Raw genomic sequence first — 144,179 nt, 5'->3', positions numbered from 1 at the left:
ATTAGGGTGAAAGGAAGTTGAGAGGATGTGAGTAGGAGAGGAGCTCCCAGATTAAACTTCTCTTCTTTGCTATGCCAGCCTTCCACACAAACTGCAACACAGGTAATAGCTGTACAAATGAGCCAAGCCTGCGGTGCATACCAAATCTGCAATCCACTCATCTGTACTGGAATGTTTTAGCAAGGAAAAAAAAAACAACCTGATTCATGACTTCAAACCCTTCCCAGACTAATTTTCAGATTCATGAGTTTTTGCTTGGTTTGCCTACATGTTCCCTGAGCTCTCTGCCAAAAGAAAACCCTCCCTTTCTCACACTGGATTGCCAAGCTGCTCCTTTTGTCTAGGTTTAAGCACACTTTCTCTCTCTCTCTCTCTCTCTGCTTTTTGTAGATTCATACATATTAGACACACATATTTGGGTTTTAATTATCAAATTAATGTAGACAGCAACCAGAAATAAAGCTGACAAATCTGATTTCCCAAGTAACTCAATATCATTTCACAATCTCTGAGGAGGGAGAAGAGAAAAAAAATTATGTCCAAGGGGTTAGAAACAAAATTGTCTTAGAGGGACAAATTAAAAAAACAAACAAAGGCAAAAAGCTGGTTGGATTAATAGAGGAGCAGTTCCCCTTGTGTCAAGTTCCATATTTATCACCAGCCAGGAGAATGTGATTGGGTTTTAAACGTGAAATGATTTTTTGTACTCCTTCCAATCTCTGACACTTAAGGGAAAATGCTATATAAATACACATCATAAATGCATCTTAAAAGAAAACAGCTTCTAAAAACAGTTGTTTGGTGACCCTATGCAGTGTTTTGCTAGCTCAAGTCATGTGAAGTGCCTCCCATTCCTCAGATTTAATCTAAAAGCTGTTTTTCAAAGGGATTGATCGGTCTCAGTATTGACTGAAAAAGAGGATTTCTTAAGGCAAGCAGAGAACACTCAAGTGACCAGTCACAGCCACGATGAGAGGTGCACTGATGTGGAAGTGGCACAACAAAATGGCACAAAGATGACCCTGGACATACGAAAAAATAAACTAACAATCATAGAAACATAACACCACCTAGGAGGGATTTTTTCATACCAAGATGGGATACAGAAAATACAGACAAAACCCCACCAAAAACCTGAGAGAAGAATGTATCACAGAATCACAGAATGTCAGGGGCTGGAAGGAGCCAGGAAAGGTTATCTACTCCAACCTCCCTGCCACAGCAGGATCATTTAGAGTAGATCATGCAGGAACACACCCAGATGGGTTCTGAATATCTCCAGAGTAGGAGACTCCACACCCATCCTGGGCAGCCTGTTCCAGTGTCGCCCTCACAGGAGAAACATTTGTCCTCATGTTTACATGGAACTTCCTACGCCTCAATTTCCACCCATGGCCCCTTGTTCTGTCATCAGGCGTCACTGAGAAGAGCCTGGCTCCATCCTCTTGGCACCCACCCTTTACATATTCATAAACACCGATGAGGTCACCTCTCAGTCTCTTCTTCTCCAACCTAAAGAGCCCCAGCTCCCTCAGTCTCTCCTCCTAACAGAGATCTTCCATTCCCTTAATCATAGAATCAACCAGGTTGGAAGAGACCTCCAAGATCATCCAAGCCAACCTAGCACCCAGCCCTGGCCACTCAACCAGACCATGGCACTAAGTGCCTCAGCCAGGCTTTGCTTGAACACCTCCAGGGATGGTGACTCCATCACCTCCCTGGGCAGCTCATTCCAATGCCAATCACTCTCTCTGCCAACAACTTCCTCCTAACATCCAGCCTAGACCTCCCCTGCCACAACTTGAGACTGTGTCCCCTTGCTCTATTGCTGGTTGCACATCTTCCTTATGAGAAGAGACTGAGGGAGCTGAGGCTCTTTAGCTTGGAGAGCAGGAGACTAAGGGGTGACCTCATTCATGTTTATAAATATGTAAGGGGTGAGGGCTGTATTCCCTTTCCTTTAGAGAAGTAATACCACAGGACAAAATCAGGGAACAATGGACTTCACTGAGAGAGTCATTGGACACTGGAATGGGCTGCCCGGGGATGTAGTGGAGTCACCGTCCCTGGGGCACTTCAAGGCAAGGTTGGACGTGGCACTTGGTGCCATGGTCTAGCCTTGACTCTGTGGTAAAGGGTTGGACTTGATGATCTGTGAGGTCTCTTCCAACCCTGATGATACTGTGATACTATGATACTTTCTTCCTTCACTGGCCATAGTGGTGTTAAATTGACAGTTGGACCAGATAATCTTAGAGGTCCTTTCCAGCTGAAACAATTCTATGATTCTTAATCCCTTACACAATCCTAGGACTAAGGTTGTAGGCAATAGAAGTGCCAGGGGTTTCTAACAGTGGGAAACCTGGGGAATGTAGCCATTCCACACAAACTGCCCTAATAAATGTTGTTCAACCTTAGCCAATGCTGCACTGAATCACTACAAGGGAAAAAGAAATACAGATAACTTAGAGTGCAGCCAGATTAATCCATAGGTTAATGTTGTCAGAGTAAAGCCTGCAAGTTACTGACTGAGCAATCAGTGATTTATGATGATCAATGACAACAACAGAGAATCTGTTTCACTCTTCAGTGCTTTCAGAAATGGAGGTGAAGAAAACATCTTCAAGGTGAACTCCTTCTCTTCTGAGGTGTTTTCTTAATCAGAAGAAATTTTGGCTTTGCAAAGATGATTTCTGAAGATTAAGTGAAATGTAAAGGGGCAGGTCTGATACTTGCATGAACACTTCATTTTCCTGTCATACATTCCCACTCTTCCTGAGGTTTTGCTAAGCACTTTAAAGCTACTGTGGGATATGGGACAATTGGTATTACCACCATAACAGCTTCCCCTCAGTCCTTCACAGCACGAATCAGAAGTATAAATTGCTGTGCCTAAGTGGGAGAAGTAAGAAATAGACTGCTCCCACTGGAAAGATAAGTGACTGGAAATGAGCCCAAAAATTTGTGTTTAGGAGTCTCAAAGCTGGAATACTGCTAGAGTGGATTACCAGGGAAACCAGCAATGAGCAGACACCAGAGCCTAAACAACTCACTGCTTGCCTGGCATATATTTTGGAGAGATGCAGTGTGTGTAAAGACTTTGGATTTACTTCATATCTCAATAAAGAGATATATTTGAGTAAACTGCTGTAGAACATAATTCCTCACTTCTTCAGACTCTGATTTCCTAGCAGCAGTGTCCTCCTGTGTACAACCAATGACTCTGAGTTACAGCAAACACCACTTTCTTTTCACCCACCTCAATGCACTGGTGAGGTGAAAGAGAGGAAGGAGAAACCTGTGTGCCAGTTCAGCTCTTACTCCTTATTTTCAGTGTCACAGCACCCTACACACACCTTCCTTTGCCTGGTGATGAGGTGGAATGCCCATACACCCTGTATTCTCTCTTTTGAAAGGTACTGCCCATGCAGCAGCTGATTTCCAGCAGGCAATTATAGCAACAGCCCCCCCTTGCCATCTCCCCCTCTCCACCTTCCCACTCCCTGAAAAACTACTTCTAAATGTACACTCCAGATCACTGTTCTACCTTCTGGATTTTGCATCTTCAGCTGGCCTTCAATCCCACCTTTAAGGATGTTGGGGTTTGTTTTGTTTGATGGCTTTGGGTTGGGTTTTTTTTTACCACTGCACTTAGAAGAACTGGAAATAGATTCCAGAGAAATGACTCAAAACCCACCAGAGATCTCGAGGTGACCAAGCCCAGCCATGTGTGCATACATAGACATAATGCACACACAGAGATTTTCTGCAAGGTCTACTATGAATGCAGAATCTGCCCTAATTCTGAGAAACTCACTTCTAGTCCTCCTCCTCCTCCTCCTCCACACTCGCACATATTCTAATGCACTCGCCCTTGTATGAATTCACCCTCTCCCACGCTGACACAGATATTCTCTGCCTCTCCTTAACCAGGCTCTTTGCCTCTGAGCTAAACTACTCTACTGTGGAAATTGCCATCAGCGATTTTCACCCTTTGCTGCTCTTTCAAGGAGTCTATGCAGCGGTGCAGCCACGATGTTCAATTAGTTACTTTTGAGATCTTTTCTATTTACACCCACGTTACAGGACAGCACTGCTTCTCATGGCACCTCCAGGGACTTAGGGCATGAGTATTAAGAGGAGTGTGGCCAGGTTCTCCTCTCCCTCTACTCTGCCCTGGTGAGACCTCACCTGGAATACTGCGTTCAGTTTTGGGCTCCCCAGTTCAGGAGGGACAGGGATACACTTGAAAAGAGTCCAACAGAGGGCTACAAAGATGATGAAGGGGCTGGAGCACTGCTTTATGAGGAGAGATTGAGGGGCCTGGGGCTTTTTAGTCTGGTGAAGAGAAAACTTAGAGGGCATCTAATTGATGTTTATAAATACATGAGGGCTGAGTGTCAAGAGGGAGGGGACAAACTCTTTGCAGCTGCACTCTGTGACAGGACAAGGGGCAATGGATGGAAACTGCAGCACAGGAAATTCCACCTCAACATGAGAAAGAATTTCTTTACTGTAAGGGTCTCAGAGCACTGGAACAGGGTCCCAGAGAGGTTGTGGATTCTCCTTCTCTGGAGTCTTTCAAGACCCATCTCGATGTGTTCCTCATAGTCCTACGCTTCCTCATTCATAGAATCAGCAAGGTTGGAAGAGACCTCCAAGATCATCCACTCCAACCTAGCACCCAGCCCTAGCCACTCAACTAGACCATGGCAGGCTTTGCTTGAACACCTCCAGGGATGGTGTGACCCGAGATAGATTCTATGGTCCTGCTCTGGCAGGGGGTTGGACTTGATATCTCCAGAGATCCCTCCCAACTCCTAACATGCTGTGATCCTGTGAAATGGATGAGATTGAACTTCCATATTGATTACTTAGGCTCAAATCAATGTCTGGCAGGTGACATCGCTCTCATTTTAAGGCCTCTCCATCTATCAGCCAAGTGGCTACATATTAACTCCCATGCTAACATTTCAGGGGAAGAAGGTTAGTTCAGAGGCTAAGCATTGGAGGGAGTCTCAGATCCTAGTGCTATCACTAGAGGAATAGTTGTCCTTCTGGGCATTTTGTTAGGTGTGTAGCACCACCCCACTGCTTCTTCTCATCCTCACAGCGGATGGTGAACAGTGTGATGAATGGGATGGGTCAATACCCTGTTTCAGTGTACAGTCAGCCAGGTTATCTTAGATCCAGACACACTCTTTGAGAACACTGCATTATTCCCAGGTCAGAGATACATGAGAGTGGCTGCAAACCATCATATTTCAAAGTGAGCTTTGAAGGAAGTGGTGAGAAGGTCCTGGCTGAACTCAGGGCTGGAGCTCTTGACCCCAGGTGAGCAGGAGGCAAAGTCTTCTGACTTTCCTGCTGAAAAGCTTTGCAACTGAAAACTTCAGTTCCTCAACTCTTTCTAGCACATGGGGAAATTCTAACTTTAAAGGCTGTGGGTACTATCCTCTTAGAGTAACAAACTACACAAGTGCTCAAGACATCTTTTGCTTTTCCTACGTGAGAATAAAAAACACAACTAAAAAAGGTTAAAAAACACCACAGATAAATCAGGTTAAAAAAACACACAACTAAAACAGGTTAAAAAAAACCACAACTAAAACAGGTTAAAAAAACACACAACTAAATCAGGTTAAAAAAACACACAACTAAAACAGGTTAAAAAAACACACAACTAAAACAGGTTAAAAAAACACACAACTAAAACAGGTTAAAAAAACACACAACTAAAACAGGTTAAAAAAACACACAACTAAAACAGGTTAAAAAAACACACAACTAAAACAGGTTAAAAAACACCACAACTAAAACAGGTTAAAAAAAACACAACTAAAACAGGCTAAAAAAACCTACAACCAAAACAGGTTAAAAAAAAAACAACCACAACTAAAACAGGTTAAAAAAACCCACGACCAAAACAGGTTTAAAAAAAAAAAAACACACAAATATAACAGGTTAAAGAAACAAACCAAAATAGGTTTAAAAAAACAAACCAAAACAGGTTAAAAAAACCAAACCAAAACAGGTTAAAAAAAAACAAACCACAACTAAAACAGGTTAAAAAAAACAACACAATTTAAACAGGTTAAAAAAAAAACACCACTAAAACAGGTTAAAAAAAAACCCCACAATTAAAACAGGTAAAAACCACAACTAAAACAGGTTAAAAAAAACCACAACTAAAACAGGTTAAAAAAACACACAACTAAAACAGGTTAAAAAAACACACAACTAAAACAGGTTTAAAAAACACCACAAATAAATCAGGTTAAAAAAACACACAACTAAAACAGGTTAAAAAAACACACAACTAAAACAGGTTAAAAAAAACCACAACTAAAACAGGTTAAAAAAACACACAACTAAAACAGATTAAAAAACCCCACAACCAAAACAGGTTTAAAAAAAAAACCAACCACAACTAAAACAGGTTAAAAAAACCCACGACCAAAACAGGCTAAAAAAAAGAACACAAATAAAACAGGTTAAAGAAACAAACCAAAATAGGTTTAAAAAACCAAACCAAAACAGGTTAAAAAAAAACAAACCACAACTAAAACAGGTTAAAAAAACCCACAACTAAAACAGGTTAAAAAAAACCACAACTAAAACAGGTTAAAAAAAAACCCCACAATTAAAACAGGTAAAAACCACAACTAAAACAGGTTAAAAAAAAACACAACTAAAGCAGGTTAAAAAAAACCACAACTAAAACAGGTTAAAAAAAAACACAACTAAAACAGGTTAAAAAAAAACACAACTAAAACAGGTTAAAAAAAAACACAACTAAAACAGGTTAAAAAAAAACACAACTAAAACAGGTTAAAAAAAAACCACAACAGGTTAAAAAAATCCCACAACTAAAACAGGTTAAAAAAAAACATGACTAAAACAGGTTAAAAAAAACCACGACTAAAACAGCTTAAAAAAACCACGACTAAAACAGGTTAAAAAAACCACAACTAACACAGGTTAAAAAAAAAAAACCACCACAACTAAAACAGGTTAAAAAAACACAACTGAAACAGGTTAAAAAAAACCCACGGACCAAAACAGGTTTTAAAAAAAACCCAAATAAAACAGGTTAAAAAAACAAACCAAAACAGGTTAAAAAAAAACAAACCACAACTAAAACAGGTTAAAAAAAAAACAACAACTAAAACAGGTTAAAAAAAAAACACAACTAAAACAGGTTAAAAAAAAAAACACAACTAAAACAGGTTAAAAAAAAAAACACAACTAAAACAGGTTAAAAAAACCCACAATTAAAACAGCTTAAAAAACACAACTAAAACAGGTTAAAAAAACCCACAATTAAAACAGCTTAAAAAACACAACTAAAACAGGTAAAAAAAAAATTCACAACTAAAACAGGTTAAAAAAAAAACAATTAAACAGGTAAAAAAACCTCAACTAAAACAGGTTAAAAACCCCACAATTAAAACAGGTAAAAAAAAAAACAACACAACTAAACCAGGTTAAAAAACCCCACAACTAAACCAGGTTAAAAAACCCCACAACTAAACCAGGTTAAAAAAACCACAACTAACACAGGTTAAAAAAAAAACCAATTAAACAGGTTAAAAAAACCACAACTAACACAGGTTAAAAACCCCACAATTAAAACAGGTAAAAAAATATCAACTAAAACAGGTTAAAAACCCCACAATTAAAACAGGTTAAAAAAAAAACCCACAACTAAAAGAGGTTAAAAAACTCACAACTAACACAGGTTAAAAAAAAAACACAACTAACACAGGTAAAAAAAACAACCACAACTAACACAGGTTAAAATGTTTATATTTGGGATGGATGTGGGACTGTCGTACAGCTTATGTATTACTTGTCCATGGAGCTCTGAGATGCTGTAGAACCAGCTGGTGTCAGAATTACAGCATGATCTACAGAGTTTGATGAGCTGAGCAAGCCCTAGCAGATGATATTTGATTTCTTTTATTCTTAGCTTTGTTTCTTTTAACTCTAAAGTCAGTCCTTTAGATTCAGTCTTTGTGAATCACAAATACAAACAAGTGCATGTATATGATAAAGGAGAAGTGCTATCACAATATCAGCAAGGTTGGAAGAGACCTCACAGATCATCAAGTCCAACCCTTTACCACAGAGCTCAAGGCCAGACCATGGCACCAAGTGCCACGTCCAATCCTGCCTTGAACAGCTCCAGGGACGGCGACTCCACCACCTCCCCGGGCAGCCCATTCCAGTGTCCAATGACTCTCTCAGTGAAGAGCTTTCTCCTCACCTCCAGCCTAAATCTCCCCTGGCGCAGCCTGAGGCTGTGTCCTCTTGTTCTGGTGCTGGCCACCTGAGAGAAGAGAGCAACCTCCTCCTGGCCACAACCACCCCTCAGGTAGTTGTAGACAGCAATAAGGTCTCCCCTGAGCCTCCTCTTCTCCAGGCTAACCAATCCCAGCTCCCTCAGCCTCTCCTCGTAGGGCTGTGCTCAAGGCCTCTCCCCAGCCTCGTCGCCCTTCTCTGGACACGCTCAAGCATCTCAATGTCCCTCCTAAACTGGGGGGCCCAGAACTGAACACAGGACTCAAGGTGTGGTGTAACCAGTGCAGAGTACAGGGGCAGAATGACCTCCCTGCTCCTGCTGACCACACCATTATGGTTTGACAAAGCAGGCAAATCTGTATTTCACATTAAAATGGGGCCCTTCCTATTCACTGTAAGAGATTTTATTTCTTTCATCTTTATTTTTCACTCTAAAGTCAGTCTTTTAGACTTAGGCTTTGTGAATCACAAAATATGAACAAGTGCATGTGTATGACAAGGAACAAAAAGTGCTATGGTTTGACAAAGCAGATGAGTCACAGAATCACAGAATCAACCAGGTTGGGAGAGACCTCCAAGCTCATCCAGTCCAACCTAGCACCCTGCCCCCATTGGCCTCTGCCCACCCATCCAGCCTGGCCAGGTCCCTCTGCAGGGCTCTGCTACCCTCCAGCAGCTCCACACCTGCTCCTAGCTTGCTGCCATCTGCAAACTTACTGATGCTGGACTCAATCCCCTGGTCCAGATCACCAATAAAGATGTTGAACAGGACTGTGCCCAGCACTGATCCCTGGGGCACACCACCAGTGCCAGCTGCCAACTGGATGTGGCACCATTCACCACCACACTCTGGGCTTGGCCAGTTCCTGACCCGTATCAGAGTGAATCTGTCCATGCCATGAGCTGCCAGCTTGGCCAGGAGCTTGCTGTGGCAGACAGTGTCGAAGGCTCTGCTGAAGCCCAGGCAGACTACACTCCCAGAGGTTCCCTGGGGTCTCAGTCGATAAGAAGCCATTGCAGAGACTTCAGCAGCTTAAACAACCAGACCTTGGAAAACAAAACCCAGAACGATTCTAACTGTGGAGTCTCAGCATTCACTCCAGCAGGTGTACTCACGGCTCTCTGGTCCCGGAGCAGGTCTCCTGTGTGCAGGACGCCTTCAAACCGGCGATGATCCCGGGGTAAAACAGAACCGTTCGCGGCGGCGGAGGCAGCAGAGGCAGCTAAGATGGCCACTGATAGCCGCGCACAGGTGGCACCTGTTAACGGGCTGCAAACGCGCAGCGACAGGGCGGCTGCCTGCGGGCAACGGCAGCGCGCAGGAGGGCTAATGCAGAAAAAACGGGGGTTTTAAACCATATCTCCCTTTATATGCTTTTACTGGAAATCAAACTGGCCAGTAGGCACTAGCACCTGTGTGCTGGCCAAGGAACTCAGAGCGCCCTGCCGCCTCTCACCCCGCAGGCACGGGGAGGGCAGCACAAGAGACCTCGCACCTGGCGCTAAGCCCCCGAGCCCGCAGGGCTTCGCTCATCCACTCGCTCCGGACCCCGGCACGGCAGGTGGAGAGCCAGGGTTACACCCACCTGGCTGGATTTATGTCCTACCAGGGCAGGGTGGCACAGTGTGATGGCTTGGGTGTTCCCTGCCTTCCCCCACACTTTAGAAATCACCCAGGCTAGACTCAGCCAGCCCTGGAAATTGAATGAAGCTTTTATTTACAGCTGGCACAGTATACAAGCAGATATTTACAGTATAGACAGTTATAGACAGACATAGACAAAGTAAAAGGTAACACAGAAACACAACAGCCCTCCCAGAAACCTGAGTCCCCAGGAGGGGCTCCCAACCACTCGGTGCCATGGTCTAGTTGAGTGGCTAGGGCTGGGTGCTAGGTTGGACTGAATGATCTTGGAGGTCTCTTCCAACCTGCTTGATTCTATGATTCGCCTTCCCCCTACCCCTCTCAACCTTACCCCAGTCCCAAGGAAGAATGGAGGTTTGGCCAGGGAGTTAGGAAGCATAGAATCATAGAATCAAGCAGGTTGGAAGAGACCTCCAAGATCATTCAGTCCAACCTAGCACCCAGCCCTATCCAGTCATCTAGACCATGGCACTAAGTGCCTCATCCAGGCTGTTCCTGAACACCTGCAAAGTGGATTAGTCCCAAATGGAGGGTGAGGTTAGAGAGATGCAGCTCAGCCAGCAGCCCCAGTGACAGTGGTGTGCCGAGTGTCTTATCTATGTTTTGAGTTGTATTGTTATACATCTCAGCAAGCCTATGAGTGAAGTAGACATCAGTCTTGTTTTGATTTCACAGCCTATGATCTAGTCCTTCTCACTAAAACATTCTAGCCTGCTTCAAACTAGCACACACAAATATCCAACTAGGTCTTTCCCTTCATACTCACAGAGGTTTGTAGCAAAGTGTATTTTCCCATAGAGATTTATAGCAAAGGGGATTTTCTGGGGAGAAGTGGGAAGACTCTGAAAGAAAACCTCACTGATTCCCTGTTCTACAGATGACATCAAATAAGACAACCTTTAGGAAATGAAGTGACAGACGTGCAGGGGAGAGGGGAATGAAAACTGACCTAGCAACAATGCTTACCAGGTAGCCTGAGGACAGTCAGTTCCCATCAACATGAATGAGGACTGAAAGCACTCAGCACCTTGCATGATTAAGGCCAAAAATGAAAGCAGCCTTTCTCATGAAAATTGCACTGCCTGTCTCCTTCTCAAAGGCATATTAATTTGTAAGCATTTGCTACCCTTGGCAGTTGTTTCCAACTGAGCTCTTTTGACCTCCCTTCCCATCATTGGATGGGAGAGACATGGACATGTGCTGGCTATGAGCTTAGGAGTGTTTAAAAGGCAGTCCACAGCTACTTCCACTGCCCACTCTGCCTTCTTTTCTTGAGGAAAGTTCTATTTGAGCAGGTATGGAGCAGAGAAAGGCGTGTATCTTGTCACAGCAAGAGGGAAGGTAGGAGACAGGTCTCACTCTCCACCCTAGGATAGCCATGGTGGCACCAGTGAGGCCATGCAATGGGTGGAGGGAATGCAGAAGGATCACTCCACCTTTAGTCAGTATCAGACGTGTCCACTTTTTTGAAACCAAGCCTGGGAAAGGGCCAAGCAGGAACATCTTCATCAAGGCTTGTTGCTTCATTTAAGCATGGTGCCAAGGGTTAGGGCTAGGCTGGCCACTAGACTAGCCACTGGTGTTCTCCTCTCTCTTTCCAAAGGGAAAGAGAAAAATAATAAAGCAGAGAGTCTTAGGGACTGGAAAATAAGACTAAACTAGCTTCAATAATAAAAACAATAAAATCAAACACATTACAAACCAAATATCAAATTAGATCACCATCACCGCTGATGCTGTGGGCAGGCACTGGGGAAATCACAGACTGGACTCAGGGGCAGATGGGAACTGATTTCAGGAGTTGGATTCTGGAAATGGATTCAGACACAAACAGATTGGGATCAAAAGGAGAACAGGGTCCTCCTCAGATGTTTGCCATTGGAGAGGAGAGCTTGACTCTCATGATCCCTCAGCTTTATACTGAATATGACATATACAGACTGGATGGAATCCCTGGTTGGTCAGTTTATGGTCACCTGTCCTGTCCAATCCACCCCATAAGTGCAGCCTTTTACTTTCTGCACCCCCAACAGGGTGCACAAGATTTAGCAGCGACCTCAGTCAACACTTCAGTCCTTGGTACTAAGTAGAAACTTTCAGCATCGTCAGCACCAGCAGCAGACACTGTTGAAAACACGCCGTTGATTTCAGCAAGTGCAGTCACTTAGAAGAGACTTAGCTGAAAAGTAAAAGCACTGAAGAGAATGAGCTCTGTTATAATGCAAGCCAGGACACCTGGGTTCAGGGTTTGCAGGAATACCTGTGTCAAACACTGTCCAAGTGTGTGAACAAAAAAGGCAGGATGCCATTTGCCTGGAAGGTTCTGCAGGTTCCTCTCTTTCTCTTCAGCTCCTCCCTGTCCCTTTCCTACCAAGTCTCAATCCTCACAGCAGCCGAGCTGTAGCTTCTCATGTACACTGCTAGCAGGTACGTAGTTTATTGTGGTTTACTATCTTTTGTGTAGGAATCTAACCTTCAGTGTTCATGTGACATACAGCAATGCATTTTTTCCCCACTGAATGCTTTCCCTTTAGAAGCCTATCCTTTGCAGAGGACCATACAAAATATTTCCATGCAGAAATGGTCACTGCTCTAGCTGTGCTTGTTACACAGATTTTTCCTCACTGCCTATATGCTAAAGCATTTCAGAGCAATAAAAAATATGGGGCCACATGGAGTGAAATGCAAGGAAAGCTGTTGCAGAACAACACTGCACAGCGTGAGGGGGAGAGGGAAGGAGTTCGTCATGAGACCAAAAAGTGAAAGAGAAATAAATTAAGAGTCATAAAACAAACTGCCATTCAAAACTCCCTTTCTATAGCAAGGCCATTACTGTGGCTTTTGACAGTCTTACAAAATGAAGATCATTTGAGAATCATCCTGAGAATACATCTGCTTCTCCTGTCCTGTGTGCCACAAGACAAGTCAGACCTCTTCCATAGCAACACTGAAATCCAACGAAGCACTGGAATGGAGCATTCATATAGATAATGAGAACAGCTAAAAACAGAGCACATGGATGAAAAATGCAAAGAGACAGAAAGATTGGTTTCCAAAGCAAAGCTCTATGTCTGCAAGGACCTCACTGAAACCCCACTGCCTGGTGCTACACTGCCTGCTGTGTATTTGTGGGATAGACACGGTAGGCAGGAGCCCTGCCCAGTAGGACGAGGGAAGTTATTCTGCCCCTGTACTCAGCACTGCTCAGGCCACACCTTGAGTGCTGTGTCCAGTTCTGGGCCCCTCAATTCAAGAGAGATGTTGAGGTGCTGGAAGGTGTCCAGAGAAGGGCAACAAGGCTGGTAAGGGGCCTGGAACACAAAGCCTATGAGGAGAGGCTGAGGGAGCTGGGGTTGTTTAGGCTGGAGAAGAGAAGGCTCAGGGGTAACCTCATTGCTGTCTACAACTACCTGAAGGGAGGTTGTAGCCAGGTGGGGGTTGGCCTCTTCTCCCAGGCAACCAGCAACAGAACAAGGGGACACAGTCTCAAGTTGTGCTGGGGGAAGTCTAGGATGGATGTTAGGAGGAAGTTGTTGGCAGAGAGAGTGATTGGCATTGGAATGGGCTCCCCAGGGAGGTGGTGGAGTCACCATCCCTGGAGGTGTTCAAGAAGAGACTGGATGAGGCACTTAGTGCCATGGTCTAGTTGAGTGGCTAGGGCTGGGTGCTAGGTTGGCCTGGATTATCTTGGAGGTCTCTTCCAGCCTGGCTGATTCTATGATTCTATGTCTATCTCATGAAAGCTTATGTCTTTTGAGAGTTTTCATGATAAATCTCTGGTCTGCCACACTCAGCTAAAAAAAAAAAAAAACAGCAAAAGGAAAAAAATCTTTGTTAAGAAAGGTGAGGAAATCTTCTTCCTTCTTTAGAAACAGTATCTTCAGAAGACTTTTTTTTTCCTCTCCTTCTTCACACCACTTACATTTCACACCTGTTCCTCTGCTTCCCTTCCCACACACCCTCCCTACCTGTTGCTGGTTCTGTGGACTAACCATCTTGCTTGGCTTATAAACAATTCCATGCTCTTGCCTTAAAGCACCTTGGATGCCAGCAGTTCTGTGAAAATAATATTCTGTTTAATGCCTCATCTGTAGCTCTGCCAGATACAGCTACAGTTAAAAAATGGATACTGCAGGTAAAAATACAAATTACAGTGGCACCTAGGAAAAAAACAATGACCTCTGCAGATCTCTGTCTGGGGCCAGTGGATGCAACAGGCATGCTTCCCCATGCAGGCAACAAACACAGCTCTCTGTGGGTGTGGTGGGTTTGAACAGAGAGTACTTGTGCCTTACTTCAGTTCTGATGCGTGCCTGAGCAACTGCTGCCTCTAACTGTGTACAGTGTCAAGATGAAGAAAGGAAAAACTAGATCACAGGATCCAGTGGTACTTTGGACTATTTTTTCTGCCTTCTCTCTGGGCCACATAGCATAGCATGTCTCTCCCTCCCCAAATGTCCATAACCATAAGCTATTCCTGAGCAATTAAGATTTTTATGTACCTGCTGGCTCAGTATCCAGATCCTTATCCATTTCTCTGATGTATTAAACATAAAATCACTTGGATCTTGAAGCAGATAACACACAAATCTAGGTGCTGCACCACTCACCTTTAACACCACTGCTGAAGCTGTCAATGACATGGTAATTTATTTGATTTTAAGTGTGCAAAATGTTAGAAGCTGTAGGTGTCAAAGCAGATGGGGCCTCTTGCTTCCTATGGGATGTATTTTAGCCCATCTCATTGCATGCACATCAACTACTCCAGTGAATGTTGCTAGGTGCTGGGATTGTCCCAACTCTTTCAGTCTGTCCTCATAGGAGAGGTGCTCCAGCCCTCTGAGCATCCCAGTGGCCCTTCTCTGGACACACTCCAGCAGGTCTACATCCTTCTTGTAATGGGGGCTCCAGAACTGGACACAGTACTCCAGGTGGGGTCTCACCAGAGCAGAGGGGAAGAATCACCTCCCTCGATCTGCTGGCCACACTTCTCCTGCTGCAGCCCAGGCTCTGGTTGGCTCTCTGGGCTGCAAGTGCACACTGCTGGCTCAACTGCTACCTTCTTCTCTTCCCCAGAGAGAAAATCAGGCCCCCAGTGTTATCTAGTCAGCCAAGGCTAGTGTAGCCATGCAAGATCAGCCAGCACAGGGACAAGAAGAGGAGGCAAGAAGCAGCAGAGTGCTTTGTGCAACAGATTCTATACCAGTCCAGCAACCAAATGAAATTATATAGACTTATCTATTATTTTTCTTCTATAGCCAACCCTCTATTCTCTTTATTTTCTATTAAAAAGTGTCCAGAAAGTTCCTGTTCCTTGTTTATAATTTAGGATTCAGATCTCAACTACTACACATAGTGTTGTCCAGATCACAAACTCAAATGACAGATATGTCTTTCCTCAGAGGGAGGAAGAGGAGTTTCTTATTCTTGCTTCAGGGGTCGTTGATGTGTTTTAAGCCAATAGTCTTTGGAGCAGAGAATAAAACTCCAAACTTCCCATCTCCTTCCTTGACATAGGACATAATTTATTGGACTTTTTAAAGACATGTGAATACTGAGCCTGCATCTCTTTGAGCTAAACACAAAAGGGGACACTTCCCACTTTGTGTTCTGAAAGACGCTCACACCTGCCAAAATGATTTGTGCAGCACTCAATTCACTAGGCTTCCTCAGGGAACATCTACCAGTGAAGACTCTTGGCATCATAAAACACCTAATGTTTACTCAGAGTTTGGCCAGGAACTTAGAGCCCTTTAGCAAGATTTTCTGGAGGATTTTCTCCCCCTTTACAGGGTAAAAGAGAGATGGTCTCAAATCACTTGCAAAAGGAGTAACACCACATTAGATGCAAGGCCATTTGTGGGGGGAAAGGAAAGGTTAGACCAGGCTACCTGTTCATCTTTCCACTGCTCTGATGGTGCTGGTCTGTGAAGCTGAAGAGTGTGGGTGACTCCAGTTGCACCTGGACACAGAGTCCCCTGTGCTGGAGACCTTAAGTGCTGGAAATCCACTGCCTTGTGCCTGTTGCAGATGAGAGCAGAAGTGAAGGATTCTAGGAGCCAAGCTTGGGTTTTCTCAGTATTGTTCAGCATGTTTATGTTGTAGGTTCAGTGATTTGCTCACATTTAAACCAGCAGCACCCTTATGAGCTTGTCAAAGCATTGCATGGACTATAATGTCATAGAATCATAGAATCAACCAACCAGGTTGGAAGAGACCTCCAAGATCATCCAGTCCAACCTATCACCCAGCTGTCCTTCCTATCCATCTGTCTTACTGGTAGGAGAGGAGTTTCCTTCCAAGTATGACACAACCTGATCTTTCCCAACAGCTACTGATCACATTTTTGTCTTTCCTCAAACATTGGCCTGCCAGCTGATGCCTGTGATCTTTCAATTATGTAGCAACAGGCTCCCTTGTTAGTTTGATGACCTGAGAACATCAAAAAGCTTCCTGTCAAAGGGTAAATTGCAATATTTTGCCACCAAGAGTTTTATGATACATATATCCTGAGCGTAACTAGGTCTCCCACAGACTCTATCAATAAATACCTCTTCTTTATATGCCTAGAGCTGTCTCAACAGCTCAGCTACCTTTGCAAGACAGGGTACCTAGTAGCCATGCTACTCAAGGTGATTTAAGTTTACAACAGGAATTTCAGCCTGTTTCTAATCCCAGGCTGTCTATAGCACTGCAATCTCTGAACGTTTTAGCTATCTTACCTTTGCCTTTATTTTGCCAAGTACACAGAGTGTTTGAATTCAGACAGCCACCTCCTTTCCCCCTCGTGCTCTGCTTCTCCAGATTCCTAAATCTTGCAAATGAAAAGCTACAATTTTCGTCCTCATCTGAACAGTTCTGTAGGAAAGGATAAGGAGGTTAAAATTCACAAGAGAACTACACTGTACATGAAGCCTTGAAAAAAACAGCAGCATAGGGTTTGGGGAGCAAGGGAGAGAAGGCTCTGGAGGATGATATTTCCTAAAGATTCATCTTAGCAGCTGCAATTAACTTCCTCAATACCCTTTTGGATAGAAGCTATCAGATAAGAGATCAGGAGAGGGAACATGATTTAGCTCTAGCAAGTCTCGATTTACAATCTCTCTTCCCTGATCTGAGCTCATTTTGTGCAACTCCTATGTCATGTTCCTTTCTTGTAGAGATGGAAGAAAGAGTTTAAGTCAAAACAGGTAAGTGTAGAGCCTCCAGAGGCCAAAATGAAATGTCTCTTAATGGCATTTATATGGCAGTCCCAGGATATCACCATATCCTACAGGGCTGTTAGGAGGTGAATTTCATCTGCTTTACTCACAGAATCTTTGGTGACAGTCTGAAAAAAAAATGCATAATGCAGCAGTTTAAGCTAGCTAACATGTTTGGTTCAAGTTTCCTGGATTTCAGCCTTGCCTGAGAAAAAGGGGTGGTTAGGGAGGCAGGTGAAAAAGGGAGAGGATTGGAAATGACTCACCCTTTATCATTTGTTCTCTTTTTCCACCACTCTCTAACATTCAGAATCATCCTGAGAATCAAAGGGAATCCTAGAATTAACCAGGTTGGAAGAGAACTCCAAGGTCATCCAGTCCAACCTAGCACCCAGCCCTAGCCAGTCATCTAGACCATGGCACTAAGTGTCTCATCCAATCTCCTTTTGAACACCTCCAGGGATGGTGACTCCACCACCTCCCAGGGCAGCCCATTCCAATGCCAATCACTCTCTCTGACAACAACTTCCTCCTGACATCCAACCTAGACCTCCCCCGGCACAACTTGAGACTGTGTCCCCTTGTTCTGTTGCTGGTTGCCTGGCAGAAGAGACCAACCCCCACTTGGCTACAGCCTCCCTTCAGGTAGTTGTAGACAGCAATGAGGTCCCCCCTGAGCCTCCTCTTCTCCAGGCTAAACACCCCCAGCTCCCTCAGCCTCTCCTCATAGGCTTTGTGTTTCAGGCCCCTCACCAGCTTCGTTGCCCTTCTCTGGACACCTTCCAGCACCTCAACATCTCTTTTGAATTGAGGGGCCCAAACTAGACACAGCACTCAAGGTGTGGCCTGAGCAGTGCTGAGTACAGGGGCAGAATAACCTCCCTTGTCCTACTGTAAAGGGAAAGTCACAATAAAGGGAAAAATGTTGCTCTTGCAGAACACTCTTTGCCAGGCTTCTCAGTGGAGCAGTCTGATTTCCACAAGCATGAGACCTCTCTTTGACCATGTTTCCAGGCCAGGATTATTAATGATTGTATTTGCAACCCTTTAATTGCTTCCTCTTCTGCCAATACCTTTTTTGGTTTTCCTTTGGCTAGTACATGCTCAGTAAGTATTAAGTAATGAAAGTACACAATTAAGGCACACATGCCTTGCAACTGCTGCTTATACTCAAGGATTTAAAACTAGTAAGGAGGGAGGTTAATGTTATTCTTGGGAGATAACACTCGTTGCTATGGTGAAGATGTCTTCTGTCACTCACTGTTGGGAAGGTGGCGCCTGTGCCATGAATGCTTGAAGAGATTTTTGCTCTCAAGATTAGCAGCAGCAATTATTCCAATGTGGCTACTAACCTGTCCTTTGCTGTGAAGAATCTCCTGTAGAGGTTTTGTATCTAACCAGGCTCCTCTCTGCCTTATTGATGAATTCAATGTGCCAATATTGATTGGGTTCTTCAGTGCCTGAGGAAACAATGGGAAAGATAAAAACAAATTTAAAGCCAAAAAACCCCTATCATGCAATTTAATTTGCTGTTGTTTAATGTATGTCACCGTTTGCATCATATCTTGGAGTCCTTCAGCTTCTTAAAATATAGAAAAATTTCATTAGGCCTGATTTGCTGCTTGCAACTTTGCCCCTTTGCCTCTATGAGAAGAAGGATGTGGAGATGCTGGAGCGTGTCCAGAGAAGGGCCGCTGGGATGCTCAGAGGGCTGCAGCAGCTCTGCTGTGAGGACAGACTGAGAGAGTTGGGGCTGTGCAGTCTGGAGAAGAGGAGGCTCCCAGGTGACCTTATTGTGGCCTTTCAGTATCTGAAGGGAGCCTCCAAAAAAACTGGGGAGGGGCTTTTTAGGCTACCAGGGAGTGACAGGACTGGGGGGAATGGAGCAAAGGTGAAGGTGGGGAGATTCAGACTGGATGTGAGGAGGAAGATCTTCATCATGAATGGTGAGAGCCTGGAATGGGTTACCCAGGGAGGTGGTTGAGGCTCCATCCCTGGAGGTGCTTAAGGCCAGGCTGGATGAGGCTCTGGCCAGGCTGAGGTAGGGCAGGGTGTCCCTGCCCATGGCAGAGGCGTTGGAACTAGATGATCCTTGTGCTCCCTTCCAACCCTGATTGATTCTATGCACTTCATGATCTGCTCTTCCTACTAAAATTTATTCAGGCAGTAATACAGAAGAAATTGGTTGTTTCCAGCAGTTTATGGCTTGTTATTTAACATTTAACAGAATGGCAGTTCATTTTGGTAGCAACCAACACCGAGAGGTTTATTGCCATTGTAAACCATAATCAACTGTTTGTATCATGACTAGTTTTTCAAGACATAAAAGTGGCCAGCTGCATTGAAAACCTGCTTAGAAGCTATAAACATTCACGTTGAAGATTGTTATTTCACCTTAAAGGTTAAAAGTATTTAGAGAAGCCACTCTCTTAATTGTAAGTTATTCAGAAGATTGGGAAAACCCAATCCCAGAAAGACAACATTGAGACAATTCCAACTTGTTCTTTAATGGTCATGCACAAGGAATCTGTAGGAGATAAGACAACACATAAGGTTGCTTTATCTCACCATCAAGCCAAAAAAACTAAGGTTTCTTGCCTTTATAGGTGTTGCAGCTGTTCGGCTGAATAGATTTATTGTGCTGGATCACAGGACCACAGGGGTTGGAAGGGACCCAAGGAGATCATCGAGTCCAACACAGGAACACATCCAGACAGGCCTTGAAAGGCTCCAGAGAAGGAGACCCCACAACCTCTCAGGGCAGCCTGTGCCAGTGCTCTGGGACCATCACAGTAAAGAAGTTCCCCCTTGTGTTGAGGCGGAACCTCTTTTGCTGCAAGTTATATCCATTGCTCCTTGTCCTATGCCGGGGAGCAGTGAGCAGAGCCTGTCCCCCTCCTCCTGGCAGCCCTCATATATTTATAGACATTTATCAAATCCCCTCTAAGTCTTCTCTTCTGCAGACTAAAAAGCCCCAGGTCCCTCAGCCTCTCCTCACAAGCCATGCCCTTCAGTCCCCTCATCATCCTCGTAGCCCTCTGATGGACCTTCTCCAGCAGATCCCTGTCCCTCTTAAACTGGGGAGCCCAAAACTGATAACAGTATTCAAGATGAGGTCTCACCAGGGCAGAACAGAGGAGGAGGAGAATCTCCCTTGATCTGCAGGACACACTCTTCCTAATATACACCAGGATCCCATTGACCTTCTTGGCCACAAGGGCACATTGCTGTCCTGTAGATAACTTGTTATCCACCAGCACTCCCAGATCCCTCTCCACAGGGCTGCTCTTGAGCAGATCTCCTCCCAACCCGCACTGGTGCAGTTTATTATTCCTCCCCAGGTGCAGGACTCTGCACTTATCCTTGTTGGACCTCATTTGGTTCCTCTGTGCCCAGCTCTCAGTCTGCCCAGGTCTCTCTGGATGGCCACACAGCCTTCAGCTGTCTCAGCCAAGCCTCCTAGCTTGGTGTCATCAGCAAACTTGCTGAGCAGACACTCTGTGCCCTCATCAGTGCTATTGATGAAGATGCTGAACAGCACTGGCCCCAGCACTGATCCCTGGGGGACTCCACTAGTCACAGCTCTCCAGCTGGACGTGGCACCATTGATCACCACCCTCTGACCTCTATCTTATAACCAGACACTCATAAACACCTTAATCACCAAGGCTCCCCATCAGGCAACTGGCCACAGAATTTGTAAGTGCCATATTTAGGAAATCTCAAAGTGCTTCCATTTTGATTGGCACAGGGTTCAAATGGGAGCACACATTTTATAACAGCATATCAATTCTCCATCTTAATCCATTACAGTGAGCCAAGTCTATGTGGGTAATTCACAGTGAATAATTCAAGTGTACAAATTAGTTTCTATTTCTGCTCTCTGCAATTTCCTTTCTTCTCCTTACTTAACTAATATTTCTTTCTACTTCACAGTTGCACAAGTAGTTACTGCAGAATGTTTGAGCTGAATTCAATCACAGTAGTTCTGCTGCTGCTACTGTCTCAGTGGACATATACATGTGCACAGTTCATGAAAATGTTCACTTTAGGAACAAAAAAAAATCTTTCCTCTTAACTCTTGTACCTGGTCATAAAGGTTTTGCTTTTTTTTTTTTTTTCCCAGAGTGTTTGCACTCATAATCATAGAATCAACCAGGTTGGAAGAGACATCCAAGATCATCCAGTCTAACCTAGCACCCAGCCCTAGCCACTCAACTAGACCATGGCACTAAGTGCCTCAGCCAGGCTTTGCTTCAACACCTCCAGGGATGGTGCCTCCACCACCTCCCTGGGCAGCCCATTCCAATGCCAATCACTCTCTCTGCCAACAACTTCCTCCTCACATCCAGCATAGACTTCCCCCAGCACAACTTGAGACTGTGTCCCCTTGTTCTGTTGCTGGTTGCCTGGGAGAAGAGATCAACCTCCACACTCATTTTACTTGATTGCTCATTTTAAGCTACACCAGAAGTGATGTTATTCCTAACAATACCTTAGTCTTCTCTTTTCACTTGGTGAAAAGAGACCAACCCCACCTGGATACAGCCTCCCTTCAGGTAGTTGTAGACAGCAATGAGGTCCCCCCTGAGCCTCCTCTTCTCCAGGCTAAACACCCCCAGCTCCCTCAGCCTCTCCTCATAGGCTTTGTGTTCCAGGCCCCTCACCAGCTTTGTTGCCCTTCTCTGGACACATTCCAGCATCTCAACATCTCTTGAATTGAGTGGCTCAGAACCTGACACAGCACTCAAGGTGTGGCCTGAGCAGTGTTGACTTTCACTAGCCAAAGCTACTGCACAGAGAGGAAAAACAGATGAAAAATGTCTCTGTAAGCCCTTGAGCAACCAAGAAGAGGGTTTGGGGAGGGTTAAAATTTATGTTTAGTAGTATTCATTCACCTCTTCTCTTCAGCTTTCTGGCAGAAAGCTTTAATTCATTTTTTCATCTGGTCTTTGAACATTACAAAGCAAATTAAGCCCTACTATAACTCCAGTGAATTGGAGGACATTATAGCAGAGATTACTTTGGTACTGTATTTCTTGGTTTAAGTGCTTTCTTGCTCACACACACTTTCCATATAGACAGGAGCGATGGTTGCTAGCTCTCATAACTCACAATCAAATGCTGTGATATATGAGAGATGCCATGACTTTGATTATTGAATACCTTTTCATGATTTTCATCTTCTGTACCTTGGAGTGCTTGATGGGGATTGCCAGATATGTGCAGCTCTTTCCCACACTGCTTAACTGAAAGCAGAAGTTTACTGGACCTACACAAACTTGCCCAGCAGGCTGATGAAGAAAACTGAAGAGGTTATTTCTATTGGAGATGTGGTCCATCACATCAATCCCTTTTGTAGGAAGAAGAGAATTTCTCTCTACACTAAAAAGGAGAAGAAGAAGAAAAAAGAAGGAACAAACACACACTTATTTTTGCCTCTCTCACAAGCCTAGAAATAATGTGACATGAAAGAAACTGAAACAAAGTCCTAAGGAAAAAAAATCATGATCCACCCCCAAATCTACCTCCTAGTCATATTCAGCCTGTCTTTCATGCTGTTAGAATTTCTCTTCAGCCCTGGGCATTGGTAGCATAACTGCAGCAATGAAGATCAAGCAATCCTGCCAGGCAGAGGCATTAGCAATTTGCTGGTTGCAGGCAAACTAAAAGCAGAGTATTTCATAAAGCAACAAAAGCAAGGCAGCCCTCCTTCTACCAGGCTACCAGGTACCCAAGATGAAGAGCATTTAGGCCTGCTCAATGCTTTTTGTTTCCACAAGTGCAAGCAGAGATTCAAAAGCTGGCACAAAGGTTGATGGAAAAAAACCTGCACTCTTCAGTTTACCTTTACTGCCTACAGCAAAAATAGACACTTGAAATCAGGATCATCAGCAACCTCTGCTGGACTGGTACAGTCCAGAGAATCAGAGGATGGCTTTTCCAGGCACAGATGAGTTAATTGAAAGGGTAACTTTTCTTTTGTGAAATCATTTTCCCTTCCATATATTGGAGTCTTTCATAAATTTGAAGGGATTTATATTCATGCTTTGTGCTAAACTAATGGTATTGCCTCCCTCCTTCTCCCTTTTGTAAGTGCTGGCTTAACCATGGCTTTTTTCCCCCTCTTTGGTCTGGAATCACATGGGTTAGCCACTAGGTTCATTAACAGCTTTCAAGTAATTGTGTTTTCAACTTTAAAACTGGGTTTTAAAAGGCAATGTTTGTATATTTTTACCAATACCAAAGCCATTCTATCAGCAGACTCATTTTTGGGGCTGGTACAACCATTTGCTTATGAATTTAGCACCCCTACCCAGGGACACCCAAACCCACGAGCTCACCAGGCATTAAGGGACACCTCAGTGCTATGTTTTTTCTGTATCCTTTTGAACTAAGAAGCTTTTGAACTAAGAATTTAACAATATAGAAACAAATCATGTGCCCTCCCCACCTCCACTCTCAACCCAACAAAACCTGGGTACTTTTGCAGCTAAGCTTCATGTCAATCTGAATAAGCAGGTCAAACTTCCCAAGCACTGGCAGCTAATGCTGAAATAGTATAGGCTAATTTATATTCTGTAGGGTCACTTAAACTCTTGAGTGTTAAGCTGAAGTGTCAGCCAGGTCCCAATGGGGCAAGTCTTTACAGCTCTTGGAGCACTTTTTCTTAGGAGGAGAGTTACATCCCTCATTAGAATTCGTTTCATATTATGGATTCCTTCCTTCCTTCCTCCCAGAAGTGGAAGGACTAATTAGGAATAGTTATCACTGCAGACATTCAAAGCATCATTAGAATTGCAGCCCACTGAAATAAAAAGAGAATTCCTATCTACTGTAAGAGTTAACCTGACAATTCAGGCGTTGGTAGACTCCAGTAGGATCACCTTTCAAGCTTTTCAAAGCTTCAGCTCCAGCAACCTGTCTTTCACTACAGACCAGTGAGAATGGGGTACAACTGATGCTGTCTGGACTGCTGAGGTTTTTGAGTTTGTTTTGTTGTGGGTTGGGGGGTTTTGTTTTGGTTTTCTTTTGTGTTTTTCAGGGCATAGGCTGGATGTTAGGAGGAAGTTGTTGGCAGAGAGAGTGATTGGCATTGGAATGGGCTGCCCAGGGAGGTGGTGGAGTCACTGTCCCTGGAGGTGTTGAAGGAAAGCCTGGCTGAGGCATTTAGTGCCATGGTTTGGTTGACTGGCTAGGGCTGGGTGCTAGGTTGGACTGGATGATCTTGGAGGTCTCTTCCAACCTGGTTGATTCTATGATTCTAAGTCATTAAATGAATACACCCAGGCAAGCTTCTGTGATTCAGATGCTAACCCTTCAGCTGTTCTCACTTCTGCTACCACATTAACCACTACGGATGTTCTTTGTTTGCTTTGGTTACATGGCTTTTCTAAGGTGCTGTCTCTAGTTTTGTCACTCCAGTATTTCATCTAAGAATAAGCAGGCATTCACTGCTCTAGTGGGGCACTTGAGGGAGGGGAGAGATTATGGAGCCTTCAACACAAGAAGGACATCAAACTGTTGCAGCGAGTCCAAAGGAGGGCCACAGAGATGATCAGAGGGCTGGAGCACCACTGCTACGGGGACAGGCTATGAGAGTTTGGGCTTTTCAGCTTGGAGAAGAGAAGGCTTTGGGAAGACCTTGTAGTAGCCTTCCAGTGTGTGAAGGGAGCCTACAGGAAGGCTGGGGAGGGACTATTTAAAAGGTCTTGTAATGACAGGACAAGGAATAACAGGTTTAAACTGGCAGAAGGGGGGGGGTTTAAACTAGATGTTAAGAGAAGTTCTGTACAGTGAGGGTGGTGAGACACTGGCACATGTTGCCCAGGGAGGTTGTGGATGCTCCCTCCCTGGAGGTGTTCAAGGCTAGGTTGGATGAGACCTTGAGTGATCTGCTCTAGAGGGAGGTGTCCCTGCCTATGGCAGGGTGTTGGAACTAGATGATCTTTGAGGTCACTTCCAACCTAAACTATTCTGTGAACATGTACCTCCATGTTTGAATTTCAAAGACCACACTCCTGGTCTTGAGAATAAACTTCTGAAACAATATCTGTGTCAGCCTCCACTGACACTGAACTCTCTTCAAAACATGAGCAGTGAGGTGCTCATAAAAAATAATACCTCTTTTTTTCATTACTACTCCATTTCTCCCACACTAACCTTTGTTTTAAGAGCTTCTTAGAATCATAGAATCAACCTGGTTGGAAGAGACCTCCAAGCTCATCCAGTCCAACCCATAACCCAGCCCTATCCAGTCATCTAGACCATGGCACTAAATGTCTCATCCAGTCTTCCAACCTAACCCATTCTATGGTTATAGACCAGCCAGACCTGAAGCACATGGTAGATGCTAGTTTGTCACTGGCATGAACAGATGTAGCATGTGCCACTGCCAAAGACAGCTCACCTACAGCACATTCACATCAATGCCAGTGCCAAAGACTATGTAGTTACATGATTCACTGAAATTACAGCCCCAACATAAGCTTTAAAGCATGTGCAAGCCAGGGGGCCCTTCAGTAACTACATGCTATTGAGCTGGTATAAGCTACACCTTTGTGCCCACAGAAGATCTCACAAGAGGCTTCTAGTCTTTCAGGGAAAGACATTTTCATTCTGCCTTCAGACTTTGAAAGAGCCAAATAGAGTTTAGCTTCACAACTTTTAAGTTATATCCCTTTGGGGTGGGAGGCTGTTGCTGAGGGGAAGAAGAAAACCCTTTCCTATTTAATTCTCAGCAGCTGGTAATCTAATCAGCTTGCTAACCAGCTTTACACATGCAGCTTCAGTGCTTAGCAGTAGATAGATCCACGAGTTTAAGGGAGAAAAAAGCAACCTAAAATCAATCACACTTAGAGGTTCCGGGCAGATTCCAGTTTCAAAATGGAAACAGAGATAAAATGTTCAGGGGAGAAAAAAAGAATCCCTCTGAGTGTTACTGAAAAGGGTTTACAGTCTACAGAAGCCTTCATTATAGCACAATCCTTCCTTCCACCCCCCAAACACTTTAAAGTTATTTTCTCTGTTCATGATTGCCTTTATATTGTCATTGACATTGTGTTGCATTAAGTCGGTCTCTAATATTAGATGCAATTATGATACATGACATTGAAATTGGGCTTAAAGTAAGACTCCACTTGGAGGAGTCACCTTAGATCTATGCCTTTATAAGGCTGTTTATTGCTTTTGTGATGGTGCTATCAAGTATCCTGTGTATACAAGTATCATGCTGCTAACAGCCAGATCCAAAACAAAGACCCAAGCATTTGAGTAACTTGCATTCCGAAGTCTGCAGTCAGATTTGTGCTCTGGAAGTCCCTGCTCCTTTACCTCAGTTTTGAAAAGCACTGCAGCTGTATTTTTGTTCTGGTTTCCCAAAACTGTGGTTTGCCTCTGCACAGTGGTAGAATTAAATCTGTTAAGTGCCAGCTGCCTGTAGGCCCAGCACACATCAAGAAACGAGGAGATTAGATGAGCTATGAATGCTGTTGGAGCCAAAGTGATTCTGGACACAGCACTGGACATGCCAACATCTATGCTGTGAAGTCCAGCAGAAATTCAAGTTAAGACATTTTGTGAATGTGTCTCAGTACTCTTTTTCCCCCTAGACTTACAAAACTGGATCACAGCCTGATCTGATCTCAGACACCAAACTCAAAGTTTCTGAGGTCAGATTGTGCCATGCGTGACACTGATCTGTGCCTTCCTGCCTCATCATTGGCAACACACAAGTGCAACTCACCAGCAATTCACTAGGACTAGGATCCAGCTACTCCACGGTTAAAATCATGCCAGCAGTAGTTAAGAGCAGAAAATAGATCTAGAAGGAGAAAAAAAAAATGAAGTCCACAGAAATAAGATGTGACAAGTGCTTATTTACGTAGTCATTTTTCAGGAGCTGAGCTGCACTTTTAACACCTAAGTGCATCGTACCTTTAGTGAAACCTTCCTCTTGAATAGCTAATAAGTTATATTTAAGTGTTTTCCCCAATGAACTGACTTGCTTTAGTTACTGTGAAATCATTTTTATTGTCTTTCTGTCCAAAAAAACTTGGAGGTAGCTAAAATCATGTTGGTGCACCTCCTGCAAGCTTATGAATTATGGAAGACTGGAGGTAGTAGAGTGGCTGCACTGAGAAAAGATGGACTGCGTTTTTACTGTTACTGAGATGATGGCTTCAAGGGAAGGCAGAAGCCCTGGGAACATCTGCAGGGATGTATTTGTTATAAAGGAGTTGTGGAAATGCCTGAAGCTGACTCACCAGAGACTAAAATATTTAATTGTGTGATATCAGCACACGGAGATGCCAACCAAGCATGTAAGCAAGTTGCAGATGTTGCTTTGTGGCACAGCACCTGGCTTCCAGCCTCTCTCACAGGTATTTAAGGCCCCTGTTGAAATGGTAACTGTGTGCTGCAGGGAGTGGTGTGAGCTGGTGGTTAAGTAATATAGTTAAGGACAGGAGAAATAGAACAAATAGGAAGTTGCAAGGGATTGTTTTTCTCAGAGGGGAATCCCACTCCTCCTTCACCACATGTGAGTAAAGAAAATCAGACCAGGGATCTTGTAGCCCTTCACTTAATGCAAGATACCTGAACTGCTGTCAGTAACCTCAGCACTCAGATCTCTAAGCCTACCTTAGCTGATCAATTTGTTCCCCACAGCAGTAATTCCCACTGGCCCAGCAAGGGAAGCAACAAACAATTGCAGGCTGCCCGGCTGCTGAACCTGCTAACTAGGTGCTCACAGTTTGAGGAGCTGTTTCACTCTGCTTAGGTCACTGGCACTTTTACAAGGCAGAGTGTCTTTTTTCTTGGTCCAGTGAGAGACTAGGTGCTTTCCCACCACCTGGTATTAAGAACAAAGGCCTACCCCAACCAGTGAAATCAAGGCTGGATGCAGAATCCTCTGCAGAATTTGCTCCAGGACTCCACCACAGAGCAGTATTTTGCCTTGTGCAGCTCTCCAAACATTCCTGACTATTTTAATGATGCTTCTACATTCAGCTGTACTTCAGACTTCACAAAAAGTCAGGCAAAGAAAACTGCCTATGGAAAGGTGTGCTAGTTTGAAGCTAGCTAGGATGTTTTGGTGAGGAGAACTAGATTACAGGCTGTGGAAGGCAAACAATGGTGATGTCTACTTCCCTCATAGGCTTGCTGAGATGTATAAAAACAAAAAGCAGAACATAGATAACCACTCTTCTCTTCAGCTGCTGGCAAGCTCTGAGCTGCAGCTTACTCTCTAACCTCACCTTGTTTCTCTGACTAATCCACTTTGCTTCCTAACCTCCTGGCCGAACCTCCATTCTTCCTTGGTACTGGGGTAAGGTTGAGAGGGGTAGGGGGAAGGTGAAGGGGCAGTTGGGAGCCCCTCCTGGGGACTCAGGTTTCTGGGAGGGATGTTGTGTTTCTGCATTACCTTTTACCTTGTCTATGTCTGTCTAGAACTGTATCTACTGTAAATATCTGCTTGTATGCTGTGCTAGCTGTAAATATAAGCTTCATTCAATTTCCAGAGCTGGCTGAGTCTACTCTGGGTGACTTTTAAAGTGTGGGGGGGCAGGGAACACCCAAACCATCACAAAAGCATTGCTGGGTACTCCCCTGAATGTTGTCTTCCACCATACTGACTGGTTCATGCCATTTGGCATCATCTGTGCACTTAAGAAAGGGCTCCATCCCCTCCTCCAGGCCACTAACACAACTGCTAAGTGGGAGAGGACCCAGGAGAAACCAGCATTTGTGTAGAGTACAACCCCTTAACCACTGCCTCCTTGTTCAAACCGTCTAGAAGACTTCTGTGATGGTTTGGGGGTTACCCCGCCCCTCCCACACTTTTGAATTTGCCCCAGCTAACTCAGACGGACCCTGGGAATATAGATGAAGCAATTTATTTACAGCTAGCAGAATTTACAAGCAGCTATTTACAATATATACAGTTATATACAATTATATACAGAAATATACAAAGGATAAACAATATAAAAGCACAACTCCCCTCCCAGAAACCTGAGTCCCCAGGAGGGGCTCTCAAACCACCCCAACACCTCCCCCCGGCCCTCTTAACCTTACCCCAGTTCTCAGGAAGAAGAGAGGTGCAGCCAAGAGGTTAGGGAGCAAGGTTAGTAGGAGCAGGGTTAATGAGATGTGACCAGGTCTAAGGCAAAAGCAAGAGTGAGAAACAAAATGGAGAATGTTTTCTTCTTCTTCCCAGAGCTCTCAGCGAGACTGTGAGAGAAGTTGACATCAATTGTTTTCATTTCACTGCCCGTTATCTAGTTCTGTTACCAGAACATTCTAGCTTGCTTCAAACTAGCACAACTTCTTACCCATTGAGTTAGTCACTTAAAAAGATGTTTAGGTTTCTTTCATTACTTAATGCTAGTTCAATTGTAGTCTATGCAACGTTTATGATGTTTGCTGTTCACTTACCTGACAGACTGAAGGAGCAACCAAGCTGTTCACATCAGTTCCAACAGTCAAGAGAAACGACTACACCCGGAATCAGGCTTTATAAAATGCATACAACCATTTTGCAGAGGAACCATGCTAGAAGAATCTTGCCTCTATTTAAAACTAGAGGTTATTAGATGCAGTATCTGCTGTATTAAAAAGAAAAAACATCCCTAATTAACCTCTCCTTGTTTCAGTCCTTATAGAAATAAGGAAACTGTAATAGCACAGTAGGGGTGTTTTAATGTCACACGAAGCTGTACAATAATTATTCTGTGTGCCAGGGCTGAACTCTTGAAAAACCTTAACAAAGTTAATTAGAAGATGCTACCATTGTCAAAATGCACCAGAATAAATCAACCTTTATGCAGATTTCTTACACAAAAAAACCCTCTGTATCCAAGAAGAAAGTAGCCTCAAGAGGCTATTGATAAGGTTAAAATTAACAGGGTATATGATTAAAAAAAGTGGTCCTTCTTCTCTTGTTCTTAGTCCATCAAATCAAGTCCTGCTCTGCAATGCAGTGCCCAAAGACATTTCTTAGCCTGCAGCAAGGAATGGGCTGCCCAGGGAGGTGGTGGAGGCACTGTCCCTTGAGGTGTTCAAGAAAAGACTGGATGAGGCACTTGGTGCCATGGTCTGGTTGACTGGATAGGGCTGGGTGCTAGGTTGGACTGGATAAGCTTGGAGGTCTCTTCCAACCTGGTTGATTCTATGATGCAATTCTATGAAGCACTGAGTATCAGCAACAACAAATAAAGCAATATTCACATGATTTGCTCAACTGCATCTTTCTTTTCACTGAGTGGGTCAGGAGGATGAGGCCACTCTGCTTTCTGCAATGCCCAGTGACAGGACCAAAGACAATGAGCCCTAACTTGAACACAGGAAGTTCCATCTACACACGTGGAGGAACTTCTTTACTCTGATGGTGGCAGAGCACTGCAACATGTTGCTCAGAAAGGTGGTGGAGGTCTCTACCTCCAGAGTAATTCAAAACCTACCTGATGCCATCCTGTGCAGCCTGCTCCAGAGGGAACTTGCTCTAGCAGGGGGGTTGGACTAGATGATCTCCAGAGGTGCCTTCTCACTCCTATCATTCTGTGGTTCTGTCCTGTCTTCATCTTTCCACAGATTTAGTAGGTAAAGCAAGCTTTGCCAGTAAACAGACAAGAAAAATCAGTTGCTTCCACAGATGCATACTGTATGTGTGATGCTACAACACTGGACTTGCAACAGTGGTGCTTGCACAACTCATGAGCTTCACTCATTTCACAACATCTTCTGGAGATACAACTGGCCACTTAATTTGGTTTTTGTTTGTCACATTGGTTAAATAGGCCACTAGTCTGCTTTGAAAGGGAGAAAGCAGAACTAGAATTTGGGTTTATTTGTTTTTATCAAGGACAATCTGTCTTATAACCAAAAGCCAGGGCAGAAAGTGTTTTGTCCAAAAATATTAGATGAGGAGGAAAACGATTAATAGCACAATCTTTTGAAAGTAAAATCTCTGCTTCCAACAAAGTTAGTGTCTAAGAACAGGAGGAGACATCTTTAATGCACTTGTTTCAACTGCTCCTTGAGAATAGCTCTTTATGCCTTGCATTACTCAGGGAAAAAAACAAAGCAACCACATGAAAACAACAGCTAGTCAGTTCAAAATCATTAGAGGGAATGCTTTTGACATCTACCATACACACACATCACTTTTCAACTTGAACAGTGACTCAGATCACTCACAGGCTCCAGCAAATGAGGAACAACCCCACCACCCTCACTTCTCTCACAATAAAAACCTTCATGAGCTTTTTTTTGGCTAATACATATTGATACAGCAGTGAAAGGAAAAACTAACCTTAAATGAGTATTAATTGATGGCTACTCCTTTAAGAAAAAAAGAAATTAAGGCATAGGAATAAAGTCCAATACCTTTAAAGTGTCTTGTATCAGAGTCTTAGGTGTACTCCTAAGCCCAGACAGGCTTTTCCCTGAAGCCTTTATTCACTTTATCCAGTCAAGATGTGTCACTTGCCTTGCCACTCTAATTGTAAAGAATACCTAAGGTTAACATTTTCTTTCAGGGTCAACATTCTTCCACATCTCTTTCACGAAAGAAAGCAAGAGAATTGTGACAAAGTGTGAGGAAGTGGATAAAGTACCCACAACTCATAAGACTTTCTTCCTTTCAAGAAAAAAATCCTTATCAGCTCAACTGTTCATCACTGTGTGAACTGATAAATACACATTCTGGTGGATAATATGAGCTTGGATGCTTTAAATGTTTAACTATTCTTAGCCACTTTCCTCTGGCTTAAATAACCTAGGAAATGTGGTATCTGAATTTTACATTTGTAGCACTTCAGCAAGTTGTTTGTTGCACTTCAAATGATATGTCTTTAAAAGGACACTAGTCACGTTTTTCAGTCTTGCAATTCATCCACTAGGATGCCTCATCTCATTATCATCATCCTTTTAGGAGAGTTAATTCATCTGCAGCCAACTTACTAGTAGGAATTTGCAGCAGTCAAGTGTCCCAGATAGCATCTACTCCCAGATGCTATTTAAAACGTGTTCTTCTTAAAGTTAGACAAGCATGGCTTCAGTATTCCTTGAAGCCAGCACTAGGTTGCCAGGGTGTTCCGTAAGGAGGTGGCTGTACTTCAGGAAAGGGACCCTAACACAGAGATGTGAGAATTACTGGAGAACTAACACAGAAAGTCCACTCAGAGCCATAAGCAAAATGACTGGCATCAGCAGGACAGTCCTATTTGTTCCCTGCCACAGAAGTCCTGCATCAGGCTGGACTGGCCTAGACAACTACATCCTATAAAATCCATCTGAACTCCATGCCACAAAGACCTACCTTCTCCATTCCCACTGCCACAAAAAACCCTGCACCACCCCAGCTGCTACAGCATTGGCCACCCTGTGACTCAATGGAAAAGCATGTTCATATAATTGACAGTTTCAGAAGCTTTTTAATGTCCAAAAGAACTAAACCAAAGACTCTTCCTTCCTATCTCCAAGCCCCCCACAGATAAAGCTAAAGGAAACTGCAGTCAGTAGTTCTGTTACTCATTTTGTTCTGCACTGAGGAATGAATCCTACTATTTCACATAAGGAGAGGCTGAAAACATGCTGTATGGGATCTGACATACTTCCTGTGACTCAGTATACTGTGTCATAGACTTTCTGTCAATGGTCAAGTCTTTGGCAGTGAAGGAAAAGACATACATTTAATAAACATTTTTAAGACTGTTTTTTAAGTTTAAAAAAAGAAAAGCTCAAAGAAATTAATGAAAACCACAACTACTTCTGAAGGAAAACCCACAGACAGCAAGAGAACATTTTCAAAGCTTGTAATAGATCACAATTCAGTAAAAAGACACTAAAATTGAGACACAGAATAGCTCAAGCTGGAAGGGAGTCATAAGGATCACCTCCTCTCTGCTCTTTGCAGGAGTATAACTGTACACAACCATAAAATACTTCAGCTTGCTTTTAAATAACCTTAAATGTTTGATTAGGACAATAAATACAAACACCCAACGCAGGGTTAAGAAACTGTGTAGAGCAAGTAGATAAGAAAGCTGTTGCACAATATGTCTGCTGAATCTCCTATGGTCCTAGGCTTTGGATTTCAGCTTTTGGCACTGGATTCCAACAAGTCTTTTGCTTCATTTATTTTTGTTGCCAAGTAAGGTGATCCACCTGAGAAGAAAAAGGGGGAAAGAATACCATTTACACACAAGTATTAAGCACCAAATAACTTCACTCACAGCATCACTTCATTAGTCAATTTTATTAGCTCCTACTTCCTAAATAGAGATATTTCATACAACAACTTAAACAATGACATTGATATGAAGTAAACTAATTTAGTGCCATGGTTTAGATGACTGGATAGGGCTGGGTGCTAGGTTGGACTGGATGATCTTGGAGGTTTCTTCCAACCTGGTTGATTCTATGAGGAAATGTAAGAAATGTAATCAAAACCAAAAGCCACTGGAAAATAATGTGTCAGGGGGAAGGCTGAAACCTGAAATCACTTTACCTTGGTGCAAACTCGACTTGCAGTGCAATGCTGTCACAAATCTATGCCAGGTCAGCTGTCTTGAACATTCATCCAAAGCCAATAGCTATTATTTCCACTCACCCCCAAAACCTTCAGGCAACATTTTATACATAATTAGACAAAGACTCACACCCCAAAAGCCTCTCCTGTGCTAGGTGCTGGAATTAGCAGCCAGAAAATACCACATTAAAGCTATTTAAACATGGCATGCCTTCTAACTTCTAGTCCTGAACACTGGCATTGCTTTACGCTCCATCTAGCAATCCGATTACAGTTGAGACATCTTTTGGTGGGTTTGTTGTTTTGTTCTTTTAACTCTCCCCTTGAGTGCCAACCATCTGCCTACAGTCACCAAAAACAGCTTTACAAGGCCTGAATCACTAACTTAACCATTTACTACAATACACACCTGCATTTTTCACATCAGAATACGATTCCAGCAATACTGTGCACTGAACAGCCTTCTCCTGTTCGATCATATTCTTTCATTCATTCTGTTCATCAGCAAAGATCATGATAGAAGACACATGCAGAACTAGTTGCCAGCAATTGTAAAGTAAAAACAATAAAGGCAAGAGGAGAAAGTTCTTCACTGAGAGAGTCATTGGCTACTGGAATGGGCTGCCTGGGGAGGTGGTGGAGTTGCCATCCCTGGAGCTGCTCAAGGCAGGATTGGACGTGGCACTTGGTGCCATGGTCTAGCCTTGAGCTCTGTGGTAAAGGGTTGGACTTGATGATCTATGAGGTCTCTTCCAACCTTGGTGATACTGTGATATCCTTAAAGACTTCTTTAGGACATTCCTGTAGGAATCCAAGTCATGGGTAGGAGCACAGATGCACTCCAGAGGGATCTTACAGCTGCCTTCTAATACCTGAAAGGGTCCTACAGGAAGGCTGAAAAGGGACTTTTCACAAGGATGTCTAGTTACAGGACACGAGGAAATGCTTTCAAGCTGAGGGACATCAAGTTTAGACTGGATTTTAGGAAGAAGTTCTGGAGAACCAAGGTGTAACAGGTTGCCTAGGGAGGTTGTGGATGCCTCCTTCCTGGGGGTGTTCAAGGCCAGGCTGGATGAGACCTTGAGGAGCTGAGTCTAGATGAGAGACGTCCCTGCCCAGGGTGGGAAGGTTGGAGTAGATGATCGCTAAGGTCCTTTTCAACCTGAGACACTCTATGAATAATCTATGGAAAGTAATTCCATGAAGTGATGAAACAACTGGAAAAAGCAATGGGAGTTCTCTCAAGCATGTTTTCATTTTGTTTGAATGCAGCCTGAACAGGTAAGACCCAATTGGGAAAATGAGGCAAGGCAGGGGAAAGAAAGAGAACTGCCTGCTGGAAGATTTACTACATGAAGCATCACTTCTTTCAAAGAGTAAAGAAGAGAATCAAACAAACAGCAAAGCCTAAAATCTGCAACAAATGACACATCCCAAGTAACTGCTGAATGTGCATTGATTTTCTGCATGTTTGCAAGTGCAGGATCTTGAGAGTTCAAATCTGCTGGAAGTGTTTTCACTACATTTACATCCTTAAGTGTCATATTAATCTTGTAGCCCTCCAATGAGAGAAAATTCCATTTAATGATTGCCTTAGTGTTTGTTTATAATTATCTTCAAGAAAAGCCTGGATGAGGCACTTAGTGCCATGGTCTAGTTGACTGGCTAGGGCAGAGGGATAGGTTGGACTGGATGATCTTGGAGGTCTCTTCCAACCTGGTTGTTTCTATGATTCTATGGCAAGTCCAAAAAGTTTCTCTCTTCTTTTTCTGTGAGCAAACACCCTTTCATAAAATTAGTGATTGATAAATTAACCTACAATATATCAATATCAAACCTCTTTAAACTGAAGTGTAAAGATTAATAACACACCATCTTAACAGGGCTCACTGGGGACATTATAATACACACCTCTGTGTGGTTTTCATTTGTTTCTAAACACTCTGCAGTGTTTTGGATGTCAGCTAACATCTGTAACTTCTAAAATCTGCAGTTATTGCCCTTTTTTTTCTATCAGCTACAGCTGAAAAAAATAAGATTTTAAAAGAACATTCTAATGTTGAATGGTTTTTGAAAGCACATCTGTACCACTCACAGCCAGAAGAAAGCAAGATATATATGTACATATATATATATAGACAGAGAGAGAGGTAGGAAGGTAGGCAGGTAGATAGGTAGATGTAAAAGCAAACAAGACTCTCAGTGATGCCAAATGTTTAAGGTTACTCCAAGCCCTCACTGCAGCTAAGACATTATACAAGCCTTCGTATATAGCCATGCCAGAAGAGTTGCAGGGGCAGCACAGAGGCACAAATCCCTTCAACTGGTGTTCCTACTGAGAAAATGCTCCATCTTAATAGCACACAGGAGGGCTTACTACATTCATCCAAACCTACACTGTGCCCAACTGCTGGTGCATTACAGCTGTAAGAGTGGGTTGTTAAAACATATGATCTTTGTAAAGGGAGCTGACTCTTTAGGTCTGCTCAACATCCACACAGAGATTCATGGTTCTGGTTCATGTCTAAGTCCTGTTACAATAATCTGAGAAGTTAATTACAACAAGATTCTGACCCAGTAGGTACTCCAGTGGTTTAGAAGCCTTTGACCATCACTATACACTAGAAATGAAGAAGAGAATTTCTTTTCCACGTCAGTGCAGTTTGTACATTGTATGAGAAGTGTAAAATACGTACGAAATCAAATGGGACAAATTTGGAATTAAACTGAGAGCTGAAGAAAGCAAACAAAAGCATCAGCTGAACACTTACCATGCCTGGTGCCCAGTTATATCTTTTTTTTTTTCCTTAAAATGGGGTGCTGGCAGAGAGCCCTGTAATTCTGTCACTAAGATGTAGAACCCCTTCCCATTTCCCCTTTTGACTTCTGAAATACAGTGCAACTCTTCACCATCTGTTATTTCAAAGTAGAAACAGCACTGAACATATGGGCTTTCTTTCTCAACCAGCTGTAATGTAGTTGAAGTTATAATAATAGCTTTTTCTGTAAGATAAATTTACATTAAAAACCTGGCCAGCAAAGCAACAGTGCACAATCTTGCTTTTTTTCTTGCCAAGTGAATTCCAGAAAGTCTGAAATTCATCAATGATGGACTTAGTGACTGCAGAACACTTCCCCTACATGTGACCAGCCCATCTCAGTTCACAACAGTAAAGTTAGTTCATCTTTCCATTCATCCACTGGTGACAATCACTGCTGTCCATACAAGAAATGTGAGAGCACATGGCTGAAGGAAGATCAGGGCTTCCTCCTCCTTGTGATAGTTTTGTCTTAGATTTCTTAAAATCAGTCCTGGAAGGTGTCCAGAGAAGGGTGACACAGATGGTGAAAGGCCTGGAACACAAAGCCTATGAGGAGAGGCTGAGGGAGCTGGGGGTGTGCAGCCTGGAGAAGAGGAGGCTCAGGGAGGACCTCACTGCTGTCTACAACTACCTGAAGGGACACTGTAGCCAGGTGGGAGTTGGCCTCTTCTCCCAGGCAACCAGCAACAGAACAAGGGGACACAGTCTCAAGTTGTGCTGGGGGAAGTCTAGGCTGGATGTTAGGAGGAAGTTGTTGGCAGAGAGAGTGATTGGCATTGTAATGGGCTGCCCAGGGAGGTGGTGGAGTCACCATCCCTGGAGGTGTTGAAGAAAAGCCTGGCTGAGGCACTTAGTGCCATGGTCTAGTTGAGTGGCTAGGGCTGGGTGCTAGGTTGGAGTGGATGATCTTGGAGGTCTCTTCCAACCTGGCTAATTCTATGATTCTATAAAAATGTTACAGCTAGGGTTTTTTTTTTGCCTTCTTATTTTTCTTAACGTGATTTTTTTGAAGTGTGAAAGACTGCTCCCTAAGCTCACAGTTTTAACTGAAGCAGCGCGAGTAGAGAAAATAACATTAAAGAAAGAGGCATAAAACTATGGTTCATAAAGCTGAGTTTATCTGAAAGAAGACACACAGAAGCTCAAGTCTATAAATAAACAATCCACAGTGACAGTCATTGTGGTTATTTATACAACCAGTAAACTGCAAGCATCTCATTTAAGCCTCTTCCTTTCCAGCTTTAAAGAACTGTTTACCTTTATCGGGATGATTCAAAATCATGATTCTTCTATGGGCTGTTCTGATTTGGGCCTTGCCAGCAGATGGACTGCAAAAACAAATGCAAGTGGTTACCATCCATGCCACGGCACTCAGGCTATAAATTAAGATTGTACTGGCTTGAAAAATAATTAACATTTGAGGTTTTCACCATCTTGTGGACAAAACATAAAACTGCACCTCCGAGGAAACAATAACAAAGCCATGTGAGACGCACTGAGAATGACATGGGGTTTCAAAAAGCCTGTGCATTTGACACTTACACTGCAGGTAGGGTTGGTTTTTTTAATGCAATACATCCACTCGTTTAAAATAAACAATTACTGGGGGGGGGGGGGGGGGGGGGGGGAGAAAAGGAAAGAAAAAACCAACAAAAGAAAAAAAATTAAGAAAAGGAAAAAAACTAAAAAGAAAAAGGAAAAAATGAGAAAAAGAGAAGAAAAAGAAAGAAAAGGAAAAAGAAAAAACCAGAGAGAGAGAGAGAGAGAAAAAACCAGAGAGAGAGAGAGAGAGAGAAAAAACCAGAGAGAGAGAGAGAGAGAGAAAAAACCAGAGAGAGAGAGAGAGAGAGAAAAAACCAGAGAGAGAGAGAGAGAGAAAAAACCAGAGAGAGAGAGAGAGAGAGAAAAAACCAGAGAGAGAGAGAGAGAGAGAAAAAACCAGAGAGAGAGAGAGAGAGAGAAAAAACCAGAGAGAGAGAGAGAGAGAGAAAAAACCAGAGAGAGAGAGAGAGAAAAAACCAGAGAGAGAGAGAGAGAAAAAACCAAACCAGAAAGAGAGAGAAAAAACCAAACCAGAAAGAGAGAGAAAAAACCAAACCAGAAAGAGAGAGAAAAAACCAAACCAGAAAGAGAGAGAAAAAACCAAACCAGAAAGAGAGAGAAAAAACCAAACCAGAAAGAGAGAGAAAAAAAAACCAGAAAGAGAGAGAAAAAAAAACCAGAAAGAGAGAGAAAAAAAAACCAGAAAGAGAGAGAAAAAAAAACCAGAAAGAGAGAGAAAAAAAAACCAGAAAGAGAGAGAAAAAAAAACCAGAAAGAGAGAGAAAAAAAAAACCAGAAAGAGAGAGAAAAAAAAACCAGAAAGAGAGAGAAAAAAAAACCAGAAAGAGAGAGAAAAAAAAACCAGAAAGAGAGAGAAAAAAAAACCAGAAAGAGAGAGAAAAAAAAACCAGAAAGAGAGAGAAAAAAAAACCAGAAAGAGAGAGAAAAAAAAAACCAGAAAGAGAGAGAAAAAAAAACCAGAAAGAGAGAGAAAAAAAAACCAGAAAGAGAGAGAAAAAAAAACCAGAAAGAGAGAGAAAAAAAAACCAGAAAGAGAGAGAAAAAAAAACCAGAAAGAGAGAGAAAAAAAAACCAGAAAGAGAGAGAAAAAAAAACCAGAAAGAGAGAGAAAAAAAAACCAGAAAGAGAGAGAAAAAAAAACCAGAAAGAGAGAGAAAAAAAAACCAGAAAGAGAGAGAAAAAAAAACCAGAAAGAGAGAGAAAAAAAAACCAGAAAGAGAGAGAAAAAAAAACCAGAAAGAGAGAGAAAAAAAAACCAGAAAGAGAGAGAAAAAAAAACCAGAAAGATAGAGAAAAAAAAACCAGAAAGAGAGAGAAAAAAAAACCAGAAAGAGAGAGAAAAAAAAACCAGAAAGAGAGAGAAAAAAAAACCAGAAAGAGAGAGAAAAAAAAACCAGAAAGAGAGAGAAAAAAAACCAGAAAGAGAGAGAAAAAAAAACAGAAAGAGAGAGAAAAAAAACCAGAAAGAAAGAGAGAGAAAAAAAACCAGAAAGAGAGAGAGGAAAAAAAACCAGAAAGAGAGAGAGGAAAAAAAACCAGAAAGAGAGAGAGAAAAAAACCAGAAAGAGAGAGAAAAAAAACCAGAAAGAGAGAGAAAAAAAACCAGAAAGAGAGAGAAAAAAAACCAGAAAGAGAGAGAAAAAAAACCAGAAAGAAAGAGAGAGAAAAAAAACCAGAAAGAGAGAGAGAAAAAAAAACCAGAAAGAGAGAGAAAAAAAACCAGAAAGAGAGAGAAAAAAAACCAGAAAGAGAGAGAAAAAAAACCAGAAAGAGAGAGAAAAAAAACCAGAAAGAAAGAGAGAGAAAAAAAACCAGAGAGAGAGAGAAAAAAAAAAACCAGAAAGAGAGAAAAGAAAAAACCAGAAAGAGAGAAAAAAAAAACAGAAAGAGAAAAAAAGAGAAAAAGAGAAGCTGGTTGTTCTTATTATTAAATGCATAAACCACTTTCTCCCCCCTTCCTAGAAAAACAGGTACACAAGCAGTGAAAAAACCAACAAATATTTAGTATCAGCATGTTTTGTTCTAGTGTAAATATTTTTATAGCTGCTATAGGTAATTGTTTCTGCTGGGGCCTCAAAAAAAACCCAAACCTCTGTGTATTTGTTATTTCTCACAAAGCTGCTCACAGACATGCTGATTTACAAGTGCTACATAATGCTGTTTCCTTCAGTGACAGAGACATAAAATATGTACTTGGCCTAAATTAAATATGTACCTTACCAGACAAATAACCGCTTATGGATGTGGTCTGCCGACAGAGTGAGGCTACCCCATGCAAATGGACAGGTGGAATGGTTTAGGGGTTTGTTAGCAGTTCAACATGCAGAAATGAATCAGTTTTTTCCACTTCAGGTGACTTCCTAACCAGTGACTGTTCAATTAATTATTTTTTGGAGATACAGTTTGAATGCAAAGTTCCTGAGGTAAACAAACTCTAATTCTTGTTCTGTCACAGGGAGATGATGGCATGTTGCAAAAATAGCTCAATACTTCGATGGGAGCTAATGGCATCCTGGCCTGCATCAGGAACAGTGTGGCCTGTAGGACAAGGGAGGTTATTCTGCCCCTGGACTCAGCACTGCTCAGGCCACACCTTGAGTGCTGTGTCCAGTTCTGGGCCCCTTGATTCAAGAGAGATGTTGAGGTGTTGGAGCATGTCCAGACTAGGGCAATGAAGCTGGTGAAGGGCCTGGAACACAAACCCTACGAGGAGAGGCTGAGGGCGCTGGGGGTGTTTAGGCTGGAGAAGAGGAGGCTCAGGGGGGACCTCATTGCTGTCTGCAACTACCTGAAGGGAGGTTGTAGCCAGGTGGGGTTGGTCTCTTCTGCCAGGCAACCAGCAACAGAACAAGGGGACACAGTCTCAAGTTGTGCTGGGGGAAGTCTAGGCTGGATGTTAGGAGGAAGTTGTTGGCAGAGAGAGTAATTGGCATTGGAATGGGCTGCCCAGGGAGGTGGTGGAGTCACCATCCCTGGAGGTGTTCAAGAAAAGCCTGTATGAGGGACTTAGTGCCCTGGTCTAGTTCAGTGGCTAGGGCTGGGTGCTAGGTTGGCCTGGATGATCTTGGAGGTCTCTTCCAACCTGGTTGATTCTATGATTCTACCAAAACCCCTGTGATTGCACAAGATGGTTATTAGAGAATAACACTTGGAATATGTTATAGGTCACCATTAAATGCTCACTTTTCTCATGGCTTGTATTTATTATTTATACTGCTCATCAATATTCAGCACTTGAAATAATGAAAAAAGCCTTTGCCTCAAAATTTAATATGGACTTGGAAGTGATGACATAGAGGACAAGTGTTACAGTAATAAGGTCAGGCCTAGACCAATCTGGTTTGTGCATTTGTGCACACCCTGGCATTTTCTGTCATGCATTAAAACAAGGAAAAAACCTGTTTAAACAATGGCAATGTTTCCTATGAAGATGTTAGCTGTGCTTTTTACACAATGAAAGGGTCAGTTCTTTAACTTTCATCCAATCTGATTAACTCTTGATATTTGCAAGTCTAGTCAAACACAAGCAGTGTCAATGTTTCCAGTGCAGGCTCACACACTATTACAATTAATAACTAAAGGAGACCTATTTCAGATGTAATGAAACTTCAGATGCATACAGGAGCAGTGATTCAGGCTGGGCATCACCACTGTGAACATGCTTTAATGAGCTGCCATGTGCTACTCTGGAATATGACTGAGTTTGCCCTTATAAAGTGAAAAGGCTAATACACTATCAAACTCAAAGGCCAAAGGAAACATTTCTAAAGAGCACTGCTATAAATCTCTTAGGCAATGAGCATGTATGCAGTATTTCAAATAAACTTAATGTTTCCTTTTACAGGTTCTTTAAATGAATGCTAAAGCTGCATACAAACAGCACACTGAACAGGACTTTAAGTCCCACTTTTTACCACCTGAAATAACTTCTTCTGAGGAGAATTTAAATCATCTCCTTTATCTATTTTTTCCTTTTTATTTAACCTTAAAATGCAAAACTGCTCTAAACCATAAATAAGAAATCTATTATCTGAAGTCAGGTCTCTTTCTCTCATATGGAAAATCATCAGTCACTGTTTGCTTTACATGAAGGTGTGTGCTACCACTGGCCATTTTTAAATATGCAAAAAAAAAAATCTTATTGAATACTCAGCCTGGAAATCATCTGCCATATTTACTCTAAATCATAGAATCAACCAGGTTGGAAGAGACCTCCGAGATCATCCAGTCCAACCTAGCACCCAGCCCTAGCCAGTCAACTAGACCATGGCACTAAATGACAGGTCTCTCTAAGTATTGCATGTTTGGAACATGGCACAACTTTTAAAACCCAAATAAATCAGAGTGGGGTAAAAAATAATAATAATAATAATAATAATAATAATAATATAACATACCTATGGAAAAAAAACCCAAGCAAAATGGATTTGTTTTCACTGTATGTTAGTATAATCTGCAGTATTATTTTTCTCAAGGGCTTTCTGGTTTGTTTTTTGAAGACCACACCATGTGATTGCACTACTCAGCACAGTATGCACTATACTGATTATTTCTAGACTACCAATCCACCATTGCAATGCTACCATCCCTTCAAGCCAAACACAAGTCACACGTTTTATTACCATTTTATTGGTTGCTTTTTAGCTTAAGCGGGATACTAGAATGGTTCACAAGCCACTAGAAGTCTTTTTAAAAGTTATGATCTTGGCAAGAGTATTTCATATTCTCCCAACATGCATTTTCTTCATTCAATACACACCAAACAAAAACATTATCAATGCAGCACACTTACCTTACACCTAAAATAAGACCAGCTTCTCGCCTACTCATTTTCTGCTCAAATCCTCCTTTATAATATGATGAAAGACTCTAAAAAGAAGAAAGGGAAAACAAGCAATAATCAGTTTCATGTACAAGGTGCCAGGACCTAAACTGTATTTCATAGAATCAACCAGGTTGGAAGAGACCTCCAAGATCATCCAGGCCAACCTAGCACCCAGCCCTAGCCACTCAACCAGACCATGGCACTGAGTGCCTCAGCCAGGCTTCTCTTGAACACCTCCAGGGATGGTGCCTCCACCACCTTCCTGGGCAGCCCATTCCAATGCCAATCACTCTCTCTGGCAACAAATTCCTCCTAATATCCAGCCTATATTCCCTTGGCACAACCTGAGACTGTGTCCCCTTGTTCTCTTGCTGGGACTTGTCCAGAACTTTACATTCATCTATAATTTATTTTGAAGGCATGAAATGACTACAAACCAGCTAATATGAAACAACTTCTTCTGAGCATTAACACATACAAAATCCAGGTTAAAAATAACTATCTGTGTTTTTACAATCTTCCACTGCTAATAGGAGATATTAATAGCTACAACCATTAAAATCCTGCCTTCAGGCAAAAGAAGTCCAGATTCAAAGTACATACTAGCTGAGTGGTATAATGTCTGTACTAGAGAGGGCAGGAGAGGGAAAGAGGGAATTGTGTTCAGAACATGTTTGGTACCATCACAACAGAAAATGACAGAAGTCACAATATTTCATCATCCCAGGAATTATGAACAGTCACTCTAAAGTCCAGATATTTCTATGAAGGAAGGAGGTAAAGCCAACAATAATAGGATAGGAAGAGATAAATATATTACACTGATGAAGATCTACATGGTGGGGTTTTTTTTTTCACATATAGAAATCTTACTTCAAAAAAATGTATATATCAAATGCATACTCTGAAAATTAAACAGAGATTAACAAAACCAACCAAAAAGGTGTCACACAAGGTCACAGTGTCTGCTCTTGGACATCTCTGAGCTACAGAACACTGAAAAACAGCGGAGTATATGGAGAAATCCTAACCAACTCTTGCTTTCTTATCTTTCCCTAAGGCACCAATGATGGTGATCAGATACAGGATCTTAAGCTCACTGGCACATAACACTTTAGTCACTGTTTTAAGAAAGGAAATTATATGAGTAGAAGAACAACACTAAAGAGGTGGTGATGGAATGATTTACTGTAAATCATCTGAACAATTAGTTGTCACAGTGAATGGGTTGAAAATAAATCTATTTCTCAAGCAAATAATCTTCTTTTTTTTTTAAATTAAAAATCAAATCAGAGCTCCTGAACCCCCACTGGTGGTTAGCAGTGATCTCCTCAATGCAAATACTTCTATAAGAGTTGAGGACTAGCCCATTGCTACACAAGTAATACTCTATGCTGTGTAAGTCCCAGAGGTAACAACAGATAGAGCTCCAAAACAGCCTGCCTTTGGGAAGTGGAGCAAAGATATCACTCGACAAGATGCAAGTTTTTTCCTCAATGCAAAACCTATCAACTGGGGAAAAATATGCTTTGTCACTATCAAAGGGAAGTCTGGCCTGAAAGATGAGATTATTTTTAAGTGTTACTTTTATCCCCAAGGAAAAATACGTCTGGCACTCAATAAAACACTTTTCTTGCTAAATATATCCATTCACATTCAACGTGAATTTTGCCTTATGTTTATGCAAACTCTTACATAATTCCAAAAGCAGTAAAGCATTTGAATGCTCTGTGACATCTAAGCAAAGCCTTTAATTAAGCTTAGGAGCAACACTCGCCCTAAGGCATGATTCAGAATTACTTCACCTCTTGCTACCATGAAGTTGCAAGCAGCCACCAGAAAGTTTTTTTTTGTAGTGTGCTGTAACAATCTGAAATTAATTTTATCTTCTTTCTACCTCAAACCATACATGCAACAATGGCTAACACTACAGGCATCAAAGCTGAAACAATAATAGAATCATAGAATCAACCAGGTTGGAAGAGACCTCCAAGATCATCCACTCCAACCTAGCACCCTGCCCTAGCCACTCAACTAGACCATGGCACCGAGTGCCTCATCCAGGCTTTTCTTGAAGACCTCAAGGGACATAACAAAACTCTGCTCAGGAACCTGCTACAGGGTAAAAGAGAACAGGTATCCAATAGTGTACACTGACATTTTAGGTTAGAGTATCTAAGACTAAAGGAACACACAGGCTTTCTTCAGTCCTTTGAGAGGAAATGATGCTAATGATTTAATGGCTACCAGATAACACCCTTGAGGAGTCAGAACTGCAGAGATATTTGCAATGATTCTGACAATTACTACAGCCAGGAGAAAAAAAGCACTGTTCAATGTGCTCTGAAAGACTTTCCAGAACTTCTCCCAAAGCAGCTTAGGTGCAGATGGATTTCTGAAAAGGTTAATTCTTATCTGCCCTTCCAAAGTCTGGCATATAACTCTAATAGCAGAGGACACTGGTTCACTATTCATGTAGAGAACAGCACTATTTCAATTATCTCTAATGTGGTTTGTCTCTCTTCTCTGTAGATTTAATCCAAAATACTATTTGAAAGAAGAGAATAGTGAGGGATGGCTACAGGCTTAAATTCAGAAATACAGTGTTCTAACCTTTGGAAAGCCTTGATTCAATTCACTTCCAAGAGATATGAAAAAATTAATACTACTGTTATGTGTCCTTTGGAACGCAAGCAAAAAAACACTCTGTTGAATTGGTCATCGAGAAAGAACATTTTCTTCTATGAATTGAAGCATGTGGCAAGAATAATCAACTCTTAAATTACAATCTTAATCATAGAATCAACCAGGTTGGAAGAGACCTCCAAGCTCATCCAGTCCAACCTAGCACCCAGCCCTAACCAGTCATCTAGACCATGGCACTAAGTGCCTCATCCAGTCTCTTCTTGAACAGCTCCAGGGACGGTGCCTCCACCACCACCCCCCGGGCAGCCCATTCCAATGGGAAACCCAAACAGAACTAAAAGCAAAAGGAAATTGGACATAAAAGTTATTTTCCCCATTGGTTTCAGTATGGGGAAGAAATACTGAGTCTTCATTTCAGGAAACATCCTGGCAAACTTCTAGTTCCCTAATGAAAGCACTTTGGTATGCTATTCGAATTAAAGCAATTTCCCCCCCTAGCTTTAAATTCCAAGTAATGGCTGCAATGAAATGAAATAACATGCAGATATTTTTCTGCTATGAGAGCTCCTCAATGACCAGGCAGTTCTAGACACTTAATTGTTTGTGCCCTGCTGTGCTGCCCCTCCAATAGATATTGGCATAGCTGAAGCATCATGTGAGAACCAATATCTGCAATGGTGAGCATTATTCCAGTTGTATGTAGAAGTCTTCTGCTGCTTCTTCCTGATCAGGCAGTCTATAGCAAACACCTACCACAGCACTACCTGCCTTGGCCTGTCTGCTAATCCCAACCCACAAATTCCCAGATAGTTCATCATCCATTCCTAGGAAGAGCGCCTTTTATTCTTGATACACTCTTACATATTGGGCAACTCTTCTCTCTTGCCTCTCCTAAAAAGCCTGTAGAACTCCAGCCATGTGAGCTCTCCCACTGGGAGAGTACTGAAACCATGATTATTTATTAAGCCAGGCTATTGCATTAAAAACTCTGTACTGAAATAAACACTCAAGTCAGCTCTCCATTTCTCTGAAGAATTTGAGTAGGGGGCTACCATTTAATTTACTTCATTCCCTTGCAATTTGATACTGTTTAGCATCTTACATAAGGAAATCCTGCTTTATTGCACTGGTTTGAGGCAAGTTGGAATATTTTAATGAGAGAAGTTAGATCATTGGATGTGAAAAGAAAGTAATATCATTCACTGGTTTGCTAAGAGAAATAAAAAACTGAAATGTAAATACTCTTTCTCAGTCTGGTCTGTGTTGCTGGACCAAAATCACTTCCTATTAACTCCACTGTATCTTTCCATTAATCCTGGCTAACAGAAAACAACACAAACTTTGTTGCTTCTTTTGTTTGTCTGTCTGGGAGATAGAAAGGGAGGGAGAGAAGGGTAGTTTTGAGCACTTCAGGGCAGTTTCCTTTGTCCAGGAGGCAGTTTGGATTTATGTATTATTCCCAACTGGTATATAATTGTATATATGATCTTACTTCCAAGCCATTTGAGCTAGTCTGGTAAATTTCAACAGTGAGGGGGGGAAATTCCTTACCCACATCACTAAACACATTCTATCAATAGATCAGGTGGAAGAACAGAAAACAGCTGGACTTGCTCTCCAAATATTTATTCACTACTGCAAGTTTTCACAAAAGGCAGTCAGCTAAGGGAATCCAATTCATTCCCATCATGGCATATTCCAAGATACTTTTTTGAGGCATAGAGCAAGGAAAGCATAATCATTGTTTCCATGCCAGGTAAGAGAGTCAAAACTCCATAACTGAGACCATCCATCATATTATGTAAAGTAGTGAATTTTTCTGACAAGGCTGTGTGTTGTTCCACCACAATGACAGCCTTCCATTGAACAGGTAATAAATGCTGGAAGAAGGGGAAAAAAACCCCAACTAAAAACCACCATATCAAAAATACCATCAAAAAATCCCCAATGAAACAGCATGGCAGCTGTCACTAGTGCTGTTCCCCAGGGGTTAGTGCTGGGCCCAGTCCTCTTCAATATCTTTATTGATGATCTGGATGAGGGGATTGAGTCCAGCATCAGTAAGTTTGCAGATGACACCAAGCTAGGAGCAGGTGTGGAGCTGTTGGAAGGTAGGAGAGCCCTGCAGAGGGACCTGGACAGGCTGGATGGGTGGGCAGAGGCCAATGGGATGAGATTTAAAAAGGCCAAGTGCAGGGTTCTGCACTTTGGCCACAACAACCCCAAGCAGCACTACAGGCTGGGGATAGAGCAGCTGGAGAGCAGCCAGGCAGAAAAGGGACGTGGGGGCACTGGTAGAGAGTAGGCTGAAGATGAGGCAGCAGTGTGCCCAGGTGGCCAAGAGAGCCAATGGCATCTTGACCTGCATCAGGAACAGTGTGGCCAGTAGGACAAGGGAGGTTATTCTGCCCCTGTACTCAGCACTGCTCAGGCCACACCTTGAGTGCTGTGTCCAGTTCTGGGCTCCTCAATTCAAGAGAGATGTTGAGGTGCTGGAAGGTGTCAAGAGAAGGGCGACAAAACTGGTGAGGGACCTGGAACACAAACTGAGGGAGCTGGGGTTGTTTAGCCTGGAGAAGAGGAGGCTCAGGGGTAACCTCATTGCTGTCTGCAACTACCTGAAGGGAGGTTGCAGCCAGGTGGAGTTGGTCTCTTCTCCCAGACAACCAGCAACAGAACAAGGGGACACAGTCTCAAGTTGTGCCAGGGTAAGTCTAGGCTGGATGTTAGGAGGAAGTTGTTGGCAGAGAGAGTGATTGGCATTGGAATGGGCTGCCCAGGGAGATGGTGGAGTCACCATCCCTAGGGGTGTTCAAGAAAAGCCTGGATGAGGCACTTGATGAGAATCTAGTTGACTGGCTAGGGCTGGGTGCTAGGTTGGACTGGATGATCTTGAAGGTCACTTCCAACCTGGTTGATTCTATGATTCTAAACAAGGAAGCATCCCTGGCATTTGTAACATCACTAACAAAGCTAGGCTCCAACTAGAAGAAATCATTGTTTCTCTGAGAACAGCATTATGACTTGTCACAGAGGTGAAATGGCAAGGTTTCCTTCTCTATCTTTGTTCACTGGAAAAAAAAGATAAGGTAGAAAACTGCAGGACCAAATTAAAGCAACATTTAAATTTTCTATCATAAAATGATTACTTTATAATTGCTCAATTTGACCTCACCCAAGTCATTTATTAGCGAGCAGGAAGAAAGGATAAACAGCATCTGGATTTGTATTGCAAATGAGAGGGAGAACAGGAGATGTGCAAGTTGGGGGAGGAAGAGCAGGAGCTTACAGAGGGAACTAACTAGCCTTTAAAGACAGTTGCTTCAGCCTCTGAAAAATGGAGATGATGAAGAAAAGAATTTGACTCCAGAAAGCTGGAGTGACTACTGAAAATTACAGAAACCAAGTTAGGTGCCTCCAAACACCGTGGGAAACCAGGAAAGTAATGCTATGCCTAGACATTAAACATCATGAGCTGTTTTCCAGTAAAGCATAAGCAGAAGTATTGACTGCTTGATTTCCTTTGTCAGGATAGTTTAGAAGGCAACATGCTGTAAAGAAACATGTCAGAAGTGCTAATCCACAATTTATACTCAACAGCTCCAATTATCTAAACAAAATCACCACTAAAATAACCAGCTTGGACAATAAGCACTTATGTATGATTTCTGTACCTAAGGTTTTCTCTATTGTTATTTCCTGTTACGACATCCAGTTGGCAGCTGGCACTAGTTGTGTTCCCCAAGGATCAGTGCTGGGCCCAGTCCCCTTCAATATCTTTATTGATGATCTGGATGAGGGGATTGAGTCCAGCATCAGTAAGTTTGCAGATGATGCCAATCTAGGAACAGGTGTGGAGCTGTTGGAAGGTAGGAGAGCCCTGCAGAGGGACCTGGACAGGCTGGATGGGTGGGCAGAGGCCAATGGGATGAGATTTAAAAAGGCCAAGTGCAGGGTTCTGCACTTTGGCCACAACAACCCCAAGCAGCACTACAAGCTGGGGACAGAGTGTTTGGAAAGCAGCCAGAAGGAAAGCAGTGTCCCCAGGTGGCCAGGAGAGCCAATGGCTTCCTGGCCTGCATCAGGAGCAGTGTGGCCAGTAGGCAAGGGAGGTTATTCTGCCCCTGTACTCAGCACTGGTCAGGCCACACCTTGAGTGCTGTGTTCAGTTCTGGGCTCCTCAATTCAAGAGAGATGTTGAGGTGCTGGAACCTGTCCAGAGAAGGGCAACAAAGCTGGTGAGGGGCCTGGAACACAAACCCTACGAGGAGAGGCTGAGGGAGCTGGGGGATGTTTAGCCTGGAGAAGAGGAGGCTCAGTGGGGACCTCATTGCTGTCTACAACTACCTGAAGGGAGGCTGTAGCCAGGTGGGGGTTGGTCTCTTCTCCCAGTCAACCAGCAACAGAACAAGGGGACACAGTCTCAAGTTGTGCTGGGGGAAGTCTAGGCTGGATGTTAGGAGGAAGTTGTTGTCAGAGAGAGTGATTGGCATTGGAATGGGCTGCCCAGGGTGGAGGCACCATCCCTGGAGGTGTTCAAGAAGAGACTGGCTGAGGCACTTAGTGCCATGGTCTGGTTGAGTGGCTAGTGCTGGGTGCTAGGTTGGACTGGATGATCTTGGAGGTCTCTTCCAACCTGGTTGATTCTATGATTCTAATTATTAAAGGGAGAAGAGAAGCAACTTGGAAAAAGTACAATCTAACAAAGTAGTATCTATGGAGTATTGAAGAACAAATAACCCTGGCTAAGAATTATACAAGGATCTTAAACTATGACTGTGGAAGAAAAACATTATCACTACCCTCACAAATATACATGTGACAAACACACATTGGCTAAATGCCAATAGGAAAATAGTTTTTACTGTATTCAGCAGATCTCATCTTACACTAATAACTTGTACTTTCAAGTTCAGAAACACGATAGCAGGGGAAAGATAGTCTATTTGAAATCAACATACAGTGGACATCGGAAGGACAACAGACATCATCTACCTGAACCTGAGTAAGGCATATGACTCTGTCCCACATAACATCCTGGTCACCAAACTGGAAAAACACAGATTTGGTGGGTGAACCACTTGCTGGATAAGGAATTGGCTGGATTACTGCACACAGACAGTGGTGATCAGCAGCACAATGTCCACCTGGAGACAAGTAGCATCCCTCAGGGGTCAGTGCTGGGACCAATGCTGCTTAACATCTTTGTCAGCAATATGGACAGAGGAATTGAGTGCAGCCTCAGCAAGTCTGCAGATGACACCAAGCTGTGTGGCAGAGTCAACTTGCTAGAAGGCAGAGATGCCATCCAGAGGGAACTGGACAGGCTGGAGAGGTGGGCCCAGGCCAGCCTCATGACATTCAACAAGGCCAAGTGTAAGGTCCTGCACCGGGGTCTGTGCAATTCCAAGCACAGATACAGGCTGGGTGGTGAATGGCTGAGAGCAGCCCTGAGGAAAAGGACCTGAGGGTCTGGGTTGATGAAAAGCTCAACATGAGCTGGCAGTGTGTATGTGCGGCCCAGACAGTCAACTGTGTTCTGGGCTGCATCAAGAGCAGTGTGGCCAGTAGGGCAAGGGAGGTGATTCTCCCCCTTTACTCTGCTCTCATCAGACACCACCTGGAGTACTGTGTGCAGTTCTGGAGCCCCCAAAACAAGAAAGACATCGAACTGTTGCAGCAAGTCCAGAGGAGGGCCACGGAGGGCTGGAACACTTCTGCTACAAGGACAGGCTATGAGCTGGGGCTCCTCAGCCTGGAGAAGAGAAGGCTTAGAGGAGACCTTATAGTGGTCTTCCAGTATCTGAAGGGGGGCTACAGGAAGGCTGGAGGGGGACTATTTACAAGGTCTTGTGATGACAGGATGAGGGGTATTGGGTTTAAATTGGCAGAGGGGAGATTCAAACTAGATGTTAGGAAAGGGCTCTTTACAGTGAAGGCAGTGAGACACTGGAACAGGTTGCCCAGGGAGGCTGTGGATGCTCCCTCCCTGGAATTGTTCAAGGCCAGTTTGGATGAGGCCTTGAGTGACCTGTTCTAGTGGGAGGTGTCCCTACCTATGACAGGGGGTTGGAACTGGATGATCTTTGAGGTCCCTTCCAATCCAAACCATTCTATGATTCTATGATTCTAATTCTGGGCTGCAAAGCAGGATGTGAAGCAGGAGAAAGCTCCAGAGACTAGGAACAGTGAGAACACAGAAACTTGGACTGCTGTTAATGGCTGCTTATGAGTTCTGCAGGACTCAAAGTCACTGTGGCAGAAATGGAACAGGCCTGTAAGGAGCTTGGCTCAGCCAGTATACCAATACTGAAGCATACACTTTCCTAGGAACAGACACCTCGCTGTGCAGTAGCATGTCATATTTCAATGTGTTAAAAAGAGTCACTGCCTGCTCTCTATGTGAACAAGTCTGAATTTAGATTCTCTAGCCTTCATCTACAAATGGATAGAAGGAGAAATGCTGCAATAAAACTGCTAGAGAGGGAGGGTGAAGACTGAAGCCACACGTCCTTATTGCTAGCTACTTCCAGCAAGCTTGCAAGTTAGCGTAGAATCATAGAATCAACCAGGTTGGAAGAGACCTCCAAGGTCATCCAGCCCAACCTAGCACCCAGCCCTAGCCACTCAACTAGACCATGGCACTAAGTGCCTCAGCCAGGCTTTCCTTGAACACCTCCAAGCACAGCAACTCCACCACCTCCCTGGGCAGCCCATTCCAATGCCAATCACTCTCTCTGCCAACAACTTCCTCCTAACATCCAGCCTAGACCTCCCCTGGCACAACTTGAGACTGTGTCCCCTTGTTCTGTTGCTGGTTGCCTGGGAGAAGAGACCAACCCCTACCTGGCTACAACCTCCCTTCAGGTAGTTGCAGACAGCAATGAGGTCCCCCCTGAGCCTCCTCTTCTCCAGGCTAAACACCCCCAGCTCCCTCAGCCTCTCCTCGTAGGCTTTGTGTTCCAGGCCCCTCACCAGCTTTGTTGCCCTTCTCTGGACACCTTCCAGCACCTCAACATCTCTCTTGAATTGAGGAGCCCAGAACTGGACACAGCACTCAAGGTGTGGCCTGACCAGTGCTGAGTCCAGGGGCAGAATAACCTCCCTTGTCCTACTGGCCACACTGTTCCTGATCCAGGCCAGGATGCCATTAGCTCTCCTGGCTACCTGGGCACACTGCTGGCTCATCTTCAGCCTGCTATCTATCAGTACCCCCAGGTCCCTCTCCTCCTGGCTGCTCTCCAGCCACTCTGTTCCCAGCCTGTAGCACTGCTTGGGGTTGTAAATCCCTCTCATGTGAAAGCAACTTAATTCTCAGCACTTGAAGCCCCCCAGTCTGTTTCAAAAGGCAGCTTGGGAATCTCTTAAAAATTACTTTGAAAAGGAGAAGAAAGAGACTTTTTTTTTAAAATGGTGTTGGCCTCATAACAGCAATGCCAATAGAGGGATGGAGAGCAAAGCCTGATCTATGAGCACAGTTTATGGCTGATAGAAGAAGTGTGGACCAGCCCCAAGAGGACAGCAGATTCGAGTCTTTCCCACCCCAGGACACTTGCACCCATCAAACTTGTATCTTCAGCACAACACAAAGTACAGATGGCAAATTAATTTGGACAGTAACATCTGTCTGTATACCACAGATGGCTCTGTACTGCAACAAGCCTCACATTAATAGGTAGAATCCTAATGATCACTTTTGAAAACTATTAATATAATCATTTTTCAGGAAATAATAAGCTACAACAACTACTCTCTCAACATCCTGACCCATCAACACCAAAAGGGCAATGGTATTCCTTTCACTGTAGGTAAGTGTTCATGCACTATGAACTCTGAAAGAACACTCTGCAATAAGCAAACATCTACCTCACTGGGAATTATTTAACTCAAACAGAATTGGAACATATTTGTTTACCAGTGGATAGTACAGCCACTAATGCAAAAAGCTCTTAAATAAATCTTGTATATGCTCCTCTTGAAACACTATTTCTTGAGTTTTTTACCTTGTCTTAATTATGTAAAGAAAAAACCAAAACCCCAAAAAACAACTCAAAAGTTCAACATTAAGTGGCTAAGAAAAAAAAAAAGTCAATTCACATGTGAACAAGAAAACAAGTTTTCCTATCTCTGTGGAAACCTTTCCCAGAAGTTTATCAATTTGTCTTCTTGATTTTTAACCTGGTACCAGAAAGAAAAATTATTACATTCTTCCATTTCAACTTATTGAAATGAAACTGCATATCATCACTTTGCAACCTCTAAGTATTAGCCATTTTCTCACACTGCACCTCAACAATTTATCACACTCTTATTAGCAAAGAGTCCTAAAACACAGAACATCACCTCAGAAATCAGAACTGTTTTTCAGGCTCACAATCATCTTTTGATAAAGCTTCATTTAAAAGGATTTAAACCATACCAGATAACAGCCATAACATATACATTAAGAAGCATCCCTACCCTGGCAAAAAATCATCTAAATGGCACTGAACATATTTAACATAAAATGTCTCTTTCTAAATACGTGAGATATAAAATCATACACTTAGCATAAGGTAACCTCTAAACTTACAGAAGTTGAAATCTTCTTTGCTGTCTCTGTAACTGCCTGCCCCAATGGTTTCCAAAGATGGAAAGCATAACGACCTGGAAAAGATTGAAGTCAAATTGAATTATAGCCAGTGCTGATTCAAAAAGGGGGAAAAAAAGTCTCACATTTCTGTTCATCAGCTTACAGAGGAAAAACAAAAGCTGAAAATAAAATCAAAACTCTCTCTTGCTAATCTTTTTGTGTCATTTATTTGTTCTACAACACCATTACACATTATTGCTTTTCAAAATGTTTCCTCAACAGCTGGATTTGATCCTGTTTAGCCAAAGCCCCACAGTAAACCTGATATGGTGTACATTTTTCAGTCTTTGCACTATTGGAGGAGGGCAGGAAGTTTAGTGTAGTTCATCTAAAAATGTAGTCATGGACTACAAAGATCCATTGTATTTGTTTACAAAATAAATACATTTAAATGCATTTCAAAATGACAAATGGAGATCTCTGCCTGGTGAAGTTCAAGAAAAAGGGCAGTATGAAGCTTTGGATATACAAGATTTATTAAATACTGTTCAAAGGTTGTCTCCAAAACCAGAACTCTATGTACTACGTGTTTCATGCTGTGATGTTGTATGCTTAATCACATGGTTTGTAAGCACTGCATTTTTTATTTCCTTACAAAAAGAAGATCTTCTGGGATTCAGAACCATTCAAATCCCTACCAGCAGTGAATGTCTAGATTCTAGAACTAGGAAAGTCTAGAGGGAACTCAGACTCTGTTCTCAGAAGTACACAGTAGGTCTTAATTCTCAAGTTCATAGATCTGTGCTATGTTGCAGGAAGATTTTCTCTCTAAGTCCCCTCTCCCTAACTACTGTTTCAAATAACTATTCATTAGCAATGTGATTTACTAACACAAAAAAGGAAATGAAATAATAAGATGTGGCTCTCATTCATTCAAATAGCATCATGCTTTCATTCTTAAAATGAAGTCATTGTATATATTAATTAGGTGATTTTAGTCATCCAAGTTTGTGCCTGTGTTAATGCAGAAGCTAAAACCACTGTTTGCATCTCTGCTGAAAACCACTGTGATGTACTAATACATCACAGTTTCTAACGTTTTCTGTCACCACTTTGTCACTACCTATCCATAAGTTCAACCAACAAAAGAAATTCTAAGAGCATTCCTCTTCTGCTTCTAGAATGAAACTGTTTAATAGGCATACATCACCAAAAAATACTCTTTCCTTTCCCCAGTTCAAAAAAACCCAACAGAACCATACCCATCAGACAGCAGATGTTGGCACAACTTGTTCATCTTTTGCATTTATTCTTGGAGCAAGCATTTGCATGTAGCTGACCTTGGTTGCTTTTATAGGCTGAAAATAATGGCATTTGGTTTGTGCATTTCAAAACCAGAAGAGATGACAGTTAGTTTGCCTGAGTAACCCAGAGTATAAATCACGTTAAACCCATGTTCTGTGTTCAGACTAGAGCCTATTTTTCAGAATATACAGCCCAGATGCAGAGTTCAGGTAACAAACAACAAACTACAGGAACAGTTTAGAGTGACAAATCACTGTAGCCATTAAAAGCTTTTGTTTTTCTGTATTTGAATTTGTCATGAATCATCCTCACAAGATCCTGTTGCACTCTTCTGCACTGAAGAAGCTCTGCCTTGCAATATGCTATTAAATAAAGCAAGATTTTTCACACTGTATTTTGCAAACAAAAAGCAGGTGGAACACTTTAGCTGCTGCTCACAAAATTAGTTTTTCCAGCAGTGGCTGCTCAAAAACAATTTTGGGGAATATGTCAAGGATTCTGAAGAGGCAGAAACTGGATACAATTCTCTATAGCACTGTCAAGGAACCTTATCACTATTTATGCTCATAAAAAATTCATTAGCCCCTTTGGAAACAGCAGGTAACAAGTGCTAGTTTCACACTCAGACAGCAATTTAACTTACCTGCAAATGCAACAGTTGCCACACCAAGGCCAACTGCTATCATAGTTTTGGCCTAAAGCAGAGAAACAGGAGTCAGAATAGCATGTGAATTCTCAGTTAAAATATATGTATCTTTTATAGTGATTTCTGATATCAACTGTGGACATTTCATCCATGATTTACAAAAACCATACAAGTTCTTTATTCCACAGGCTATATTAGATTTTATAGTTCTATTAGTCCATGCCAATGCATGAGGTTTAACTTGGAACCACCCATTATCAAATCAGCAAATAAACACTGACAAAACAGCTCATAATATGCAAGGACAAAAAAACACAGGCAGACATCTATTCAGGAGTACTTCAGGGAAAATCAGTTCAACACAAATGTGCTAGTTTGAAGCTAGCTAGAATGTTTTGGTGAGAACTAGATTACAGGCTGTGGAAGGAAAATAAGGTTGATGTCTACTTCGCTCATAGGCTTGCTGAGATGTATAGGAACAAGAAATAAAAACAGATAACCACTCTTACTTGGGCTGCTGGCTGAGATGCATCTTACTCTCCAACCTCACCCTCCATTTCTTATCTAATCCACTTTGCTTCCTAACCCCCTGGCTGAACCTCCATTCTTCCTTGGCACTGGGGTAAGGTTGAGAGGGGTAGGGGGAAGGTGAAGGGGTGGTTGAGAGCCCCTCCTGGGGACTCAGGTTTCTGGGAGGGCTGTTGTGTTTCTGTGTTACCTTTTACCTGTCTATTTCTGTCTATAACTGTATCTACTGTAAATATCTGCTTGTATATTGTGCTAAGCTGTAACTAATAAGCTTCATTCATATTTCCAATCTGGCTGACTCTAGTCTGAGTGATTTCCAAAGTGTGGGGGGGCAGGGAACACCCAAACCACTACAACAAACACAAGAGAAATATCAGTTTGTTAAAAAAACATAAAGAGGTGAAAAAAAGTTTGCAAAGTCCTTCACTAGGAATCTCATAATAATGCTTGAAAATGGTATTGGGATAGTAACTTAAATGCTATGGCCACAAATGTACATTAGTGGCTTGCAACTTTCATGCTTTGACTCATGGAAGGCCCAACAAAGACAGGAGGAAGTGCAATAATCTCTCTTTGTTACTTTGTGTCAATCTCTGGATCTTATACTATAGATGTCTGTAAATAGGCAGGCTTGTGACAGAGTTTAGACAGTGTTCATTATCATCTAAAATTTGCTTTAAGTCCTAACTGGGCTTTTGGAACCACACTCAGAAAAAGACTTGAACATCCTACCTTTTACTAACTCAAACCCCTCAGATTATGTATACATATTTTCCTACCCAGTGCTTGAAGAAATTCAGATGCCTCAAGAAGGACAGTAAGAAGCATCTCTGTGCTGAAAGACATCTGGTAAACCCTGAGGAAGAGACTGACCTCCCACATGTTTACAGAATTCAACAAGGCTAATTAATGAGCATTCAAAATGTTGGGGGCATTTCTCCACTTCTGAAAAAAAACTATATGTAATTGCTGAAACAAACAAAATGAAGTCATCTGTGGCACTCTCTCCCTCAGGAAACAAGAGAAATCAGATTAGGCCTGTGTAAATTGAATTCAAAACACAACAACAGTGAAAATGCTTTTATCACCAGACTGACTCTTCTATATGTGACTACTGCATTTATTCAATAACTGGTTTATGTGTTTTCTACCAAAAAGCCTGACAAAGCACACACACTGAAATTTGGGATTTACATCACGTTAAGAACTGGATTTGGAGACAAGCTGCCATTGCTAAGATCTCTGGGGCTAAAATTCTCTGGGTTTGATTTTACCAAATATATTTTCTAGAGAGAAAAAGAGATGGAGTAGGAGAAGAGTTGAGAAATACAGGTTGTAAGGCCTTCTAGAGCTGGCTTAATTCAGACTAAAACACAGGCTGACAACTTGCCCAGCAAACAAGCAGATGCATAAGACAAAGACACTGCCATCAAGACCAATGCCTCCTGCAGCTTCAGCTCTAAAGACAAGTGTCCATGACTGCTGCCTGTAGTATCAGTAGCCAGCTGCTACCAGTTGCTGACAACTTGCCCAGCAAACAAGCAGATGCACGAGGTGAAGACACTGCCATCAAGACCAATGCCTCCTGCAGCTTCAGCTCTAAAGGCAAGTGTCCATGACTGCTGTCTGTAGTAGAGTAGTAGCCAGCTCTGAGCTCATCTAGAATCTGTATTCCTCTGTATCTATCTTCTGGATCCTATGGATTTCAACTAAGTACCAACCTCCCATCTACCTAGATGGGGCTATTCCAGCTATCTGCATAATAAAATACTACAATGGCCTAGAGGTTTCTAGTACTGAAAATGGAGCTCCAAAGACTGGGGGAAGCTCTGGCCTTAAAAATCTCCCCGTCTATCCCATTTCAGTAACCTAACTCTTTCATTTCAGCCTTGCTATTAGCATTCATTTCTGAATGTAAAAATAATGTAGCAGTTTTATGTCTGTTGTTCCTTTCAGTTCCACAAGATTTCCCCTCATCTTTAAACCATGAAAAAATGTAAGTACGTTATCCCAAATGGTAGAAGACATAAAACAGCAACGCAATGCAGTTCATCTCCTCACTAAAATAAAACTCTTTTCATTTCTTCTCCCAAATTGGTTTTCCCAGGCTCTCAACATTCAAACCTTATAAAAAATTCTTGTTATTCCTGTTTAGACACTAACCATAAACAGCCACATTCCTGACAGTGACATAACCCCACAGAAATTCTGTGCTTTTCTGTTGTGTGGTTTGTGACCATGGATTTATATTCAATACAGACTTTCCTTGAGTTGTGCAGTGACAGTGAGAATCTTTTACTAAGTGGTTACAGTCAATTAAAAGTTCAACAATGTGTTAAATAGATCACACTGACAAAAAAAGAATACTAGCTTGTGCTTGTTCAAATTAAGTACACTTGCTTTGCCATCAAAATAGGGGTGGTTTAAGTCAGCAGTCTGCAACAAAGTATGCTGCCACTGGTAAGGCTTTAACAGCAGACACCTCATCACAGGTTAAGGCCAAGAACAGAGACCAGCCTAATAAATACTACCTGGACTCTTGTCAGTTCAGTGCAGAAACAGCCTGTATTTTTGCACAGTAGTCTGGAAATGCAAACTGGGATCTCTGAGGACCTTTGATAAAGCAAGTCATGTCCACTGGGATGCATTATTTGGATCTCAGTGGGAAGCACTAGCAGTTGGTGAAAGGTAGAGCTGCCAGGAAAACAGCAGGTACAAAAGCAACACAGCAGCAGCTCTAGAATAGGAACAGAATGCAGTATCAACAGGCATATAAAAATGAGCTAGAAAACTAGGTCAAAGTGATGGGAAGATCAAGGCAGAGAGGCACAAAAGACTGCCCACAATATGAATTAATGTACAAGCACCAGAACAGCTGAGAAATATGGTTGTTCAAAGCACAAATACTCAATAGCAAAGGAAAAAGCAAAGTGGCACTTGGTGCCATGGTCTAGCCTTGAGCTCTGTGGTAAAGGGTTGGACTTGATGATCTGCGAGGTCTCTTCCAACCCTGATGATACTGTGATACTGTGATAATTGCTAATAAGCACTCAGGTCTAAAATAGACACTGTGACTGGGTAAAGGCCCAGCTGTCCATGTTTGTGATGAGATCAAAAAGGAATGGTGGTTGGGCCCAGGTGTTGCCCTGGCATTCCTTTTGTCTTGCTTATTGCAACAGTTAACTATTCAGGGCCACAACCAGCTTTTAGTGGCAGAAGTTGATTTTTACATCACGTCTGGAAGGCCTATCAAGAAATGTGCATGCAACTGGAAAGTCCACTTAGTGACTTATCTACAGTCCCACACTTTACACAATAGAAAATGGAGGTTTAAATATTAACCTTTTTTGGAATAGAATTAAACAACAAAGCTCTAAGAAGACACTGGCAGGTTCTGTCCTTGTCCTTCCCAGAAGGGAGGGCAGCTGGGACCTCAGAGCTGCTGAGCATACTTTGTCTGGGTACTCACATGTGTCATTACAATTGTATTTTCTTTGAGTTGCAGAGTGATCTCTGCAGCAGCAATCGTAAGGGATCTGTATGCATGTTGCAAGTGTAAACAGACTCTGTTATTGATTCATCTGACTGCTGATGTGCAACTGCACCTACAGGAAATTGGGCTGGTGTGGGGGACACAATCACGGGAAACTGTGTTACCATTCACTCATCTGACTGCTCCTCCTGAAGGAAACAGCCTACAGCAAAGTGGCTGTCAGTGTGTCCAACCCATCCTAATTGGCATCCCCGTCAAGAGGCAAGTCCAGCTGCACCTAGCCCCTCTAATCTCTAACTAAATTTGCCCCTTGCTTTGCCAAACAGTGGTTTATAGAAACGCAGTTTACTTGCATTATGAGCAACAGACATCACATAGTAGCAAAGTGTTAACTTGTAACAAAGCACCTTAAATGTTTATTATGGGGTGGATATAGCTTAACTGATGCAAATTCAGCTTTTATTTCAGGTATATAACACAAGAAAGATGGATGGTTTGTCTTTTACTGAGGTGGTCTTTCTCACAAAATGTAGTGGCTTCAAGTTCTAACCCATGAGTCATTTAAGTCCAGATTGACTCAGTTTCCTTTTCCATGCTCACTTAACTAATTTGATTATTTAGAAGAGTAAGTCACAATATTCTGGTGCTTTGAAATGTAGAGTTTAAGTGCAAAGCTTTAATTAAGTGTACTCCTTTCATGCCAATGTTAAGCAAAAGCAACTCACTATCACTATGGAAGGGATCAGTTCATTTAAGGCTTGTTAATACAGCTACCACCACATCCCTTTTTGGCTCCCATTGCTAGAAAATCGATTTTCTTTCAGACTCATAAAGGCTATTAAAAAAAATTAAAAATTGCTTTAGATTATGATAGAATTGACCTTGCTTCCTCCTATCCCACCAAAAAAAGCCATTAACAAGTTCCTCATATGTAGGTTTTAAAGGAAGACATTCATTTAAGATCCAAGAGGGAAAAATAAAGAAATAAAAGATTAAAAAGTAACATCTGTCCCTTTCTTTAGTCAGTGAATCAGCTCCCAAAGGTCAGTCATCAAACCTATGGTATTCTGCTGATCTCAGTATTTTAATTTTACTATGTAGTTTCAGAAACAAATCCTCTTAGATACAGAAAATGAATAAAAGTTTTACTAAATCTGAAAAAAAAATTCTTTTCAGAAATGCATAAGAAAACACAAACAGAAAGGCAACTCCTAGACTCAAATTAACAAAATGTTTGGCAAACAAAAGAGGATAAAGCATATTATTGAACATACAGTATGTACAGAAGTATATACCCAGAGGTATATAACATATACTGTTAGCATACAGAGATCTGTGCCCTAATCCTTTCATATCTATTTTTCCAGTAGCCTTAATAGTTTGCAGAAGGAACAGGGAAGAATGAGAGATTCTTTTTGTAAATTCCTAATTCACAGTGCTTAGCTAAAAACCATATTAAAAAATAGGAAGACCTGTGATTTTTTTAGCACTACAGTTTCTCAAGGGGACACAGTCTCAAGTTGTGGCAGGGGAGGTCTAGGCTGGATGTTAGGAGGAAGTTGTTGTCAGAGAGAGTGATTGGCATTGGAATGGGCTGCCCAGGGAGGTGGTGGAGTCACCCTCCCTGGAGGTGTTCAAGAAAAGCCTGGCTGAGGCACTTAGTGCCATGGTCTAGTTGACTGGATAGGGCTGGGTGATCTTGGAGGTCTCTTCCAACCTGGTTGATTCTATGATTCTATGAAGTAGAAGTTTAACTTACAAATGAAAGGAGAACTTCAAATGCATAGTTTTTAAATCTCAGCACAACACTATTACATCAGGCTACAGGAACTACCTTTGTGGATGTAAAAATCTCCCTGCTTGCATAGGATTTGGATGTTACATATTTTGGTTCTTCTACAACAATCAGTGAAAACACTCTTCTCAGTCAAACAAAAGGTACTCTGCTCACCTCACAACTGGCTTTCAGTCACAGAGCGGCTTGCAATTAGCTCACGTTTAATCATGGATAAACAAAACAGGATGTACTTACATTCCAATAAGTACACAAGTGCATACTGCTGAATTAGAAGCTTAATTTTAAGAAGGTTGGCTGTGAGGTGTTTTAAGTGCTGTACACCACCAAGAAGCAGGATATATAAGTATATTAACCAAGTCTAAAAAATATTGCTGAAGCTACTTCTTCCATTAAAGATTTGTGTTTTTTTCAACGTGAATGAAATTATTCTTGGTATAGAAGCTAGAATAAGGCTTCCATTCCACACAAGAGTAGCTACATCTTATTGGAAGTCTGTTTCAGAGTAAACCACCTAATTAACTCTACATGGAGCCGGATACATTTTGAAGTGGGATTGTATTAAAGCTATCTGCAACAGATTTGATTTCATAATCTAATGTTCTCCTTCCAGTCCTACCTTCCTATGAAATTTAATTTGCTTTCAAACAGTGAATTAGAAGCAATTTCAGCTAGATGCCGTTCTCCATACTCACCCAATTCTCATGGTGATCTGTGCCATTTATTTTACAGCAACTTTCTGGGGCTTGTATTTAAAGCTACACCTAAAGTTTCTGATACTTCTTCATGTGTCACAAATAGCACCAGAACCACAGATTTACTCATAAAAATATTACCATAAGGTATTCAAATCAATCTTTTTGAGTATGTATTAACAACAGCCTCTTGCTTGTATCGCTACAGGCTTTTTATGCTTCTACTGCTGCTCTTCTGTCACTCCAAACTCCAAATGCTTTTGTAAAACACCCACAAGAACAAAAGTGACAGTGATCAAGTGACTTCAGCTAACATCCTGGACAGCTCAGAAACAAGATTCAGTGTAGGATACTGAACACAGCTCTTTTTGCCCTGAGAGATGGATGCTACTGTTAGACTTTGCTTCTACTACTCTTTCCTTCCACTGTGGTAAGAAGATGTTGTTAATGCTGTAGGACATAAGAGGAGCAGATGCACAGCATTACAGTTCCCATGCCATTTCTCTCTGGCAGAACTTCAGAATTAGGTCATATGAAGCTTGACCTCTTTCTGAATTCCTTAGCCAGGAATGCCATAAACAGGGACACTGTTCTTTCTTCTGCTAACTATCAGTTCTTCACAGAGAGAGTGATTTGCCATTGGAATAGGCTGCCCAGGGAGGTGGTGGAGGCACCTTCCCTGGAGGTGTTCAAGAAAAGCCTGGATGAGGCACTTAGTTGACTGGCTAGGGCTGGGTGCTAGGTTGGCCTGGATGATCTTGGAGGTCTCTTTCAATCTGGTTGACTCTATGATTCTATTCTATGAAACGTTCTTCTGCTAACAATTTAACACCATTTAAACTTTGAAACAGGTTCTATCACCAACTGCATGCCAACAGTCAGTTTACAATGTACATGTCTGACAAACACTGCATCCTCCACCTAAAGGCCTTTCTAAAGAAAAGATTTCAATAGAAAATGGCAGCAATCCAGATTCTACTCTTCTAAAGACCTACCTCAGTGACAAAATAACTTGCAGCAACAAAGCAAGACATATTAACCCCAAGTAGGAAAAAAGACCCAAAGAACTCACACAAAATGCACTATGAGTTTCCCTACTAACATTCCATGGGGAGAGTGCATGCTAAATATATAGAGACACACCCTTCTGGGGGAAAAAAAAAATACCTAGGTTGCAATAACAGTGGATAAAAAGATTATGATTTTTAAAACTGTACTTTAAAAAAGAGAAATATTGTAGAGACAAGATCGTGCACACAATGGCTTAAGGCAAATACATCTTTAAAGCCATTTCTAAAATGTGAAAACTTCACCATGAACTGCTTCAAATAGCAATTAATGTATTTTTCCCCAATTCTCAATCTCTTTCCAAAGAGAACTTACTGTCCCATGTACTAAAGTGACCAGAAAGAAAGCACAGAACAAAACTCCAGCACCCTCCCTTTTAGAGCAAGGTACAGACTAGGAAACGTTGGAAGCATTTTGCCTCTGCTCCAGACCCATCCAGCCTCACCCATATGATAAAATATCAGGTGAGAAGTAGTCTTCTGAAACAGAGCAGTACAAAACCATTAATGTTGATACCTATGGCAATAAAACTCACGCACCATGAGAAAAAAGAAAAGCCTGGATGAGGCACTTAGTGCCATGGTCTAGTTGCCTGGCTGGGGCTGGGTGCTAGGTTGGACTGGATGATCTTGGAGGGCTCTTCCAACCTGGTTGATTCTATGAAAATAGAACAGAATCAACCAGGTTGGAAGATACTGCTGGTATTGTCTCTTTAAGGCAGGAGGACAAAACTGTAGCCCTTGTTTGCTCATTCCTGTGCACACTGGAGCAACAGCGTGCTTTAAATGGGGGCTGAGGTGCTCCCGTGTATTCCGCTGCCCATGCAGCACGGCAATGGTTGGAGAAGACCTTTAAGATCAATGGTTGGAGAAGACCTTTAAGATAGTTAAAGTCCAACCATTATCTAACTACCAAGTCTGGGGCTAAACCACTTCCCTTAGCACCACATCTGGCCTTATCTGTTGAGACAGGTTCAGGGGAAGAAAATCAATCAGCACAGCTACTGCAGAATAGGTTTTTAATTCATAGGTACTTTAAGTGATCCCCTGGATGGACAAACTATCCTGGTATGTCAGTGGAGGTCCAGTGTCATGTTGGAATAGCTGAGAAGCAAAAAGTCCAGTCTTTTAGGTTCTAGATACCAAGTTGCCCCCTTCTCTTTCCCCCTCTGAGCCAAAAGGCAGCTGTAGCAGCTTTGAGCACTCAGATGTATCTGATGCATCAGTAACAGGCTACTAGCTGTGCAAACTCAACAGCCTGATCCACTGAGGCAAAGGCAAGGAATAGAAAACACAGTTCCCCTGGCAGATCCACGGGTTGGACTATCCTGCAAACAAAAAGACTTCTACCAGAACATGTAATTGGCAATGATCTGTGCCAGTTACTTTCCTCGTGTGTAAACAAGGCCCACCTTGAACAACATGAACCAGGAAAACCTCTAGCACCATGGAATTCACTTGAATTTCAACCTAAACAAGGCTATAAATGTATTCTTGAAGCTACCATAACAACAAAATACCTGGAGTAACGTTTCTAAAAAATACTTCAGAGAAAGATTAAGAAATTGGGAGTAAAATTAGAAAAAAATGGGGAATAAGAACGGAAAAGATTCAATCTGAGTCACTGATATGCAACTAACTACAGGCAAGTGGCAAAAATGTACCCAGGACACAAAACACGCTCAAGTATTCACATTAACAACTCGTTCTGGAGGCTCATCTGGTACCAAATGTATCACAGTATCACCAAGGTAGGAAGAGACCTCACAGATCATCGAGTCCAACCCTTTACCACAGAGCTCAAGGCCAGACCATGGCACCAAGTGCCACGTCCAATCCTGCCTTGAACAGCTCCAGGGACGGCGACTCCACCACCTCCCCGGGCAGCCCATTCCAGTGTCCAATGACTCTCTCAGGGAAGAACTTTCTCCTCACCTCCAGCCTAAATTTCCCCTGGCACAGCTTGAGGCTGTGTCCTCTCGTTCTGGTGCTGGCCACCTGAGAGAAGAGAGCAACCTCCTCCTGGCCACAACCACCCCTTCAGGTAGTTATAGACAGCAATAAGGTCTCCCCTGAGCCTCCTCTTCTCCAGGCTAACCAATCCCAGCTCCCTCAGCCTCTCCTCGTAGGGCTGTGCTCAAGGCCTCTCCCCAGCCTCGTCGCCCTTCTCTGGACACGCTCAAGCACCTCAATGTCCCTCCTAAACTGGCTGCCAAGTGATTTAGGTTAGGGCAGAGTCGAATTGAGCAATTGGCTTTGTAAATCTCTCATGTGCACATCACCACATTATGCAAAAGAAACAAAACCAAACCCCAGCCCTTTCAGAACGCCTGGTAGAAAAATTCACAGTAACAGAAATATCCTTCGTCAGCAGTCGAGAAGGTTCACCCCTAAACCATATCCCCAAGCACTACATCCAGAGGACCTTTGCACACCTCCAGGGTTGGTGACTCAGCCACCTCCCCGGGCAGCCCATTCCAATGTACGACCACTCTTTCCGCGAGAATGTTTTGCCCAATGTCTGTCCTTGGTAGCCCCAGCCCCCAGCCCCCTGCCCAGCTGCCACATGCGTTATCCTGAGGGGGTGTGAAAGCCCCGGGACTTAGAAGCAGGGTAGGGGTCGGCCTCACGGCTGGCAGGGCCAAACGCCACTCGAGTCCTCAGGGGACCCCCTTTCAGCGCCGCTAGGCTGAGGGGAGGAGTGACGACCCCTGCCTCGGCTCTGCAGGCAGCGACAAGCGGAGGGGCCTAGAGAGGAGGAGGAAGAAAAGGACAAGAAGAGAAGGGGCAGAGCTGGCTGCTACCCTTCTCTCTCCCAGATAGGCTGCCTCCCCCTGCCCGGCGTGCTCACCAGCCCTCGGTCCAGCTCGGCTTGGCCGTTGCCGGCGCCCGCAGGGATCCTGGTGTACTCGGCATAGCGCAAACCTTCCGAGGAACTAGCGGCTCCCTCCATGACGGAAGGCGGGAGGGAGGGGACGCGCTACGGAGCGGCCAGAGGGACAAACTTGTAGACAGGACGGACTCCGGAGCTCCTCCCCGCGCCGATCTCCCGGGAGAGGGGCGGGGCGTGTGACGTAGCAGCGTCTGCCCGGCCTCGCCACCTGCTTCGTGTGCAGCCCGCTTCGTGCGAGGCTCTCGGCGCCGCCTGCTTCGTGCGAGGCTCTCGGCGCCGCCTGCGGCAGGAGCGTTTGTGGCGGTGTGAGTTCGTCCGAATTCCAAGTGTCTAGGGTAGGGGAGAGAGATGGGCACATGAGAGAGTTTATGCATTAAAAACAGGGAAAGAAGAAGGAGAAAACATCTGGGAAGAGCAAGGGCTCTGAAATCGTTCATGGCTACGGATAAAATGCAGGATTTTTAAAGGTGGAAGAGAGAAATTCATCTGGAGGGGAAAAATAAATAAAAGCATTAAACACAGGATTTAGTGTTTATATTTTTGCACCTTGGTACCTGTGAGCAGTTTCAGTGTGTTTGATTTCATTAAAGTGCTGATAGGCTCCAGAAAAGATGACTTATAGACAGATGTCCATCACCATTAGTCCTGCACCACAAAATAAAATGCTCAGTCTCAGTATGGCAGTGTGATAGCTCTTCTTCCCACTGAATGCTGTGTTCCTTTTTCCTCCACTGGCAGTCAAGTTGAATTACCTGCAGATTGCTGAGTGGTGTGACTCAACAAAAATAGTTCCTCTTACCTCCTGTTCCAAACAGTTCTTCCGAGGTGTAAATTTAAGCATGTGTGGTTTTGTATATCCTATTGGTACTCAACAATCCTGTAAAACCAAACTATAGTGCAGCCCCTGACACTACTGGGCTGGAACCAAACTATAGTCCAGCCCCTGACACTACTGGGCTGGAACCAAACTATAGTCCAGCCCCAACACTACTGAGCTGGAACCAAACTATAGTCCAGCCTCCGACACTACTGAGCTGAAACCAAACTATAGTCCAGCCCCAACACTACTGAGCTGGAACCAAACTATAGTCCAGCCCCTGACACTACTGAGCTGAAACCAAACTATAGTCCAGCCCCAACACTACTGAGCTGGAACCAAACTATAGTCCAGCCTCCGACACTACTGAGCTGGAACCAAACTATAGTCCTGCCCCGACACTACTGAGCTGGAACCAAACTATAGTCCAGCCCCAACACTACTGAGCTGAAACCAAACTATAGTCCTGCCCCGACACTACTGAGCTGGAACCAAACTATAGTCCTGCCCCGACACTACTGAGCTGGAACCAAACTATAGTCCTGCCCCGACACTACTGAGCTGAAACCAAACTATAGTCCTGCCCCGACACTACTGAGCTGGAACCAAACTATAGTCCTGCCCCGACACTACTGAGCTGAAACCAAACTATAGTCCAGCCCCAACACTACTGAGCTGGAACCAAACTATAGTCCTGCCCCGACACTACTGAGCTGAAACCAAACTATAGTCCTGCCCCGACACTACTGAGCTGGAACCAAACTATAGTCCTGCCCCGACACTACTGAGCTGGAACCAAACTATAGTCCTGCCCTGACACTACTGAGCTGAAACCAAACTATAGTCCAGCCCCTGCCACTGCTGGGCTGGAACCAAACTATAGTCCAGCCCCAACACTACTGAGCTGAAACCAAACTATAGTCCTGCCCCGACACTACTGAGCTGAAACCAAACTATAGTCCAGCCCCAACACTACTGAGCTGAAGCCAAACTATAGTCCTGCCCCGACACTACTGAGCTGGAACCAAACTATAGTCCAGCCCCGACACTACTGAGCTGGAACCAAACTATAGTCCTGCCCCGACACTACTGAGCTGGAACCAAACTATAGTCCTGCCCCGACACTACTGGGCTGGAACCAAACTATAGTCCAGCCCCTGACACTACTGAGCTGGAACCAAACTATAGTCCAGCCCTGACACTACTGAGCTGAAACCAAACTATAGTCCAGCCCCAACACTACTGAGCTGGAACCAAACTATAGTCCTGCCCCGACACTACTGAGCTGGAACCAAACTATAGTCCTGCCCCGACACTACTGAGCTGGAACCAAACTATAGTCCTGCCCCGACACTACTGAGCTGAAACCAAACTATAGTCCTGCCCCGACACTACTGAGCTGAAACCAAACTATAGTCCGGCCCCTGCCACTGCTGGGCTGGAACCAAACTATAGTCCAGCCCCAACACTACTGAGCTGAAACCAAACTATAGTCCTGCCCCGACACTACTGAGCTGAAACCAAACTATAGTCCAGCCCCAACACTACTGAGCTGAAGCCAAACTATAGTCCTGCCCCGACACTACTGAGCTGGAACCAAACTATAGTCCTGCCCCGACACTACTGAGCTGAAACCAAACTATAGTCCTGCCCCGACACTACTGAGCTGGAACCAAACTATAGTCCAGCCCCGACACTACTGAGCTGAAACCAAACTATAGTCCAGCCCCGACACTACTGAGCTGAAACCAAACTATAGTCCAGCCCCGACACTACTGAGCTGGAACCAAACTATAGTCCTGCCCCGACACTACTGAGCTGAAACCAAACTATAGTCCTGCCCTGACACTACTGAGCTGAAACCAAACTATAGTCCAGCCCCTGCCACTGCTGGGCTGGAACCAAACTATAGTCCTGCCCCGACACTACTGAGCTGAAACCAAACTATAGTCCAGCCCCTGCCACTGCTGGGCTGAAACCAAACTATAGTCCTGCCCTGACACTACTGAGCTGAAACCAAACTATAGTCCAGCCCCTGACACTACTGGGCTGGAACCAAACTATAGTCCAGCCCCTGCCACTGCTGGGCTGGAACCAAACTATAGTCCAGCCCCCGACACTACTGAGCTGAAACCAAACTATAGTCCTGCCTCGACACTACTGAGCTGAAACCAAACTATAGTCCAGCCCCCGACACTACTGGGCTGGAACCAAACTATAGTCCTGCCCCGACACTACTGAGCTGAAACCAAACTATAGTTCAGCCCCCGGCACTACTGGGCTGGAACCAAGCTATAGTCCGGCCCCTGCCACTCTTGACTTCTTGCAGCAGCTACAAACTGGAGCATAGTTCAGCGTGCAGAGAAACTTCTTTACAGTGAGGGTGACAGAGCACTGGAACAGGCTGCCCAGAGAGGTTGGGGAGTCTTCTTCTCTGGAGACTTTCAAAACTCTCTTGGATGCATTCCTGTGCAAACTGCCCAAGGTGATCCTGCTTTGGCAGGGCAGTTGGGCTTGATGATCTCTAGAGATCTCTTCCAACCTCTAAAGTTCTGTGACTCTGTCAGGGTGGACTACTGTTAAGCTTTTAGGTAGAGAACCTTGAAAACCAAACAACTCTCCTGGGCTCCTCTTCAGTATTGTATTGCATGAGATTCTTCCAAGCTGACCCCTGAGAGCCTTGAACAGGTCAAAATCTGCTCTCCTTATGTCCAGGGCTGCAGTTCTGCTCTTTTGCTGTATTTCTACTGTCTCATGGTATCTGCAGCCAAGTTCTTCCTCATTTTTAAGTACCAAATCAAGATTAGGATCTGTCAACCCCTTGAACACACTTTGCATGGGAGCTAATTTTCACAGCACTCAGGAAACATGTCATTGTCAGGGTAGCAAAATTTGTTCTTTAAAATGTCTCTGCCATACCATGGTCCCAATAAATATGTTTAGGCAAGTTCTGAGATGGAAAAGAGTGGGCTGAATATCTTCCTCCTGTCACCAGCTATGTTATTACTACTACTTTCTGGGCAGTAAGACTCAGGTGGCATACAGGTTACACAGAGCAAACCAGATAACCAACACAAGGGAAAATGAATCTTTTGCAAGGAGTGAAAGACTGTAGATTGTTTGTCTTGAAAGCAAGGAGGGAAGGAATGAAAGCATCTGGGCCTTTGGTTATGGTGCTTTCCTGACGCTGTTCTCAGCGTGGCACAGCTGTGTGCCACACTATGCACAGGATGGTGCTGGTAGAGACAATCTGTCCATTACTCTAAACACTGGTGTGTTCCAGCATATTGTCACTATTAATGTGTAGCAATTTGGTCCATATTTGTTATGCCATTTAAGGTAATTGTCTGCATACTTTTCCTGTAAATGACTTTCCTAAACAGTCTGTGCTGCAGTGTTCCATGTCGCAGTCAGGATCAGTGCTGGCAAGACTCTTTCTCTGGCATGAAGAAAGAGATATCAGATTAAAGCTTGTGAAATTGATAACAGGGAAGGGGGACTTTTGTATTCATTTTTTTACCACTGAGAATGTCAAAAGCAGCTCTAACTGCAGCACCTGATCAGTGACATTAGAATGGCAGGGACTGACCTTCCAGGCTGATGGTTAAAGTTTCTGAAGTGAGTCAGAGAGTATAATTGAGAGTTATCAAGGAAATCATAAAGCATATCATATAAAACCAGCAGAGCCAGTACTTGAGCTTTGCTGAATTGTCATGTGCTTGCAAAATGAGTAAAGAATAAACCTTCCCAGTCACTGCACCAGGATTAGAGGTTGGAAGAGTTCACTGCTCCTAAAAACATCTGTCTGTGTTTCTCTAATTACCACAATACACTATAAAAGCAAAAAGAGACATAGAACCATAGAATCAACCAGGTTGGAAGAGACCTCCAAGATCATCCAGTCCAACCTAGCACCCAGCCTAGCCACTCAACTAGACCATGGCACCTGAGCTGTGGACTCCTACTCTCATTTAACAACATATCCTGAAACATTAAGCAGTGAAGAAGCTCTTTCTAGATACTATAATTATTTTCTGATTGACACTTTTGGTTGTCTAGGTACCACAGGGCAGTACATTATACAAAATCCTAGGATGGAACTAATCATGGCCTTCAGGAATTACAAGAGCACAATTATTCCTTGAAGAAGATAACACAGACAGCAAAAGGCTCAGGTATCTTTGGTGAATAAGAGTATTAAAATGATTTATGTGCAAGTAAATCTCTACTTAAAACTGTTCTATATATATATATATATATATAGGAATTGTACAAGTATTGTTTTAATACTGTCAGGCTTCTCAAGGACCTTTTTCCTTCTGGTCACAGTGCTGGGGCAATAGTATCACAGTATCCCAGTATCATCAAGGTTGGAAGAGACCTCACAGATCATCAAGTCCAACCCTTTACCACAGAGCTCAAGGCCAGACCATGGCACCAAGTGCCACGTCCAATCCTGCCTTGAACAGCTCCAGGGACGGCGACTCCACCACCTCCCCGGGCAGCCCATTCCAGTGTCCAATGACTCTCTCAGTGAAGAACTTTCTCCTCACCTCCAGCCTAAATTTCCCCTGGTGTAGCTTGAGGCTGTGTCCTCTTGTTCTGGTGCTGGCCACCTGAGAGAAGAGAGCAACCTCCTCCTGGCCACAACCTCCCCTCAGGTAGTTGTAGACAGCAATAAGGTCTGCCCTGAGCCTCCTCTTCTCCAGGCTAACCAATCCCAGCTCCCTCAGCCTCTCCTCGTAGGGCTGTGCTCAAGGCCTCTCCCCAGCCTTGTCGCCCTTCTCTGGACACGCTCAAGCATCTCAATGTCCCTCCTAAACTGGGGGGCTCAGAACTGAACACAGTACTCAAGGTGTGGTCTAATAGCTATAAAAGAGTTCTTTGTCTCTGATAGCATTTCCATAGTTTACCAGCCAATGTGGCCTTTCCCAATAGATTTGTTGCAGGCATCTTTAATAGTATAAAACATTAATTTGTAGTCTTGATTGGTTTTGTAACGTTAGAACCTTAAAATAGCTCTGCTTCATTATTTAGTTTCATATATAGAACGATATAGATATGCACAGCATTCTCCAGGCACAAGAATGTTTTTCAGACACTATTTCAGGATCTGGATATAAGAAGTTCTGGACATCAGGTCAATTATATTTTCAATCCCCACTTTCTTTTACTGAAGTAGTATTGCATAAAGGAGAAGTGGACCTGCTCTACTGCTGAAGGATTCTGCAGAGAAAGCAAGGGTCAGTTTTCTTTCAGAGAGTGGAAGATGATAGTGTTTGACAAGTACTGGCAATTTCAGTTTTTGCAATAGAGTAGGAAGTGTGTGCAGCATTTTACATCTCCTAAATAGACTACCCAGCACTGAAACACACAGCTAATGGCATTATTCCTCTAAGCCTGACAAATTGCAGTCCTAAGTCTAAACAAAAATAAATCTTGGCCAAATGCTGGCATTTTACCCTCATTCTGGAACTGCTTCTCCAGAGAGCAGAGGGATTTGTCTGAACTATAGCAATTAGTTCTCTTAAATCTGCAGAACAGGTCCTCACAACAGAGCAAAGTGCATGGAAGTAAAAGTGATACTACAGTACTCAGTTGTGGCTTTGGTGTATACTGACCTCTGATACTTTGCTTGCCATAAGCATAGAATCATAGAATCAACCAGGTTGGAAGAGACCTCCAAGATCATCCAGTCCAACCTAGCACCCAGCCCTAGCCACTCAACCAGACCATGGCACTAAGTGCCTCAGCCAGGCTTTGCTTGAACACCTCCAGGGACGGTGCCTCCACCACCTCCCTGGGCAGCCCATTCCAATGCCAATCACTCTCTCTGCCAACAGCTTCCTCCTAATACCCAGCCTAGACCTCCCCCAGCACAACTTGAGACTGTGTCCCCTTGTTCTGTTGCTGGTTGTCTGGCAGAAGAGACCAACCCCCACCTGGCTTCAGGTAGTTGTAGACAGCAATGAGGTCCCCCCTGAGCCTCCTCTTCTCCAGGCTGCACACCCCCAGCTCCTTCAGCCTCTCCTCATAGGCTTTGTGTTCCAGGCTCCTCACCAGCTTTGTTGCCCTTATATAAGCATATTTCAGGTGAAGTATTTTAAAAGTCAAGCTGAACATGAATTGTTGTCCAGTTTAAGAGAGTTTTATGCCACCTGAGAGTCCCAAAGAAAAGATGAGGTGGTTTACTGTGGTTCTGAGTATCCTGGAGTATCCTTTATAGTGAGAAAGGATCTCTAATATCTCTTATTTATGGCACTGCTGAGTTGGATAGATTTAAATTTCCTCTACAGAAGTTATTTTGGTTTAGTATTGTAATTTCATTAAAAACACAGATGAGAGATGGAATGTGGTGATTCTTAGCATCTTGTGTGTCCACTGAAGGATTTTCTCACAACAAAAGAAATATCATTTTCTATCTCTCTATCTCCCACAAACTAATAATAACAATAATAAAAGCAGTTGTTAATAGCTGGAGGCAGTAGAGCTTTACAGACAAGAAAAATTAAAAGTGGGTTGTTGTTTTGTTTTTTGGGGTTTTTTTGACAGATGAATTTTCTTACTCCTTTTTCTGTTCTCTTCCCTGCCTCACTGGGATGGAGGGAGGGAGCCATGGGCTGTGTGGGTGCCTTCTTGCTAGTAAGGGCTAGTGCACCACAGCTTCAGACACAGCTTGGAATGTAGAGCAAATATCAACACAAAGCACCAGATAGAATAAGCAGCTGATACTTGATGGGTCCAGGCACTGGAATGTGTCCAGAGAAGGGCAGTCAAGATAGTTAGAGGCCTGGAATGCAAAGCCTATGAGGAGAGGCTGAGGGAGCTGGGGGTGTGCAGCCTGGAGAAGAGGAGGCTCAGGGGGGACCTCATTGCTGTCTACAACTACCTGAAGGGAGGCTGTAGCCAGGTGGGGGTTGGTCTCTTCTCCCAGACAACCAGCAACAGAACAAGGGGACACAGTCTCAAGTTGTGCTGGGGGAAGTCTAGGCTGGATGTTAGGAGGAAGTTGTTGTCAGAGAGAGTGATTGGCATTGGAATGGGCTGCCCAGGGAGGTGGTGGAGGCACCGTCCCTGGAGGTGTTCAAGAGGAGACTGGCTGAGGCACTTAGTGCCATGGTCTAGTTGAGTGGCTAGGGCTGGGTGCTAGGTTGGACTGGATGATCTTGGAGGTCTCTTCCAAACTGGTTGATTCTATGATTCTGTAACAGTGAGTAATTTCCTATACCTGGAATGTACATATTGAAGTGTCCATTAGTATGCAGTTAGTAAGGAGGAGGGATGAGGGAAAGGCTCAAATGGCAAAGACACTGTTAAATGACTATCAAAAATAGGAGCTCCTTTGAATTTTACTATGAAAAACAGTCAGTGCAGCTGAGCTGCAGCAGCAACTCTTACCCTTTTAGGCATTCAGCCCCAAGAAATGCCTGGGCTGTTGAATTGAACAAGTCTGGGATTTGCTTCCATCCCTTCAGGAGGGAGAAGCTAGCAGTCAGCTTGAATGGCATGAAGCTGCTTAAACTCTGACTTTCTTCCCTGACCCTGAAGTGGTAGGTAGTATCTAAAGTGCTGAAGTTGACAAGGGGAGATCTTTATCCTTGAAACAAAAGATAAATATTTAATCCATTATTATCTTTGCTCTATTATCTCAATTGACATTTCAAGAAAGATCTCAGGTGAAAACAGTTATAAAGCTAACTCAGCCTTTTAGCCACCAATGCTTTTGAACTTGCTATTTCAAATTAAAACATCAGGACACCCTCAGAATAGAGCAGATTTTCAGGCTCTGGGATAATCAAGGGTTGAATAGAACAGTTGGAGAGCTAAAATCATTGGGTGTCAGTAGAACAAAAGATGCACAGACTTGCATTAACCTAGAATGCTTTCTGGAATATGTGTAGCAGAAGGAACATGAGGGAGCCAAGTAGGATGCCTCTGTGCCAAGGACTGGATCTATTCCAACTTGTGTGTTGCTTGCTGGGTTTTTTTTTGGGGGGGAAACAGCCAGGGTATCGTTTTGCTGCCAGCAGAGCAGGAGTTGAAGCCTCTTTTGAAACTTCTGTGTGAGTTGTTTTCACGCAAACTCTCAGTCTTGGGCTGTGCTTCAGAGCAGTTGTGAGTGGGAAAAAAACCAGCATCTGAGATCAGGTGTCCTTTGATGTAAACTAGACACATAAAATATGTGGGGGATGTGCCATATTGTAGTCTTCTCCATGAGTTGATCATAGAATCAACCAGGTTGGAAGATCTTCAAACTTGGCTATTAAAGAGTACAAGGTGGGCACCTAGTATTGGAGGACAGATCTTTTTTCTTGCTTTGGAGAAGCCCTGTGATGCTAGGCTGAGGATGAGAAGCAGAAATAAAATGGTCCTAACTAGGAAAAGTATTTGTTCAAATGCAGAACTGCAATAAAATGTTGCACATTCCCCTCCAGTTATATATAGGATGTGGTTTCAGACCATGAAGAAAAATAACACCATGAAGACAAGTGCTCAAAACTGCTTATTGAATCATAGAATCAACCAGGTTGGAAGAGACCTCCAAGATCATCCAGTCCAACCTAGCACCCAGCCCTAGACACTCAACTAGACCATGGCACCAAGTGCCTCAGCCAGGTTTTTCTTGAACACCTCCAGGGACTGTGCCTCCACCACCTCCCTGGGCAGCCCATTCCAATGCCAATCACTCTCTCTGCCAACAACTTCCTCCTAACATCCATCCTAAACTTCTCCTGGCACAACTTATAGTTATAGGCTCGCATTTAAGTTACTTCACTTTATCTGCTAAGTGCCATGAAATTAACTTGTAGAAAGTGAATTCCCAAATTGCTCCTGTTCATGTCTATTCAGAAACAAAAGTCTGTAGAGAAGAAAAGCGGGCAGGAAAGTGGGGAAATTAGAGTGCCTGAAAAAAGAAAGTGCTGCCCCAAGTCAGCAGTCTGTCTTTGGCCTATTTGACAAGAATAATATTGATTCTGGTAAAACCCATTAATAAAACCTCAATTCAAAGTAGTAAAATCTGAAGGTTTATTGTCACACAGCTGGTAACAATCCTTCACAATTGCATGTGAAAGGAGAGCAGAGTTACTAAAGTGCTTGACTGGCAAAACTGTGTTCTTTGGTGGAGCCAAATCTATCAGGATTTTCTTTCCTTCCTTTCCCAATTAAATGATATTTAAAAAAAAAAAAGCTCTGGCTTGTTGCATCCTTGCAGCTGTGCTGAGGTAACTGAGCTACTGAGGTGCTTTGGGAGGTGAGGACAGAATAAACTCAGCTGTATCTGACTTCATAAAACTTGTTTGGTCTGATGTTAGTTTACCACATGCCACAGCAAGCTTTGTTGTTGGTGTAGTCTTGCCCATGGGCATGTTAATTATAGATATAAAGTATAGAATCATAGAATTAACCAGGTTGGAAGAGACCTCCAAGATCATCCAGTCCAACCTAGCACCCAGCCCTAGCCACTCAACTAGACCATGGCACTAAGTGCCTCAGCCAGGCTTTGCTTCAACACCTCCAGGGACGGTGACTCCACCACCTCCCTGGGCAGCCCATTCCAATGCCAATCACTCTCTCTGCCAACAACTTCCTCCTAACATCCAGTCTGTACCTCCCCTGGCAAAACTTGAGACTGTGTCCCCCCCTTGAGACTGGTTGCCTGGCAGAAGAGACCAATCCCACCTGGCTACAGCCTCCCTTCAGGTAGTTGTAGACAGCAATGAGGTCCCTCCTGAGCCTCCTCTTCTCCAGGCTGCACACCCCCAGCTCCCTCAGCCTGTCCTTATAGGGTTTGTGTTCCAGGCCCCTCACCAGCTTTGTTGCCCTTCTCTGGATACCTTCCAGCACCTCAACATCTCTCTTGAATTGAGGGAGCCAGAACTGGACACAGGACTCAAGGTGTGGCCTGACCAGTGCTGAGTACTAGTGTTGTAAGACCTCAGAGTCTCTCACTTCTAGAGTCTACTGAGACATTCTTCTTAAAATGTCATTTTCTTTCACAATGTGAAATTTCTTTTCAAAAAAGGCCAAATTAGTCTGCAAAACTGGAAGGGATGCTTAGCAGAATGGGGTTTTTTGCCCACTGCTCTGCCACTGGTGGGAGGGGTAATTTGAAGGATTGACAGTCTGTTTCGAGTTGAGCTCTGCATTTTCTGCACAGGAGCAATCTCCCACATTCTCTGCCTTTCAGGCAGATGTATGAATCTTTACAGCCCAGTGGGGTGGTTCAGAGATTCCCAGCTTTTCTGTGGTCAGTAGTCAGTCTTGTCTCCCTGCAGCCAAGTATTTGGTGGCAGGATCTATTTAAGAGGAAAACTGTGCAGTGAGATTTCTGTTACTCCAGACTGTGGGAGTTGCTGTGTTTCTCATCATGCTTACAACGGAGAAATCTTAATTCCTGTATTAGAAGGCTTTCTTAAATGCCCCAACATGTTCCCTTGGAGCTGTGGTGAGATGATGAATAGGGAACATATGGCAGGGTACTGTGTTTGGACAGGGACAACAAAAGGACAACAAAAGGACAACAAATGCTGCAGTGCAGAGGAGGAGGAAATATATTGTGGCAAAGAAAGTGGGGGAAATGGAGATAAACATGCCACTAGCTTAAGTCTTAATCTTCATGTGATGCAGCATCTGACCTGCTCAGCTCTCCAGGCATGCTGGCAGGCCTGACTCACAACACATGGTCGCCTCTGCAAGGGGCAGCTTGTTTCAGCAGTGGTGTTGCCAAGCCCAGTGCCAAGCCTGCTCACCTATGCATGCTCTGTGCTCCTCGTGGCTAGTGATTACCAGGTGCTCCAGCTGGCTCTGGCGTGCTTGCTGCATACCTGGCACTGTGCTGAGCTATCTGAGCTGCTTTGGGAGCTGGGGACAGAATAAAACACGCCTGTATCTGACTCTGTAGAATTCACTGGGTCTGATGTTAGTCTACCACACTGTCACAGCAAACTGTTCTGTCTTAGTATAGTCTGCCCAGCAGCGTATGCTGGCTAATGGCTTGTCGGTGCTTTCAGGCAAGAGAGAAAGCAGTGCTGCAAACTGAATTTGGGCTGAGACCCTTTGACCCTCTGAATTTGACCTGTCACTGTGACAATTTCCTTGGAGCTTTAGAAGGTGGTGGAAATAGTCCAAATTGGGGTGCTGGCTGAAACACCTGTCATTTTTTCTGCTGCATCATTGCATGTCGAGTCCAAACCAAGCTGCTGATTCTGAGCCCTGCCTTCTTGGAAATTCAGTTCCAACTTTTATTTTTACTCTTTGGAAGAATTTTTAACTTCAGAAGTTTCTCTACAAGCCTGTGGTTACCAGAGAATTGAGATTTGGGTTCCAACAGAACTACAGGTTCTGACTCATACTTTCTCCTGGGTCTCTGCTGCTGTTTTCCTTCTTGCTCTATTGCCTTCTAAGTTCACTTATGCAGGATTTAACTCTTCGTTTTATCCTGAGGCCTCACTATACAAAAAATGTTGGTTGTTTTAATGAAAGCTTTAGCTAGGCAGAGGGACAAGATACAGAAGTGAGTTACCCTGGCTTAACAAGCTTCCAGACATCAGCTGAACTGTGGTAATTAAATGCATTCTTAGCCTGGGGCAAACACAGGGCAAAATCCATGAACTTAGACTTTCAATGATAAATATTTTCTGCTAATGCAGTTTATTTTCTGACTTCCATGTTAAGAGCACCCATACAGCTAAGATGAACCAGGCAGTGTATAAGGTTAAACCCCTCTAATTCACTTTTGCCTCTGAGCTGCAAACTGGTAAGATGCTGCCACTGATGAAGACAGAAAGCCAGAGCCCCAAGCCTGCACACAAGGTTCATATACTCTCCCAGAGCTCTGCTCATGGCACTGCCAGGGCACAGAGCATATTGCTCAACTGAGGTCTAGAACTGGGGCTGTCAGTTATCATTAGCATCTGGCTATGTGTGCACTGTGAAACAGGGAGATCTACAGGACAGTTGTCTGCTCACTGGGATTTGGCATCTTACAGCCCTCTGGTTTGGCGGCTTCAGTGGTGCTCAGCAGCATATGGCAGCTCCATCTAGCATAGAAGCCTCGATGAAAACAATACTTTGTGGTGGCATGGACTTGACTGCTCTTCAAATAATTCCTGCTAACTGAATACAAAGATCAGCTTAGCATGTCTTTGAAAGAAGTTTCACAGCTGTCTTTGGCAGTTTGATTGTTTTGCTCTTTAAAATCCAGCCTTAACATATTATTTAATGCCATATTCCATCTCCTATTTCCCTTTGAGTCTTGTCTCCAGACTTAATCTGCCCAGACCTTCTACCCAGGTTTTAGTCATTTATGCTGCTCTCCAACTACACTCTCCTTGGTTTCTGTCTGTTGCACAGAGCACATTGCCCAGCAGAGCAAAATATTCAGCTTTTCAGCTCTGTGACATTCATGTACCCATACACCTGCAGGATAAAACACAGTGGAACTGGAAAGAGTTTATAACAGCCATTACTTTTGTAACTCTTTAAACTATTTCACACTTCATTTGGAAAGCTCCCCAGTGGTAGATGACTGTAGCAGGCTCGAAGAAAAACTGAAGGGCAGAGCTCTGCCAAAAACACTATTGGTGAATGACAGTTCTCATGTGGGCTTTTTTTTTTTCAGTTTAAGAAAGAAACTGTTTTACACAAACCCGAGAGAAAGTAGAACAAAGGTTTCTATGGTCTGTGCTCTGAAAGCTTTGAAAAATGTCCTTGAGTGCTGCTAGTTGGAGGAATAGAATTGCATGCAGGATTCAGAATTTGAGATTGCAGACATGATGGGCTCTGTGTCATCCATCACTCAAACTGCAGACTGCCTCTGCAGCTTTTCTGTGTATTGCATGTTTCTCCTGACTGAAATGTTTCTATGTCTGTCTGTAGAAAGTAGGATGAGGGAGGTTATTCTGCCCCTGTACTCAACACTGGGCAGGCCACACCTTGAGTCCTGTGTCCAGTTCTGAGCCACTCAATTCAAGAGAGATGTTGAAGTGCTGGAAGGTGTCCAGAGAAGGGCAACAAAGCTGGTGAGGGGCCTGGAACACAAACCCTATAAGGACAGGCTGAGGGAGCTGGGGGTGTGCAGCCTGGAGAAGAGGAGGCTCAGGGGGGACCTCATTGCTGTCTACAACTACCTGAAGGGAGGCTGTAGCCAGGTGGGAGTTGGTCTCTTCTGCCAGGCAACCAGTCTCAAGGGGGGGACACAGTCTCAAGCTGTGCCAGGGGAGGTCTAGGCTGGATGTTAGGAGGAAGTTGCTGTCAGAGAGAGTGATTGGCATTGGAATGGGCTGCCCAGGGAGGTGGTGGAGTCACCATCCCTGGAGGTGTTCAAGAAAAGCCTGGCTGAGGCACTTAGTGCCATGGTCTAGTTAAGTGGCTAGGGCTGGGTGCTAGGTTGGCCTGGATGATCTTGGAGGTCTCTTCTAACCTGGTTGATTTTATGATAATCAAATAGATCAGGTGACATAAAAAACTTTCTGTCCTCTAGTGCTGTGAAGCAGTGGGATGTCTGAGGTGCCCTGATAATTTTTGAGGGAGAAAATATGTATCTGTGCAGCTCACAATTCCAGACAGGTTTTTTTCCAATGACAAAGGGAAGGGAGTGTAAAAGGTACTTAATGATTTCCATGTATGAGCTTGAGAGATATATGGTATTAATATCTGAAGCAGCCAAGAAAGACTACTACAAAAATCTTGAAACTGATTAACTGTACAGCAACTTGTCAAAGGCAGTTTGGGATAAATTTTAAATGTTACTCTACTGAGTCAAAGAAAGAAAAATCTGACCAAAAAAAAAAAAAAAAAAAAAAAAAGAAATCAGTGATGGGGAATTGCATGCCATAAACAAGATGAGTTATCAAAACATCTTTTAAGTCACTGCTGGAGTTGTGCCACAAATGCTGGAGAAGCATTTCTGCCCTCATTTCCTGCCTCTGAGGGTCTGGAATTCAATGGAGAGGTGAAAAGCAGTCTAATAGGCAGCAGAGTATGCTGCTGGGAGCAGAAAAGATCATGTTAAATGGCACCAGTAAAGTTCACAGCTCTATCTTTACTAGTTTAATCTCATAAATTAATCCACATCCTCCTAGAATAAGTCTTCAAAGAGAAAGAGGTAATTGGATATAAATATCTGCCTTCTGAAACCTTGAATTACAGTGATACTGCAGCAGGCAGCTTTTTGCACTTTGATCTCTTTGCATGACTTTAATTTCCCATTTTTAGCCTTAGTCCCAGGCCTCATTCTCTTGTTCCTTTTTCACAGCCAAGTGTGCTCTCTGTGTCCTAGCTTGTCCACTATCTGCCCTCTGTAACACTTTCTCCTTTTGAGAGGCTCAGACTTCACCTTTTATTATTTGTTTTCTCTCTTCTCCTTAGATCTTCCCTACAACAAAATCAGATGAAGGGAGGCTGTAGCCAGGTGGGGTTGGGCTCTTCTCCCAGGCAACCAGCAACAGAACAAGGGGACACAGTCTCAAGTTGTGCTGGGGGAAGTCTAGGCTGGATGTTAGGAGGAAGTTGTTGGCAGAGACAGTGATTGGCATTGGAATGGGCTGCCCAGGGAGGTGGTGGTGGCACCGTCCCTGGAGGTGTTCAAGCAAAGCCTGGCTGAGGCACTTAGTGCCATGGTCTGGTTGAGTGGCTAGGGCTGGGTGCTAGGTTGGACTGGATGATCTTGGAGGTCTCTTCCAACCTGCTTGATTCTATGAAGTGTTTGTCCCTGTGAGTGCAGATAAACCCCTGCCAAACACTGCAGAGAGGTGTGAGCTTACATTGATACATGGAGCCAACTTGCTTGTAGTGCATTTCCAGTGAACCTGCACCCCCATGACTCTGCTTCTACTGAGTGGGAGCAGTGTAAACTGGTACTGACAAAATACAGTGTGGAGATAAAGCACTTTGTTTTTCTGCCAGTGGAACTGACATGTTTTCATCACTCTTTTGATCACCTTGCATCTCCTATACACCCTGAACCCTGTCCTGCTTCTTTGCTGTCACATTAAATTGATTGTTCCTTGAGACAGCAACTGCATTTTGAATTAAGTCTAGCAAAACAGAGCCTTTGTCCTGATTCAGTGAGTTGCACCTTAGGCAAGACAGCAAGATATATGTGCCCAAGGAATTCCTCATGTCTGATGCATAAGGCTGACAAGAAAACTGAGGCTCAGGATGAGAGCCAGTGACCTAGGTCTATTACAAACAGCATGATTTTTCATGTTCATTGGACAAATGTTGTGGTAGGGCTGATAGGCCAAAAATGGGCTCACCCGTGCCCTGGCTTGCCCAGGCATGTTTTTCTGCTCTTCCCCCTTCTGCTGTGGGGAGAAGAAACCGCAGGAGAGAGGACAAAGAACCTGGAGCCACTGAGGCTAAGGACTCTGGCTTGCCCAGTTATGTTCCCCTGCTCCCCCTCCCTCTGTGCTGGGGGAAACAAGTGCAGGAAAGGAGAACAAAAGCCCTGGCCTCACCTAATCTGGTCAAGCTTGGTAAAATGCCTTTCTGATTGGCTAATCTATGTCCAAAGGCCCATTAGTCTCAGGCTGGTATCGATAAAAAGGGATGAGCAGGTAGCACAGAGTGCTGCTGCTGCCTCATTGCATCCTGAAACTGCCTGGGAACTGCACTGCCCTGAGTTTAGCAGGAACAGACTCTAAATGCCTGCACGCAACCAGCCTGCACAGCCAGCCTGACTTTGTGCCAAGACTGCACACCACATTGCATCCTGCCTGCTCCTCTGCAAGGCTTCTGCTGAGTCAGAAATCAAGAGGAAGCAGGTCAGAGGCTATGCTATAGACTCCCAGCTTCCTGAGAAAAGAGCCTGGGAAACTCCAAAGCCTCTAACGGCGTTGAGATCGCTGACAGCAGCCCCTCCATATGCTTTGGGCACTGTCTTGTATTTTGTGAGTAAATACTTAAAGCCTCTTCTGATTCACCAATTGCCTTCTGCCATAAGCAGAAAGGAGCTTCTTGTGTCCTCTAGTGGATAAGCAGTATAATTAACTGCCAGAATCTTCTCTTCCAGTATAATGTTTGGTTTTACCACTTTAAGAAAATAAGTGCTATAGTTATGCCTCTTCCCTGCATGTATAAATTTCCAAACCATGTGTTTTGAACCTTGTGAATAAGTTTTCTGTTACGTTTTAGTGCTTATAAACACTTTTCATAGTTATTAACAACCTTTGCCTGGATCTCAAAATTAAGTCAGGTTATGAATTTTGCATAGTCCATCACAACAACTCTTAGCCAGACTGCTAAAATCCACAAGGAGCTTGGTGCCCTTGAGGTATGGGGTGGAGACAGCCATCACTCTTACTAGTAGGCAGTGGTCATACTCTGTGCTTGAGAAAGCTGTGGTAGAATCATAGAATCAAGCAGGTTGGAAGAGACCTCCAAGATCATCCAGTCCAACCTAGCACCCAGCCCTAGCCACTCAACTAGACCATGGCACTAAGTGGTAGTTGTCTACCACATAGAAGATTTCCATTCAAGGAACTGGTTTGGTTTGAGATTTCAGGTCAGCAGTCTAGACTGAGACATGCACAAGACGAGTCAAATCTAAAAGTTTCTGAAGATGCTATCCTTGGTGTTTTTCAGCTGATTCCAAACATAACAATTATTTCTAGAGTATTTACCAAGAGTTCCAGAATGCCAGTCTTGGTGCCATGGTCTAGCCTTGAGCTCTGTGGTAAAGGGTTGGACTTGATGATCTGTGAGGTCTCTTCCAATCCTAATAATACTGTGATATGAGGTAATTTACTGTAGCAGCATAAAACTCACCTTGCTGATGAAGGAACTTTTCTTCTAGTTCTGGTTTTCTGTAGAAAAAAGGAAAAAAAAATGTTTTCTTTCATTTTAGTGTTGGGCCATATGTCTTGATAACTCCAGATGAAACAAGTTGCAGCAAAGTAAGTTGAATTGTCAATATAGTAATACAATCTTTCTACTTGAGTAAGTTTAGAGTTTTGTGCACTTCATGGAACACAAAGCCTATGAGGAGAGGCTGAGGGAGCTGGGGGTGTTTAGCCTGGAGAAGAGGAGGCTCAGGGGGGACCTCATTGCTGTCTACAACTACCTGAAGGGAGGCTGTAGCCAGGTGGGGGTTGGTCTCTTCTGCCAGGCAACCAGCAACAGAACAAGGGGACACAGTCTCAAGTTGTGCCAGGGGAGGTCTAGGCTGGATGTTAGGAGGAAGTTGTTGTCAGAGAGAGTAATTGGCATTGGAATGGGCTGCCCAGGGAGGTGGTGGAGTCACCATCCCTGGAGGTGTTCAAGAGGAGACTGGCTGAGGCACTTAGTGCCATGGTCTAGTTGAGTGGCTAGGGCTGGGTGCTGGTTTGGACTGGATGATCTTGGAGGTCTCTTCCAACCTGGTTGATTCTATGAGTCTAAGAAAGAGAATGTGTGATGGTTTGGGGGTTACCCCACCCCCCCACACTTTTGTATTTGCCCCAGCTAACTCAGACGGACCCTGGGAATATAGATGAAGCAATTTATTTACAGCTAGCAGAATTTACAAGCAGCTATTTACAATATATACAGTTATATACAATTATATACAGAAATATACAAAGGATAAACAATACAAAAGCACAACTCCCCTCCCAGAAACCTAAGTCCCCAGGAGGGGCTCTCAAACCACCCCAACACCTCCCCCCGGCCCCTCTCAACCTTACCCCAGTTCTCAGGAAGAAAAGAGGTGCAGCCAAGAGGTTAGGGAGCAGGGTTAGTAGGAGCAGGGTTAATGAGATGTGACCAGGTCTAAGGCAAAAGCAAGAGTGAGAAACAAAATGGAGAATGTTTTCTTCTTCTTCCCAGAGTTCTCAGCGTGACTGTGAGAGAAGTAGACACAATTGTTTTTCATTTCACTGCCCGTTATCTAGTTCTGTTACCAAAACATTCTAGCTTGCTTCAAACTAGCACAATCCACCCCTTGTCTACTTCGCTCAGAGTATCGCTGAGAATTATCCAATCTAATCTAAACTAATATTTACACTAAAACAATATATACAAGTTCAGTTCACACTTCAATCAGATGTAGGTGATTCAAAAGCTCAGAACAGGGACTCCCAGGTGATGTTGGGTTCGTGCTCACGTACTGTAGATTCTATCGTAGATTCTCTCAGTGTTGGGCGCCGATGTTACCTAGAACAGAAAACTCTTAACAACTTGAATTTAAACTCTCTCAGCTAAAGTTAAATTTCTCTGTGGAATACACTGGATTTCACCATTCTCCTGCATTACCCAGTATGTATGACCAGGACCTTCAGCAGAAACCACCCCTCGGACAGGTTTCCCTTCACCCGAAGGAGAAAATACCCAAACAGTTTTCCCTAACAGATTCTTTTCACGTACAACAGGAACTTTATCACCGTCTACTGTTTGGACCAAATCTGATTGTGCAGGTCCTGCTCTGTTTACTGAACCTCTACTATTTACCAACCAGGTAGCTTGTGCTAAATGTTTGTCCCAGTTTTTCAGAGTTCCACCCCCCATGGCTTTTAGGGTGGTTTTCAGCAAACCATTGTAGCGCTCAATCTTCCCTGAAGCTGGTGCATAGTAGGGTATGTGATAAATCCATTCAATACCATGCTCTTTGGCCCAGTTTTTCACAAGATTGTTCTTGAAATGAGTACCATTGTCTGACTCGATTCTCTCTGGAGTTCCATGTCTCCACAAGATCTGTCTCTCCAAACCAACAATGGTGTTACGTGCAGTAGCATGTGGAACTGGATAGGTTTCCAACCATCCAGTGCTGGCTTCTACCATCGTTAGCACATACTGCTTGCCAGAACGAGATCGAGGTAAAGTGATGTAGTCAATCTGCCAGGCTTCACCATACTTGTACTTTGACCATCTCTCACCATACCATAAGGGCTTGACTCGCTTAGCCTGCTTAATAGCAGCACAAATGTCACAGTCATAGATGACTTGGGTGATAGCGTCCATGGACAAGTCAATTGACCTATCACGAGCCCATCGGTATGTTCCATCTCTGCCTTGATGTCCAGATGAGTCATGGGCCCACCGAGCTAAAAACAACTCACCTCGATGTTTCCAATCAAGGTCAATGTCAAGTTCAGAGTTGGTATCAGCTTGAGCAATCTTAGCAGCTTGATCTGCCTTCTGATTGTGGTGATGTTCCTCATTGGCTCTGCTCTTAGGCATGTGTGCGTCTACGTGCCGCACCTTCACTGGAGTTTTCTCCAGCCGTGCATCAATGTCCTGCCATAGATCAGCACACCAAATAGGCTTTCCTTTCCTCTGCCAACCATTCTTCTTCCAGTCCTTCAGCCAACCCCATAGAGCATTGGCTACCATCCACGAGTCGGTGTAGAGGTAAAGGATAGGCCAATTCTCACGTTCAGCCACATCAAGAGCAAGTTGAACAGCTTTTACCTCAGCGAACTGACTGGATTCTCCTTCGCCATCTTTCGTTTCGGTAACTCTCCTGGTTGGACTCCAGACTGCTGACTTCCATCTTCGCTTGTTCCCAACAAGACGACAGGAACCGTCTGTGAACAAAGCATAGTTCTTTTCCTCATCAGAGAGATCACCATAGGGAGGAGCTTCCTCAGCACGAGTTATTTTCTCCTCTGGAGGTTTGGAACAGTCTGTGCCTTCCGGCCAGTTGGTGATCACCTCCACCAGACCAGGTCGGTCAAGATTACCCATTCGCGCTCGTTGGGTTATCAAAGCCATCCATTTAGACCAGGTTGCATCTGTGGCATGATGTGGTGATGAACCTTTGCCCTTGAACATCCAGTTAAGAACTGGCAGTCTAGGAGCTAAAAGCAATTGTGACTCAGTTCCAATCACTTCAGAAGCTGCTTTCACTCCCTCATAGGCTGCTAGAATCTCTTTCTCAGTTGCAGTGTAATTTATCTCTGAACCTCTGTAACAACGTCCCCAGAAACCAAGTGGACGACCACGTGTCTCATTTGGAGCTCTCTGCCAAAGACTCCAAGTTGGACCATTGTCACTGGCAGCCGTGTACAGAATGTTTTTGATGTCCGGACCAGATCTCACAGGTCCCAGGCCCACTGCATGGACTACTTCTCGTTTAATTTGATCAAAGGCTGCTTGTTGTTCAGGTCCCCACTCGAAATTGTTTCTCTTACGAGTCACATCATGCAGAGGTTTGACAATCTGACTGAAACCAGGAATGTGTAGTCTCCAAAATCCCACCACACCAAGAAAAGAAAGTGTGTCCTTCTTACTGGTGGGAACTGCCATGGTAGAGACTTTGTTAATCACATCCTGAGGAATGTAACGGCGACCATCCTGCCACCGCACTCCCAGAAACTGAATTTCTTTGGCAGGTCCTTTGACCTTGTCTCTCTTAATGGCAAAACCTGCTTGCAACAGAATGTCAATGATTTTGTTACCTTTCTTGAAGACTTCCTCAGCAGTTTGGCCCCACACAATGATGTCGTCGATGTACTGGATGTGCTCTGGAGCTTTACCTTTCTCCAGTGCATTGTGGATGACTGAGTGACAGATGGTTGAGCTGTGTTTCCACCCCTGAGGCAAACGATTGAACTGGTACTGGATTCCTCTCCAGGTGAATGCAAACTGAGGCCTGCACTCCTTTGCTATGGGAATAGAGAAGAAAGCATTAGCAATGTCTATTGTTGCATACCATTTAGCCTCCTTCGATTCCAGCTCGTACTGGAGTTCCAGCATGTCCGGCACAGCTGCACTCATGGGTGGCGTCACCTCGTTGAGGGCACGAAAGTCAACTGTCAGTCTCCAGTCGCCCGTAGGTTTGCGCACAGGCCAGATGGGACTGTTGAAAGGTGAATGAGCTTTCTCGATGACAGCCTGACTCTCCAGTTGACGAATCAGCTGATGAATGGGCAACAAAGAGTCACGGTTAGTTCTGTACTGCCTATGATGAACAGTTTGAGTTGCAATTGGCACTTCCAGGTCCTCTATGTCATGATGTCCCACAACTGCAGATTCATCAGAAAGTTCAGGTCTAACAGACAATTTCAATTTATCATCCTCAATCTCTACAGATGCTATTCCAAAAGCCCATTTATGACCCTTAGGATCTTTGAAACAACCTTGTCTCAAAAAGTCAATTCCCAAAATGCAAGGCGCATCAGGACCAGTTACAATAGTATGTGTCTTCCACTCTTTACCAGTTAAACTGATCTCAGCTTGTATCTTAGTTAACTCTTGAGATCCACCAGTGATTCCAAAGATAGAAATGGACTCTGTCCCTTTGCAATTAGATGGCAATAAAGTACACTGAGCACCTGTGTCAACTAAAGCCCTGTATTTCCGAACTCTTGAACTGCCAGGCCACCTAATGAATACATTCCAATAGATTCGGTTCTCTCCACTATCCCTTTCCTCCTCCTGGCTGGAGGCAGGGCACCCCTAATGCTGAACATGGCATATGGGGTGTACACAATGATTGGTGTTATTGTGAGAGGAACTGCAACTGTTGGAACAATTGCAGCTGCTCTCGGGAGCTGAAGAAGTGACAGCTACTTTCCTGGCATTGCTGCCTCTGTTTCTGCCACTCTGCAGATCCCTGACCCTCTTTGAAAGAGCTGAAGTAGGTTTACCATCCCATTTGTTCATGTTCTCCCCGTATGTGTCACGCAGAAGTATCCACAGTGACGCACGTGATTGCTGCTGTCTGGGTGGAATTTGTCTCCTCCTGGGCTGGAATTGCCTTGCAGGAGGTGGGCGTCTGTTCCTGATGGCAGAAACATGCACCCATTCAGATGATGCAGGAATGGTATCCTTTACCAGATTTTTGAGATCCTCCTTCAGTTCTTTCATAGTATCTTTAATCTCTGTAGTCATAGTTTTTATGGCACAGATTATACCAGAATGTGACAAACTGTCCTCAATCTGCCTGAGCTGATCAGTGAATTCACCAACAGTGAAAGATCTTCCATTATCACTCCTTGCTAGAAACTTACTGGCCAAGATGTTAGCATAGGATGAAGGAGCAAGCTTAATCAGCTTCTTCATGAGACCTGTTCCCAAAGGAATATCGTCAGGCTCATGAGTGCCATGATCTCCATAAAGCACTTCCTTCACAGCAAACTCCTTCAGAAGCTTAATTCCCTGCTCAATGGTGTTCCACTTCTTGGCAGCCCATGGCAAATCATCTCGGGAAGGATATCTCATAGCCACAGCCAACAGAAGGCGTGTCCACAAGCTAACCCTACCAAGAGGACTTGCTAGGTGTTTGTCCACTCCACTCTCCTTAGTGAGTGGTCCCAGCTGCTTGGCAGACTTGTCTCCTACCTGCAGAGCATTAGCACCAATGCCACGGCATCTCACTAACCAGCTTAAGATTGGCTCACCTGATTCCCTTGTGTATTCCTTCCTAACTTCCCTGACCTCTCTGAGTGGATCCTTTGAGCCTTGGATGTCATCTTCCTCCTCCTCTTCCTGTTGTTCTGGTGGTGCCGAGCCTAACAGAACCTTCCTCATAGCATTCCTAAACTCATGGGAACCATCCTCTCTCCTGGCAGCTAACCTCCCAGTGCTCCTGTCACTTGAGTATTGTTGTCTCAGCACATCTACAAGGTCTCGCAGACTAACTGCTCTCTTCCTCCTCTTCTTGCTGATCACCAGAGGTCCCCTGTCTTACATCCTCCTGCGAACCACTCTTTGTTTTAGCTTTTGCCTTAGCAGGTGCTAGAAGGGCCTGAGCAGCAACAGACTTGGATGTGTCTGCTGGAGGATTTGAATCTTTAGGAGTCTGACTTGGAGGGTTTGAATCCTTAGGGGTCTGACCTGGAGCATTTGAATTATTGGAGGTCTGACTTGGAGCATTTGTATCCTTAGGGGTCTGAACTGGAGCTTGTGAGTTCAAATCTGCCTTGCTTTTAACAGGAGGATTTTGGTTCTGGTCTGCTGGCTTGGGGTTTGAATTGGCTGAGCTGGTGTTATTAGGATTTGGACTGACTGGGCTAGCATTACTAGCACTAGTAGTATTATTATTAGTGGGATTGTTTGCCTGTCCTCCTGGGATGCCTGCCAACCCTGAGGTGTTTTGATTGTTGCTAGGAACATTCTGATTTTGGGTACCTGCCTGTGCTCCTGAGGCTCCTACCGAACTCTGTGGATTGTTGTTGTTTTTGTTATCAGTGTTTATGTTAGTGGTGGGAACACTGGCTGTGTTCCCAGAACCTATAGAGGAGGGTGGAGAGGCTGGCAAGGGGGAAGCCGATGACTGTGTTCCCTTGTTTTGCTGTGAAAGAGACTGCTTCTGAGACACAGAATTTTTCCTAGCTCTTACAGAAGCTGATTTTGAATTTTTCACCAATAATGCCAAAATTAATATGAATATTAAAATCATGAGGCAAATATTAAAAACTGTGAGAAGAAAAACAGTCTTACAAGAGCATGTACCTATGCAAACAGTTGGAATTCCTGTCTTAGGCTGAATAACTCTCATTAGAGCCATATTTAAAGCAGAATTTCCATTGATTGTCACATTATTGACCAGAGCTCCTGTAATATCCTTGGTAATATTCTCAGAGATATTAAAACCAGCATAACCAAGAATAAAATCACCCCAGCTCCAGAACATATCTGAAAGCTTAACTTTAGCCTTCTTAAAAACTACATGAAGCAAGAAATAACCAATTTGATCTTTGATCCAGTTGTACACAAAAAACCAGAAAACAGGCCACACAGCAATCCCCACCAAGTACAATAGCTGCTTGATTAGCTTCATCTTAATTCCCAGAGCTAATTTCCACTCACTGAAATATCTAGCCCCACGTTGGGAAAGCCAATTAAAAAATGTGATGGTTTGGGGGTTACCCCACCCCCCCACACTTTTGTATTTGCCCCAGCTAACTCAGACGGACCCTGGGAATATAGATGAAGCAATTTATTTACAGCTAGCAGAATTTACAAGCAGCTATTTACAATATATACAGTTATATACAATTATATACAGAAATATACAAAGGATAAACAATACAAAAGCACAACTCCCCTCCCAGAAACCTAAGTCCCCAGGAGGGGCTCTCAAACCACCCCAACACCTCCCCCCGGCCCCTCTCAACCTTACCCCAGTTCTCAGGAAGAAAAGAGGTGCAGCCAAGAGGTTAGGGAGCAGGGTTAGTAGGAGCAGGGTTAATGAGATGTGACCAGGTCTAAGGCAAAAGCAAGAGTGAGAAACAAAATGGAGAATGTTTTCTTCTTCTTCCCAGAGTTCTCAGCGTGACTGTGAGAGAAGTAGACACAATTGTTTTTCATTTCACTGCCCGTTATCTAGTTCTGTTACCAAAACATTCTAGCTTGCTTCAAACTAGCACAGAATGGCACTGAACTAATATTCTGGTAGAAGAAATAAAAGCAGATCATCTTAGCACAGATTCTGATCCTAATAGCAAAGGTGCTATTCCTCTAAAAAAAGATCTGTTTTCACTTAGTGCCACCAGCATCCAAGGTCTGAAGCATGTCAAGTAGTTCTGCCTCTTCACAGGTCCTCTTTCCATAGGTTTTGTGGACCTTGGTATTGAAAGGAATTGTTGGGATGTTTCCTCTGTCAGTCAATTTGAGGCAGCTATTTAATCAGTCATCCATCCTAGAGCATATGACTGGTGCCCCTTGCTCTGTTGACTGAACTTCCACTAACTACTACACTAGGAAATTGCCACCTACCTCATGTGTGGAGTCATGTGTTGAAGGACCTTGATTTGAAGCTGAATCATGCGTTCCCTCTGGTTTTTATTTAGGGAGCATGTGGTTGAGAGGGAAAATTACTTATTCCTTGTTTTGCTGCTGAGGACTGTTACACCACAAGCATTTCCCTCCATGTAGCAATAACATCTTAACTACTGCTGCTTTACCTGCATAAGTACATACTGTGGCATTAACCTGCAGGTTCCCAGGGGTTAAAAAACAGTCCATTAGCAGTTCCTTAGCTGGTTTGTGTTTTGGTTTTGGGGGTTGGGGCCTCACTATAGAGCCTCAAGTCAAGCAAAATGTTTGTGTTGTTACTTGATCATTGTAGGGACTGCATAACCTTCCGGGAGGTGTCTGCAACCCTTAAGATAAAATTTGTCTGCTCCTGGATGGGTCTTCAGGGTCACATACAATTAGCAATACTGCCTGCTTTTTAGTTTGGCTCTAACTTCCATGTTTGTTTCTTCTTTTGCCTGCTCAGTTGCTAAGAAAGAGCTAGATGACCTGGAGCAGTGGAAGAAAAAACACAAGCCAGGGCCAGTTAAATTGGTTCCACAGAGACTGGGTAAGACATTGGGCACTTTTTCCTTCTCACATGCTACTCATTAAAGTGATTTGGTGTCAATAAGGGCTGACATAAGCCTACTGTATGTGTTCTATGCGTGCTGATGGCCATGGCAGCAAAGATGTTTCTGGAACAAAACAGCACAGATTTTTCACTCAAGAAAGCTGCCAAGATCAGAGCACAAAATCTTCACTAACCTTTGGAGAAAAGAGGTGGATTATCTCTCCTCCTGGTGATGTTGTCTGTGGAAAATGTCTGAGGGGGCACTCACCTAGCTTAGCATGAAGGTGGATGGCATGTGTCAGAGACCCTCGGATGCCCAGAAGAAATCTTCTCTCTGTTAGAGGCTTTTCTGACTGCCAGCTCTTGAAGAGGCAAAAGTGATCCCTGCAGCTTCAGGCATTTGCAGGATGAATGTGCACGAGGCTCTGCATTACCAGTTTTGTAAAGGTAGCAACAGAGACAGATAAATGAAAATCAGGAGGAAAAGCTGCAGGAACTTAAGCCCCCCTGAACTGATACAGAATCACACAGATACATTCAGGTTGGAAAAGACCCTCAGGATCACCAAGTCCAAACAATAACCCTACTCTGCAAGCTGCATCCTAAACCGTATCCCCAAGCACCACGTCCAAACAGCTTTTAAACACATCCAGGGTTGGTGACACAACCACCTGTGAAAAAAAATGTCCTAGTGTCCAGTCTAAACCTACCCAGTTGCAGCTTGAGGCCATTCCCTCTTGTTCTATCACTATTCACTGTGAAAAGAGATCAGCACCAACCTCTCCACAACGTCCTTTCAGGTAGCTGTAGACAGCAATAAGATCTCCCCTCAGCATCCTCTTCTCCAGGCTAACCAATCCCAGCTCCCTCAGCCTCTCCTCGTAGGGCTGTGCTCAAGGCCTCTCCCCAGCCTCGTTGCCCTTCTCTGGACATGCTCAAGCATCTCAATGTCCCTCCTAAACTGGGGGGCCCAGAACTGAACACAGCACTCAAGGTGTGGTCTAACCAGTGCAGAGTACAGGGGCAGAATGACCTCCCTGCTCCTGCTGACCACACCATTCCTGATGCAGGCCAGGATGCCACTGGCTCTCTTGGCCACCTGGGCACACTGCTGGCTCATGTTCAGGTGGGTATCAATCAGTACCCCCAGATCCCTCTCTGTCTGGCTGCTCTCCAGCCACTCTGACCCCAGCCTGTATCTCTGCATGGGGTTGTTGTGGCCAAAGTGCAGCACCAGCACTTGGAGCTACTGAACACCATCCCCTTGGACTCTGCCCAACTGTCCAGGTGGTCAAGGTCCTGCTGCAGAGCCCTTCTGCCCTCCAACCCAGCCACATCTGCCCCCAGCTTGGTGTCATCTGCAAACTTGCTGATGGCTGACTCCATGCCCTCATCCAGATCATCTATGAAGATGTTAAAGAGATAATGAGACTTGCTGACAAGACAAAACTTGAAAGCATCATCTATAGAGAACATGACGGGGATACTACACAGCAGAACTGGGATGACCTTGAGGATCTCACACTAACACAAATGGGACAGAATTCATTCTGACAAAGTGAATTATTATAATGATACTTTCATTGGTTTTGTGAATCTAGAGCTGCCCTTTCTTCCCTTGGCTGTCATAGGAGAATTTAGGGTACATAGTGCAGGATATTGTTTGCCTTGACCTGGGAATTAAGTTCATTTTTTGCCATGTTGCACAAGATAGGTTTGGGGTAACTGCATATAAAAATAGATACCAGCAGAGAGATGGAGGAATTGAACTGACTTCAACACAGGTTTGGTTTCGTGGTCACCGTAATACAGGTGATATATGACACAACAGCTTTGTTTTGCTCTGCAGCCTGGTTCCCAGTCATTGTTTAGCCTGGAGAAGAGGAGGCTCAGGGGGGACCTCATTGCTGACTGCATCTTCCTGAAGGGAGGCTGTAGCCAGGTTGGTCTCTTCTGCCAGGCAACCAGCAACAGAACAAGGGGACACAGTCTCAAGTTGTGCTGGGGAAAGTCCAGGCTGGATGTTAGGAGGAAGTTGTTGGCAGAGAGAGTGATTGGCATTGGAATGGGCTGCCTAGGGAGATGGTGAAGTCACCATCCCTGGAGGTGTTCAAGCAAAGCCTGGCTGAGGCACTTAGTGCCATGGTCTAGTTGAGTGTCTAGGTCTGGGTGCTAGGTTGGCCTGGATGATCTTGGAGGTCTCTTCCAACCTGGTTGATTCTATGAGTCTATGATTCTGTGAAACAGTTCTCAGTGAAATGATCACATCCTGTAGGACATATTTGCTGGTGGAGTGTATGATGCAGTGGATGCTGTGTAAATAACAAGCTAGTGCTTGTGATGGATAGATAAAATGATCAAAAAGGTCTCCTGTCCTCTGTGATGTCAGACAGGTACTGTGATTATGAAAAATATCCTGTATATGTAGGCATCCAATGTGTTACATTGCTGAAATGACTGACATTTGAACTTAAAATGCTCATGCAAAATGCAATTTCTCTGCCTTCTTTTTTTCTTTTTAAGGTGGAAAGGAATCAGAGGCTTAAGCAAGGCAAAATCAGCAAATGATGCTCTTGCAATGTAAATACCAACAAAAGGTCAGGAAGAATTATTTTTTGCTGCTTATTTTAAGAGAGTGAAAAAAAAAAAGAGCTTTTCATGAGGTGTTTGGCTCAGGCTGGGTGCTAGGTTGGACTGGATGATCTTGGAGGTCTCTTCCAACCTGCTTGATTCTATGTTATAAAACAAGCTCAAAACTGCTTGACAAGAGAAAGTGATGAAACCTGAAAGAAGCAGCAGAAAAGGAGAAACAAATGTTCTGCAGCGAAGAAAACAGAAACCTCTCTATAAATATGTGGCAACCCATACCTAAAATGATAACCAGTGCAGCTGTAATGCCACTTATATGCCTTGCTGTATTTTCCAGTACACTGCCTACACTTCGACTGATTGATCAATCTACCACCCCATCAAGTGCTTAGGTAGAAATGTTATTCCTGTTATAAAAGGTTTAAATGCTTGTAAGTTACCAATCAGCTGTGTAATTCCTTGCATGGATGCCCATTTATCAGTCCTAGATTTCTCAGTTTTCATAAAGCCAATATTGGAGTAGCTGGTGCAGAGCCTGTTTTATTCAGTGCCTCATTCTGGAAACTTTCTTGAAACACACTTTAGATAAGAAAGATGTTCAGTACAGCAGTCAGGTTCAGTTACCTCTTGTGTCCTTTCTATGCATACTTATGTCAATAATTTTCTATGTCTGTGTCATAGAATCAACCAGGTTGGAAAAGACCTCCAAGATCATCCAGTCCAACCTAGCACCCAGCCCTAGCCACTCAACCAGACCATGGCACTAAGTGCCTCAGCCAGGCTTTGCTTGAACACCTCCAGGGATGGTGACTCCACCACCTCCCTGGGCAGCCCATTCCAATGCCAATCACTCTCTCTGCCAACAACTTCCTCCTAACATCCAGCCTAGACCTACCCCAGCACAACTTGAAACTGTGTCCCTTTGTTCTATTTCTGGTTGTCTGGGAGAGAAGACCAACCTCACCTGGCTACAGCCTCCCATCAGGTAGTTGTAGATAGCAATGAGGTCCCCCCTGAGCCTTCTCTTCTCCAGGCTAAACACCCCCAGCTCCCTCAGCCTCTCCTCATAGGCTTTGTGTTCCAGGCCCCTCACCAGCTTTGTTGCCCTTCTCTGGACACCTTCCAGCACCTCAACATCTTTCTTGAATTGAGGAGCCCACAACTGGACACAGCACTCAAGGTGTGGCCTGAGCAGTGCTGAGTCCAGGGGCAGAATAACCTCCCTTGTCCTACTGGCCACACTGCTCCTGATGCAGGCCAGGATGCCATTGGCTCTCTTGGCCACCTGGGCACACTGCTGCCTCATCTTCAGCCTACTATCCACCAGCACCCCCAGGTCCCTTTCCTCCTGGCTATCATCCAGCACAAGACAGAAGAATACATAAAAGCAAAAAAGGCAGCTGAAGAAGCTGAAATCTTGAAAAGGAAAGAATTCAGAGAGAAAAGGTAAACATGGTTACTGCAGACTTGGAGCCATTTAACACAGTTCATGTCTTAATATGTGATTTGGCTGAACTACTTGGAATAGGCAGATTAAACTGATAAGCTCAGATTGCATCAAGGATTTTGGACGTTCAGTTCTCCTTCTTTTTGCAACTGACCTGCTTTTGTTTGGTGCTTCAGCATTCCTTTGACTCCTCAGAAGCCTTTCAGTTTCATCCACCCTGAAAAGTTAGCAGAAAGGGAGAACAGGGTCAGGATTAATGTTGTGTGTACAGGTTATAGTTCAATTTGGCATGAGCTTTCTCTATAAAATCAGATTGTGGCATATGGCACCTTGTAGAAATCCATAACTGCCTGCTGCACACATGGGAAGGATACAAGAAAATGCAGCCTGTTATGGTGCAAAAGGTATCCAGATCACAGAAAGGTCAGTGTAGTCTATCTGCACTGTGCAGAGCACATCCCAAAATTCAGAAGTCCCTGCAGAGCCTTTGGGGCTTGCACACCCAGGTGTGTTGATAATATATAAGATCATTTTTCAATCTAGTAATTGGAATGTACTGACACCAGTGATAGCTCACTTTGAAATCTTTGGCTTTGTTTTACCTTGGTTTTTCTACTTCTTTTTGCAAAGCATCTTGTCCTTTGGCATAGTTCATTCATGTATCCTGGGTGGAACCCAAGTGGCACTGGCTTGAGAATATAAAATAGAATACAAATGAAAAAGTAGAGGGAGAATAGAGGTGGTGTACTGTTGGGTATAATAATGTTGGGTATAGTGATTCTATGGAAAAGTCTGAATTGGGTACACTGAAGCACAAGCCATGGGTTTGAAAGCAGGCCACTGAGCTGGGTGAAAGTGTAGGGTCAAAGTGCCTCTGAGAGGAATGTGGTCTATGTAAAACAGGAGGTCTCCTAATTGATTTGTGGCCTGCAGAGCTTGGTACAACTTGGTGCCTGTTTTCTTACCTAGATGCTATAGCTGTCTTGTTAGGATTAAGTTGATATATCCTTTGAAGGACTAAGATAATGTAGCTTTGTTAAGAAAAGTTATTGTGTCTCATTAGAAGATAAGAAATACATAACTAGGGTATCCTAGCAATTAGTGTGTAATCCTAACGTAGTATGTAGCTAATGTATGGAACCAATTAGAGTCTAACATGATTTGTAACGCTGTTGTGTAGCCTTCTGAAGGCTATATAAGCCCATGCTTGGGGTGCAATAAATTGGGACTTGCTTACATTAAGCGTTGCCTCATCAGTCTGAAGTTGTGTCAGGGTAAGTCTAGGCTGGATGTTAGGAGGAAGTTGTTGGCAGAGAGAGTGATTGGCATTGGAATGGGCTGCCCAGGGAGGTGGTGGAGTCACTGTCCCTGGAGGTGTTCAAGCAAAGCCTGGCTGAGGCACTTAGTGCCATGGTCTAGTTGAGTGGCTAGGGCTGGGTGCTAGGTTGGAGTGGCTGATCTTGGAGGTCTCTTCCAACCTGCTTGATTCTATGATCTCTTATCCTTATAGCCATGGTATTCGGCCTGTGGCAGTGTACCCAGCGGTAATGAGAGAAGGGAAGATTTCAGATTGCATGTTTTATCTGCACAACAATAAAAATGATCTGTACAGAAGCTGAATGCTGAGAGCTAATAACAGTAATTAAAAAATCCCTATTGGATGGCATACAAGGGCATGCATAAACAAAAATAGCCTTCATTGCTTCTAGGCAAGGGTTAATCAGTTGCCAGTCTTTCAGTGGTTAGCATTACTACGCCAGGGGAAATTTAGGCTGGAGGTGAGGAGAAAGTTCTTCCCTGAGAGAGTCATTGGACACTGGAATGGGCTGCCCGGGGAGGTGGTGGAGTCGCCGTCCCTGGAGCTGTTCAAGGCAGGATTGGACGTGGCACTTGGTGCCATGGTCTAGCCTTGAGCTCTGTGGTAAAGGGTTGGACTTGATGGTCTGTGAGGTCTCTTCCAACCTTGGTGGTACTGTGATACTTTTTGAGGATAAGCCCACACACCCAACAGCTCACAAGGGCAATAACTATTACCATGTGAAAAAGTCATTAACAGTTACCACCACCTCTTGCGTAGCTCCAGAAGCAGTGGTGATAGGAATGGTTGAAAGGGAATTAATTCTATTTTACTGACCTATTAAATATATGTTGTTTGCCTAGGGGCAGTGGACAAGAAAAATGTTACAAAACTGCTATAATTTATGGCTACATCCAGAAAATATATTGGTGTATCAGTTTTGTTTCCATGCTCTTTAATTTCCTTACCTTCACTTCCACAGATTATAAAATCTTTATAGATGTTGCAGACAGTAAAACTGTAAGTACTGGCATCTTCTAAGGGAGAATGCAATAGCATGGGAAGAATACATGCCAAACATACTTTCTAGTTGCACTGGATGATCTTGGAGGTCTCTTCCAACCTGGTTGATTCTATGATTCTATTTTGAATAAATAAATGCATACAAACAAACAAAACAGAGGACCACGAAAGAGAACTCTTAATTTGAGTTTGCCTATTTAAATTGTCTTCCATAACAGGGATGGAGCTGATGGAAATTGGCACTTGGAAGACATCTGTATATTAAAAAAGCAACTCCTTTCCTAAGCTTGTGTTTAAGAAAAACATGCTGGAAAGCCACTAAAAGGTGTCAGTTTAGCTATCTCATCCTGCCTGCAGATAAAACTACCTGAAGGGACATTGTAGCCAGGTGGGGGTGGCCTCTTCTCCCAGGCAACCAGCAATAGAACAAGGGGACACAGGCTCAAGTTGTACCAGGGTAGGTATAGGCTGGATGTTAGGAAGAAGTTCTTCACAGAGTGATTTCCCATTGGAATGGGCTGCCCAGGGAGGTGGTGGAGGCACTGTCCCTGAGGGTCTTCAAGAAAAGACTGGATGAGGCACTTAGTGCCATGGTCTAGTTGACTGGATAGGGCTGAGTGCTAGGTTGGACTGGATGATCTTGGAGGTCTCTTCCAACCTGGTTGATTCTATGATTCTAAAAAGCTCTTCAGAGCTAAGAATGACAGAAAAGGAATTGTATCAAACTAGACCAGCATTTGGCCTTTGGTTACCACAAGAGAGGGAATCATTTTTGGAAGTTGTGGTGGGTTTAGAGTTAACCTTCATTCAAAATTGTAAACGTTGAGAGAAAGTAAATAAAATAGCATTGGTTATAGAAGAGAAAATAATAGGTAAGTCTGTATCATTTCATGGAATCAAGCAGGTTGGAAGAGACCTCCAAGATCAGCCAGTCCAACCTAGCACCCAGCCCTAGCCACTCAACCAGACCATGGCACTAAGTGCCTCAGCCAGGCTTTGCTTGAACACCTCCAGGGATGGTGCCTCCACCACCTCCCTGGGCAGCCCATTCCAATGCCAATCACTCTCTCTGCCAACAACTTCCTCCTAACATCCAGCCTAGACCTCCCCTGGCACAACTTGAGACTGTGTCCCCTCATTCTGTTGCTGGTTGCCTGGCAGAAGAGGCCACCCCCAACCTGGCTACAGCCTCACTTCAGGTAGTTGTAGACAGCAATGAGGTCCCCCCTGAGCCTCCTCTTCTCCAGGCTGCACACCCCCAGCTCCCTCAGCCTCTCCTTATAGAGTTTGTCATAGGACTGTCAAAGTTCCCAGGAAAATAAACAAGTGGCTGAGATTTGGCTTCTTGGGTTTTTTAAGCTTTCTGCATAGCACACTAAGTTGGTGTGCTAGTTTGAAGCTAGCTAGAATGTTTTGGTGAGAGGAACTAGATTACAGGCTGTGAAAGGAAAACAGTGGTGATGTCTACTTCCCTCATAGGCTTGCTGAGATGTATAGGAACAAGAAATAAAACCATAGATAACCACTTCTGCTGCTGGAGAGCTTGGAGCTGCATCTCTCTTCTAACCTCACCCTCTGTTTCTCTGATTAATCCACTTTGCTTCCTAACCCCCTGGCTGGAGTAAGGTTGAGAGGGGTAGGGGCAAGGTGAAGGGGTGGTTTGGAGCCCCTCCTGGGGACTCAGGTTTCTGGGAGGGCTGTTGTGTTTCTGTATTACCTTTTCCCTTGTCTATTTCTGTCTATAACTGTATCTACTGTAAATATCTGCTTGTATATTGTGCTAGCTGTAAACAATAAGCTTCATTCAATTTCCAGAGCCAGCTGAGTCTAGTCTGGGTAATTTCCAAAGCGTAGGGGTGGGCAGGTAACCCCCAAACCATCACAACTAGATATTGTTTCTTGTCATTCAATCTCTGCTCCTTGTTACTTTGCCTTTAGCCTTTCCTTGTGTCTTCTAAACCTTGACCAAATAGTGAGAGATCCAAAACAACTGAAGTAAAAAGGTTGACTGCAATTGTACAGCATGCAACTTCATTTTGCTTTTAAGTTACATCATAACAGTCTTGCCACCTTTAGATACAAGGTGTAATTTCATTGCTTTATCAAATCATGTGCTCTTTTAATTGCATTGTGTTAATCAGCACAACTGGCCTTTTTCAGGCATTTGTTAAAACCAGCCACTTTACAGACCTTCTGTTAATGCTTTTCAACATGTTTACCTTCAATATCACAGCTGCTTCACTCTTGGCTTTATCTTTGAAGACCGTGCCAAATGTGGAGTGTGGAGTACTTTGGCAATGTCATTAGTATAGAGGTTTTCCCAGTCCCACTGCCTGTCATTTGTACATGTCCTAAGCAGGGCTCCCAGGATAAAGTTCCAGAGTAGAAAATAGCCATGCAAGCCACAAGAAAATGATTTCATTATGCTGGAGTTTTAGTCAGGTGCCATTCTGGTGGTAGAGCAGCTGTAAGGTGATTGTTTCTTTTTTATTTAGTGGCAGATGGAGGTGATGTTCAGTCTGGAGAAGAGGAGGCTCAGGGGGGACCTCATTGCTGTCTATGGCTATCTGAAGTGAGGTTGTAGCCAGGTGGGGTTGGTCTCTTCTCCCAGATGACCAGCAACAGAACAAGGGGACACAGTCTCAAGTTGTGCTGGGGGAAGTCTAGGCTGGATGTTAGGAGGAAGTTGTTGGCAGAGAGAGTGATTGGCATTGGAATGGGCTGCCCAGGGAGGTGGTGGAGTCAACATCCCTGGAGGTGTTCCAGAGGAGACTGGCTGAGGCACTTAGTGCCATGGTCTAGTTGAGTGGCTAGGGCTGGGTGCTAGGTTGGACTGGATGATCTTGGAGGTCTCTTCCAACCTGGTTGATTCTGTGATTCTCTGATCTTATTCAGAGATCTGTCTTCCTCCTTTTGTTTATTTCCCTTTCACTTTTTTCTAAATGACTACTCCAAAGTATTTTGCCTTCCAACAGTTTACATCATTTCACAGCAGAGTGGCTCTTTCCCTACCTGCAGATATCTGACAGGACTTTTTTTTCCCCTTCTTAATCCAATACATGCCTAGAAGGAATTTGCACTTGTTTTGCAAATTCTTCCCAGACAGTCATTCTTCATCCAATTAAAAAACACCTACCCTGAAAGAACTGAAGGCCAAGTAATTGAGTAACTGCCAGTAGAACTGTAATTTTTCTGAGGTCTTATTGATTGCAGAGCAGGAAGAAAACTGTGAGGGCAGTGGTTGCAGCTCTATCCTTAACCACACTTTCCCCCCATATGCACACTGCATAATACCTCCATGCAGGTACACTGTTCTCTCCCTGATTTGGGGCTTTGACCAAACAGGCCATTCCCATCTACAGCTCACTCTTCATCTCTGTCAAGTATTGCCTCAAATGTCCAGGACACTTCATTTAGATGACTGTTGTTATCATTTTGGGGGTGACAAGCAGAGTGACAATTTGAGGTTGCAGTTTGCTCAACGTGCTAGTCATTGCAATCCTCAAGTGGGGTGTCTGGGAGCATCCCCCCCACCAAATGCAATAAGGGAGCCTATGCTCAAAATGCCATCCCAGTTTGGCAGCTATGATTTGTGCTTTAAACACACTGAACTGCTTTTTGACTGCTCTCTCCATTGGACTTACCTACAGCCTGTGTGTCAAAAAAAAATCAACTGGCCTCTTCTGAACTGGAATTTAGCTTGAGCTTATATTACTGTTGCAGTGAGTTCTCTAGATTCTGCTTTATTTTACTTGAATTTAGGGGTGGGAGGGCAGCTTACATGACCCCTCCACAGGAAATTAAGTGCAATTTGACATTTAAGAGCTTAATCTCCTGTGTGGTGCCCAGTTTTCAGAGGTTTGTGTGTATTGGCTGCCTCTTGCAGGGGGCAGAATAACACTGGTTAAGTACAAGTGTCTCCCACTTTCATCTCTCTTAGCTTGTATTTATCTAACCAGTACCTAATGCTCCTGAAGGCCACAGGACTATGTGCAGAGCTACATCTATGCATGTCAGCATGCTTTCAGTGCTACAGGACTAGCATCTGCTTTGATGCAGTGGTTCATGTCCTCTACCATCTTAAAAGGACCAGTACTGCATCACTTATCCCTCAAGAGGTGGCCCCAGTGGTGCTGTGGAATGGGAATTGGGAAAGCTCATGAGACCCTCTACATGAATACATGAATCTACCAAGAGTACAGTGTGGCTTTGTCTTTCTCAGATGAGTCTCTTGACCAGAGGCTGTTTAGTCATGTCTGAATACTTTTAAATTTGAAATTGGGTCACTTTTCTACCCAACTGCTGATAGTTTAAAAAAAACCCAAACCCCAGAATATTGACATACTTCAATTCAAGTAATCATTTGTCTATGGCTTACTGGGAATCTCAGTATGTTTTGCTGGTGTTAATGCTGTAGGCAGAGAGACTTGAAGCTAAAAAGAGACAAGAAGAAATGCAAAGAAGAGAGATGGTCTTTGAAGATCAATATTAGGAAGTAAAATTTGAAACTTATTACCAGAAATTCCTCATCTGCTTTTCCTTTTCTTTTTATTCTTCTCCTCTTTTGTTTTTTTGTTTACTTTTTATACAGTATCACAGTATCACCAAGGTTGGAAGAGACCTCACAGATCATCAAGTCCAACCCTTTACCACAGAGCTCAAGGCCAGACCATGGCACCAAGTGCCACGTCCAATCCTGCCGTGAACAGCTCCAGGGACGGCGACTCCACCACCTCCCCGGGCAGCCCATTCCAGTGTCCAATGACTCTCTCAGTGAAGAACTTTCTCCTCACCTCCAGCCTAAATTTCCCCTGGTGCAGCTTGAGGCTGTGTCTCATTCTGGTGCTGGCCACCTGAGAGAAGAGAGCAACCTCCTCCTGGGTACAACCACCACCCCTCAGGTGGTTTGCCTTTGTCTGGTTTGGGGCTAAGAGAGGGTTCAGCTTACTCTTTTTTCACTTTTTGACTTGAAACTTTTAACTCCAGCACAAGATGCAATGCAGACAAACTGTAGCACAGGAGGTACCTTCAGAACATCAGAAAACACTTTTTTCCTTGTGGGAGTGACTGATCATGGGCACAGGTTGCCCAGGGAGCTTGAGGAGTCTCTGTCTTTGGAGGTATTAAAAAGTTCTGGACATGTGGCTCTAGATAGCCCTGCCTGAGTGGGAGGATGGGCAAGCTGACCTCCAGATGTCCTTTCCAACCTCAACTACTCTCTGATTCTGTGAAATATTCCAAGCTTCCTCCATACTTTGTTCTGTGAGAAACTTGATTCAGTAGGTTTAGCCTAGTTTCTCAAAACAAACACTTTGAAATGAAAACTGTGATTATAGGACAACTTTCTCTCTCTAACTGAATCCACATGTGATCATTCAGGCCAGGACTAATTATTGCAACAGGATCTAATTTATTTTAGTGGCTACCAAAGAAATCTAACCCCCATGGAAATAACAGGGACTTACTTAGCATAGCTCTACAGCTTAAGTGTAGAGATCTACAGTGAAGACCTATCTTCCAGGAATGCTTCCTTAACATCAGATTTAGATATGACTTAACTCCTGACATAATGAATTCCATTGGCAGTGAAGTTTCTAGCTTGCAAGTTCACTTTACTCTGACTTACCCAAGCCAATTCTATCACATAATTAACACACAATACTCTTTAGACACCTTTACCTTTTTTATCTTTAGCTCCTGAAATTACTCACCTGCATCTTAGCATGATTGATTGTTCTTCCCTCCTCTGTGACCTTTAAAGGAGGCACTTTTGTCCCATGCTAGTAGCTCCACTTTCTTCATCATTTGCCCACATTCTGTTCTCTAATGTATAGATGTTATAGTACTTTCTCACTAGTTTCAGCCTTTCTGGTCTTTTTTTTTTTGCCTTGGGTACAACCTTATCCTTAAATACACTTGGCCAGTGCTTCTGTCTCTGTATGCTGGTATTTTGCCTGCTGTTTGCCCCAATGTGAGTTTCACATACCTTAATTCCTCAGGATTTCTGAAGACCCTGTTTATGACAGACTAGACCTCTTCATGCTCTTTGAGCCTAACTTAACAACAACCTCATCAGATCTTTCCAGTGCAGGGTCCTCAGTTATGTGACTTGCTTTTTACCTGAGGGGATTTTCAAGGTTCTTATGTTCTCATTTAATATGATTTTTTTTCCTCTTAAGGCTTATTCAGTTATGAACAGAGGCATATATTTTTCTTTCCCTTACCTTCCCTTTCTGTACCTTTTTGGCTTAGAGTGAAATGAATTCTGCTGATTAGTGCTTTCCCCATTAAAAGTAAGCTTGTTCTGTCAAAAGCTGGCCCAAATCCTTCATATGGGCAGTCAGTTGGTCCCTAGGTGATGTAGTAGCTCAGTCTATCTAGGCACTGAGGAGGAGATTGTCTGGCAGCTATTCTGTCCACCAGTCTAGGAAAGCCTTGTGGGCATTTAGCTGGTATCATCTCAGGAAACTAAATGGATGGATGCAGCTGAAGGTAAAGACAGACTTTCAAGCCCCATTGCTCAAGATTATGTTCAGTTATCAGAAGATTATTTGTATGTACTGTGCTGAACATACACCCTGAGGGCCCTCTAGGTACCCTACCTAGGGAAAGTAAGCTGAAAAGGTACCTACAGTGAATGTAATTTCAGCTAGGCAATAAACATCCCATGCTACAGTACAAAGTGATGCTAGTGCCTTCCCTACTCTGAAGAGGGGCCGAGGAAAAGAAGTCTTCACCACTGGATGCTGTCAAGGTTGCATTGCTAAGATACTTTGGCATTCTGAAGTCCAATATTCAGGAAGAATGCAACATCTTGGATCTTGTAAAGTACTGCTGGTTCTTAGAGACAGGTTCCCATGACAGTGCTTGGTATTTAATGATGTAGTTTTCCCTAGCATGCAAAATAGAATGACTCATTACTTCTACCATCTAAGACCTTATGTCTAGAGGCAAAGAGAAAAAATATGAGGTTGTGCCCCTTTCCTTGCTGTCTCTGCTGGAGTATTTTGATCTCCTTCCCTGCTTGCTGTGAGAGAGAGGAAGGAAGGTCATGTGCTGCATATGAAGCAATGACCTGTGCAAAGTCGTGGCCTGTAGAGCCATTTCAAAAGATAAGCTCCCCTTGTTTGTCTGTTCTCTGTAAGCATCTGTAGCTGCAACACCACAGTTTTCCTGAGCAGATCAATACCTATGAGCAGTCTCATTAACTGGGAAACCTTTTAAAATTGATCACCACCTCAAGCTGTATCAGTCTCCATGGGGTACAGCCCAATCAGTGCCTTTCCCTTATGAAGTGCCACTTCTATTTGATAAGGAAATGCTCTTAAGCTTCTCATGTCATTAACATGAGAATCATAGAATCAGACAGGTTGGAAGAGACCTCCAAGATTATCCAGGCCAACCTAGCACCCAGCCCTATCCAATCAACTAGACCACGGCACTAAGTGCCTCAGCCAGGCTCTTCTTCAACACCTCCAGGGATGGTGACTCCACCACCTCCCTGGGCAGCCCATTCCAATGCCAATCACTCTCTCTGTGAAGAACTTCTTCCTAACATCCAGCCTATACCTACCCTGGCACAACTTGAGACTGTGTCCCCTTGTTCTGTTGCTGGTTGCCTGGCAGAAGAGGCCACCCCCCACCTGCCTACAATGCCCCTTCAGGTAGTTGTAGACAGTAATAAGATCACCCCTGAGCCTCCTCTTCTCCAGGTTAAACAGGCCCAGCTCCCTCAAGCTCTCCTCATAGGATTTGTGCTGCAGTTGGGTCCATGTCTGCACTCACTGTATTCTGCTCAGAGCTTGGAAGAGCATTTGCCAGAGAAGCACATGTTCCAAACACAATGCAGGAAGTTCACCAAACCAAGCCCATATTACACTCTCCTGCCAAACCAGTTTTCTCAAAAGTCATACAACGTGAGGAAATTAAAGCTGAACCAAACCAGAGCCTTTATTTATTTATCTATTTTCACAGGCTAAATACTGGTGTCCTTGCCAGTTTCCAGTCCCCTATGATGTGTGCTTCAAACAGCAAGCTGGTAACAAATTTTCCCCACAGAAGTGCAAATGGAAACCTGACCAGACTTTTAATACAGGTTGCTAGAGGGAATGAAAAGAGGGCTTGCACAAAAAGGGGCTTGCAGCCTGGAGAATCTTTTGTTTGCTTTTCAACACAATGGTCTTAAGCTTTCTTCATTTGCTCCTGATTATTTTAAGCGTTGTCAATTATTTAACTAACAGGCAGAAAACTAGGCTTTTATAGACATCCAAAGGGACTCTCTTGAGTGTAATAATGAAGGCAGTTTATTGAACGCCTGTGAGCTTGCTTTCTAATTGTATGCATTAATCTGCCCATGCAAGCTGGCTGAAAATATAGAAGCAGATTGCACATGCAGATGGAGCGCACAGAATGGCAGAGCTATGCAATAGGCTTACACAAAACTGCATTTTCCTTAAAACCAGATTTATGCTTATTACTTTAGATGATAAATGAAACCTGATGTCTAAAATAACTTCCAAGAATATTGAATGGGTTGGTGGGTGGGAAAAAAAAAAAATAGCCTGGCTCTATTATTTCATCCAGTCAGGAAAACAAAAAAAAAGGCAAGTGGGTTTGACAGGAAAGATTAGTTTTGGGTGTGGGTGGGAAGTGATGAAAATAATTCTGCTGAGAAAGTTACCTTTTTTAACCTGTTTTTGTACTTTCTTGAAGCCTTAGACCTAAAATGAACTCCTGCCACATTTTTTTTTGTTCTTATCCCCTAACAAGAGGAAGACATTCTTAAAAGCTTGTAGACAAGAATGCCTACTAGCCAAAGCACATTATCTTTAGATCTGTCCATAGTATGCTTGCATATTACTCTCAGTACAGCATTAAGCTTGGTATGTGGCAACTATGATAGAGCTGCCATCATGGGAACATGGTGGGGTGATTCACAGAGCTGGAGTACTGCAGTGCATGGCTAGAAACTCTTCAGAAGGGATAGGCAAGGAAGGAGAGATGGTGGGCTGGACCTGTTTGTTAGGGACTTGTAGACAAGAATGCCTACTAGCCAAAGATAACACATTATCTTTAGATCATAGAATAGAATCATAGAATCAACCAGGTTGGAAGAGACCTCCAAGATCATCCAGTCCAACCTAGCACCCAGCCCTAGCCACTCAACTAGACCATGGCACTAAGTGCCTCAGCCAGGCTTTGCTTGAACACCTCCAGGGATGGTGACTCCACCACCTCCCTGAGCAGCCCATTCCAATGCCAATCACTCTCTCTGTGAAGAACTTCCTCCTAACATCCAGCCTAGACTTCCCCTGGCACAACTTGAGACTGTGTCCCCTTGTTCTATTGCTGGTTGCCTGGGAGAAAAGGCCACCCCCCACCTGGCTACAATGTCCATTCAGGTAGTTGTAGACAGCAATGAGGTCTGCCCTGAGCTTCCTCTTCTCCAGGCTAACCAATCCCAGCTCCCTCAGCCTCTCCTCATATCCATTCCCTTATCTCACCCTAGTGGGAATGTGGGTGGTCCCAAACAAAAAGAAACACTTGTGAATTCTCTGACCTGCAAGTAGCTTCCGAATGCAGAGCGCCAACTCCCAATCCCTAAATGACACTGTTCTCAGTAGAGCACATGGCAAATTTACGTTGTGCATTTTACATGTTGAGCTTCAAGTATATGCTATGCCTGAAGCTTAATTGTCAATGTAAAACCAGGTACCTGAGGAGCCCCAGAAAGCATCTGCAGCATGGACTGATCTCCACAGTTATGCACCACCTCCTAGCACTTTACTCAATGATCCTGCTAGTAGAGACAGGATTTCCCCTTGCTCTTAAGAGTTTTCCAGCCTCCAAATCCAGTATTGTGCTTCACTCTCCCACTGCTGCATGTATACTAGTAAATAAGACACTGACAATCAATGTCACTTTTAAGGCCTAAGACTGCCTGATTTCCATTGCCAGCAAGTTTTTTCACATCCCATTTTCTCAGAAGTCCCAGTTAGGAGTTACTTGTGGTTGATATTTATTCCTGGACAGAAACCAGTATTTATTTGGAAAAATGCTGTTTGGAAGAGGTCAAATCTGTTCCAGGAGCTGTTGCCACAAAATACATGGCTTAACTCCCATGCTAAGAGTATTTTCCTGAGCTTTTAAACATACCAGTAAGGTAGTAGCCTATCTTAATTAGTGGAGCAAAAGGCTTGTTCCCAGTGGTGGAATGGGAATCAGGGCTGCCACAAAAGACAAAACACCCTCATAAGATTTCTCCAGCTTAACTGCATCTTCTGAACAGCTCTCTTCCTTTCAGGCTGAAGCTTAGGGGTAGTTAATGCTCAGGTTAGCAGCCTGTTAGGAGGATGCTTTCTTCTTCATTTGATTACATTTTTAATACCCTTTTGCTTAGATTATTTATTGGAGGGCATCAGAATGCTTCTGTACCCAAATTAATTTCTTCACCTCATGCTCTTCTTTCCTTAATATTAATTATAGGAATGCATTTTAGCAGCTTCTTTGATTAGTCCTTGAAGTTTTAGCTCCAACTCTCTGAATGTGGAATACCTATGGACACTTTGATATGTTGATTTCCTTCTGTAGTTAATGCTTTTCTCTCTGAAACGTTAATTGAACTGTCATCTCCCTGACTTCCCCCTTTCCCTGCAGCATGGCTTATGCTATGCTTTGCATTGTTGTGACTATAGGTTTAGTGTTATGAAAAACACCATTCAGACAATATTTTGACAGCCTGGCAGCTCCAAATGCATTACTGGGTTTCCATAGAGATGATACACAATGAATTAACGTGTAGGACTGACTTCACTGAGTTTGCCTTTAGTTCAGTTTGGAAACCTGAGTCCCTGTCTCGTTGTAGGAACACCTTATTATGACTGAATTTGGTGTGGTAAGGTGTGTGTTCAACAGCAGTGCACAGTCTTGCTGAGCAACTTCATTTACAGTATCCCAGTATCATCAGGGTTGGAAGAGACCTCACAGATCATCAAGTCCAACCCTTTACCACAGAGCTCAAGGTCAGACCATGGCACCAAGTGCCACGTCCAATCCTGCCTTGAACTGCCCCAGGGACGGCGACTACACCACCTCCCCGGGCAGCCCACACTTGTAGCTGTCTTTTCTGAAACCTAAAATGAGCTAGATTTTCATCTGACAGTGTGCTGACCTGGGAAATGTCTTAACCCTCCACCCTGTTTCAATCAAACAATGAGAACTTTCACTCACCTCGTGCCATTATTTTGTCATCCAGAAGGAATTAGGACACAGCCTGCAGTTGCCTTATATTTCTTTGCAGAGCTCCATCCTTCTCACATAGATTTCAGACTTTCTGCAGGAGTTCTTTGTCTTCCTAGTGTAGAAATAAAATGTTAATTTAGCAATTTTAGCACAGGTAGAGAAACACAAAACCTGCAGTTTAAAACTTCAAGTTCCTAAAATTACTCTGCATGGTCTCACCACTTGATCATTTCTCTTTCATGGAAACAGTGTGTGTGTGCTTAACATTAGTTAATGTGTGTGCTTAATCAGTTCTGGGCTCCTCAATTCAAGAGAGATGTTGAGGTGCTGGAAGGTGTCCAGAGAAGGGCAACAAAGCTGGTGAGGGGCCTGGAACACAAAGCCTATGAGGAGAGGCTGAGGGAGCTGGGGGTGTGCAGCCTGCAGAAGAGGAGGCTCAGGAGGGACCTCACTGCTGTCTACAACTACCTGAAGGGAGGCTGTAGCCAGGTGGGGTTGGTCTCTTCTCCCAGACAACCAGCAACAGAACAAGGGGACACAATCTCAAGTTGTGCCAGGGGAAGTCTAGGCTGGATGTTAGGAGGAAGTTGTTGTGAGAGAGAGTGATTGGCATTGGAATGGGCTGCCCAGGGAGGTGGTGGAGTCACTGTCCCTGGAGGTATTCAAGAGAAGCCTGGATGAGGCACTTAGTGCCATGGTCTAGTTGAGTGGCTAGGGCTGGGTGCTAGGTTGGACTGGATGATCTTGGAGGTCTCTTCCAACCTGGTTGATTCTATGATTTGGGTAAGAAGACTATTGATTTATTTAACCATGATATACAAGCTCTTTGGAGATCAGGGAATCTTATTTATGTGGTTCTTCCTGTATTTTGTGCTGTTTGAGGTCCATATTAACTGCTCAGGTGATGGGATGAGCTGGGGATGCTGAGGCTCTGAAAGCATGGCTTGCTACAGCTTGAGCAAGTATTCTGTACCAGAAGTAGTTTTTGTATTGTGTAGAGTGGGTTCTTGTTCTTTTCCCCCTCTTCCCCTGAATATAACCACAGAGTAGCAGGGCATTCTCAGAAAATGAATCTACTCACAATTTCAGGTCATGGAGTGAAAGATGAAAACACACTTTGTAGTCTGTCCCAGCAGTTAGTCATCATCACTCTTCAGCAGCCAAGGCTTTTTCTCCAAGGTTAAGTAGCTGTCTTTGGTAGTAGCCTCTTCTCCCCTACAGAGCTAGGTGGTTGTCTTGCTAGCTCTTTGGATTGAATGCCTCTTGAAGAACTTTTCTGCTTTCACTTAAATATTTTCATGCTTTCAAAAGCTATAGAAGAATTAAAATTGCTTCTTTCCTCTAACTGTTCCTTTGAGTGAGCAGAGACTTGAATAGATATGCCTGGCACCACAGGTTAGAGAACTGTTTCTTGATCCCAATACTGAAAGCTCCTGTTCTTTACATACATTTATGTTGTTCCTTGTGATGATTTGTTCAGCTGTACTCATGGAAACTGGGAGCAAAGCAAGGGTACTTTAAAAATCCTGATTTATAATGGATGTGAGTGGAAAAACAAAATTGCCCTTGACAAAATAACAAAAGGCAATGTAGTGTGAGTCTGTTTCACCTAAAAATAAACATCCTGGAGTTTTTTTGGTTGGTTGGTTTGGGGTTGTTTGGGTTTTTTTTCCAGTGCTACAAAATACTTCAAAGTCTTTCTGCTTAAGTAATCCATTGTAAAGCTGCCTTGGCTAAATAATCATTGAAATTGCTTCTCTGAGATTCATAGATCCAGTGGAAGAACTTGCAACAGTTCAGTGAAGCACTTGTGTTCTGATGGAGGCCAGTGGTATACAAGTCTGTTTCTTAGAAGCTTTAAAATAAGGAAGGAAAAGCACATCGAGTAGCCTGGAGAAGAAGAGGCTTGGGGGGGACCACATTGCTGTCTGCAGCTACCTGAAGGGAGGTTGTAGCCAGGTGGGGTTGGTCTCTTCTCCCAGGCAACCAGCAATAGAACAAGGGGACACAGTCTCAAGTTGTGATGAAGGAGGTCTAGGTTGGATGTTAGGAGGAAGTTGTTGTCAGAGAGAGTGATTGGCATTGGAATGGGCTGCCCAGGGAGGTGGTGGAGTCACCATCCCTGGAGGTGTTGAAGCAAAGCCTGGCTGAGGCACTTAGTGCCATGGTCTAGTTGAGTGGCTAGGGCTGGGTGTTAGGTTGGACTGGATGATAGAATAGAATCAACCAGGTTGGAAGAGACCTCCAAGATCATCCAGTCCAACCTAGCACCCAGCCCTAACCAATCAACTAGACCATGGCACTAAGTGCCTCATCCAGTCTTTTCTTGAAGACCCCCAAGGACAGTGCCCCCACCACCTCCCTGGGCAGCCCATTCCAATGCCAATCACTCTCTCTGTGAAGAACTTCCTCCTAACATCCAGCCTATACCTCCCCTGGCACAACTTGAGACTGTGTCCCCTTGTTCTATTGCTGGTTGCCTGGGAGAAGAGGCCACCCCCCACCTGGCTACAATGCCCCTTCAGGTAGTTGTAGACAGTAATAAGATCACCCCTGAGCCTCCTCTTCTCCAGGCTGCACACCCCCAGCTCCCTCAACCTCTCCTCATAGGATTTGTGCTCCAGGCCCCTCACCAGCTTTGTTGCCCTTCTCTGGACATGTTCCAGCACCTCAACATCTTTCTTGAATTGAGGGGCCCAGAACTGGACACAGTACTCAAGGTGTGGTCTGACCATTCTCTTCCAACCTGGTTGATTCTATGAACTACAAAGCTCAACTATGTAAATAGCAGCAATTGTTTGCTTAAAAATGTCTCCCAGCAAATAGCCACAATATAGGTTCTCTATCCTCCATCTCATTTCATTCTGTCTTTCTGCATAACCTTTTGTTCCACCTGTGATGTTTTTTTTCAGCAGTCATATGATAAAAAGTCTAGGCTACGTTCCAAGGGTGGAATAAAAAGCTGTATTTATGTTTATGGAAGCACTAACAATTCTATTTGGATTGGATTTCTTCGCAGCAAAACCAATGAATTATTGAACAGATTGGACTTGGGTTTGCCAAAGAGTGATTCCTGTCAGATTGCTAATCATGGCCAAGAGTCTACAGCATGGGTAAGCAAAACCATGGCATGTGCTATACTTTCTGTCATCTTTCCAGGTGCTGTCAATAGTGTAATATTAGAGTACTCTAACTGAGCTTAATTGCCTAAACATAACTGAGTACCAAGGAGTCTTTCTTAACGAGATTGCCTGCATTGTCTCTTGCAGACTATCCTGCAGAGTAGGGGGCTGCCTTTATGCCTCTCAGATCTCTCTGATAAATGAAATGTAGATTTATATTCTAAGGTCAGATCAGAATCTTAAACGTGCTCTATACCCATCTGTTGGTAGCAAGCTTTTATGAAATCTCCACCAGTTCATGCCAGTGGATGCTTTACTGCATTGAAAATCTGGCCAGAAGATAAGCTTATTTCTCACTGCATCCCAGAAATGCTTTCATAGACTGCTTGGGGACTTTGTCTCAGTTTGAACGAGCCTGTTAAGTATCAATGTAATTAGGAAATAGATAAAGTATTGCTCAAGTTTCATTATTCTAATTGCCTCAAAAAGGCTTTTTCACATATGATTAGTCTCTCTGTGCCTAAACCAAGCCTTCCTACTGATGTAAAATTTTGCAGTGGAAAGTGTTAACCCTGAGATAAAAGTTTTTTCTCCTTTAGGGAGGTTTGTAATTGCCAGAAGACAGCAGGCAGCCAAGTGAACAGAAATGGTCATTACAGACCTTAGCAGAAACATGGGATTGTCTTATATAGGCAGTCCTCAGCTGTATACACCCTTGAACAACAACAAGTGAGTAAAGGGAGGGAAAGTTTTACCCCCATATTTCCTCAGAAGCCTTGGAAATGTACAAGAGCCTGTACAGCAGACATTGCTGCAATTCTGTTTTGTCTCTACTCTCTCTTCCTGTTTTTTCATGAATGAAAAGGGAAGATGGTACTGAAACTAGGTTCCTTTCCCCTTTGATTCCTCAGAATATCTGCTGTGTCTGGAAACTCCCCAGAAGTCATCATATGGCCAAGGGAGGTGCCCAGGGAGGTGGTGGAGTCACTGTCCCTGGAGGTGTTCAGGAAAAGCCTGGATGAGGCACTTGGTACCATGGTCTAGTTGATGGGCATGGGCTGGGTGCTAGGTTGGACTGGATGATCTTGGAGGTCTCTTCCAACCTGGTTGATTCTATGAGGGCATATATATATATATATATGGTCTGGAGGAGCCACTTTCTGCCCAGCATTTCTGGGCAGAAGGTCAGTTGCAAAAAAAGTGAGTTTTGGACTGTTTTGTAGTCCTGGCTGGACAAGCAAAATTAAGGACTGCAGGAAGGCAAGAAAGATTCACATGGTTCACAGGTTCATAGGATGGTTTGGGCTGGAAGGGACCTCAGAGATCATCTAGTTTGACTCCTCTGCTATGGGCAGGAACACCTTTCTCAAGACTGGGTTGCACAAGGCCCTCTCCAACCTGGCCTTGAATACCTCCAGGGAGGGGGCATCCACAATCCTCCCTGGGCAACCTGTTCCAGTGTGTCACCACCCTCACTGTAAAGAATGTCTTCCTAATCTCCAACATAAATCTCCCCTCTCCCAGCTTCAATCCATTCCCCCTCATATTATCACAAGCCCTTGTAAAAAGTCTTTGTAAAAGGATAAGCATTTTTACAGAAGTCTTTTACAAAAAGATGTCTTGTGCTAGTCTGAAGCAGGCTGGAATGTTTTGGTGAGAAGGACTAGAGTACAGGCTGTGAAAGAAAAACAGTGGTGATGTCTACTTCACTCATAGGCTTGCTGAGATGTATGGGAACAAGAAATAAAAACAAAGATAACCACTCACACTGGGGCTGCTGGCTGAGCTGCATCTCTCTAACCTCACTCTTCATTTTGGACTAATCCACTTTGCTTTCTAACCCCCTGGCTGAACCTCCGTTCTTCTGTGGGACTGGGGTAAGGTTGAGAGGGGTAGGGGGAAGGTGAAGGGGTGGTTGAGAGTCCCTCCTGGGGACTCAGGTTTCTGGGAGGGCTGCTGTGTTTCTGTATTACCTTTTCCCTTGTCTATTTCTGTCTATAACTGTATCTACTGTAAATATCTGCTTGTATATTGTGCTAGCTGTAAATATAAGCTTCATTCCTGTTTCCAGAGGCGGGGAACACCCAAACCATCACATGTCTTGAAACCACTTCTGCCTCCTTCATGAAGCATCTGACACTGTAGGGAGTTTGTTCTTTGGAAGGGAACACTGAGCTCTGCATCAGTTTGTATGATGTGAACCCTGAACTGTGAACCCAAGTGACACCATGACCCTAGACAGACTTGGATTTCAGCATTTTAATGTGTTGTCTTTGCACCCACAAAAAATGAGTTGGTGTCTGAACACTGAATTCAGTGTGAAGGTCCTACTTTTAGCTTTCGCTTCCTACTTTACCTGCCTGTGCCATCTGTACCTAGAATTCTTATTACAGTTTTTCAGGGGTTTGTTAGTAAGTTACACAAAATTATACACCATTGTTCATCTCTGGCTTCACTGATATCCAAAGAGAGCAGATATGTAGTTTATCTGTACTCTTCCTTAACACTATTTGATATTATAGATGTCTCCTGCGTGACAGCATTTCTATAGCTTTGTGAATCAATCACTTGCTTACAATGCAGCAATGCACTCAACAAAATGCCTTCCCAGCTAGCCTGGGTGAATCATAGAATCAAGCAGGTTGGAAGAGACCTCCAAGATCATCCAGTCCAACCTAGCACCCAGCCCTAGCCACTCAACCAGACCATGGCACTAAGTGCCTCATCCAGTCTCCTCTTGAACACCTCCAGGGACAGTGACTCCACCACCTCCCTGGGCAGCCCATTCCAATGCCAATCACTCTCTCTGACAACTTCCTCCTCACATCCAGCCTGGACCTACCCCAGCACACCTTGAGACTGTGTCCTCTTGTTCTATTGCTGGTTGTCTGGCAGAAGAGACCAACCTCCACCTGGCTACAGCCTCCCTCCAGGTAGTTGTAGACAGCAATGAGGTCCCCTCTGAGCCTCCACTTCTCCAGACTGCACACCCCCAGCTCCCTCAGCCTCTCCTCATAGGCTTTGTGTGCCAGGCCCTTCACCAGCTTCGTTGCCCTTCTCTGGACACCTTCCATCACCTCAACATCTTTCTTGATGAGATATAGTCTATAGGCATATGGTCTACAGGCACAGCCTCAGTGCTCTGTGTCAGGAATGTCAAGCACATAACCAATGACTTGTTATCTAAATAAGCTTGGCATAGTACCAAAGCACTAAACCAGAGAGAAAACTTGCAGTCTAATTTTGATGTTATCTTGGACCTGTCCTTTGTCTGAAGTAATTAAAAGATTGAAGAACAATGTATTTGAAATAGTGGAGTGTGATAAGCTTAGGGAGTGCCTGACATGCATGAGAAAAGGACACACACATACACACACACACACACACATATATATGTATATGACTTTTAAATTGAAACTTCATGCTCCAAAAAAAATGTTTGGGATAATGCAATGTTGATCAGTTTATTTTCTGCAGGTCATTTACTTAGTAATGGCATTAATTTAGTACACCTCATTCAAACATCAGTGTCAAATACTACTTGATGTGCACCAACAAATGTAACTTCTTTGGAGTGACTGTCACTGGTGACTTTTTGCCTGCTTATTTAATCAAGCTCATAATTAATTTTAATCCTGTCTTTCAAAGGGTTACCAAGCCTGTGTAGATTTTTATTGTCTTCCAACTTGATTAACATCCACTCCACACAATTCTCCAAGCCATTACGGAGAGTAATGAATAGTATTGGGACTAGAATGAGTCTCCCTGGACACATGTAACAACTCCTCCCAGCTCAAAATTGAGCTATTAATAATCACTTTCTCTCTTCAGCCTTTTGAGCAAATTATGTGCCTGTTGTTTTAATGGTGTCATTCTGCACACATACATCAAGTTTCAAGAACATTGTGTAGACCTACAACAAATTCCTTGCCAAAGTCAAACCTGCATGCTTCTTGTCTTAAATTATGCTGGCTCATTTCTTTAGTGTGCTGCACTATGTCCCTACTTAAAGACTACAGTGTAAGCTCCTTTATTTAAGATCCAAAGGATCCTAGAGGATTCCAATGGTAGGCTGGCTCTTTGCTAACAGCTGGGACTTATGAAAGACCAGGGCTAGTTATTGTAATGAAAACTTAAATGACACAGTTAGATGCATTAGCCATTATTTTTAGTTCAGATTTTCAGTTCTCTTGGCTGCCCCACAAATACCTCTTAACTTCTGTTTCACTACCTCTACAAATCATAGAATGGTTTATATTGGAAGGGCCCCTAAGGAACATGTAGTTGTAGCCCCTGTGCCACAGGCAGGTACATCTTCCACTAAACCCTGTTGCTCAAAGCCTCATCCAACCTTAAACATTTCCAGGGATGGGAATCTGTCTGAGCAACCTGTTCCAGTGCCTAAGCAGCCTCACAGGACTTCTTCCTAACATATAATCAAAGTCTAAACCTTCTTTCTGTTTAAAGTCATTACTCCTTATTCAATCACTACATGCCTGTATAAAAAATCCCTCTCCAGCTTTCTTGTGTGCCTCCTTTAGGTACTGCCTTTCCACAAATAATCCTGGCTTCACCTCTGTTCTGCTTTGTTATCTTGTTAATGTTTTCAGTACTTGTATTACCTCCCAGAAAACCCCATCTCACTCTCATATATCCTGACTGTGTTTGTGACTGCCAAAGGTATCTCCATGCTTATCACCAGGACACAGAACAGCACGGGTTGCAGCTGACTGGTTGTGTAGGTGGACATTCAGCCAAACCAATTGTCTGAGAGGCTCTAGAATACTTCTTGTTTAAATTTTAGGTTTGAGAGTAATCTCTTTTTTAAGTAACTGGAATTATTCATCCATTTCTGTTTTGTTAATTATCTATGGAATGATTTGGGAGTAAAGTTTGGGATATTGCCCCCCTACATGCAGCTCAATATGTTTATATTCTCTGTTGAACAATAGATGAGAAGCCATACTTATAAGCAAGCTCTTCAAGAGGATGAAAACAGAAGATTAGAGGAAATGAAGCAAGAACAACAGAGGAAGGTAATTAGACATTAACAGTTTGCATATTGTATCATTTTTGCATGCTGTGAAACCAATTAAATACATTGATTACTTGTAGCCTACGCACAAAGCCTCTCCTTAGCAAAAGTGACTCAGAGAGTGTTTTCAAATATTGTTAGAGAGATGAGCCAAGCTGTAAGATTTGGACAGGGACAAGACAATTATCTTCAGTATTCAAGGCTATTTGCATCTGGATGACTAGCTGCTGGTGCCTCTCCATCTGAACAACTGTGCAGAGCATTTTTTGACCAGGGCACCCAATTTCTTAGTCTAAGGAAACCAATTTCCTTTCTGTGATCCTACTTTTTCCTGTGCCCCTACTTTGTGCATCTGGCTTAAGAGACTCATGTAGAGCTTTAGTTTCTTCACCCATTTCCACAGATGACTAAGAAGGTATTGATCATAGAACCAACCAGGTTGGAAGCGACCTCCAAGATCATCCAGTCCAACCTAACACCCAGCCCTATGCAGTCATCTAGACCATAGAATCAGCCAGGTTGGAAGAGACCTCCAAGATCATCCAGTCCAACCTAGCACCCAGCCCTAGCCACTCAACCAGACCATGGCACTAAGTACCTCATCCAGTCTTCTCTTGAAGACCTCCAGAGATGGTGACTCCACCACCTCCCTGGGCAGCCCATTCCAAAGGCAAATCACTCTCTATGTGAATTGTCTGCTTCTAAGGCTGCTATTGCTTGGTTCCAAGTGCTCCTTGCTTGCAGAGTTGCCTATTGCACAGAGTAATGCAGTATTTGCAAACCCACTGTAAATAATACGTATTTGAAAGCCTCCAGTAATTGTCCCTCAGATCTATGTTGGCTCATTTCTACTTCAAACTAATATTTATTGAAGTCATTGTGAATTCTGCCTTGCATGTACCTCCCAGCACAGTGTAGCTGTAAAATGTATAGGTATTGTCAGTTCCTCTTTCCAGAACAGGTTTTAGTATGTATTGCTTGATATAGAAATTTTCAGTACACTTTGAACACCACACTGTATACACACAATATGTTTCAGAACATTACTCCAAGAGAGGACTCAGCATATTGGAAAGTCAGATACTGAGTTTCAATTTTCAGGTTGAATAGTTATTTAAAACAGTGAAAATTAAGGTTGGCTTTATTATTTCTTAATCCTATTTCTTCTTTTAGGGTTAGACAAATATTGATACATAACATATTTGCAGCTATTGATTTTCTTCATACATTTATTGCATGGGGTTTATTTAATGTTTCACTTACATTGATTTAAAAAACAAAACAAAACAAACTAAAAGTGCTTTTGTGGTTCTGTTTAGTTATTGAAGCTTTTATCTAGTGGCATCATTTTATTGTAGTTCCTATTCCTACTGCTACTCAGTTGCTATGGAAAAATATGAAAGATGGGTCTGTTCCTACCCTTTCCCCTTCACCCTGCCAGCCAAATTCTCTTTGCAGAAAAATGTGCATCTTGAATGTTTGGGTGCACTGCAGGGAACCAAGAGGCAGACAACCACACATAGAATCAACCAAGTTGGAAGAGACCTCCAAGATCATCCAGTCCAACCTAGCACCCAGCCCTATCCATTGCTCTTGCACTTCTGTCAGGTAACTAACTTCCCATTATGTTGAAGCAGAGCTTTGTGCTCAGTTTTGTTTTCTGATGGTAAAAAGAACTAATGCTCAGGCTCAGAAATAGAACCACTATTTGTTGCCTTTTTTAAAGCTCATTAGAGAAACATTAACAGAAATACTACTGTAGGCAACCACTCTGCATACTATTTCCATTTTTTTTCCTCTAGAAAAGATATTGAGATAATTACCCATAGAAATTAATGACGGATTTTTGATTCAGTCCATCTCATGTCCCTAGACAGAAATAATCCAGCATCTTTGACATCAAATATTTCACATAGTTCTTACCAACAGCATTGCAAAGCATCAAAACAGTAACCACACCTAAGCATGTGTGTCAGTCCTTAGGATTAACAGGAGGGGAAAAAAGAAACAGTTTTCAGAAGATCTGAAAATGTTTAACACTAATTGAGGAGAAATGTATTTGCACTTGTGCTGCTTTCAGGATTGACTGAGCTGTACAAGACAATGCTCCTGTTGGCTGCAGGGCTGGATGGTAGGCAGAAGTTGTCAGCCACACATTGTCTGTATTAGTAACAAGCTGAAGTAGGGGTTTTGGGTTGACATTAGGAAATTAGAACTTCTAGAAACACTCCTTCCATGCTGAAAAGCTACCTAAGGTGAATTGGTGGTGTGTCATGGTATGCAGATCATCTTTCCACTGAGAATCTGGATGTCTTTTTCACAGCAGCCAAGATACACCTTTTATTCACAACAGACTACTCAGAGGCTAAGGATGCACCTAGTGAATTGAAAATAAAGCCCACCCTATCTTATGGCAGCTGTAGTTGGTTGCAGGACTGGCTGGTAGGGGAAGTTGTCAGCCACACAAGTTGCCTGTATTTAGTAACAAGCTTAAGTAGGGTTTTTTGGCTGACCTTAGGAAATTAGTACTTCTAGAAACACTCCTGTAATGAAAGCTGAAAGGCTACCTAAAGGTCAGTTGGTGTGTCATGGTATGCAGATCATCTTTCCACTGAGAATCTGGATGTGTTTTTCACAGCAGCCAAGGTACACCTTTTATTCACCACAGACTACTCAGATAAGGATGCACCTAGTGAATTGAAAATAAGGTCCACCCTATCTTATGGCAGCTGTAGTTGGTTGCAGGGCTGGCTGGTAGGGGAAGTTGTCAGCCACACAAGTTGCCTGTATTTAGTAGCAAGCTTAAGTAGGGTTTTTTGGCTGACCTTAGGAAATTGGTACTTCTAGAAACACTCCTGTACTGAAAGGCTACCTAAAGGTCAGTTGGTGTGTCATGGTATGCAGATCATCATTCCACTGAGAATCTGGATGTCTTTTTCACAGCAGCCAAGGTACACCTTTTATTCACCACAGACTACTCAAATAAGGATGCACCTAGTCAATTTAAAATAAAGCCCACCTTATCTTATGGCAGCTGTAGTTGGTTGCAGGGCTGGCTGGTAGGGGAAGTTGTCAGCCACACAAGTTGCCTGTATTTAATAACAAGCTTAAGTAGGGTTTTTTGGCTGACCTTAGGAAATTGGTACTTCTAGAAACACTCCTTCTGTACTGAAAGGCTACCTAAGGTGAATTGGTGGTGTGCCATGGTATGCAGATCATCTTTCTACTGAAAATCTGGATGTGTTTTTTCACAGCAGCCAAGGTACACCTTTTATTCACAACAGACTAATCAGATAAGGATGCACCCAGTGAATTGAAAATTAAAAACCCTATCTCATGGCAGCCCATGGGGATGCAGCACAAGCTTGGAAAACACAGGAAGATGGTTATTGAACTGTGAATAAAGGAAGCCACTCAAATGTTAAATCTCAAAACGTTGTGAACCCCTCAGTTACCTTCAATTGTTATTTTTTGGTGTGTTTTAAGGGTGAATAATGCTTTTCTGGACCGACTCCAGAACAAAGCACAGCCTGGTAGTATCTACCAACCTGGATGTTCTGGACACAGCTGGCAAAAGGCCTGGAACACAAACCCTGTGAGGAGAGGCTGAGGGAGCTGGGGGTGTGCAGCCTGGAGAAGAGGAGGCTCAGGGGGGACCTCATTGCTGTCTACAACTACCTGAAGGGAGGTTGTAGCCAGGTGTGGGGTAGCCTCTTCTGCCAGGCAACCAGCAATAGAACAAGGGGACATAGTCTCAGGTTGTGCCAGGGGAGTCTAGGCTGGATGTGAGGAGGAAGTTGTTGGCAGAGAGAGTGATTGGCTGCCCAGGGAGGTGGTGGAGGCACCATCCCTGGAGGTGTTGAAGAGAAGCCTGGATGAGGCACTTAGTGCCATGGTCTAGTTGAGTGGCTAGGGCTGGGTGCTAGGTTGGACTGGATGATCTTGGAGGTCTCTTCCATCCTGGTTGATTCTACGACTGCCTCAGTAATTGCACGTGGGTAAGTTTTTGGGTACAGAAAATGAAATCCATGAGTTTGCTTAAAAGTTGGCTTTTTCCTTAGAGGCTTTTATGTGCCTGTGCATGTTTAGCCTGCCTAACAGAGCTCATAGTCCTGACTGACTGCCTACAATCACTTTTAATAAGGAATCCTGTCTTATATATAAGCTGTTCAAATAGGAAGAAAGAGGAACAGTTGTTCTTGCAGCAGAACTCAGTGCAAGGTACTTAACTGCAAAGAACCACATCCAAAGTACTTCCTTAATCATAATGCACTTTCTTTTTAAAGTGTTTAAATGGAAATGCTGTAAACATTTTAATGTGATACTAAAATTGGAGGGGAAAAATACCATGAAGAGTACAGCTGTTCTTTTTTTTCCTCCCATATAAAATGGTGACAAAGACAACTCAACTGCACCCAAAAGAGTATTTGTAAGGATTTTTTTGAAGAAGATGTATATTGGTTGTAGCTTATTAAATGTCCATTAATTTTGTCAGCTGTCATAAGAAGACATTAAGGTGTTTCTCTTTAACTTAGAATTGCACTATGCACTCTAAATGCTTTGTGGTGTGAAAGGAAAAACATATACATTAAAAATTATATACTGTTCCCATCATGGAAATTTCCATTAGGCTGAAATTCTGTTTCTGAGAGGACCCTAGTGAGTGAGCAGCAGACAGATGAAGAGAATTTAGTGAACATGCCAGTGTAGAGAAAGATGTTCAGTTGATAAACCAAAGGAACCCTGGAACTGGATTAGGCTGTCTAGAGAGGATGTATACATTGACAGATGAATTCCAGGAAGCCTTGAGTTCGAGCATCTAGGAAGTCAAAGACTCATTAAGAAGCAGATGCTCTTGCTGATGGAGTTTTCTGTGTACTGGAAGTGGAAAAAGAGTGTCTTAATAATGACAAGCTTTGGGCAAGCCCTGGACTATGGCAGAGGGCTCAGCAACCTTGGACTGAGGTCGCCTTTGTGCATAGTAGTTTCCTTGGTCTTGCTGAGACCAAGCAGGCAGAACTTGCCAGCTCAACCCCCTCAAAATGAAGCCAAACCACCAGACCCCAGTGGTCATTTCCTCCCCCCCAACATTGCCTCCTGTTAGGTCCAAGCAGGTCTTGGAGGCCACAGGCAGGTTTCTACCCATCTGGAGAGACAAAGGACTGGAGAGAAAAGAGAACTCTCTGGCTTTGATACCCACTTAAAGTGGTAGTGAGATTATGAGGTTGAATAACAAAAATTGTAATTTCCAGGGTCCACTTCCTGGACCTCCCTGGTCCTCCTCTTTGGCTTTCTTAAGGGGACCTGGGCCAAGCCACTAGGCACACTTAGGCCTAAACAGGCCAAAATTGCACAGCCCATAGAATCAAGCAGGTTGGAAGAGACCTCCAAGATCATCCAGTCCAACCTAGTACCCAGCCCTAGCCAGTCAACTAGACCATGGCACTAAGTGCCTCAGCCAGGCTTTGCTTCAACACCTCCAGGGATGGTGACTCCACCACCTCCCTGGGCAGCCCATTCCAATGCCAATCACTCTCTCTGCCAACAACTTCCTCCTCACATCCAGCCTAGACTTATCCCAGCATGACTTGAGACTGTGTCCCCTTGTTCTGTTGCTGGTTGCCTGGGAGAAGAGGCCACCCCCCACCTGGCTACAACCTCCCTTCAGGTAGTTGTAGACAGCAATGAGGTCCCCCCTGAGCCTCCTCTTCTCCAGGCTAAACACCCCCAGCTCCCTCAGCCTCTCCTCATAGGCTTTGTGCTCCAGGCCCCTCACCAGCTTTGTTGCCCTTCTCTGGACACCTTCCAGCACCTCAACATCTCTCTTGAATTGAGGAGCCCAGAATTGGACACAGCACTCAAGGTGTGGCCTGACCAGTGCTGAGCACAGGGGCAGAATAACCTCCCTTGTCCTACTGGCCACACTGCTCCTGATGCAGGCCAGGATGCCATTGGCTCTCTTGGCCACCTGGGCACACTGCTGGCTCATCTTCAGCCTGCTCTCTACCAGTACCCTGATAAACTCAAAATGAAATCTATAACACAGCTGAGATCCTCAATATTGTAGCTTGAGCATCTCCCTCAGAGTGCATGGCCACTGGAAACGTGGCCCATGTCTGCAGGAGGAGCAGGAATTTGCCTTTAGCCAGATGCCATACATCCTTTTGCACAAGGCAGGCGTTGGCACTGCTAAATGAATGCACACAGCCCAGGCAGTTTTAACAGCAGGCAACTCTGTGACACACAGCTTTGTATGCAGCCAATCTATGCTTTTAAAAAGTATATCTAATCAAAGAATGACTCAACACAAATACAGCAAAACCTTATGCATAGAAATGATACATTTCCTACTGTGATGTTTACTGAATGGCTCCCAAGGAGTTTGCCTTCTCTTAGGTAATGCTAGATTATTCATTTTCCCTTTTGCAATGATGGGAGATTAGAAGACTAAACAAACCAGGGAAAGAATAAACTGTGAAAGAATAGGTCATCATGGAAAAGAATTACAAATGAGTATTGGTAGTAAAACCAAGAAAGAAAATGCCTCATAAAAGAGAGGCTGGAGGCTGCAACCTCAGTGTCTTTGATTATACCACAATTCTTCTACCTTCCCTTGGGATTTTAAGCAAAAAAGAACAACTCCTGGTGGGGCTTACAAGTCATGTAGTCTGCAGCAGCCTGTGGTACATTACCAGTGAGCTAAAGAAGGTCAGGCTATAGACTAAAAGACATTTAAGGGTTCCCAAAGCTAAGACACGCAGGCAATTTTTGAGCCTGCTCTGTCTGCACAGCGACACCAAAGAAGAAATATTTGTTCTTTTCCCCACTGCTTTTCCTGTTGAACTTTTTTTCACAGTCAGAACAGATCCACACTGAACAGAAGCTAAGCTGTGTGGTAGCTATGCCTACTGGATTTTTTTCACTATTATTTCTATTAGCTGGGTTTCCTAAGGAAATGAAATTGGGATGGTTGTGCTGTCTGTCTGCACATAATAAGGTTTTCAACCTACTGGCCCATCTTAGCCAGATTTGAAAGGGAGTGTAAGTCCCAAAGTTAATTGCATTTCTGGGAGTTTCATGCAAAGCAATGCCCAGTAGAGAAGGGACCCCAACTCTGAGGTAGTGTGGAAAGAACCTGGGCACTCTCTGAATTATTTAGCTGCAGCCCTCTGACTGATCAGCATGGGTACAGCTCCAGAGTAGCTGCAGCTCCACTCTGTTTTCCTGGGGGTTAAAGGAGTGAAAAAGGGGATATGGGTATCACAGGGGACAGAGAGAAGAGGGGAAGAAGGTGAATTTATTGTGTGAGTGTGAGGAAGGGAGAGCATCTGCATTGCCCAGTTGTCCCCTAATTGAGAGGAAACCTGTTTTCATTAATCCATCTGCCCTCCAGACATCTTGTGTCTTATTAGGAATATTCATTAACTGTTGTTTCGAGAGGGATCTTCATGAAAGTAGTCTTTTCTCTCTTTTTGCTTATAAATGCCACAGCACTCTCTGGGTGGTTGTGTGGTTTCCTTTTTTTAATGGGAAGACAAATTAATGAATTTCCACTTCTGACTGCGAGCTACTGCACCCTTGAGAGAACATCGAGACTTGTTGTAAGCCATCAAGAAAGTTTTGATGTCCTTTGCACTGCCTTGCCTCTAACATAAGCATAAACCTTTTAGGATAGAGGGTAAAAGAGTAACATCAAAGTTTAATCAGTGAATCAGTGAGATTCAATCCTTACTCAGCAGGGACCTATGACTGAGACAGAATCTGTTCACTGTAATAGCACAGCTCATCACTTACATTCCAATATTAAAACACTACTTTCCCCCCCCCCCCCCCCTATTTTTACAAGATCAGAACTTTAAAAGTTGCATCATTCACTCCTTCCTGAGATTTGCTCATGTTCAAGCATGGAGCAATTTGCAGAGGCCAAGTGCTAAAGCACAGCAAGCCTGAACCAGAGCTTTTATTTCTTAACATGGAAATGAAGAGCTGTCAAGGACCCTTTTGTCTATTCTATTAACAAAGGCAGCTCATATGGTGAACATATGAAGTTTATATGTCTGCTCTTTTTAATGAGATGCTAGTTCTCTTACCAAAAGAGAGGTGAGGAGAAAGTTCTTCACTGAGAAAGTGATTGGCTACTGGAATGGGCTGCCCGGGGAGGTGGTGGAGTCGCTGTCCCTGGAGCTGTTCAAGGCAGGATTGGACGTGGCACTTGGTGCCATGGTCTAGCCTTGAGCTCTGTGGTAAAGGGTTGGACTTGATGATCTGTGAGGTCTCTTCCAACCTTGGTGATACTGTGAAAATTCTGAGCTATTGTAAACCCAGAATCTGGAAGGCAGAATGACCTATTACACCTCCCCCTTTCATGTAGTATTATACAGTTTGCCACCCATAAGAATGAGAAATGCTGTCTCAGATGCTGACTTTGCTCTTTCAGAGGATGCATAATGCTAGGTGTTAGTTGTGTGAAGGAACTACACCCTGAATGCACAGGTGAAGTGTGACAGAAAACACCATTCTCTTCCTTTCCTATAGACAGAATGGGAGCTTGATGGATGCTGGTTAAAATCTGGTTTGAGGAAACATGATCTAAAATCTGGTTTGAGGAAACATGATCTAAAATCTGGTTTGAGGAAACATGATCTATGGATAAAAGTCTTTTACACAGTGTGGTGGATTAGCAACTTTCCGCCCCACAGTATTTGAAATTTCCCAGACTAACTCAGATGGTTTGGGAGCAAGATGAAGCTATAGTTATAGCATGGCAAAATTTACAAGCATATATACAAATGTTTACAGGTACATACAAGTTAGAAATAATACAGAAAGCCAAACTCCCTCCTGGACAAAGGAAAACTGCCCAGAAGGGATCAAAGTTACCAATCTTCTCTTTTCCCTCCCCCTTCTACCTCAGATGGACACAAAGCAGCAGCCAGCAAAGATTGCGTTAGTTGCCAAGATTAGAGGTGAGATACCAAAGCAGATCTGGGTTGAAAGGAAGTGATAAGATTAAACAACACAGACCAGAGAAACAAACAGGGCAACATCCCAGGACAAACTGAGAGAACATTGTTTATGTTGTGACTTTTTATCCCTTTCAGCAAACCAATGAATGATAGAGACATCATCATTTTCTTTTCATAGAATCAGCCAGGTTGGAAGAGACCTCCAAGATCATCCAGTCCAACCTAGCACCCAGCCCTAGCCACTCAACCAGACCATGGCACTAAGTGCCTCAGCCAGGCTTTCCTTGAACACCTCCAGGGATGGTGACTCCACCACCTCCCTGGGCAGCCCATTCCAATGCCAATCACTCTCTGCCAACAACTTCCTCCTAACATCCAGCCTGTACCTCCGTTGGCACAACTTGAGACTGTGTCCCCTTGTTCTGTTGCTGGTTGCTTGGCAGAAGAGACCAACCCCACCTGGCTACAACCTCCCTTCAGGTAGTTGTAGACAGCAATGAGGTCTCCCCCTGAGCCTCCTCTTCTGCAGGCTGCACACCCCCAGCTCCCTCATTCTCTCCTCATAGGGTTTATGTTCCAGGCCCCTCACCAGCTTTGTTGCCCTTCTCTGGACATAACCAGTGATCTAATTTCTCCCATTAAAATACTCCAATTAGCCTCAAACCAGCACTAACAGTCATAGTCTGTGATTTAGTTCCTGGAGCCTGAACCATGGGAATGTTACTGTGGACTCCCAAACAGCACTTAATTTATGCTATTTACTACCAGTTTGAGAGGGAGCATTCCTTGACATTTACTGTTGCACAGCAAAGAACCACAGCTCAAAAGCCCCAAAACCTCCAGGGAGCATGGCTCATTTTCCCATACACAATCAGTCCTTAATGCAGACTTTTATGGATGGACAAAATTGCACTGAAAATGCTGTTTTCCTAGCCCAAAGAATAAGCTTTTATTTAGCATGGGACTACTGAAAAGAGATTATTTATTTCCAAAGGCTCTGGAGCACAACCCACAACGGTCATGTTCATTCTAATGAAGAATGTGGTTTGCTGATTTAGACTTAACCTGTTTAGTGCATGTACAGTATGAGTTGGAATGATTACTAAGTGGTTTTCCCAAAACTAGTTGCTTGAGTTTGGGTTTTAGGGTTGTTTTTTAATGGAAAGCAATGTACTTATTTTTCCTGGAAGAAGGATGGCAGAAAACAAAAAACCACTACTCATTCAGAAGTACCAACATAGATACAGGAAGCTCAGATGAGTAGGTACAAGCATGCTGTAGGTGAGTTTAATGACGTGCCTCTGACAAGGCACTCAAAGAGCAAATGTAGATCTGTTCTGCCTGACTTGAATTTGAGCTCTCTAATTCTTTCCTTTGAAAGTTCTATCCTAAAATAAAATAGTGGGAGTCTGAGGAGGGATAGAAGACATTTACCACTGTTTCAAATTATGTGAGGTCAAGCAAGGATTGAGGCATCTGAGGATATTTAGAACACCTCTGGACTGATTTTTTTTCCCCAGCAAAAACAAGATATGTTTATTTCCTGAGCTGATCTATCCTGCTGTTTCTATGGAGTTCAAGCTGAAGAAATGTTTATTGCTGGAACTGGGATCCTGCAAATGGGTTTGCTTGCTATTTTAAGTGGAGTTTCAAGATAGAAGGTAATCAATAAAGTCCCACACCAAGACATAACCATAATTCCTTGTATTAAATATGTGATTCCTTGTATTAAATATAAGGCAGCAGTGTGCCCAGGTGGCCAAGAGAGCCAATGGCATGCTGGCCTGCATCAGGAGCAGTGTGGCCAGTAGGACAAGGGAGGTTATTCTGCCCCTGTACTCAGCACTGCTCAGGCTACACCTTGAGTGCTGTGTCCAGTTCTGGGCTCCTCAATTCAAGAGAGATGTTGAGGTGCTGGAAGGTGTCCAGAGAAGGGCAACAAATCTGGTGAGGGGCCTGGAACACAAAGCCTATGAGGAGAGGCTGAGGGAGCTGGGGGTGTTTAGCCTGGAGAAGAGGAGGCTCAGGGGACACACATTCTTTTGTAAAGAACTGCAGAAGGTGTAAAGTCAGAGGAAGTGCTGATGGCACGGAAGGCATCTGCTGGGAGTGCCTTGATGTGCTAAAAGTTAAGTACAGCCCAAATTCTCTGTTGTCAACTGAGGAACATGTTTGGAAATGGAGGAGGAGGTGTCAAGTGAAGGAGAATTACTTTGTTAGCTGTATTCTTCTCCGATTTCCCATGAGCACAAAGGGAAGCTATTGGTATCAATGTATGCTCTGAGTTAAACACCTGATTTATCAGACAAACCAAGCCCTCTGTTTTAAGATGACTTTCATAAAGCTCACTGCACCTGTGTCCCTTTCTAAAAGGGACTTCCCTACCCTAATCCTCAGTTTCAATACAAAGATTTGCACAGAGACTTTTCTTCCAGGCTTGGAGGGTTTTGAAGCAATGCCAGGGGTTATTTTTGCCTTGGGAGATGGCTTTGACGTAATTTTGTATGTGTGAACTGGGAGCTTATAAAGAGGAATTAAAAAACTCAAAACCCAGACTTTAAAAAGCCTCTCTCATAGAATCAACCAGGCTGGAAGAGACCTCCAAGATCACCCAGTCCAATCTAGCACCCAGCCCTAGCCAGTCATCTAGACCATGGTGCTAAATGCCTCATTCAACCCTTCTTCCATAAATGCAGATATTCTCCTGCAACATTCTCCCTCACTTTCTGCACCAGCAGTTATTTTTGCAGTTAAGGTTGTATTCTGAAGGCTGTATCTAAAAAAAATATCATTGGCCTCCCATGACTCATCTTTCAGTTTTATGAGGAGTAAAATAGTTATGAAAAATTAACTGGAATTCACTACAGAAATGACAAGTAGATAAAAGCAGTTCCCCAGAGGGGAGGAAATGTCCATCTCTCAGAGCCCACAGTACTTTTAGCCGAAGGAGTCCAATGCATTGTATTCACAGTATCACAGTATTATCAGGGTTGGAAGAGACCTCATAGATCATCAAGTCCAACCCTTTACCACAGAGCTCAAGGCCAGACCATGGCACCAAGTGCCACATCCAATCCTGCCCTGAACAGCTCCAGGGACAGCGACTCCACCACCTCCCCGGGCAGCCCATTCCAGTGTCCAATGACTCTCTCAGGGAAGAACTTTCTCCTCACCTCCAGCCTAAATTTCCCCTGGCGCAGCCTGAGGCTGTGTCCTCTCATTCTGGTGCTGGCCACCTGAGAGAAGAGAGCAACCTCCTCCTGGCCACAACCTCCCCTCAGGTCGTTGTAGACAGCAATAAGGTCTCCCCTGAGCCTCCTCTTCTCCAGGCTAACCAATCCCAGCTCCCTCAGCCTCTCCTAGTAGGGCTGTGCTCAAGGTCTCTTCCAACCTGGTTGGTTCTATGATTCTATGACTGAGTCTAGTCTGGGTGATTTTCTTAAGTGTGTGAGGGGGGGTGTGGGTAACACCCAAACCATCACATTGGTTTTGCTGCAGAAGATAACTTTTCATTCTGTTTTCTCCCTCTTGTTAAAAGGTACTGGAGAAATATTTATTTTCATCTGACCTAGGCCATATGACCCAGTAAAAGCTCCAAGCAAGCCCTCTGAAGGGACACTGTAGCCAGGTGGGGGTTGGTCTCTTCTCCCAGACAATCAGCGACAGAACAAGGGGACACAGTCTCAAGTTGTGCCAGGGAAGTCTAGGCTGGATGTTAGGAGGAAGTTGTTGGCAGAGAGAGTGATTGGCATTGGAATGGGCTGCCCAGGGAGGTGGTGGAGTCACCATCCCTGGAGGTGTTCAAGCAAAGCCTGGCTGAGGCACTTAGTGCCATGGTCTGGTTGAGTGGCTAGGGCTGGGTGCTAGGTTGGCCTGGATGATCTTGGAGGTCTCTTCCAACCTGGCTGATTTTATGATTCTCTTTTATCATTGTGATTTTCCTTCTTACCATGACTTCAGTCTCGCACCCACTTCCTGAGCAATCTGCAGAGACTGGTTTCTAGCTGTCATTATTCACACATATTTGAAGCAGCTGCTCATGAAAGCCCTCTTTAATTTTTAATAAGAGAACATGTCATTTTTTTCCCATAAATTGTTTTGCCTCTTGCAGAATGTAATTATCCCAGGCTTTGATATCTCAGAAAAAGATGATATTAGAGGCTGCAGTAATATCTGTGTTTACTTGCTGCTGTGTAGCCAGCCAAAACCATCTCAGTGACTTGAACTAGAGAAACAGGAAGAGGGCTTTCTTTTGTGATGAGAACAAGGAGCCTTGCTGGTTTGTTTTGTTGTGGTGCAGATGTTGTGGAATTGTTTTGCTGTTGTGTTCAACAGCAAATGCTCAAGAAGAAATGTGTGTGTGGTAGACAGAGCCTTTAAAATACGTTCTTAGGGAAAAAATACACCACTTAAAAGGAATAAAACTTGAAATAAGACTGAAATTTATTCTATCTCGCCCACCTCTTTTGTGCTATGAAATACTCATTTTTCACTTTGCCTGGTTTAGCTTGGAAACTTCTATTACAGAAGTAGGAAACAAAACTACTGCTAAGAGTAGCTTTATTTGCTTGCTTTTCTTCTAGTCTCATGGAATTTAGTATATTATCTCTGTTTTCACAGACAACAATGTTTTAATGCTTTCCAGAAGTCAGACATGACCAAGATATTTCTGATGGAAAAGGAGCATCTACAATGTGTTAGATAAACCACACAGACAATAGAATGTGTCTGTGGCATCTAAAAGTACATCTTAGGTAGAGTTAAAGGTCTCCTCAGCTCTCTTTTTCAGCGTGCAGGCATGCCATTTATTTCCCCCATCACCCTTGCAATATGGGAACTTCATAGCCAATTGCCTGAAGTTTTCTTTTGAACCATGGATTTTGCTGTTTATTTCCCCCTCTGGAACTCTCTGCAGTTGCCCTTGACTCTCTTTGCCTCAAAGAGCTACTCAAATCTCTTACACTGCTAACTAGCTGATGTTAATAGGAAATGTTGGAGAACTTAAAAATAGGCTAAACCACAGAGCATGACTAAGTCTCTGAGACTGGGGAGATTCCTTGGGAACCTGTGCAATGGCACTGCATTGCAAGTGGTACTTAATTATGCTATTGGACTGCTGCTTTGGATATTAAGTTAACATCTGCATCCAAGAACTCCTTCACCCATTTTTTTTGATAGAAAACAGGGCTGGGGCTAAATGTCTGTAGAGTGGAATGTGTGTACATTGGAGAGGCTGAGGGAGCTGGGGTTGTTTAGCCTGGAGAAGAGGAGGCTCAGGGGGGACCTCATTGCTGTCTACAACTACCTGAAGGGAGGTTGTAGCCATGTGGGGGTTGGCCTCTTCTGCCAGGCAACCAGCAAGAGAACAAGGGGACACAGTCTCAAGTTGTGCTGGGGGAAGTCTAGGCTGGATGTTAGGAGGAAGTTGTTGGCAGAGAGAGTGATTGGCATTGGAATGGGCTGCCCAGGGAGGTGGTGGAGTCACCATCCCTGGAGGTGTTCAGGAAGAGACTGGATGAGGCACTTAGTGCCATGGTCTAGTTGAGTGTCTAGGGCTGGGTGCTAGGTTGGACTGGATGATCTTGGAGGTCTCTTCCAACCTGCTTGATTCTACGATTCTATACATATATTTTAAGGAAAATGTCTTTGCTTTAATCAGGCCTCTGTATTGTAGTCTAATCAAACTAAGACTTGTAGGTGGCCTTTTTGACATAGTAAGCCTGCATCCTGTCTGCACTTGATGTACAACGCCCCTACACCCTACTGAAAGACTCTGTGGGGGCACAAATCCCTATGGTCAATGACAAGTCAAAATTCAGCGTGATCCTGTTGCTGTGCTTCTATACCCAAAGAAAAAGAAGAACTTTTATTAACCTACTATTTTCACATTCAGGAACAGTGATGGCAAGTCACCTTGAGTAACCTCTTCCATTAAGCTTGTCTACTTTCTTTTGACTGTCTTCAAAGATGAAACTTGACCACAATCTTCAAAGTGCTTCCCCTTATCCAGCATTTCAATCTCTTATTTGAAATGCTCTCTACAAACTCTTTCAGACATTAAATATTCCATCTCCCTGTAATGGTAAAGGATCTGATTTTTTTCCTCTCCTATCTTTCTGAACAAACAGATCTATGTGAACAGTGGCCCAGGAAGCATCTTTGAGAACCACGGCCTTCAATGGAGATAAGAAGTTACACTCATCCACAAATTGATGTTAGCAGGATGTCTGGAAAATACTGTTCTTATCCTGTTGGAAAGCTTCCAGTGTCTCAGAATTACCACCTCCCCACATTGATACCCTACCAAAACTTGAAGCTTGAAAGCAAAGGGATGCTACAACACCTTTTTAAAGGGAAAAGAACCAGTGATAGTGGGAGAATATGGCTTGATGTCTGTCAGGAGTCTGATAGAGGGTTGTGCTTGCTGTCTACTTGTTGGGGTAAACCTTTGATGAATGTTTTAAAATACAGATAGATTCCTCTAAGTGTAAGTTACACCAACAGAATTAATGATCTCCTATACACTAACATAAAGCCAGATTTGATGACTATGTCACAGGAAATGAAAGTTCAGTGTTTTGAATATTGTTGTCTCATTAGCAGGGGCGTTGGATTAGGTGACCTTCAAAGCTCCCTTCCAAACCCTACCATTCTATGTTTCTGTAGTGATCTCCTTGTGTTTTCAGAAGCAAACCTTCTCAAAAGGATTGGTATGGAGCTAGAAATTACAAGAGGAAAACCTCTTAATTTTTCATTGCTGAGACAAACAACCCCATGCCACAACAACCCCATGCAGAGCTACAGGCTGGGGTCAGAGTGGCTGGAGAGCAGCCAGACAGAGAGGGATCTGGGGGTGCTGATTGATACCCGCCTGAACATGAGCCAGCAGTGTGCCCAGGTGGCCAAGAGAGCCAGTGGCATCCTGGCCTGCATCAGGAATGGTGTGGTCAGCAGGAGCAGGGAGGTCATTCTGCCCCTGTACTCTGCACTGGTTAGACCACACCTTGAGTACTGTGTTCAGTTCTGGGCCCCCCAGTTTAGGAGGGACATTGAGATGCTTGAGCGTGTCCAGAGAAGGGCAACGAGGCTGGGGAGAAGCCTTGAGCACAGCCCTACGAGGAGAGGCTGAGGGAGCTGGGATTGGTTAGCCTGGAGAAGAGGAGGCTCAGGGGAGACCTCATTGCTGTCTACAACTACCTGAGGGGAGGTTGTGGCCAGGAGGAGGTTGCTCTCTTCTCTCAGGTGGCCAGCACCAGAACAAGAGGACACAGCCTCAGGCTGCGCCAGGGGAGATTTAGGCTGGAGGTGAGGAGAAAGTTCTTCCCTGAGAGAGTCATTGGACACTGGAATGGGCTGCGCGGGGAGGTGGTGGAGTCACCGTCCCTGGAGCTGTTCAAGGCAGGACTGGACGTGGCACTTGGTGCCATGGTCTGGCCTTGAGCTCTGTGGTAAAGGGTTGGACTTGATGATCTGTGAGGTCTCTTCCAACCTTGGTGATACTGTGTGATTTTAATAAACTGACTAAACCCTTATGGTGAGCTACTCCAAGTTCCAATATAACATGACAGCAAGGTTCCTATGTTTAGATTTTATACTCTGCCTAATTCAGAAACTAACTTGCTATGAAGAAATGCAGTGTTCATTTAAAGACTTTGAAGGCTGATTCCCTGTTAGGTACCTAAAAGTTGTTCCAATGGTTTAACTATCCCTGCTTTTAGAAATATCTACTTGACTCCTAGCTCAGACTTGGCAAGTTTCACGTCTCAGTTACTGATTTTTCTTAACTACTTGCTTGGTAAATTACATTTTTCTGCTCTTGGGGCTCAATTTTTTTTCTCCAGTGTGCATATTTGGACAGCTTCATTCAATTTGCAGTCCTGGTTCAGCATTCATCCTTAAAAGTATCTCAGATTTACAGGAAGCCTTAGATGTTATAGGATTCAGTGCAAGTGTGTTTTATGTTTTGGTATGTGCCCCACTCCCCAGACCCTCAGGCAGAATATTATTAGCTACCAGAAAGCAAGCTAATCCATAGCTTACATTTTATGGTATGGTATTCATCCATGTTCAGTTCATGCCTCTTGCCTTGAGAGATACAAATCTCTGTCTCAAAGACTGTCTTAACTACTGAGCTCCTTAGGGTAGTTCTCAGTACCCAGGCTGTGATGGCTCTTCTGCTTTGTGCAAAATAACAGAAAGCCATCTGAAGTGAGAAGGAACATGGTTTTATCTAGCCCAAGAACTGGATGCTCCTGATGTGGCCCATGCCATGACTCTGCGAGCCATCATAGTGCTAAGGGCTCCCTAACGTAGCACAATCACTTCTTTGTTCTTCCAGATACTTACTTTCTGTAGTCCTGCTCCTGGAGTATGGACTTACTGGCAGAAACCTCTTTTGCTCCCTCTGTTAAGCATTCCTCCTCCTTTCCTGTCACTCATGCCCCTTATTTGTTAAATCCCTCTACTTCACCAGCTGAATTGAATCAGATTCCTGTAATCCATGGATTTTTCTTTAGCATTCTTAATTCCTTCAACAGACTCTTTCTCTGCTCTATATATACACCTTATTGAAGAATAAATGGACAAAATGCTGTTTGAACTTAACTTTTGTCTTTTGCAATCATTTCTGTCTCCTTTCTGAGAGGCAGATGTGTATTCCTGACTCCTCCCCATGTCCCCTACTTTGCCCCATCCTTTTCCATTTTGGTGTGGGGATGCATTAGGAAGCACATTGGCAATAGTTCAATGAAAGTGGTCCTCCCCCACTAGTCAGCTGTTGGATTACTGCATCCAGTGCTGGATTCCTCAGTACAACAAAGACATGGACTTCCTGGAGTGAGTCCAGCAGATGGCCAAGATGATGATGAAGGGACTGGCAGAGAGAAGGGACTGCTTAAACTGGAGAATATAGGACTCAGATCTTATCCATGTGGGTAAATATTAGAAGAGAGGGAGTAAAGGAAATGCAACCAGGCTCTTTTTGGTGTCCTATAACCAGACAAGAGGCAACAGGCACAGATTAAAATACATAAAAATCTGTCTAAACACACAACCCCCTTTTTATTTGTTAATAATGAGGGTGATCAGGCAGTGTCACAGGCTGCCCAGAGAGGCTGCCGAGTCCTCATCCTTGGAGATATTCAGGACAGTCCTGAGCAACCCACTATAGGTGACCCTGCTCTGAGCAGGCAAATTGAACTAGACGACCTCCAAATGTGCCTGTGAACCTCACCTGTCCTGCAGTGGTGTCCTAATCTGTCTACAGCCTTTTTAATCTTATGTAATGAACCTGCATTTTCCAAAGAAGGAGTTGTTTCCTCCTGCAGACACAAGCTAATTTTTTGTGCCTCAATGAATTTCAATTGCTTCCAACTCTTCTGTACAAAAAAACCCACCACATTATCACTTGTTTAGACTAATTCCACACCTTCAATATAAAGCAACTATTCAAATCAATATCTCAAATTCATTCTTTCTTTCTGTCTACATCTTGGAGTCAACCCTTTCTCTCCAATCTACTTCAGTTAGCAGCAGCCAACTTTTGACCTTTGCTCATGGTGGTTCTCCTCCAGCTTTCTGCTTGCTCTTTGTCACATCTGGATAGCTCTTCAGGACCCTGAGTGTCAGTTTCAGTGCATCTGAGGTCTGAACTGCTTACTCTTCTCCCTAGTCTATGGAGGAGCAACCTGGAACTGTCTTGTAAATAAACATCTTCTCTTGTTCTGGCCTTAAAGAAGTCACTTTGGTGCCAGCAAACAGCATTAGCAGAGGGGGAGCATTTTCTGTGAGTGGGGCTGGGTAGAAATGCAAGTTTGAAGATGAGAACAAATCCACCTGAGCTTCATCAGTCTCATTAAATGCTTTCAAATTTAAAACCATTCAAGGGATTACATCTGAACTCTCTCCAGTTTACTCTCATCTTAAAAAAATGGTAGGGTTTCTTTCTTTTCCAACAGGAATTAAGTTTTTAGTTGACTTGCAGCCCACATTCCATGTTCCTAACTGTTTGATCTTTGCATCTAGCTCTTTAATTAAAGGCAGCAAGCCCAGATTTTCCTGCTGTCAAGACCTCTCTCCAGAAACTCACATTCAGCTAGTGCCAACCACAGCCCTTGCTACCAGTTTCTCTTGCCTCCTAATCCATGAAGTCCCTGAAGCCCACTTGGATAAGGAAACCCCTACCATTGCCATTTAGTACAATATTCATAGACTCAACCAGGTTGGAAGAGACCTCCAACATCATCCAGTCCAACCTAGCACCCAGCCCTAGCCACTCAACCAGACCATGGCACTAAGTGCCTCAGCCAGGCTTTGCTTCAACACCTCCAGGGACGGTGACTCCACCACCTCCCTGGGCAGCCCATTCCAATGCCAATCACTCTCTCTGCCAACAACTTCCTCCTAACATCCAGCCTAGACTTTCCCTGCCACAACTTGAGACTGTGTCCCCTTGTTCTGTTGCTGGTTGTCTGGGAGAAGAGACCAACCCCCACATGACTACAACCTTCCTTCAGGTAGTTGTAGACAGCAATGAGGTCCCCCCTGAGCCTCCTCCAGGCTAAACACCCCCAGCTCCCTCAGGCTCTCCTCACAGGTCTGTTCTCCAGACTCCACACCAGCTTTGTCACCCTTCTCTGGACATGTTCCAGCACCTCAACATCTCTCTTGAATTGAGTAGCCCAGAGCAGCTATCTGTCTGCTTCCCAAAAATAACCATGAATTTATTTCATTACTAGAAGTGATGACCTTGCACTTTTGCCTCCTCTTTGGCACAGTGTTTGTTATTGAGCTAACCTGTGGAGGTGGCAGAGTTTCTTTGCTCATTGTCTTAGATCCTTTGATCTCTGCCTGAAGCAGGGTGTTTCCCTGGATGTAGGCATGTAGTAGGAGTAGCCCCCAGAATGACCCCAGGCCTTTACTAGGAGACATACTCCATTGCCAGCAAATCCTATGCTCCTCTTAGCTCTCAGCAGCTTTGTTTTCACAAGCCATAAAACATGTCTGGTGGTAGCTGGAGAAGCAGGGGGTCTCAATTTGGTAATATCTGATCCTCACAACAGATAACTTTTAGTAGCTAATTCCCACATTTACCCCATGTCTTGGTTCCAGTTTAAATTTCCCACAGACTCACAACACATCTAACAGAACCAACACAATTATAGGATGCCTTCCCCTCTCCTCCCCTTTTTTGAAAGAAAGGGCTAAGATGTAGAGGAAAAAAAGGTAAAACACTCCTAAATAAAAAGTCTTACTTTGATTTGGAAGTTAAAAGAGAAAACTTTAACAATGAATAAAAGGTATTTGAGGTAGGAGAGTTACAAAGAGGTACAGGGAAGGAAAAAACAAGATGTAAAGAATACACACATACCCCCAGATTGATGGCAATGGGTTTGTCCACCTCGTGGAAGGATGGCATGTAGTGAAATGGAGAGCAGCAGGAACAAAACAGCAGTGCTGGCAAGCAGGGCAAGAGGCAGTTCCTCTGTTTTTATAGGGGGATAGACAGGATGTAGGAGAGGGCTAACCACTACACCTGGAGTAAGGTTGAGACCCACCTCTGGGGAGGAGTCAGGAGGAACTGGAAAAAAGGTCAAGACCAACCCCCCAGGAGAGTTAACCCTTTACACTCCACCAAGGAAAATCATAGAATCATAGAATCAAGCAGGTTGGAAGAGACCTCCAAGATCATCCACTCCAACCTAGCACCCAGCCCTAGCCACTCAACTAGACCATGGCACTAAGTGCCTCATCCAGGCTTTCCTTGAACACCTCCAGGGATGGTGACTCCACCACCTCCCTGGGCAGCCCATTCCAATGCCAATCACTCTCTCTGACAACAACTTCCTCCTAACATCCAGCCTAGACTTCCCCCAGCACAACTTGAGACTGTGCCCCCTTGTTCTGTTGCTGGTTGCCTGGCAGAAGAGACCAACCCCACCTGGCTACAACCTCCCTTCAGGTAGTTGTAGACAGCAATGAGGTCCCCCCTGAGCCTCCTCTTCTCCAGGCTAAACACCCCCAGCTCCCTCAGCCTCTCCTCATAGGCTTTGTGTTCCAGGCCCCTCACCAGCTTCGTTGCCCTTCTCTGGACACCTTCCAGCACCTCAACATCTCTCTTGAATTGAGGAGCCCAGAACTGGACACAGCACTCAAGGTGTGGCCTGCCCAGTGCTGAGTACAGGGGCAGAATAACCTCCCTTGACCTACTGGCCACACTGCTCCTGATGCAGGCCAGGATACCATTGGCTCTCTTGGCCACCTGGGCACACTGCTGCCTCATCTTCAGCTTACTGTCCACCAGTACCCTCAGGTCCCTTTCTTTCTGGCTGCTCCCCAGCCACTCTGTGCCCAGCCTGTAGTGCTGCTTGGAGTTGTTGTGGCCAAAGTGCAGAACCCTGCACTTGACCTTGTTAAATCTCATCCCATTGGCCTCTGCCCACCCATCCAGCCTGTCAAGGTCCCTCTGCAGGGCTCTCCTACCCTCCAACAGATTGGCCCCTCCTCCTAGCTTGGTGTCATCTGCAAACTTACTCAATGCCCCGGTCCAGATTGTCAATAAAGATATTGAGCATGTCCCTATGCACGTGGTCCACATACCACTTGAGCACCCCCAAGTATGGTGACTCCACCAGTGCCCTGGGCAGACCATTCCAATGCTGGATAACCTTTTCAATGAAGAAGTATTTCCTAATACCCAGCCTAAATCACCTCTGATGCACATTGTAACAATTTCCTCCAGCTCTATCATTTGTCATCAAGGAGTAGAGGCTGTCCCCCTCCTCATTCCAACCTCCCTTTAGGTAGCTGTAGAAAGCTCAAAGAGAACTCAAAGTACCAATTATTTTACTCTTAAAATAATATCTCTCTTAGCTCTCCTTAAAAGAAAAAGAAGCTGTATGAAGCTGTCATTCATTCTGCTTTCTCTCCTTAATCTGGGAAAATTCATTCCATGCTCTCTGTACCTTGGCAGATGTCTCCAGCAGAACTCACTGGGAAATATTAGAATTGGAGTAGGTTAAGCTGATAGGAAAGAAACCCAACCATAAAGATAAAATAATTTAATAGACAGATTCAATCTAATCATTGCCTTGCAAGTTGCAGCTCTTTTTGCCTTCCAGTGGGATAGTCAGCACTTGGGTCTCCTGCAGGTTAGCCTTTGGGAGGGGTCACAAAATGGATAGCTTTTATGACTTGGAGGTGGATATGTAGGCTCATGAATGAGTACTGAAAATCAGCTCCTGTGTTAGCAGTTTACAAGATCTGTGATACATTGAGGTTATCTTTCTTACTGCTTTCTATTTTCAATCCAACATAGGTAATGGCTCATGTCTTTAGTGGTTTTAAGAACAAACAGAGAAGGTAAGTGAAATACAAACATGAAGGTAGTGCAATAGACCACATATTAAATTTGTAGTTTGCATGTGGAAATGAGAAGCAAACACAAATTTGCCCTGCAGGAGCATTTTGTTCTGTGCTGAAAGGAGCACCTGTACTGAGGCAAGGATCTCTTTTTTTCTGACCAGATCTGTGGAGATATTTGGTAGGGGATCTTTGACATCTAAGATGAATCAGCTTCTGAGGATGTCTGCCTGTCTTCAATGTCTACAGAGAGAACAAAAATGATCACCACAGCCTAAGTTTTTGATTTTGGGGTGAGGTGAAGCACCAAGAAAAGTGATTTATTTGCAGCCTGTTCCCATAGTTGCAACTGTATGTGTAGTCCTGGAGCTTTGGACAAAAACATGCTTTCAGAAATAAACACAAGGGCTTTCCACAGGGTTAGAGTACTCCAGACTTCAGTCTGCCATTTAGCTCAGATCTTTCTTTCAGGCAAATATAGGGCTCACTCTTTAAAATGCAGGCTGTGGGACTCGTTGGTATCTATTAGCTGAAATGATATGTTGGTATTTGTGGCAGTCTAAGCTCAAGGATTGTAGAAGGGTCAGCTCAGATTAGAAGCCCATTGTGTGAGCAAACAGACCTGTGCTTTGCTGTTCACTGAGAGTCCCTGACCTAAAAAGGCTTTGTTTAAACAGGCAAGGCTGAGAGCAGGGGTGAAAGAAATTTAACAGTATAAACAGTGATGACTGGCAAATGACAAATAAATTCTCAGATACATTTGTGAAAGTGTTTGATTATTTGGGAGTTCAGTAGAGAGGATTAACTAAACAAAGGAAATAAGCAAGGTGAAGAGGAAGATGGAGTAGAAGGAGCACAGTTACTGTGGGGTGGAAGAGAACAGAAGAGCCCATAGCTGAAGTGAAATGGTTATGAATAAATTATATGAACAGCCAGCCAGCTTAAAAGCTTTTATGATCCCGGGAAGATGGCATCTGCCTGGAACTGCCTTCCACCAAGTCCACACAGCTTGAGGGGTAGAAAGAGAATACACTGGTGACAAAATGCATTGAGAGGAATGGCTCGGGGTACCATGCTTCTGCTAGAGAGGCACCACTCAATAGCTCTGGAGTGAGATTGCCAGGAGGGCGTTCTGGCTAGGGCTAACTGGCATCTTTCTGTTTCTTCCCTTTCTACGGCCTGCAGAGGTGCCTCTGCCATTGATGTACTTCCATTTGCATCCCAACTAGGACCCTAGGAAAGATCAGGCCTTGAGAAGATAATGCACTATGAGTTTATTGGTTCTGAAAAGCCTTTTCAATCCTGAGCCACCTTGCTTCAGGTAGCTGCTGTTTGTCAGGCATCCATTTGAAGGGGATGACAACATCCATAAATACCAAGTACCAGTACTGAGGTTTATGTCACTCAATACCCTATTTCATCCTAAAGGCAATATAGACCACACAGACCTCTAGAATACCTTGAATCTGACAGCATTTCCTATAAATATGTAAGGGCAGATCCTAAGAGGGGTAAATCAGCATAGCCTCAGTGAAACTGGGTCCTTTAAACTGCATGTGAATTGCATACCTTGATGCAAAGCAGCCCTGAGCAGCCAAATCTCAAGCATTGTGAAGAAGCTGCACAGCTTGTTTGCACACTGTATAGAAGATGGGGCTGGCAACAGGCTTAATCCTGGGATCAGGCTTCAACCTATTGCTACTGCACCTCCTTTACAGCCCTTAAACACATCAAATGTGCTTCTGCTGTAGGCACCAAAGCAGCATGGTCATGGTAAAAGAGATGCTGGAGGTGCTCAGCAAGGTCAGTGATCTGCCAAGCCACAGCCTGATCTCAGTTACAGCTACAGAAAACAGGTGAGGGCAAAACCAGTTCACTGTGTTTAACTGCAAAAGGACATTAACTACAGGACTGTGAGGCCAAAGATTTGTCTGTGTTCATCTCTTCCACAGGTCAGGGAAAAGGGCCAGTACTACAGAGAGAGTGCTTTGCCATTGGAATGGGCTGCCCAGGGAGGTGGTGGAGTCACCGTCCCTGGAGGTGTTCAAGCAAAGCCTGGATGAGGCACTTAGTGCCATGGTCTAGTTGATTGGACAGGGCTGGGTGCTGGGTTGGGCTGGATGATCTTGGAGGTCTCTTCCAACTTGGTTGATTCTATGATTCTATAATACTAGGTGCTAATAGCCTGCAGTGGGTGCAGCTAAGCCTGTCACAGGTGGTCCTCTGTGCTGAAGCCTATTCAAACAGGTTCTACAAATTTTTTGTTCAACCATTTCCCCAGGCTCCAGGCAAATGGCTAACCATTCACCAAAGGCTCAGGTGTTAAAGAGCTGGTAAAAGTCTGCCATAAACTTTCATAACTGAACATCCAGCAGTCTCACTTTCTCTTTTACCTGGCCTTGTATGTGTGTGGATCACTCGGTGCCATGGTCTAGCTGACTGGATAGGGCTGAGTGATAGGTTGGACTGAATGATCTTGGAGGTCTCTTCCAACCTGGTTGATTCTATGATTCTATGATCAGACCCAGCCTGTTCTGGACTGCCTATGTCTATTGTGAGGAATAGACCATGGTGGAATTTATTAATCCACTTTTCTCAGTTCTATCACCCTGGTCAGCACTGCAGCATTAGTTGTGTTCGCTCAGGACTTCTACTTATTGAATGATGATTACATCTGAGCAGCAGAGACCAGTGAGTCATCAAAGGGTATAAATTCCAGGCTCTGTTTAAATGTTAAAAAGGTGGTAAATGCATGATATACGAACTGCTAAATTCCTTCTACAGCTGGGAAAGCAGTGTGCTGTAAACAGGATTTATTTTCAATACATGACAAATTTCCTGAGTATTCCACTGATAAATATCACAAGGGGCTGCATTCTTATTGTGCTGTAATTAAAATGCACCTTTCAAAAATGCCTGTCCCCAGGCTGATAATGATGACAGTGGAAATACAGAACATAAAATCAACCAGGTTGGAAGAGACCTCCAAGATCATCCACTCCAACCTAGCACCCAGCCCTAGCCACTCAACTAGACCATGGCACTAAGTGCCTCAGCCAGGCTTTTCTTGAACACCTCCAGGGATGGTGACTCCACCACCTCCCTGGGCAGCCCATTCCAATGCCAATCACTCTCTCTGACAACAACTTCCTCCTAACATCCAGCCTAGACCTCCCCAGCACAACTTGAGACTGTGTCCCCTTGTTCTGTTGCTGGTTGCCTGGCAGAAGAGACCAACCCCACCTGGCTACAGCCTCCCTTCAGGTAGCCATAGACAGCAATGAGGTCTCCCCTGAGACTCCTCTTCTCCAGGCTGCACACCCCCAGCTCCCTCAGCCTCTCCTCATAGGCTTTGTGTTCCAGGCCCCTCACCAGCTTTGTTGCCCTTCTCTGGACACCTTCCAGCACCTCAACATCTCTCTTGAATTGAGGAGCCCAGGACTGGACATAGCACTCAAGGTGTGGCCTGAGCAGTGCTGAGTACAGGGGCAGAATAACCTCCCTTGTCCTACTG

At 43.8% G+C, this 144,179-nt stretch overlaps 2 protein-coding genes across 2 annotated transcripts; one reads left to right on the top strand and one right to left on the bottom strand.

Annotated features, from left to right (window-relative positions):
• Positions 1-32,953: 32,953 nt before the first annotated feature.
• Positions 32,954-66,676, bottom strand: DNAJC15 (DnaJ heat shock protein family (Hsp40) member C15). Its single transcript, XM_064174925.1, has 6 exons — positions 66,494-66,676; positions 56,062-56,113; positions 54,114-54,187; positions 42,863-42,939; positions 37,765-37,835; positions 32,954-33,321 (listed from the first exon to the last, which is right to left on the bottom strand). The coding sequence occupies exons 1-6, from the start codon at positions 66,593-66,595 to the stop codon at positions 33,251-33,253; spliced, it is 447 nt and encodes a 148-aa protein (XP_064030995.1). The 5' UTR covers positions 66,596-66,676; the 3' UTR covers positions 32,954-33,250.
• A 17,412-nt stretch (positions 66,677-84,088) lies between these two features.
• Positions 84,089-127,452, top strand: EPSTI1 (epithelial stromal interaction 1). The gene is given in 12 exon segments (XM_064168108.1): positions 84,089-84,093; positions 84,202-84,239; positions 85,031-85,054; positions 92,500-92,583; positions 95,110-95,183; positions 96,539-96,602; positions 96,605-96,621; positions 103,360-103,433; positions 113,203-113,296; positions 118,258-118,341; positions 127,255-127,306; positions 127,442-127,452. Coding segments are annotated over 12 exon segments (621 nt in total).
• The last annotated feature ends 16,727 nt before the right edge of the window (positions 127,453-144,179 follow it).

This window comes from Pogoniulus pusillus, chromosome 3 (genome assembly GCF_015220805.1).
Source record: "Pogoniulus pusillus isolate bPogPus1 chromosome 3, bPogPus1.pri, whole genome shotgun sequence".
NCBI classification, from domain to species: domain Eukaryota; kingdom Metazoa; phylum Chordata; class Aves; order Piciformes; family Lybiidae; genus Pogoniulus; species Pogoniulus pusillus.
The sequence above is the reverse complement of the archived record's forward strand: the minus strand, read 5'-3'. Positions and strand labels throughout refer to the sequence as shown.

Bases quoted from the DNA above. Each gene is read 5' to 3' on its own strand.
- DNAJC15 (XM_064174925.1), bottom strand. From the start codon at position 66,595: ATGGAGGGAGCCGCTAGTTCCTCGGAAGGTTTGCGCTATGCCGAGTAC. The intron at 56,114-66,493 runs GTGAGCACGCCG...TCTCTGCTTTAG, and splicing joins CCGAGCTGGACCGAGGGCTG to GCCAAAACTATGATAGCAGT. The intron at 37,836-42,862 runs GTAAGTGTGCTG...TTGTTTTTGCAG, and splicing joins GGTCTTATTTTAGGTGTAAG to TCCATCTGCTGGCAAGGCCC.